Here is a 119,985-nt window from a genome sequence, read left to right on the forward strand (position 1 = left end):
ATGAGTGGGTGAGTAAGTGAATGAGTGGGTGAGTGAGTGAATGAATGAGTAAACCGGTGAGTGTGAGTCGGTGAGTGAGCGATCGGGTTGACTCGGTGAGTGACTTAGCGTGACTGTGTGGGTCAAGCAATGATTTCTTTGGTGGAGATGGGTGGGTGGGCGAGTGAGTGGCTGGGTCATGAAGTGATGAGGTGAGCTGGTGAGTGAGGACGCGAGTGAGGGAGCGGCTTGCGGGGTACGACCGGACACGAGAGCGCACCACCCACCCTCCCACCCACCCCCTGCACATCCATCCCCGTCACATCCCAACCGAGCCGGCACCTGCCTCGCCCGGGCTCCCGGCTCTCTGATCCCCCTCCCCCCACCACTCTCAATTCCATCCCAGTGTCGACCTCCATCGCCCTTCCGAGACAGAGGAGCAGCAGTAGCAGCAGTAGCAGCAGCAGCAGGAGAAGGGGTTGGGTGAGGAAGGTGGGAGGGAGGGAGGGAGAGGCGGGTGGCGGCGAATCGCCCACAACCACAACAACATTTATTCATCTGCTGCAAAGACGCCCATGACCGTGGCCGTGTGATCATCATGAGCAAGGGACGAGGAGGCGGAGATCCGGGGCCGACCACCGGCATCATCAGCAGCAGCATCATCAGCAGCAGCGGCATCATCAGCAGCAGCAGCGGCGGCGGCAGAGATGAAGGGGGTGCTAGGAACGGAGGCCCCGAGGAAGTGGAGCCGGCGTGGAGGGATGCGGAGAAGCGCTTCCATGCGCTCACGCCGACGCGCAGTCCGCGCACGGTAACCTGCCGATCGGGGTCGGGGATTGATTTGGAGGAGGAGAGGAGGAGGGGAGGGGGGGTATTTATTGTTTTATTATGTAACACGTACGGGGGGTAGAAGGGGGGGGCAGATAGGTTTGAGATTGAAGGGCAATTTGCGTGGCGTGGGTCCGTGTGTGGGTATATGCACGTGTGTGTGCACGTGTCACTGTGCGTTCGTGTGTGCGCGTCTCTTTGGTGTGGTTGTGTCACTGCGCATTTGTGTGTATGTGTGTGTATGTGTGTGTGTATGTGTGTGTGTATGCACGTGTGTGTATATGCACGTGTGTGTATGCACGTTCACTGTGCGTTTGTGTGTGCGTCTCTTTGGTGTGGTTGTGTCACTGCGCATTTGTGTGTGTGTGTGATTATATATAATTACGTGTCACTGTGCGTGTGTGTGTCTCTCTCTGGTGTGGTTTGTGTCAATGTCACTGCGCGTTTGTGTGGCTGTGTATGTCACTATATTTACGTGTCACTGTTTTAATGTATGCGTGTGTGTCATTGTGTGTGTGTCTGTGTGACTGTGTATGTACGTGTGTCACTGTGTGTGTGTCTGTGTGACTGTATATGTACGTGTGTCACTGTGTGTGTATCTGTGTAACTGTGTATGTACGTGTGTCACGGTGTGTGTGTATCTGTGTGACTGTGTATGTACGTGTGTCACTGTGTGTGTGTATCTGTGTGACTGTGTATGTACGTGTGTCACTGTATGTGTGTTTGTGTGACTGTATGCGTGTGTGTCACTGTTTGTGTGTCACTGTGTGTGTGTCTCACTGTGTGACTGTGTATGTACGTGTGTCACTGTGTGTGTGTGTCACTGTGTGACTGTGTATGTACGTGTGTCACTGTGTGTGTGTATCTGTGTCTGTGTGACTGTGTATGTGTGTGTCACTGTGTGTGTGTCACTGTGTGTGTGTCACTGTGTATGTGTGTGTCACTGTGTGTGTGTCACTGTGTGTGCCACTGTGTGTGTGTGTCACTGTGTGAGTGTCACTGTGTGAGTGTCACTGTGTGTGTGTGTGTCACTGTGTGTGTGTCACTGTGTGTGTCACTGTGTGTGTGTGTCACTGTGTGTGTGTCTGTGTGACTGTGTATGTACGTGTGTCACTGTGTGTGTGTCACTGTGTGTGTCACTGTGTGTGTGTGTCACTGTGTGTGTGTCTGTGTGACTGTGTATGTACGTGTGTCACTGTGTGTGTGTCACTGGGGAGCGGTAGTGTAGCGGTTAGCGCGCTGCGCTATGAACCTGGCGACCCGGGTTCGATTCCCGCTCACGGCTAACACCAGTGACGATTATCTGAACCGGTCCTGGGCCTCCCCTAGGTCGACTCAGCCTTAAATGAGTACCTGGTGCGGTGTGTAAACATCGCCACTAGGGAGACAAAGGCGGTCGGGCGTGGTGCTGGCCACCCACCCCCTCGTGTACCGTTCCGGCCTTCATAGGTGCTCGCTAACAGCACTTGCCCCTACAGTCTGTTCAGGCTATACGGGGGATCTTTGTCTTTTTGTGTGTCACTGTGTGTGTCACTGTGTGTGTGTGTCACTGTGTGTGTGTCTGTGTGACTGTGTATGTACGTGTGTCACTGTGTGTGTCACTGTGTGTGTGTAGGGAGCGGTAGTTTATCGGTGAGCGCGCTGCACTACGAATCCCGCCGTCCTCAGTTCGATTCCCGTTCACGGCCAACACCGGTGACGATTATCTGAACCGGTCCTGGGCCTCCTCCCCTAGGTCGACTCAGCCTCAAATAAGGCTGAGTCGACCCTGTGCGATGTGTAAACATCGCTACGAGGGAGACAAAGGCGGCCGGGCGTGGTGTTGGCCACCCACGTGATTGGGTGGCGGCCTTCATAGGTTGCTCGCTCACAGCACTTGCCCCCAGTGAGATCTGTTTAGGACGATCGTGGTTGTCTCTTCGCTTGCGCACACGAAGCGCACGCAAAGCACGTGTGCGTGTGTACTGTGGTGAGTGTAACCCCGGGGGCTAGTATGGTGCCGTCATGTCCAGCCTAGCCAGGTGAACACGCCAACGTTAGCGTGCGGTTCAAACCGCTGGACCAACGCTGGCTCCAACGTTCCACCCCCACCCCCTGGGTAAGGACTGAATGCCGCACTTGTCCGAAATTCACAACGCACCTCCCTCTCCGAAGCCTGCCAGGTGACTTTACATCACGCCCCGCCACGCATTCGACGATTCCCTTCACGCGCTGGCCAGAGTGGTGAAGTACGGTCAAACAACTCCGATGACCGACAAAGGCGTGGGGAGGATGGAGGGCCACCATCATCATCCAGCAGTGAATTGACACGCGCACGCGAGGTAGTAACGCCCATCGTGTTCACGACTGCGTGCGATTATCGGTTCCAAACGCATTATCTCCCTTTTCCAGAGAGAAAGCAGTCGGCGTGTCTCTCTCAAAACGAACACGCCTTGTAGGGGATCGTCTCCATCATCGCGAGTGACAGGGTTACCGTATTCCCAGGATTACAAGACGCACTGCCCCCCCCCCCCTTACTCCCACTTCCCCCTTTATTTTAAAGCAAATCTAAGGGGGGTGCGTCTCGTAATACGAGATGGTGTGTGCGTTCCTTTATTTTATCTGTGTACGAGACCGCATTTAGTTAGCTTTTTATTAACACCGTGAACGCGTTCGGAGGGCGTCTTACTTTCCGGAGCGTCTTGCAATCCGGAGAATATGGTAACCGACTTTGTTTAGCCTGGCCAAATATAGCACAGAGATGATATACGGTTAACGCGCGCACGATCCCTCTTTTAAAATGTGTAAACGCATTAACATGGTTTGTTAGGTGCAGGTTTGTTAGAAGTCACCCTTTATACAATGTGTAACAGTGAGTGTAGTGGCCTCTAGTGGTTGCAGGGGTCACGTTGCCCAATGAAAGTTAGTAAATGTCAAGATTACTCCCGGGGTCAAATTAGATTTGAGGCGATGGTGCTTATGTGCCTGTTTACAGCCCTGAGCCAATGGTGGAAATTCCACCTTCCTTTTGCGGGGGCGAGTCTGTCCTATAGGATAACCGCTATTGACTCCCCATACAAAGTGCTACTGTACTAATTCTACTCTCCACGCAGCGACGGACGATTGGCTGAGACAACCCCCTTGGCCACGCATTACTAAGCCACCACGTGGACAAATCTAGAAAAACATCGACTCTCCTCCCGAAGCCTGTTCCGAGACCTGCGTGGTGAGGTTAAGAATCGACGAGTCTATGCGCATCGTTACCACGACCTCGTGACATTGCGAGGTCAGGTGCATGTCCAGCACGTGCAGCAAAGACGGCACCAGCTCGGCCCTTTCACGTTCCTGGGTCTCAATAATAACAGTAGAAAAAGTACAAATGTGACTTCGTCTGATTTGACTCAGCCATCTGGGTTCGATTCCCAGCCACGGCACTTGAAGTGTCAGGGCAATTCTTGGGCCTCCCCTCGTTCAACTCAGCCTTGGATGGGTATTTAGTCGGGTTTATACATACCATCGTTTTGGGATGCTAGCCACACCACCAAGAAGTCAAGTGAACTCATTTTTGGTGAACACATGGCACCTTTCTGCCACAAATATGCCACCCAAAGTGCTTTCAAATAATTAAACATAAATACTTATCGGCCTTGATAAGTGCTCGCAAACAACAGTTTTCCCGGACAGTATGTAAGGCCATACGGGGTATCTTGGTCTTTTCATTTGTGGGGAACGGTGGTGAAGTGGTTAGCGCACTGCGAACCCGACCCAGCTGGCTCGTATTAGATCTCATCCTACCATAGATCCCCTACTTCGACTCAACCTTAAACGAGCACCTGCTGCTGTTGTCCTACACCAGCACTGGGAAAGCAACACAAGCCGCCCTCTCGTGCGTGCGTGTTGTCCTTGATAGGTGCTCGTTAACAACACGTGTCGTCTGGCGTGGGGTAATTGCGCGTAACGCTGCAACGTAGCGTGCGTGCGTGTACGTGAAGTCTTTTCATAATCCTATAATAACTCTGTTGACCAACCTCTGTTTGTGCGAATGCGTCTGTGGCGGCGGCTTTACGTGCTTTCTGGCACGTGCGCACGCTCACATATGCTCACATGAACACACACGCAGAACCAAGGTCAGGAGGCCATTGGTGTCAATTCCGTTGATGCCACCACCTCTCTCCACGGGTTCCACCATTCCCATTGACCCTGCAGTTGCGGAGTCGACACCCGATACCTTTGAGGACCACACTTCGTCTCCATCCTAATCACCACCACCATCGTCACCACCGCCTGGCTTGAGGTCCTTCCTGATCACCACTCCAATGCCTTCAGTCTCGGTCACCTGTCCCCCTCCAACATTCTGTGCAGGTGTCTCACCCATCGCAACCCTCCTACTCCTCGCTGATCACCGCTACAAATATCTCCTCCCACGTTGATTTCCGAACCCCCAAGTTTCTCGTGTCCTATTCTGCCTTGAGATTCCGAGCGCCTGCATAACGCCTGCATTCAAAGGCCAGAAGCTTTCATTATAGTTGCTTTGTTAAAGTGTAAGTCTCTAAGCTATGCAATCCCCCGTTTCTTTTTTTTTAATTTGAGATGTTTGGCAAAACCCCAATTGTTGAGTATTGGGCACGCGGCAGAAAATCGGAGAATTAACCCAGCAGGGCGCAGTATACGAGCTTAGGGGGTTGACACTCGGCACTGTCCTCTCCTGGACACACCTCGCAAGTAGCCCCACATCTGCAACGCCTTGACGCTTCGCCTTGGTTGTCATCCCATCCAAAGTACTGCACGAACCAGGCTCAGCCCTGCTTAACGTCTGAGATCTGACCCTTTTGCGGGTGACTCGGTCGTGTTTTCAAACCACCGTTATGTTCACGATCTCAGCACCGGCAAACAATCGCAGTAAACACGCGGCCTGCAAGTTCGAGATGGCCCACCCCTGCGGTTGAAAGCCATTAGCATTTCACCGCGCGTAGCACGCCCCTCCACCACCGCGGGTTCGTGTGCAGGGCGATAATGGCTATGTATAGCAGCTCACAAACAGCACGATGCATAACCCTCACAGACAGCCGACAGCAACTGGCATCGGGATAATTTTAGGCTTGCCATTACCTGCTGGCACAGCAAACTGGGCAACAACAGGGCGGCATCGCTCACTCGATCGCACCTCTAAATATACACCTGAATGTTTCGCAAGGCCATCGGACACAGAAATGTCATTCAGACGACATATTCGAACGCTCGCTTTGGAGTCCATCATCGAGAACCATGATCAATCCACTGCTGGACGAAGCCCTCCCTTAAGCCGTCACCATCCCATCTGTCTATCTGCTGCGTATGATCTCATTTCATCGCGCCACCTCCTCTGTAGATGCCATCTCGTGCGTGTTGACCCCGCCGGCCCTCGCTCCGTTGTTCGTCTCGACCGCTGGGCGTCATTCCGACTCTGATGACACGCCCTGCCTGGAGTTGGGCTTTACAAAGTCTGTGCCGATGCAGCTGCTATCGTGGCGGGCGATGCCCCGCGCAGGGTTCGTGTCTGGGTGTCTCAATTTTCCGACAATGTAATTGATTCGCTGCATCATATAACGGCTTCTCGTCGTCTCGTTGCACAGACAGGTGGCGAGGGTTCGTGTAAGCAAACAATAATTGCCTGGAGTTTAAGCTGATCGAGTGTCTTAACCCGAGCTGCACCACCACTGAACACCCTAAGATGACTATCGGCTCTTCTAGAAATTAGATTATTTCGTCTTTTTTTTGCTCGTGATGCCCCATTCAAAAGAGATTTTCCTTGATAAAAACAAACAAACCATAGTCTCTTCGTGAATGTTATTCCAACTGGGTTCTCAGCATTGTTATTCCAACTGAGTTCTCAGCATTGTGTTGTCATAAAACAAAGATATGTCAACTTCGAACTATCACAGTGTGCAGTGCATTATCCCGTGTGAGAGCATGGCATCAGAAAGTTGGTATCACGTAGCACATTAAAAAAAACTTTTTTTAAATCTCAGGACTCCCATGTGGTTCTAATGAATTGTTTCCATAGCGCCATGATCGCCTGGCTTGACTACGTTCGTGTGTTTACATGCCGGCCCGTGGCTGTTTTAGGGCCAAACCCGCGTTGCGTGTCCGTCCTCATGATAAAAAAACAGAACCTTGAAATCATACATGGACCAGAATACCGTTGACTAAAAAACGAAACTACCTAATTTTTGTATGGAGCTTTCCATTGCATGTCGGGCATGGGGACAGATAGCCCAGGAGCGCTGGTGGAACCCCGATCATTCCCAGACCAGTGCAGCCTGGTTCCGAACGGTGTCAGATGGTAATGGAAATGAGGCATAGGGCATATGCAAGGATTCATTCATTGAAAACAGAGCTGTCCGGGGCTGAGGTCTGGAAAATAGTTCTGCTCACCTTGATGATAGTGATGATGACGATGATGAGCGGGCCCAGGGGGTGGAGGTCTCTGGAAAATATTCCATGAGAAATTAATCCCTGGATGCACGTGTTTGGGAGCCTTAGTGGAGTGGTTGGTGCACTTTTCTAACCACTATGAACCAGTCACCTGAGATCGATTCCCACTTACGGCCAATAACAGTGGCATATATTTGAACCAGTCCGGTGCCTCTCCTTTGTCGACTCAGCCTTAATAGTGAGAACCTGGTGCAGTGTGTAAACATCAGCACTCAGGAGACAAAGGCGGTGGTTTGGCCACCCACGCCCTCGTGTGCCATGCAGGCCTTGATCGGTGCCATTCGCGAACAGCACTTGTTGCAACCAGCCTGCGAAGGCTACACGGGGCACCTTTGTCTTTTGTGCGCGTGCACTCTGCGCGTGCGTGCAGCCGAAGCCCCAGCACGCCATCACGATCGCCGTGTCGTCCCGATCGCTCTTCGACATGTCCCTGGAGCGCGACATCTTCGACTCGCAGGGCGTGGAGGAGTACGTGCGCTACCAGACGGAGCACGAGGAGGAGCCGCTCCCCAAGGGGCCCGCCTTCCCCTTCGTGCAGGTGCGGGCCCCCCACGGAGGGAAGAGGAGAGAGGGGGACCCAACCATCGTCACCACCACCACCACACCAGCGCCACTCACGCACCCTCGCCATCACTCGGCCACACCCGCGACCGCCACAACGCACCACCAGCCACGCAACTATCCGAAACACTACCCACCCCCAATACCAGCATCACTGAACTCACAGTCAGCCTCACCTCCACCACCCAAACCACGATGTGTCTTCACCACTACAACCACTCGCTCAACACATAGTACACCCTAATCACCACCACGGCCCCCCAACATCACCACCACAAGCATTTGCTCAACACACAATACAACCTAATCACTATCACGGCCACCACCATCACCAAATCCACTCACTCAACACACAATACAACCTAATCACCAACACGACCACCACCATCACCAAATCCACTCACTCAATACACAATACAACCTAATCACCAACACGACCACCACCATCACCAAATCCACTCACTCAACACACAATACAACCTAATCACCAACACGACCACCACCATCACCAAATCCACTCACTCAACACACAATACAACCTAATCACCAACACGACCACCACCATCACCAAATCCACTCACTCAACACACAATACAACCTAATCACCAACACGACCACCACCATCACCAAATCCACTCACTCAACACACAATACAACCTAATCAGCAACACGACCACCGCCTCCAGCTGCCACTTCACTCACTATCATCGTCATCACCAGCAGAAGTGCTCCCCTTGCCGGGGGTCGTATCTGTAACTGGCCAAGCCGAGCTCCCTTGTCACCTAACCCTGCCTTGAGCAGCCCGTCCCCCAACCAGACAGCCGTCTCCAGGTCAGGGAGAGTAACAGGCGGTCGCCCATTCTCATGTAGCCCCCAGGGTCTGGAATGCTGTTGCAAATAAATTGAAACTTGAGTCACTACCTATGAGATCTTCACTCAAAACTGCTTTAGAGGAGTTGTACACCCCTAGCTGCCAGTGCTATTCAGTGACCTAAAATAAAATGTTTCGCTCCGGATGATCGCTACAAAGTATGACCTGTGTTTTGATTTAGTGTGCTGATCTTAAAGGTGCATTGAAAAATTACAATACTCCGATTGATGCTCCTGCTGTTGTGGAGTGACTCATGCAGCCAGCTATGGCTGCAGGGTTTTGGTAGTACATGTTGTTTATGCCATTTATTGTGAAAATTCCGTCAGTTCCTATGATTGCTTTTTCATTGCCTTCATGGCTTTATTTTGGTGATTTCGAAAAGTGTATTGGTTTAGCCATGTTTGTGTTGTTGTAGTACAGAGTTAGACTGATGGCCTTAATCTAAGTTGTCTTGTGGTTGTTGTTGTTTGACTTGCATCCCACTGGGATTTTTGCACACAGCGTTGGTGTACGGTGTTTTTTCTGCAATATTTTTGCTGTCTTTTCTTGGATTTTCTGTTTGCACTTAGTCACATATTCACTTTAAGATGTTTTTTTGTTCATGTTTTTGTTTTTTGTTTGTTGCGGTTGCACCCGATTCAAGAGCTGAATGGCTCACAGGGCTATACCTAATAAATGAACTTGAACTTGAATGTAGCAACAAGAGCAGCAGCTTTTGAGCTCTATCCCTGCTTCACGTACGCAGCAGCAGCAGCAACCGGTCTCCTTCCACCGTCAGTGAGCACCCGGACACAGGCGCACTCGCCGATTCCCAAGATTCTTGAGCTTTAGAAGCTTATTCTTAGGTTTTTTCGGTAAAGTCACGTAGGTAAAAATTTTAAATTAATAAAAGTAAAATAAAATAAAAATCACGACGTTTCGGAGGCAACACAAGCTTCCGTCTTCAGGTGGAACCGTCACAGCACGATAGCTGTATCAAGTTGTATTACTTTTATTAATTTAATTTTTTTACCTACGTGACTTTACCGAAAAAACCTAAGAATATGATTCCTTGCAGTCACGAAAGCTTCAAATCTTTAGAAGCTTCTTGAGGAACTCTGAGCAAGGCTCCACGCCTCCGGATAGCGCTCCAACATATAATGTCCGTTCGCGGAATTTGCACGCAATAAAAGCGGATTATTACCACTGCTACTCTTACTGTTAATACTATTATTATAATAATTGTGCAGCTGTCTGTTGGAACACGGGGACGCAACCACGGCAAGAACGGCCGCCTAAATTTAGATGCAGCCAGAGATTGCGACTGAAATGAATGTCCCTACTACAGCGCTGACTGATTTGACTGTTAGCTCGTGTGAATTGGATTGTGTCGGCGGCAGCAACAACGTTGAAATGGTGGAGCGGTAGCGGTGGTGGTGGTGCGGTGGATTGCACACTGTGCCATGAAGCCAGTGGCCTGAGTTTGATGCCGGCCACGGCTTACATCAGTGGCAAATAAATTGGTCTCTCTTCCCGGTCCATGGTGACGTAGGGTCAAACAACCTCCATGACTGACACAGTTTAGAGAGGCCTTCATCCAGCAGTGCATGGACAAAGTGCTTTAAAATATTATTATTAAATGCTGTTAATGCACTTTCCAGAGAGCAATGCTCTGCCGTGTAAACATTAAATTTGCGCTGCCGTCATAAACTAAAATCATCCATTAACATCGATTCTCTATGCATGGTGGACAGGAGATGGCAGTTGTAGCAAGTGAGGTCGTGAACCGGTCCTTGTGGACTTCTGAATAGTGTTTGCTGCTCATATTAGTGGTGGGTGTTATCCGGGTGCTCGGGGTCTCCTCTCACATGAAGCACAATAAACGTTCCGAACTTTTGACAAAACTTTCCAATTCTGGACTCTCCAGGAAAACCCTCTGGAGTCTCAGCGACACTCTCCGTCCCAAGCGTATGCGGGGCATACGCTTGCGAGGTTGTTCATGAGAGAGATCTGGTCGCGTTCTGCGTGTGCGTGGGAAGGATGACCGGGACTTTCGTTACTAAATACGGAAACATTAAATGTGCATACCGTTTTTCATACAGATGTAGTGACTGACTCAGAGACACTACCGGTCTGGTGCCCCCTCTGCCTCGGTTGCCCCTCACCACCTCCGCCCACCCTCAGGCGCTGGAGAACGTGAACGTTCGCTTGCGGGAGCTCTACCCGCAGAGCGACGAGCTCTTCGACATCCTCCTCATCTCGCACAACCACGCGCAGGTCGGCGTGCGGTTCATCAACTCCATCAACCACTACGGTACGACCCCCGGGGCGCCACACACCGCCGCGAAAACAAAGACAAAGATCCCCCCCCGTGTAGCCTGAACAGACTGTTGGGGCAAGTGCCGTTAACGAGCACCTATGAAGGCAGGCACGGCACACGAGGGGGTGGGTGGCCAGAAACCACGCCCGACCGCCTTTGTCTCCCTAGTGGCGAATCTAATTCGGACCGCCGGGTTTGTAGCGCAGCACACCGCTACACTACCGCTCCCCAACCACACACACAGCAACACCACCACATCACCCACACACACCACCACCACCACCACGTCACCCACACACACCACCACCACCACCACGTCACCCACACACACCACCACCACGTCACCCACACACACCACCACCACCACGTCACCCACACACACCACCACGTCACCCACACACACCACCACCACCACGTCACCCACTCACACACACCACCACCACGTCACCCACACACACACCACCACCACGTCACCCATACACACACCACCACCACGTCACCCACACACGCCACCACGTCACCCACACACACCACCACCACGTCACTCATACACACCACCACCACGTCACCCACACGCACCACCACGTCACCCACACACACCGCAACACCACCACGTCACCCACACACCACTACCACCACCACCACGTCACCCACACACACCACCACCACGTCACCCACACACACCACCACCACGTCACCCACACATACCACCACCACGTCACCCACACACACCACCATGTCACCCACACACACCACCACCACGTCACCCACACACACCACCACCACCACGTCACCCACACAGACAGCAACACCACCACGTCACCCACACACACCGCAACACCACCACGTCACCCACACACCACTACCACCACGTCACCCACACACACCACCACCACCACGTCACCCACACACACCACCACCACGTCCCCCACACACACACCACCACCACGTCACCCACACACACACCACCACCACGTCACCCACACACACCACCACGTCACCCACACACACCCCACCACCACGTCACCCACACACACCACCACGTCACCCACACACACCACCACCACGACGTCACCCACACACACACCACCACCACGTCACCCACACACACCACCACCACGTCCCCCACACACACACCACCACCACCACGTCACCCACACACACCACAACCACGTCACCCACACACACCACCACCACCACGTCACACACACACACCACCACCACGTCACCCACACACACCACCACCACGTCACCCACACACACCACCACCACGTCACCCACACACACCACCACGTCACCCACACACCACTACCACCACGTCACCCACACACACCACCACCACCACGTCACCCACACACACCACCACCACGTCACCCACACACACACACCACCACCATCACGTCACCCACACACACCACCACCACGTCACCCACACACACCACAACACCACCACGTCACCCACACACACACCACCACGTCACCCACACACACCACCACCACCACCACGTCACCCACACACACCACCACCACGTCACCCACACACACCACCACCACGTCCCCCACACACACACCACCACCACCACGTCACCCACACACACCACAACCACGTCACCCACACACACCACCACCACCACGTCACACACACACACCACCACCACGTCACCCACACACACCACTACCACGTCACCCACACACACCACCACCACGTCACCCACACACACCACCACGTCACCCACACACCACTACCACCATGTCACCCACACACACCACCACCACCACGTCACCCACACACACCACCACCACGTCACCCACACACACACACCACCACCATCACGTCACCCACACACACCACCACCACGTCACCCACACACACCACAACACCACCACGTCACCCACACACACACCACCACGTCACCCACACACACCACCACCACCACGTCACCCACACACACCACCACGTCACCCACACACACACCACCACCACCGCACCACCACTGTGCACCGCATTATCATAACACACCGCGTGTACCAAGCAGTCAGAAACGCGACACCACCCACCCCACTCGCTACACCACTGCCGTGCACTACCCACTGCCGGCAGCCGCACGCCTGTGCCACCCACCTTGCCCTACCCACCCAGGCACTGCCAATGCCACACCTCCCACTAAAGCTTTAAGCAAATCACGCTTGCTGCTGCTCTTGCTGCTACCATAGCTGCTGTTGCTGCAGCTGCCGATATTTTCACTGTCGTTACTTCTGCTGTTACTGCCTCTGCTGCTATTATTCTGCCACTGACACTGCTGTTATTCCAGCTGCTATTACTGTTATCACCGCTGCTGGTACTGCTTCTGCTATTGACGCTGCTCTTGCTGCTGCTCTTGCTGCTGCTGTTGCTGCTGCTGCTGTTGTTGCTTCGCGTACATGCGGATAAATGCGACATGTGTTGCTTCCCGCACGACATCCACGGACGTCTGACCCCGGGCTGTAAATAGCAACGAGCAAGCATAGCCACTACCCTGCCGTGCCACTTTACCAGCGCCACTACCCTGCCGTGCCACTTTACCAGCGCCACTATTCACATCTCCACTCACGCACCCGGCGTTTGCTCACATTCAGTCCGTCGTTTGAATACTCGATGGGACAGATGGCTGCAGGTGATTCAGACTTCTTAAAACAAAGTGTCCCGTTGCAAACACGATACACGGCACGATGATGATGATGATGACAACGCTGCCAACGTGTAACGCTGCGTCGCCGCACGGCGTTCTCGCAGAGAGAGGACGAGTCCGAGGCGCAAGGAGGAGCCATAGACGAGCGACAAGGCCGGCAGCAGCCAGGCTGTGAGCTCGGCACCACCAACACGTTCCCAAGCTCTGCGTTCCTCTGTATATGATCGTGTGATCGCCCGATTAATGGGTGTTTACACATGTGGAAGGAAATCGGAGCACCCGGAGAAAAACCACGCGTGCGAGGGGGAAACACTCTATCCCATACGGACGGAACAGGTGGAGTGCACCGTTGTTTTCCATACCGGCGCCATCCCCTGGCAGAGCCACGGTACGGCTCCTCCTCGATGCCCACGGAAAGGGAGTTGCACAACAATCGTACGATCCACCACCCCTCTCTGCCTCCACAGTGCTGAATAATTACATTTAGGATGCTGTGAATAGGTTTTAAGTAAACACAAGCAACATGGAACATATTCCATCCATCCCAGGTTAGCATCAAGAACATTGTATGAACACACTGGCTCTAAGCAGGGTTGAGCCGAATTACCACTTCGGGGAGAGGTTGCCTGGGTATATCGATTGTCGTGGGTTCATGCTGTGAGGTGGCCAGCAGTGCAGAAACACATTCCTGAGCCCATCTGTGCAGTGTCATCCCCCTCGTATGCATGGTGGGTTTTCTCCAGATTTCTCAGGTTTCCTTCTGGCTTCTATACAAAGTCAAACGCTCGTTGATGGAAGTGGCCAACATCCCGGTGCAAACAAGACACGCAGTCTTGAGACTCACGGAGGCTTGCCTGTGTACAAAAGCATGATATAAGAAATATCGTTATTTTTCGATTTAAAGCTTTCGTGACTGCCGGGATTCATCTTCTTGGTTTTTTCGGTAAAGTCACGTAGAAGGGAAATAATAAAATAATTATAAATGAAACATAATGTTTTATTTAATAAAATAATACAAATAAAACATTCTTTTTTATTTAATAAAATAATAAAAAGAAAACATAATGTTTAATTTTTAATTATTTTATTATTTCCCTTCTACGTGACTTTACCGAAAGAACCAAGAAGATTATCGTTATTATGACTATTATCCATAAAAGTGTTTTTAGTTCGGCCACGTAATGATGTGGCCACATTTTTTTGTTGACAGACAAAAATGTAAATTGTCACGCTTAAGAAGTGTTTAACGCGCTGATTGTAATTGTTTCAGCTCGCTCAACGGTGAGTTTAAGAGCAATTCTCACAGCCAAATTTAGCGATTAGAATACGACGTTCGGCTAGAAACTGCGTCCAGCATCCTTCGGTCACGAAACCAGGAGGGCCGAATGACGTTGTGTGAAAATTCTCCTTCATTCATTCTTTCATTGTTACATATTTAACGTGAACAAATTGAACTTAAAAAAGGACATGCAGAGGCACGGGAGAATAAATTAGAGAGAGAGAGAGAAAAGCATTCAGATTCTGACAGAAGGATGGCACAGACACCGATGTGCGGCACAGTGAGAGAGGAGGAGGGAGTGAATTCCAGAAGCCTGGAGCTGCAACAGGGTGTCTATGTGAGTCTGTGGGTCTACGTGTGGGTCTATGGGCCTCTGTATGGGTCTGTGAGTCTCTGTGTGGGTCTATGGGTTTCTGTGGGTCTATGGGTTTCTATGTGGGCCTATGGGTCTCTGTGTGGGTCTAATGGTCTCTATGTGAGTCTATGGGTCTCTGTGTGAGTTTATGAGTCTCCGTGTGGGTCTATGGGTCTCTGTCTGGGTCTATGGATCTCTGTGTGGGTCTGTGGGTCTCTGTGTGGGTCTATGGGAATTAGTCTATGTTGGGAGTGAATTGCAGACGACCGGAGTGGTGAAAGGAAAGCACCGCTCACCTTGTCTGGTTCGAGAGACTCGGGGCTTGACAAGGAGGAAGTGGAGGCCTGTTTGAGGCATATCGGAGGTTGTGAGATGAAATGTTCGATGAGACAGCAGGGGCTGAACAGTCCGGTTGACCCAGAGCGTGTGTGTGCGCACGGCATGTGGCTGGTGCTGGACGCTCAGGTCTCAACATCGAGCGCTTCTGCCTGACGGGAGGGAACAGCCCCATCGGGTACCTGGAGGCCTACAACACCAATCTCTACCTGTCGGCCGACGAGGAGAAGGTGCAGGAGGCCCTGGCGGAAGGTGCGCGCACCACTCGCCGGTTATAGCCCACCACTCAGGCGATGGTGGTGATGATGGTGTCAAATTGGTTCCGTATAACATTGATGTTGGTGGTAATGATGTCGTATGGAAGAAAGGCATCGTTTTTTGGGGTGATGTTTAGTTATCAAATCCGGTCAAGAAGAGCTTTGGGAGATGCGGTGATTATTTGTCATGTGTATTATGATGGTGGTGTTGAGGGTGGTGGTGATTATGATCATGGATTATGGGTATATGGGTTTGTTGGTTGATTGAGGATGGGTAGGTGTGGCCATGATGAAGATGACATTGATAATGATGACCAAGTTAATCATGGTAGTTAACAGCTGTCGCGGTGTCACGGTTAGCACCCTGGACTTGCAATCCAGAGGTGGCCTGTTTGACTTTCCGGCGCGGGCACCCAGCGGTGTAAATATGTCTGGGCCAGCATGGACGGGTAGGCCAGGTACCCTCGAGAGGAGTTCTCCACGCCACCAGCAGCAGTGTGCGGCAGTAATCGCAGGGCTGCTCCTTAACCTCTGTATGATGGTGACAACGGTGACTATGACAGCAACTCCTCAGGCCTGCTTTCTCCCACACAGCCACCTGCATAAACACCTCTACGTGTCCTCACTGCCCATGCCCAGGGCTTCACCACTGTCTGAAAAATATATAAAGTATAAAATAAAAAAATATATACAAATATATAAAAAATATATGGAAAGTGACCAGGGCCACAACTACGGAGAGAGAGGGGCATGGTGGATGTGGTGCGCTGGGCATGGCACAAACGAATCCCCGGCCGTGCCGCGTGGGCAGGCATCGCGGCGGCCACAATGTTCAGCCCCGGCGCGGGGATACAGGTGGCGCCCGGGACAAAGCAGCTGCGTGTGGCGTTTGACGGTGACGCGGTGCTCTTCTCGGATGAGTCGGAGAGGATCGTCAAGGAGCACGGCCTCGACTCCTTCTTCGAGCATGAGAAGAAGAACGTCGACCAGCCCCTCTCGCAGGTGCCCCCCCCCCTCACCCGCGTCACAATCTCAGGTGCCGCCCCCCCCCCCCCCCGCGTCACATGCAGGGGCTGCCCATCTATTTAGACATTGCTACCCCTCCCAAGTCCAAGCAATCTGCCACCGCCCTGGGCAAATGCCTACATTGCCTAAAGCCAGCACTGCCTGGGCATCCAGCCAACCACCAGCACTCGCCCCACCTCCTTCCCAGAGCAGAGACAGACTCGGAACAACCTCAAACCATGCTTATTAACAGCTGTAGGTGGCCTGCACGAGCGCTCCCGCTTGCGCTCCCCTCGCACAGAGCCGGCCCCACCCAGCCGCTCTCTCCGTCCCCTCTGCCCTCCGCACTGCAGGGCCCCTTCAAGGGCTTCGCGGAGGCCCTGGGGCGGATCCAGCGCAAGTTCTACGCCAAGGGTGAGCGCCTCACCTGCCCGATCCGCACGTACCTGGTGACGGCGCGCAGCGCGGCCAGTTCGGGCGGCCGTGCGCTCAAGACCCTGCGCAGCTGGGGCCTGGAGCTGGACGAGGCGCTCTTCCTCGCCGGCGCGCCCAAGGGGCCGCTGCTCGAGAAGATCCGCCCGCACATCTTCTTCGACGACCAGATGTTCCACATCGAGGGCGCCAAGGAGCACGGCACGGTGGCGGCGCACGTCCCATTCGGCGTCTCGCAGAGGAGGAGCCGCCAGGCCACTCCACCCCGAGATCCCGCATAGGGGTCACGGATTAGGGTCAGCGGAGCGGGCCCAGTGCTTGTCCATGCTGTGGTTCAGCCTCCGCATGGCAGGTCACAACAACTCACTCGCCCTCACCCACACACTCACCCAATCACTCACCCAATCACTCATTCACCCACCCACTCGCTCACCGACTAACCCACGGACTCATTCACTCACCCACACACTCACCCACTCAACCACCCACTCACACAAGCAGTCAAAATGCAAACAAAAAGAGACAACTCTGATAATGATATGCACTGTCCTTGAAGTTGATTGGTCCACACCCGAGACGACTTTTCTTAGAGCCTCGTCTCCACTGGTGTTGGACCAGATGACGCCAAAATGCGTACAACTCAAAAACAGCGCACTATCAGAGTATTGAGTGCTCGGGGTGAGCATGTACATTATGAGACCTCCTTTGCCAGTAGCAAGATAGAGTAATAGGGTTTTACCCTTTAATCTGGCACCAGAACTGACACCTTTATACAAGGGATTCAATCAATTTCAAGGACAGTGCATATCATTATCAGAGTTGTCTCTTTTTTGTTTGCATTTTGACTGGTTGTGTTGTGGTTATTGCAAACATGATCCCTTGTATAAAGGTGTCAGTTTTGGTGCCAGATTAAAGGGTAAAACCCTATTACTGTATCTTGATATTGGCAAAGCAGGTCTCATAATGTAAATGTACAGATACTCTTTGACCTCACGTGTGATTGTGTGCGTGTCACCCACGAGCAGCACTTGCTGCAGCAATCTGCGAAAGTCTATAAGGGGGATCTTTGTCTTTGTGTCGGAGTGCACTTGAACAGCAATGACAGATTTGGCATCCCCTGGGTGGAATCTGGGGACTAGGACCTATGTCCTATTGTAATCATTATGCTGCTGGATATAAGTACATGCACGTGCGTGCGCGTCGAGGGCACACACGTGCACACTACGCTAAGAACCCGGTGAGCCGTATTCAATTCTAGATTTGAAGCTTTCGTGACTGCAAGGATTCATACTCGTAGTTCTTTCGGTAAAGTCACGTAGGTAAAAATGAAATAAAAATTAATAAAAAATAAAAAAACAAAAACAATAAAATCACGACGTTTCGGAGGCAACACAAGCTTCTGTCTTCAGGCGGAACTGTCACAGCAAAATATCTGTATCAAGTGATATTCAATTGCCGGTGACAGCCGACATAGGTGACGAATATCTGAACCGATCCTGGGCCTCCCCTAGGTCGACTCATTACCTAATGCGGCATGTAAACATTAGGCCTGGGGAGACAAAAGCGGCCAGGTGTGGTGTTGGCCACTCACCCCCTCTTGTTTCGTGCCGGCATTCATAGGTGCTCGCGAACAGCACTTGCCCCAACAGTCTGTTCAGGCTATAGGGGGAATATTTTTCTTTGTATTGCCTATGTGGGTGTGCTCGTTTTCTTACAAACATTGTGAATGTGCACAATTCACGCAAGTGTAGGAACTCTCATCAGTCACAACTATAGATGTGACGATGCTCCTATTCGCTGATTCTCGAGCCAGTACATGGTGTTCATGTTCGAATGACCCCAGCAGCAGCCACTTGCGGTATGTTTTATTCATAACGTTAATACAAATAAATATAATCGATTCTTATTTGAAACACCGCTTTAATAGCGGCACGTCATTGAATAATATCTGCTGAGGCGAGAGGACATGACTTACAGTGGAAAGGTTGATTCATCATTGATTATTATTTTTGGTTAAAAAGTGGCAGTGATGATCTGTGTCGCCAAGACCCTCCACCACCAGATGCAGCCAAACACATCAGTCAACTAGCGCACAGTTGTACATGAATGCAAGTTTTTTTTTAAGGGCACAAAAAACTGCCAGTTTTGAGTCAAGTTTATTGTTTTTATAATGCAAGGTAATGTATTTACCGTATTTACAAAGTGAAATGTTGGAACAGACGTCACGTGACGTAAAATGGATTTCAAAAATAAGGTCATCACCTTTTTTTCACACAGGGTTTAAGATGGATAGATGTTTTACATTTTCATCGTTTCAGCCGTGGCTAAGACACCTGTCTGAATGTCACCGTGACATTGGTGTTACTCAACAGCGGCACACGTGTGAAATATATTGTTGAAATATAGAATGTTAAAATATGGAATGTATAATCATGAGCAAGCATAGGCTTGCGCCTGAATGTCATTGAAAGGCTCCCCGTGTCTACGCGTTACAGTTACATGAGTAAACTGAGATATGGAACACCGACAATAACACAATCGCATCAATAATCGAGGGTTTTTTGGGGTTAGATCTCGTAAATATAAATGTGTCGTTAAACCCGCCTCCACCCGACACAGCCAATGTATAAGGTGTGTCACGGTAACAAAACATGCCAATTCGTTACTAGATCAGCACACCGGTGTGTTGGAGCGTAAATCCACAACATTTACAATTTGAGTAGTAGGTTGTAAAAGCGTAAAACCACAACACCGGTGTGCTGAACTAGTAACGAATTGGCATGTTTGTTTACGGGACAAACCTTACTAATTGGCTGTGTCGGGTGGTGGCGGGTTTAACGACACATTTATAAATCTTGACTTAAAGCTTTCGTGACTGCAGGAATTCATATTCTTTGGGTATTTTGGTAAAGTCACGTAGATAAGTTCAAATTAATAAAAATAAAATAAACAAAAAACTTCGACGTTTCGATCACAACACAAGCGATCGTCATAGTTTTTTGTTCATTTAATTTTCATTAATTTGAACCTATCTACGTGACTTTACCGAAAGACCCAAAGAATATGGACACAGTTATATTTACGCGATCTAACCCAAAAACCCTCTATAATGAATAATATTGGTCGCGAAAGCCTCCTAGGTGTTAAACTAACAGAATAGCACTTAGAATGAAGTGTGGATAACTCGGTGAAGGGAGGCCTTCATCCAGCAGTGGATTAATAAAGAGCTGTACATTGTTGATATTTTATTTATACAAGTCTAGGTGGGTATTTATCTTGGAGTGTTTGTTAATCGGTATATGTTCAAGGAAAACTGTTCATATGTCAATTAAAATACGTAACTATTGTTATTTTACTTTAAAGGCGCCAGAGTGTAAAGTGTGATCGCCAACTGTGAACCGCTTTTGCTCTAAAGAAGTGCCATTGCCCAAAACGTCAGGTTATTTAATTGTCCATAGTAGTGGATAATTTTTCCTGAAATTGTCATAGCCTGTATACGCTATACAGTAGTTGCAATGCATAATCCGAGTTCTACAAGTATCAAATTCATATGTCTGTATGTGTTCAAGTGTGTGCATCTTTAGGTAAACGTGTACAGTAATTCATTTGAGAGCGATAAAACCGCGTACAGCGTTTGTACTTTCATTAAATAGTCATGATAAATTTATGTTAGAAGGTCGTGTTGATGGTGATGATGACGAGATTTTTAAAGCCTTAATTAGATCACAAAATAATGTGTATTTCGTTGTTGTTTGGTCTTCAGTAATCTTCACAAGATCACGACTGAGATGCTCACCGAGTTAAAGATGGAACGTTGGGTGAACGTTGGTCCAACTGTTGCAACCAAACCACATGCCAACGTCCCCTGTTTACTGGGCTACAACACTGGTGGCTTAGCCGTGAAAGCCCCACGGGGTGTTCAGATGGTGTGGCGTGACCCGTCTCTGCAGGCGACTCATTGGGCCAGAGTGAACATCAATACAGTATGTATCTCGCCTCTCATTTCGGGGGCGGGGAGCGATGGGGAATGGGGTAGAGGTCGCCTTTGAAAATGTTTGGTGGCTTTGTTGATCTACGGTGCGGTGGTGAATTATGGAAGTAATGATCCCACGGTGAGATGTATTTTTGAAATCTCTGGACACCCATGAATCCTGCATCCCGCGGCCCCACATCTGCCTGGCCACATTGGTCCAAGGGAATCTAATAATACATATTATAAATGTCGTTTATTTATCCAGGAAAGCCTCGCAGAGACCCGTCACTCAATATCAGGAAGGACTTGCCACGCGTTGGGATATTTGGCCGTTTCGACGTAAAAAGCTCCGCACAGACAAGATTCATTAATCCACCACCATCTCATGGCTACTTTGTTTCTCAGGCCTACACCACCAAGTCACACATCCATCAAAATACTCAACGGGTTCAACCCCGCTTAGCATCCAAGATGTGATGAGATCGTGGTGCAATCAACTCAGGAGAACTTGGTCGTACAGGCGCTATCATGCACGTCTCTGTGTTGCTACTGTCTCTGTGCCTGCTATTTTCATTAACACTAATTAAAACACCACCTCTCTGCCTTCCCACGCCGAATTTTAATCATCAGAGAACACGGCTCCTCCTGTATGGGAACATCTTCTACACAGCGTTTGTCGTTCATTTCCTTGATGAGGTTTTTTTTAGATGCTCTATATAAGACATGCGACAAGCAGTAACTTGTCTGGTTTATCAGTGCAAATCCCACGATCTTGAACACGGATGAATGGGTACACGATCGTGTCGTGTTTGCGATCACCTACACCAAACGCTGCTTCAAATAATCAGCTCGGTGTGTCACGACAACGGCTTCCCTCTCACACTCCATTCCCACCACAGCGCGTCTTCTATACCAAGTTTACCAAATGTCCCTCCTTTCCGATGCAAAGTCGTAACACGCTTCACGCGCCCGATGATTGTTACACACGCCCCACGTGGCGCAGAGGATGGCTCTTGATTCGTTTGAATGGATGCTGGAGATGCCACGTGGAACGCACACACACACACACACGTGTACGCACATTCTCAGACTACGTGCAGCGTATAACATTTTTTCATTTGTATTAATACTTGAAAGGGGGTAATCCTTGTTTCCGTACGGCGAGCGCAGTTCCAGGGTCTCTGGCCCCAATACCTGGACCCAATTCTCCCGTCGCAGATGTTCAGCATCTATCCTTGAGTTTGAGACAATCTTGCAACAGACTTAGAACGTTGTAGCTCCTAACAGCCGACCCTGGGTGTGATTCGGCGCGGCGCGTTCGTGATGGACTGGACTCATCATACAAAGAGTGCTCGGTAACGAATGTTCAGACTCGCTTACTGGAGCGCTGGGTAAACTCTGAAGGTTCAACCGTGGGGTGGTCGAGAGGACTGAAGCTTAGGGACCAGAGGTCGCAAACGGGTTTTGATTCCCTACCCGTACCCGTACCCGGCCGCACCAGGGTCGCAAACGGGTACCCGTACCCGATCGGGTACGGGTAGCCGGGTATCGGGTAGGGTACGGGTATCGGATACCCGGTTGCGACCTCTGTTAGGGACCCTGCGCCTAGGAACAGCAACGTGCGCACAGCCAATCGACTTTTACTCAACCCACGACGGGCATGGCCGAGCTTGTGTACTTATCACACGTGTCCTGCTTGCGTGAAAGACACGAATTATGACGTATGACATCATAGCTTTAATAATGCATAGGTTGCACCTCTGAACTATGACAAGCGGAAATAGAAAGGTTATTACGTGACATCGCTGTGTGTATAATGACGCGTGCGAATATTGATGTTGCTGTGCATGTAGGTGGATACTACGCTGTTGTGGTTGTTTGGCCACAGCCATCAGAAGAGCCAGCGCAAATCTACCTTTGACGAATCGAGGCGCTGTGGCTTGCTGACTTATTTATTTGCGGTTAATTAAAATTGTTCTTTGTTGTAAAGCCTTGAAATTGTTTTACTGCACATGTTGTTATTTCTTTTGCGAACATATCACGTACGGCAAAGGCATTGTTACATTTTTAGCAGGCTGGCAAATAACATCATTTCAATGATGTCGATGACTGCCTTTCACCCAGAACTGTCCGGGGATAATCTGTGAAAAATATTCCCCGGTGTAAAGAGGTGGGGTTAATGGGCTCCGGAATTATTCACGAGATATGAACCCTCCTACAGCTTGATGATAGTGACGACGATGCTAATGTTGAAGAAGATGCTATATGGCCGTGATGATATAGATTCACGTATGCATGCCATCGAATGACAAACGCCATTATACTATAGTAATAGACGAGTCCATGCACGGGTTGAAATTCACATCGCCAACGATAGACCGTGTGTCTCTTGACTTTCTGCTCAGCTTGCACCGATTATTAGTTTGACACGATTTCCAATATTTCGCTGCACGTGCTGGGAGTTTATGAAGTTACCATGGGAAGGCCCTCTTCCAGCAGTGCATTGACAAATTCGCTGCTCCTAGTTTCGCTCCGCCTCCTGGAGCTTCATTGTTTAGTTTCTGAAAGAGCTCCGAAGCCACTGAGTGGATCGGCAAACCAGACGTCCCGTTGTATGCTTCTCCCAGTTATACGGAAGGACGAATTAGAGAGTCATCAACACAAACGAGAAGACCGACGTAGTATTGTCTACAAACTATGAGTAAAACAACACCGAGTAAAATTTCGATTTAAAGCTTTCGTGACTGCAGGGATTCATTCTCACGACGTTTCGGCCATAACGCAAACAGCCGTCCTCAGGTGAAGAACAGGTCTGTCGGAAAGACAGCGTCTGAATGAGTTAATAAAGCAGAGTGATATTACGAGAGACACAGGAGATTTAGTCTCAATACAATCGTTTGTATCGCTTTGTTTTCGTAGTGGCTCATCAAATCTGTATGATCTCCCGGCATGGCAGTGGATAACATGGACACGTTTCCTAACCCCCCCACATCTATCGTATAGACGGGTGCACCACTGTCGTGTGGTGGGGTAAAGCGTGAGTTTCTCCCACCTCTTCCAAGAGCAGTAGGGTCTGAATCTGCGGTCCACGGACTACTGGTGGATACAAGTTCGTGGCAAGTGGTCCTCGAACTCTGCGCTTTTTTCTTTTACAAAATCATATATTCACTGCTCCAATGAGCACCTATTCAGATTCGCCAATAAGAAGCAAAGTGAATAGGTTTTCATGTCTTATAGAGTACCGTACTGTAAATGCAAAAATGTGTTCTTGATGCATGGTGGACCGCCACGTACCGTCGTGGGCTCACAGTGACAGTCCGCGTGCCAACAAAGGTTTGGGTAAACACTGCTCCAGTTGAGGGCCTCGCTTGAGCTCCCTCGCTTAGTGGAGACCCCTACCTGTCAGCCCCAACACGGCCACACGGGCGGGCGCGTCACACAGCCGGCGTCTCGATAGGTGTTGGGGGGTGCCGACCCGATCCGTGGCATTTTTGTTGGGTAAAACAAAAACACGTGGTCCACAAAGCGTGAAACCTCCAGCAAAACTGCACTCAAGGCTCTACTGAAAAACTACACCCATTGTATAGAGAAACTCCAGCAAAACTACACCCATCGGTATAGAGGCTCTCCACGAAAACTACACCCATGGTATAGAGGTTTTCCAGCAAGACTACAACACAGGCGTGGTGCACTTCACACGCTACAGGTGCAGATGAGAGTCACAAACAACTCCTCGCGATGCTCCTGGCCCACAGCCCGAAGCCGTATCCGCACCAATCGTGGCAACAGGTGTGGATACTTGATGCACAAGTCGAAAATAAAAATAAAACTCTCCGACAGTGTGCGGAGATTGTGGTCACACAGATCTTGTCTCTTGGATTTCTCTTCACTTGATACAGTAAATTTAGCTGTGACGGTCCCACCTGGAGACGGAGACTTGTGTTGCCTCCGAAACGTCGTGATTTGATTGAGTTTCATTTATTATTTTATTCTTGTTATTTTTACCTACGTGACTTTACCGAAAAAACCTAAGAGTATGAATCCCTGCAGTCACGAAAGCTTCAAATCTAGTAGAACGACTCAATGCCCGATTCATAAAGACGAAAGAGGCATCACAGTGATTCACCACTTCGCTACTACTGATGCCATTATCTGGCTCAACCTCGCCAGTGTAATATGATATCTGTTGCTCTACATCAAGATCAGCCGTGCGAAGAACGATTTGGCCAGTAATTAATTATCTACGGCTCACATTTACAATCATCGAATCGCGTGTGTAATGATTAGATGTTTGTCTCGTGCAATGCAACTTGCATCCAAATGCATAGACCGATGAAGGAAGATAAACTTGTAAAAAAAAACAGGAAAAAAAACTTTAAACAAAATAAACGAGACGGTAAAAAAAACAACACGAGACAACATTTTATACATTTTCCTGCCACACATTTGGATTGACAACTCTCGCGTGTCAGCAGTCATCGATTGCGAAGAGCGAGCCACGTGTTTGTGGCCGCCAATAGAAGGTGCGCACGTTGACCCATCATCGCGTCGCCTGCTCGAGCGCATGGATGTGTGCACCAAACGCGACACGCGCCCGTGGGTTTTGGGGCTCAGCGTCCAACGGGAGGTGAAGTCCCTCTCGTTGCCATCTTCGTCAAGGGAACATTTGCTGCCCTCATCCAATGCCAACCACTTCAAACGTGCCCCTGCTCGAGATGTCGGCCGGCCACGTGCCAAGTATATTACAGTTGCCGATAAATGCAGAATAATCAAAAAGGGGTATTGGCTGTAACGTCTCCCATTATATATTGTATTCCTATTTAAGGCAGTGGTATTGACGAATGTGTTGAGATTTTGTTATTTGTGCTTTGTGCATCACTGCCAACGCAGCAGCAGCCTCGCCAATAAAAAAAAAGTGTTTTATTGGGAGGTGCGATCAATACGATGGGCGAGAAGTCCGTATACCCTTGTATTGAAGTCTGGAATGGACTCTGGATGGAAAGGGGTATAGGGAATTCTCGCCCATGCTCAGCAAAAACAAATGTCCAAGTTCAATAGTGTAAGGAGATTACAACATCACTGCCAAAATAATGCGGCTTTGACCTCGGCTGTACAAAAACATTAACACCCCATCCTGCAGAACCCCATCCTGAGTCTAAACATGAATACATTTTGTGTTTTAGTCCATCAGCCTATGGGGCCTTACATCCCGATATAATCACGCAGAATTAGTTTCAAGCAAGCAGACCCAGAACTGTAAAATAAAACAATTAATTGGAGCTGACGAAGTTGACTATTTTCTGATTTTTATTATAACGCATGAATAGCTCTGAAACGGTTCCTTGCTATGAATCATTGTTGAAGCCTTTTAAACCCCGTGGCTTTAACTCGTGCTATACTTTACCCGTCTCTAGTAACCTCACTCTTTTATTTACCCTGCGTCTTTGGACTCTTAGTATTTAAGTACAGTACCGTATGAATAGTCACGATGCCTTGTAGCCCTTGATGTATTTTGACTGAAGTGTTACTGCATTTTACTAAAGAGTTTCGATGCCTCGTATTACCATTACTTAAATCTCGATGCTATGTAGACCTTGTTTCTCTGGACGCTAAAAAGGTATTATTGGTACCTGTGTCTTGGGCTAGTAACGTCACGGTGACTTGTGGCCCCAATGTAGTGGACTCTATTAATGTCACACTGCTTTGAGGGTAAAGTCACAATGCCTTGTAGCCCGTGTATTTTGTTTTCCCGAAGTCATGACATCTTGTGTGCTCTGTGCGTGGACTCTAGTAAAGTCACAATATATTGTGGGCCTTGTGCATTTTGACTTTTGGAAAGTCACGATGCCTTGTGGTCCCTGTGCATTTTGTGAATTTTGACTCTTGTGAAGATGTCGCGATGCCTTGTCGGCCATGTGCGTGTGAGACTCGAGTAGACTGACGATGCCTTGGTGGACCATGTGCGCGTGACACTCTGCCGAGAACGACGATGCCTTGGTGGGCCCTATGCGTGAGACTCGAGCAGACTGACGGTGCCTTCCTAGGTGAGGGTCCTGCGCGTGTGACACTCCGAGCAAACTTACGATTCCTTGGTGGATCATGTGCGTGTGAGACATTGAGTAGACTGACGGTGCCTTGGTGGGGGCCATGTGCATGTGACACACCGCTGAGATGCTGAAGGTGCCTTGCTGGGCCCTCTGTGCGTGTGACACACCGCTGACACAGACGGTGCCTTGCTGGGCCCTCTGTGCATGTGACACACCGCTGAGATGCTGAAGGTGCCTTGCTGGGCCCTCTGTGCGTGTGACACACCGCTGAGACTGAAGGTGCCTTGGTGGGCCCTCTGTACGTGTCCGCTGACACTGACGGTGCCTTGGTGGGCCCTCTGTGCATGACACACACCGCTGACACTGAAGGTGCCTTGCTGGGCCCTCTGTACACGTGACACACACCGCTGACACTGAAGGTGCCTTGCTGGGCCCTCTGTACGCGTGACACACACCGCTGACACTGACGGTGCCTTGGTGGGCCCTCTGTACGTGTGACACACACCGCTGACACTGAAAGTGCCTTGCTGGGCCCTCTGTGCGTGACACACACCACTGACACTGAAGGTGCCTTGCTGGGCCCTCTGTACACGTGACACACACCGCTGACACTGAAGGTGCCTTGCTGGGCCCTCTGTACACGTGACATACACCGCTGACACTGACGGTGCCTTGCTGGGCCCTCTGTACACGTGACACACACCGCTGACACTGAAGGTGCCTTGGTGGGCCCTCTGTACACGTGACACACACCGCTGACATTGAAGGCGCGTTGGTGGGCCCTCTGTGCGCGTGACACACACCGCTGACACTGAAGGTGCCTTGGTGGGCCCTCTGTGCGCGTGACACACACCGCTGACACTGAAGGTGCCTTGGTGGGCCCTCTGTGCGCGTGACACACACCGCTGACACTGAAGGTGCCTTGCTGGGCCCTCTGTGCGCGTGACACACACCGCTGACACTGAAGGTGTCTTGCTGGGCCCTCTGTACACGTGACACACACCGCTGACACTGAAGGCGCGTTGGTGGGCCCTCTGTGCGCGTGACACACACCGCTGACACTGAAGGTGCCTTGCTGGGCCCTCTGTACACGTGACACACACCGCTGACACTGAAGGTGCCTTGGTGGGCCCTCTGTGCGCGTGACACACACTGCTGACACTGAAGGTGCCTTGCTGGGCCCTCTGTACACGTGACACACACCGCTGACACTGAAGGTGCCTTGGTGGGCCCTCTGTGCGCGTGACACACACTGCTGACACTGAAGGTGCCTTGCTGGGCCCTCTGTGCGCGTGACACACACTGCTGACACTGAAGGTGCCTTGCTGGGCCCTCTGTGCGCGTGACACACACTGCTGACACTGAAGGTGCCTTGGTGGGCCCTCTGTGCGCGTGTGACACACCGTTGACACTGAAGGTGCCTTGCTGGGCCCTGTACACGTGTGTACACGTGTGACACACACCGCTGACACTGAAGGCGCGTTGGTGGGGGCCATGTGCGCGCCTCCCCCCGCTGCGAGGCCTCTGACTCGTGACGTAGGCGGAAGCCGCCGCGGCCTCGATTCATTGGCAGCTCGGCGCCTCCGCGAGCCGCAGCCCGCTCAGGTGAGGGAGGGCCGCTCGCTCTCTCTCCTCTCTCTCTCGTCTCGTCTCGTTCGTGCCTTCAAGATCGGCATTGTGACCACGGGTAAGTGTGGCTGTGTGCGTTGTTGTTGTTGTTGTCGTCGTCGTCGTCGTGGTGTGTGTTGTGTCAGTGCGGTTTGGTCGCGACGCGAGTGGTGGCAGTGGCGAGCGCACGCTGATTCTGGGCGTAGACGGCCCCGCGATGGGCGAGTTTGGTGGTGTGCACCTGATGGTGGTGGTGGTGGGTTGGTGGTGGTGGTGGGTTGGTGTTGATGGTGAGGATGAGGGTGAGGATGGGGGTGGTGGTGAGGATGGTGATAATGATAATGGGGGGGAGTGGTGGTGGTGGTGGTGGCGGTGATCGTGGGTGATGATGGATGGTTGATGATGGTCGTTGGTTGTGTTGGTGATGAGGGCGCTTTGTGATGCTGCCGAAGCTGTCGGCGGTGTTAATGATGCCGGTGATCACGGCAGTGACGTCCGTAGTGATCTTGACGGTGATGTTCGTATCGTTATCGATCTTCGAGGATGCTTACCAACGCGCTTGATGATGATGATGATGATAGGGGGTCTAGTTGTCATAGTGATGATGTATTGTATGGTGACAGTCATGAGGATGGTAATGGGACACGATTGCTAGTGGTGATGATGTTGAGACTGATGATGATGATGACCATAATTACGTAACTCACACTTTTAGTATTATCCCGATCTGAGCAATAGCTCGATCTACGGTGCATACAGTAGTTGTGATGCGTTAGTTGATAACGTTGAGGCTACAATGTCATTTCAAACTCATATACCCTTTCTTTGTTACAAATTGTCTTTTAAATAATGCATGGCATTACAGTTCTGATGCGTGTCGATATATCGCGTTAACTGAGCGTGCATGCCTGTCAATTAATTGCTTTCTATTGAATATTATCAGGGAGTTCAGGCAAGGAAGGCTACGACTGGTTTGATGGGGTCAAATTGGTCCCATGATCTTACCGCGTGGACCTTGAATGGGAGTTGATGTGAACCATCAGATCAGTAACATGGACTTACCAATGTCACATAAATCCCCAATTTTTTTTAAAAAATACGCCAAATTTCCGTATCCGTCTCGCCACATTAAAAATCAAGTCGGGTTTTCTTTTTGTACACATCCCATTAGCCCAGTGGGAGTAAATATTTTCAGCAACATTGGTTAAATGCAAGCAAAGTTCAGATCGGATTTGACATTCACAGAGTCATCAACAGCCAGGCTTGCTTATTAATCGCAGTAAAACGAAGCAGTGAAACTTTGTCAATGCAGCAGCTGTTGGCACAGCACTTAACGCGTGGTTAGAATTTTGCAAGGTGGGGCGAGATCAGTAGATACGGTGACAGTGCAACGAAGATTGCTTTTTTCGTTTAATGACTCCGCCGTTGAACAAGGTTTGAGTGATTATCTCGTGCTGGCGTCATTGTCATAGTGTGAAAGTGTGCACGACACATTTGTATTGCCAATTACTGTATTGTACCTGGGAAAGACTAGGTAGGTAAGTAGCATTACAAGTGTCAGTCGAGTCTCAATACACTTTTTCAGGATGTTCCTGCGACATTGAAATCCTTGGCCAGTAAAATTCATGATCGTTTATGGCTTCGTGTGGGATAAAACCAGGGTGTCCAGAGAATACCCACCACACAAACGACGGGAGAGACTCAGCCAGAGGTGGGACAAAGTCATTGTTATGCAAGTCCAAGTCGAGTCTGAAGTCATCAAATTCATGACTCGAGTCTGACTCGAGTCCAAGTCACATGACTCGAGTCCACACCTCAGAGGTGGGACAAAGTCATTGTTATGCAAGTCCAAGTCGAGTCTGAAGTCATCAAATTCATGACTCGAGTCTGACTCGAGTCCAAGTCACATGACTCGAGTCCACACCTCAGAGGTGGGACAAAGTCATTGTTATGCAAGTCCAAGTCGAGTCTGAAGTCATCAAATTCATGACTCGAGTCTGACTCGAGTCCAAGTCACATGACTCGAGTCCACACCTCAGAGGTGGGACAAAGTCATTGTTATGCAAGTCCAAGTCGAGTCTGAAGTCATCAAATTCATGACTCGAGTCTGACTCGAGTCCAAGTCACATGACTCGAGTCCACACCTCTGGACTCAGCACTTGCAATACACATTGTAACCACACACCTACAACACGTGGAGAGCCCTGGCAGGTTATCCAGCCAAGTACTGACCAGGGTCAAATCTGCTGAGCTTCAGAAATTTTATGATATCCGGGTATTTATGATCATTTGGTTGTAGGCCCAACACTTGCATGAATATTAGGTGGTGTTAATCTCCATTCTTGAGTAAATAGCTTACAGTGGTGGTGAGTAAACATTCCTATACCAAGGTCCACCTTGTCCGCTGTTTAGACTTTGGATTACTGTTGACGGGTGGAATGCATCGATCAGTTGATCGACATTGATGATTACATTCATAATCAAGCATCGCATCGCGCGAGAGTGTCCACGTTTTTTCACTTTATACCGCTTGTGGTATCTAATGGGTTTATATTATGCCAGCCATTAGAGGCACTATCATTCAAACGATTCGTGGATTTAATTGTGACCCAGAATCCTAATAATGCCATGAATTACAAGCAGTGGGAAGAGTAACTTATCCCACAATGAGGCTGTTTATGTGATCAAACCTGTAGTTATGATTGTTTTAAATATAATTTGTGTGTGCGTGTCCATCGTTAGTTATATAATTTTGTTTAATTAAACAAAAATGGCATCCTCTTGTCAAACCACGTCGGTCGTTGGGGTTGTTTAACCATACTTCATCGCGCAGGTCAGTACAGGCTGGGGAAGGTGGTTGCGAGAACCGGTTATACTGTACATCACTAGCCACTGACGTAGTAGCTGTGGCAAGGACATTCACTCTGCAACGCCGCTGTACCCCATTGTGTTTAAATGCACTATTCTGATATTCTCATCGCTGTACAATACTTACTGAAATCCAGATCTCCTTTCAAAAAAGAATATCGGTTTCATTTGGCTCCGAACTGGTCGTAAAAGGTCCTTTCTCTGGCCCTCTGTAGGTACAGAGGACAGCATCTGGTGCTAGATTTGCACACGGGAGTAATGTGATCAGCCTTTCGATAGCTGTGTGTGTGGTTGGTCTATAATGCGTCACAGGATCACTCGTGAGATTGTTTTAGCAAGTCAAGGTGCTGGCCGTGAAAGTTTAATGTTTAAATTGCTGTTAAGCGTCCCGTAGGAATAGTCCCGACCCACAATTATACGTGTAATCTTATAAATGTATAATTTTACAGGTAAAGGGTTTGTTAAAATCTTTGAAATAAAATACTGGACAGTAAATAATATTAAATCTATTGACACACGCACCTTCCTGTCACATGTTTAGAATGCAATGCAAACAGGGTTTCAGCAGCAAGATGTACCCTGATAAACCAAAGCCGCTAAGTATACCAATGGTACGGGAAAGAGTCGTTCACAGTGTTCTACCAAAATTTAAGTTGTTCTCCGAATAATGTACAGCCCTTTGTCAATCCACTCCTGGATGGAAGGCCACCTGGCCCGAGACGGGGTGAGGGACGTTGTTTGACCATACTTCACCATGCTGGCCAGTGCGGCTTGGTGAAGGAGGAGATATCACTCGTCACTGATGTTAGCTATGGCTTGGAATTAAACCGAGTTCGCTGGGTTCGTAGTGCAATGCACTAACCACTGCACTTCTGCTCCACTCTTGTTTTATTATACAGCATATATCATAGCGCTTACACTGACGTATGAAGGATGGGCTTGGGGTAGGGTAAGCGAGTAAAATTCAAGTTCAAAAGGCAGCACGTGGCAGTCACAAGTTGTTTTATTACGTGGCTTTGTGCGACATGCACAGTTATGAACATTGTGGATTTCAGAAAATTCGTTATGAATCATTGCACATAATTCGATGCATGTACAGTATAGTGAGCATGACGATTTAATTTAATCAATGAAGCAATGCTTTATTATTTGCCAACTATATGTGCAGATATATCTCGTTTTTTTTCCCTCTATTGCTTGATCAGTATCAACAAAGACTAGATTTGTTAGGAAGTGCTGTGTAAACAGCTGCTATATCACGTTAATGAACAGTCTACAAGTGCACATTCTCCACACCAGCTATATGGGACTGCACACATTTTCCCTCTGCCTATACCAGAACAGCACAGTAACCATCGTAATTCTCAATGGCTATTGATTATACTTGGTACGAGCTGGTATGCAATACTGTGCGTGAAATGGCCAAAATAAGCCCACAGACTTTTAATTGTATAGATGTAACAGGAGGCCTGTACTATATCCTGTAAGGGCTATCTTTATATTTATTAGTTGCAGAGCCCTGTATTGTCTTGAGTGATCTGTGGTAAAGTGTGTCCTGCGTGCTTGTTTTTAATTTTAAACAAGCACGCTGGTTATTGTTTATGTTGCTTGTTTTTAATGTTTTCCCTCGAAGCATTTTTCTTGGGCCAATGCTTACAGCACCTGATAATCACACATTCTGTTTGTTGTTTGTGTTCACGTTTCAGAACTGAGGCCGGATGCTGACCTGGGTTGATGTAGAGCTGGGTGCTCCCCTGAGCTGTGCGGTGATGCAGGTGTCCCCCCGGCTCCTGTATACCCAGCTCGAGGGCTAACGGCACTATTTGCGTTACCCCGGAGCCTCGCGTGGCCCGGTGGCAGCAGGGCTCGGTAGCGGAAGGGCCCAGCCAAGGGTGGTCAAATCCTGTTGGAAATGAGGTTCCGAATACACAAGAGGAAGGTGGCCATTTTGTTTGTGCTGCTAACCGTGGCCGGCATTGCTACGTGGAACGTCACGAAAGCGCGGAAGCAGGCCCCTCGCGAAAGTCCGAAAAATGCAGTAGCAACTGAGCAGAACCGGATTTTATCCGAAGATCGAGATGAATATGACTATTTCCGAGGTCGTGACAACGTGTCATCTAATTTTTTCGACGTGAAAATTGGTGTGAAAAATACGTCAAAGGAGCTGAAAAAGTACATATACTACCAAAACTTTTACCAGTTCATCAGAAACTCTGAAAAAATCAAGGCTCCAGCTAAGGATGGGCTGGTCATCCTGGTGCAAGTTCACAACCGCCCACAGCACCTCAAGCTGCTAGTGGAGTCGCTGAGAAAAGCCCAGAGGATTGAGGAGGTGCTGCTTGTTCTCAGCCACGACTACATATCAGAGGAGGTCAACGAGGTCGTGCGCACCATTGACTTCTGCCGCGTGCTGCAGATCTTCTTCCCGTTTAGTCTGCAGGTCTACCCTAACGAGTTCCCGGGACAGGACCCCAATGACTGTCCCCGGGACATCTCCCTGGAAGAAGCCCGTCGGCTGAAGTGCAACAATGCCGAGTTCCCAGATAAATACGCCCACTATCGCGAGGCCGTCTTCACGCAGACCAAGCACCACTGGTGGTGGAAGTTGCACTTCGTGTGGGACCGCTTGAACGCCATCAACGCCCACGACGGCCTCGTGCTGCTCATCGAGGAGGACCACTATCTACTGCCCGACTTCTACGTCGTCCTGCAGAAGATGTGGGACATGCAGAAGCGCGAGTGCCCCGACTGCGATATACTGAGCCTGGGCTCCTACGACATGGTGGACAACTTTGAGGGCAAGAGCGACAAGCTTGAGGGGCTGCCCTGGCAGTCATCGCGGCACAACATGGGCATGGCCATCGGACGGCTGACGTACAAGCACCTGCTGGCCTGCACGCAGGAATTCTGCACGTACGACGACTACAACTGGGACTGGACGCTGCAGCACCTGACGGTGGCCTGCCTGCCGCACCCGCTCAAGGCGCTGGTGCTGCAGGCTCCGCGCGTGTGCCACACGGGCGGCTGCGGCATGCACCACCAGGGCCCGTGCGACGCCGAGGGGGAGGCCCGCCGCCTCGCGGAGCACGTGGCCGCCAATGCGCCGCACCTCTACCCGACCGCCCTGCAAATCCTGCAGATGCACTATGTGTCGCCCATCAACCCCCACACTGTCAACGGTGGCTGGGGTGACAAGCGAGACCACGCGCTCTGCCAGAGCTACAGACAGCTGCGCTGAATTGAACAGAGGAGCAGCAGCAATTGTCTTGAATTCTCCCGTTCTGGAAAGCCATGTCTGGGTGTCAATTGAGAACAAAAAGAAACATTTTTCATGTGTGTGAGGGACCAATGTTGTTCCACTACTCCATTCTCATCTCCCCCCACCCTTAATATTCTTATTTTGTTTTCAATTGTTTTGTTACAGTTTAAATCCATCCTTTGCCTGAATCTGTGTTGTTATAACTGAAAAATGTAAAACATACATTAATTGGTGTTAGCACAAGTAATGATTTTCTCTTTATATGAAAAAAACTTTCAGATGGACAGCTGTCATTTTCCTACATTACATGGTGTGTTGTAAATGGGTATAAAGGTAAAGTGGCATAAGGTAATGGCCAAATGATTGGTGTTAAATATTTTTTTGGTATGTTCTTATATAATGTAGGTGATTCCAGCAAAATAAATTTGAACTGGAAAGTGGTACACAAGGTTTGTGTCATTGACTCCTCTGGCAAGGATTTGCCTCCTCTTCGCAAGAGCCGGATGGACATCATTCAGACTTCTTTTGGATGTGGCAGGGGTCCAAGACATTTTCCAATGCGCGAGCGGTTGCACGTCCACAACAAAGCTATCTCAACAGTTGGTGGCTGTATTTGCTGGCATCCTTTCTGCACGTATGTGCTTCATGGGTGGCTGTACAGTTTTGAGGCTGTCGGTTTGTACTCCATAGCCAGAAGCCTAAAATGCACTTTGCTCGTAAATACAAACGGTGAAACAAAGAGATTACATTATAAGCGTATATACTCATGCCTGGAAATACATTACGCAAGTTATTAAAATAAAATATTCCAGCCTATTAATTCACAAATAGACGAAGGCCTACCCATGAATGTCTGTTTTTATGTTATCATACTTAACCACGTGGGTCAGTGCCGGTTTGTAAAGGGATAACACTCGCCACTGATGTTAGCCGTGCCCGGGACTCAAACTGTTTGCAGGGTTTCTAGCGCAGCATGCTAACTCACCGCGTCACTGATCCGCCCCTGTAAAGGACTGCACCATATGTGTTGGGAGATATAAAACCAGTTGGGCAGGAATGAGATTGCTGAGCAGGAAACTCCTTCGTATACATGTCTGCTTTGTGTGGCAGTGGGAAATTGACCAATAGCAAATGTCTTGCTTCTGAGACTGCATTGACTTCCTTTTAGGTGTGAACATTGTCGCTATTAAGAAGACACGTGGCTGTGTGCAATAATACATTGCACAAACCCTGTACTGTGCCTTTTGCAGTTTAGAAACAGGTTATATTGAATAGACTATTTTCCTTATGAAGGGAACTGTGAAGTCTCGACACGAATGTAACAAGTTTGACTTCCGTTCAAAAAAGGTGTCATATATCCAAACGTTTGAAAAAAAAACGACTAAATAATGCCCCTATTGTATAGTGTTCCCTAGGTTCCCTTTCAAAGAGCCTAAAAAGGCTTCCACCTCTTTTACAAAAAAAATATTTGGTTTTGTTTGGCTCTAACGTATAACCACATCAGACGGAGTGTGCCAGATGTTATCAGATCCTAAAAGTTCAGCAGGTTTGAGCCTGGTTAGTACTTCCATGGGATATACTCTATAGTTCATTACAATGTGTTTTTAGGCTTGGGCTGCGAGGTGGTCATGAGATGGCAATACAACATTTGGACTCTTGAATCTGTGCAGAGCTTTGGGTTATGCCCTCGTATGTGGTGGGGTTTCTCCAGGCTTCCTCGTAGAAGCCACGATAATGCAATTGTCTAAACATCTCAAATGCAGGTCCTTCCTGAAAACAAGTCTTGACACTTGGCGAGGCTTTCCTTGAATAAACCAGGCATGTTATAATCGGCGTACCTGCAAATTCATTTCTGGGTTTTATAATTCGTCCTTCAAATGTTACATTAAACACAATCACAATAATTAGGTTTGTTTTTATTTGTACGTCTCCCTTTTCAAAATACATCCAAATGGGGCCCCCACCTGACACTAATGATTATACAATTTTACATCTTCCACAAGTGGCAGATCGCTTTCACTCGTTTCATGCAACACGTGACAATTGTGTAAAAAAAAGTAAGAACGATCAATGTGTATTTCGTGCAAATAACAGTTGCGGTTCCTGGAGAACTTGCACTGTTGGTTGTCTTGTCTTGGGTCACCATCAAAATCGATTTGAGCAAATGTGACCATTTGCAAACAGCAGTGATGCCTAGACAACTGTGGACCGGTGTCGTTTTCATTGGGGCTCATCAGCGAAGTCTTGTGTGTGGAAGCCACGTGTGTGGTGGAGTCATGCCCCACATGCAACATGCTCCCCCCCCCCGCGCTAGCTTGGCTCATACCAACGAAAACCACGACGAAGAAACGGGGGGGGTACAACCTCACAGTGGGACATGGGCCACACGAAAACAACGAGTGCCCACTGTTGTTGCTCTACATCATTGCAGGCGTTGTGTGTTATGGGGGTGGGTGGGGGTGTTGTGGGTGGTTGTGGGTGGTGGTGGGTGGGGGTGTTGGGGGTGGGTGGGGGGTGTTGTGGGTGGGGGTGTTGTGGATGGGGGTGGGTGGGGGTGTTGTGGGTAGGGGTGGGTGGGGGGTGTTGTAGGTGGGAGGTGGGGGTGTGTGGGGGGTGTTGGGGGGGTGGGGGTGGGGGGTGGGTGGGGGTGTTGGGGGTGGGTGGGGGGTGTTGGGGGGTGGGTGTTGTAGGTGGGAGGTGGGGGGTGTTGGGGGTGTGTTGTGGGTGGGGGGTTAACGAGCCGATACCGCGGGCGGCCATGTTACGTGGGGGTAGGGGGGAGCCGAGGCAACTCTTATCGAGTTGCTCGTTTCGATGACGCAGCAACCGAATTTGCCAGCGGCTCTCTAGCGCCCCCATCCCCACCCCGCACACACAACACGCACAACACGAGGGCCTCGTCGATTGTTGAGCACAGGCGGTGGACACGCGGCCAAATGCCCCTACGTATGATGGCGTGCGGGCTCGCCGCCGTGTCGACGGAGGCGCGATCGTCGCCGCGTTGAAAGCGGCGGGCGGGAAGGTGTTTGTGGTGGCGGTGCAGAGAAACGCGCCCTGTCCTGTGGGGCTGCTTAGGCGGGAGACGCCGGGGGGCTTCTCGGTGTTTGTTCTGTGGCTCTCTCTGTGCGTGTCCGTGTCCTCGTTCTACCTCCCTCCCTCGCTCCCCGACTTGCCCGGGGAGGTGACGGCGAGACGGCGCCATGAGGCGACGCCTGAAGGAGGAGGGGCAGGGTGGTTGTGGTGGTGGTGGTGACGATGAAGAGGAGGATGAAGACGAAAGGGAGCCCGCGGCGAAGCGAGTCGCGTTGGGCGCCACGGGGCCGCCCGGGACGGCGGCGGGAGACGGAGGCGGCGGTGGCCCCGCGGCGGCGGCGGCGGCGCCGTCACTTCGAGCCCAGCAGCCGCTGAACAGCGCGGCGGGTGAGAGTCAAACACCGACCCCCTCTCCACTCCACTCCCTCTCTGCCCCCACTCCACTCCCTCTCTGCCTCCCTCGTCCTTCCTCTCCACAGGATCCAGTCTCGCTGGCAATGTTCGTTGTCGACTCGAGAACTCGTGAGAGACGTGACGGAGGAGGAGGGGGGTGGTGTGCCCGACACGGGAATGTGGAGTTGCCAAAGCCACCCACCACCAATGTGGAGTTGTCACCCCCCCCCCACCACCAATGTGGAGTTGCCACCACCCCCCCACCACCAATGTGGAGTTGCCACCACCAATGTGGAGTTGCTACCCCCCACCCACCAATGTGGAGTTGCCACCCCCCCCCCACCACCAATGTGGAGTTGCCACCCCCCACCCACCAATGTGGAGTTGCCACCCCTCACCCCACCACCAATGTGGAGTTGCCACCCCCCCACCACCAATGTGGAGTTGCCACCCCTCACCCCACCACCAATGTGGAGTTGCTACTCCCCCACCACCAATGTGGAGTTGCCACCCCCCCCCCCCCACCACCAATGTGGAGTTGCCACCCCTCACCCCACCACCAATGTGGAGTTGCCACCCCCCCACTAATGTGGAGTTGCCACCCCCCCACCACTAATGTGGAGTTGCCCCCCCCACCCACCACCAATGTGGAGTTGCCACCCCCCCCACCACCACCAATGTGGAGTTGCCACCACCCCCCCACCACCAATGTGGAGTTGCCACCCCTCACCCCACCACCAATGTGGAGTTGCTACCCCTCACCCCACCACCAATGTGGAGTTGCCACCCCCCCCCCCACCACCAATGTGGAGTTGCCACCCCCCCCCACCACCAATGTGGAGTTGCCACCCCCCCCCCCCACCACCAATGTGGAGTTGCCACCACGGCGCGACGGTGGCTTGCCGTGTGGGTTGACGAGGGTTTGTCCTGGAAATTGGCACGATGTCCGACGTTTCGCTGCACGCGCCGGAAACCTTCAGGACCTGCCGCTGTTGGACGTAGCGCCGACCACGCGCGGTGTGCAACCCGCAAACAACATCGGAGATCCGTGCGGCACAGCGGCGAAAGCCCTACGAAGTAGTAGAGGCTGCAGTTGCCATCGTATGCCCCACTGGGATGTCACGAGAATGTACCGAATGGCAGGCGCAGTCATCGTGTTTTGTTTACCTCTCCATCCATGCTCGCTGTCAGTCACGCCGCCGCCTGTCTTCTAGACTCATGCCTCCCACTGGCCTCTGTCACGCATTGCCCCATCTCCCAAGATGAGAGGTCTGTCTGCAGCAGTCCTCTGGCTGAGGCATCTGACAACATCACGCAAGGTCCTGGGTTCTCCATTGCCTCTTCTCAGTGGTGGCTCAAAAGGCATAAGCAGACAAGAACACGCATGTGGCCTCAAGCAGTTTCAAGTCGCACCTGATGCATGGGAAAAACTACTTAAGGATCATATCAGCTCAAACGGCAATAATGATAATTAGTTCATTTCTAATCCATGTGTTATCGAACTCTTCTCTCATCTCGCGATATCTCTATCTGTTGACTATTTCTGTTACAAATCCAAAGGGATCTCCCAAAAAATATTTCTGCGTAAACCCCCAAATGGGCCAGGACCACTATCGAGACCTCGCATCTCACTAATTTAACCAAGGAAGGGATATCACACGTATTGAAACCGTCTTAACGGTGCATTCTTGGTATTGCACTCATTCGACTTTTAGACGAAGTAAATGAGCTTGAACGTTACATTAATGATGGCTGGTGGTCAAGACTAACGCCGCAATATTTTGTTTCAATAAGGAACATTTTTGGAGGGAGAAAATCTGACGAGAGGTGGTGGTGTGTGTTGGCAGAGTCCACGAGCAGCGGTGACGAGGATGAGGAGAACGAGAGGCCCATGTTGGGCGCCGGTGGGGATGGCAGCGGTAGCAGCAGCAGCAGCAGTACCGGGCCCACCGCCTCTGCGTTACCGATCTACAACTCCGTCTCACAGAGGCTCATGGTGAGGCGTAGGATGCTTCTGGGCTCGGTCACCTGTGCTATACCTTGCTGATCATGGGCCCCAGTGTCTCAACGAAATGTGATTCCGAGTGACCTGGAAACCTTGCGTCGTAGAAACATGAGAAGCCTGTGATGTTGGTGGTGCCATGATAAAATAAATGTTAGATCATTTAGGCAAGATACACTGGCCATTTATTCTTTAGGTTCTGTATTAAAATTAGGCTTGAAGATTTTGATCTTAATTCAGGCACCTCTGGAGGTATAGTGGTCAAGGTATGATACATTTAGTTCAGTTTGACACATTTGACTACATCTACTTATGACATTTGAATTTACCCACGTGAAAAGTTGGTTTGTTTACGTTTACCTGATATGCATGCTTGAACACAATATTCACCGGATATCATTACATTGTCCCTGAAGATGGACAGGTGGCTCAGAAGTCAGAAGAGTACCAATTTGGCACTGTTGAGATCCGAATTTCAAATTTGGGTTTCAGCCACCCACGATTAAACTTAGTTATCAAGTGTTGTGAGTGTATTGTCTCTCCAAAAAAAACCCAAACACGCACATAAAAACATCACATCAAGTGTGTGTTTTCAAGTTGGCTTGATAAAATGAGCTTGAAAAGTTTTAGTTTGACATTTTATAAACACATGGGAGGGTATATATAATGTGTACTCTAGTGTGGAAAAAAAGGTATATAGAAGTGACTTGAAGTAGTTCTCTGACATCTTCCCAGGCAATTCGCTGGTGCCAAGCTTGTTGCAGTAGTTCTGCATGGTGGCAACGTCTTCATGTCATTGAGAGCGGGTTGGGGAATATTGCCCCAATGCACTAGCTCAATTGCAACATCGTCTTAGGTGAGGTTTTTTTACTCTCAATGCGTGCTCACCCGTCCGCCCCCATGCCGTGCTGTTGTCGTCATCGTGATTCTGTTGCTTTAGGCCAAGATGGGCTTCCGTGAAGGTGAGGGCCTGGGCAAGCATGGCCAGGGCCGCAAGGAAATCATTGAGGCGTCCACGCAGCGAGGTCGACGTGGATTGGGCCTCACGCTGCCCGGCTTCGAGGGCAGCCTAGAGATCGACTGGAGGAGTGAGCCTGAGGTATGCATTACCGAACGTCCTCTCTCCGGCATGTGTTATTAAAAAAAAAAATTGCGATTCTGGAATTGAATGTACACGTATGTCATTGGAATGGGAAAGGGTTCGTATGTTTCTTCATTACCCGTAGCCAGACGTGATGGCTATTGTCGTCGTCGTTGTTGTTTTACGGTTGCATTGTTTGCTTCAGCCCAGTGCGGACGAGCAGGTGAAGTGGCTTCCAGAGAGCAGCGAGCCTCCGCCCATCGCCGAGCACCTGCAGCGGTGGATGCAAGTTGGGCCGGTAAGGACACAGTTGTGAGGTGGCCGGATGGCTGAGAGGTCAGAGCAGAGGTCGCAAACGGGTTTTGATTCCTTACCCATTCCCGGCCGCACCAGGGTCGCAAACGGGTACCCGTACCCGGCCGGGTACGAGTAGGGTACGGGTATCGGGTGCCTGATTGCGACCTCTGGGATGAAGCCATGTTGCAGGTGCGGGTGGGTTGATTCTAGGAACTTGAATTGTGAGAAGAGACAAGACGTTGGGAAATGAGTGACAAACAGTTACTCACCAGTGACTCACGGTCTACCCGTACCCGTACCAAGCCGCACCAGGGTCGCAAACGGGTACCCGTACCCGGCCGGGAATGGGTAGCCGGGTATCGGGTAGGGTACGGGTATCGGGTACCCAGTTGCGACCTCTGGGTCAGAGTGCTTAGTTGGTACCGCTGATATTCTGAGTAGCTGGCTTCAGCCGCCTGTGATTAAACCTGGTTCTCAAGAGTCGAGAGATGATAGTATAAGTATGGTCACTACTGACTTGAAAAAAAACACATTACATACAAGTTTAACACGTAGGCTTTCGCGACCAATATTAGTCATAATAAACGTTTTTGGGTTAGATCGCGTTATTTATAAAAATGTGTCGTAACCCTCCACCACCCGACACGGCCAATCAGCAAAAAAAGTGTCACGTTGACAAAAGACAAATAGTGTACTACTTTAGCCCACCAGTGTGTTGAAGAGTGAATCCACAACATTTACAGTTTTTGAGTACGACGTTTCGCTGGTTATTACATCCAGCATCATCGGGCAATTCGCCAGAATGGTGAAGCCCTCACTTGCTCCCGTTCTTAAATAGAGCAGCAGAGTGACGTCATCAGCGGGGTGGGGGGGTATTGTAATTATATAATAGATTGGTAATCAGTCAATTGTTATGATTAGTAAGGAGTTGTAATGTGTGTTATTGTAATTATATGCTACGTTAGTAATCAGTTAATTAGTATGTGTTTCCCCTATAAGGATTTGTAAAATGTATTATTTATGCATTTCATTTGCCAAAATTCCATTTCTGAGAATAATATTTGATTGACTGTCAGGTAAAGAACATTACTGTCAGTGGCATGGTGGGAAATGCTGCCCCCTACTATGTGGAAAAGAGATCAATTTAAGAGATATCTTTGTACATTCTACGTCACTCCATTATCTCAAGTTCAACACTTGAATTCAATATGTATAAATAATATATAATTGATGGTTAGGACAAACCCAGGATCCGTCCCTGAAAATCAGAACGTCTCTTGAAAGTAGTTAAATCAAAGCAAAGAGATGAGACGGTAGATCGTGATGTGGTCCAGAACCTTAACCGAGGATACTTACTCTTTAGTTCTTTCGCTAAAGTCACGTAGGTAGAAAAATAAAACAAAATACAAATAATATATCACGACGTTTCAATCGCAACACAAGCGAAGGAACCAAAGAGGATGGATTCCTGCAGTCACGAAAGCTTCAAATCAAGATTAGAGGATATTTAGTAACCCGTTACACAACTATACTGTACAACCATTGGTGTGAAAGTGAGTATAGTTTTGATATATTAAGATATTATGTTGTCTATTACACTATTTCTATTATTAGTTCATCATATACAAATAGTTTACACTTGTATAAACATAGTCTCCATAAATACGGTATGTGGGAAAAAAATATTAACAGAGTACATGTACACATGAACGAGACTGCTGTAGTCAGGAACGCTAACGCTTGGGCACCATCTGGCCCATGAATGTCGCCATGCAATGTAAAAAATGTTTGTTTAAATGGTAAAGTTCGTGATTCTCAAGTACTTTATGGTAAGGCACGCTGTACGTAAAACAGGATTGGGTATCAATAAGTTGAGTGTTACAGTGAAAGTATGTAGAACGGGAGGGTATAAATCAGGGTATTACCGTATATTGTGCATAATATTCGATATTAATTAGTCAGTACATGTGTGGATTGTTAGACGCCTAACTTTTTAAAATCTATTTCTGTTGCAGAAAAAGCACGCTCCCGAAGATGAAGTGGAGTTCTGTGACCTGCAAACCATTCACAACGTGCTGCGGTGTAAGGTGAGGGGGCACTACGGAGATGTTTCCATGTAGACTCGTCAGAGTTTGTTAGGGAGTGACTTAACTAGGAGTGGAACAATGCGTGTTGCTTCATAGAGCACGGGATCATGTAAAGAACAAGATGGAAAAAGCAAAGCATGCAAGACACTAGATGCAAACAAGACCGTACAGAGAAAGCAAAACATGCAAGACACTATACAAACGAGCCAGTATTAACAAGGCAGAATGACTTAAGACACAAGATACTCAGTTCTTGAATCATGATGCAAAATTTTGTCATAATACACGGATTGGCAAGGGACCTGGAATTATTTAGTATACATGTTAACGTCGCTTACGTGACCCTATACAAGACGTTTCCCATCTCGTTACATGATGGGATCAAGCAGTCATGTATTGTGAGCCGATATAGATGACTGCTTGGACAGGGCTACCTGACTCGGCCACTATAGAATAGTGCAGGGTATGCCACCATTGCATCCTTGAGCTTAATGTACACATTTACCAGGAGGATGATGCACATGGACAGCATGAATGTTTCGAAAAAGTCAAAAGAGACGACTTGAAGGAAGGTATCCAATACAGTGAAATGCAGATGAAAGCTTAAGATATGGTAGAGAGTTCGAGGCAAAGACCTGCCGTTTGGAAAAGGATGAAAGCAGAAGATCCACATGGCACAGCGCTATTGGCAGGGCCTTGACAACACTCGATGAGCAATCCTTGGAACGGTCTCTTCCTGTGTCTGTCCGTGCCTGCCCGTGGCTGCAGAGCGTCTTCGACGAGCTGGACGGGGAGGAAATGAGGAAGGCGCGTACGCGCTCCAACCCTTACGAGACGATCCGCGGAGTCATCTTCCTCAACAGGTGCAACGGGCGGCTCGGTGGTGACCACCGCACACCCTGTGAACACCCTGTTTGTTGCAGTACCCGGAGCAATACGTCTTGCATGTGTACATTGTCTGTGTTTTACTTGTAATAAGATTTGGAATAATGAATTACGTTTATATAGGGCCTTTCTACAAGGTACTCAAAGTGCTGTACATGACAAAAAATACTAAACAATACAAACAAGGGAGATGGATGTATTCCACGAAGAAGAGAATTATACTCAATGAGCTCTCGCCTGGTCATAAGTTATAGTAAATTATCAAATCTGTCAATCTAAATTGTACCTATTTGCTTCTCTTCAATGACCAGGGCTTCAGTGAAGATGGCCAACATGGACTGTGTGTTCGACTTCATGTTCACCAACCCAAAGGATAAAAATGGGGTGAGTCTCTGCCAGCCATTGAGTTATATGCAACTCACTCCACCCGTGTTGTCTGCAAGGCATGGGCAAGAGATGCAGTAGTGCACAGATGGGTGGGCGCGTGTGGACGATAAACGTGCGTGGCAGAGAGGCCCAGGGCGGGCACACGGGAGGGCAGATACCACGAGTGTGTCGGACCGTAGTGACCACTGTGTGTGTGTGTGCGCGCGCGCGCTTGCTTGCGTCCTTTGCAGCAACCACTGGTGAACGATAAGGGCGGCGAGCTGCTCTACTTTGCCGACGTGTGCGCGGGCCCCGGTGGATTCTCAGAGTACGTGCTGTGGCGCCGTTCGTGGCATGCCAAGGGCTTCGGCCTCACCCTGCGCGGCCCCAACGACTTCAAGCTCGAGGACTTCTTTGCGGCTCCCAGCGAGATGTTCGAGGCGCACTACGGTAGGCGTTGCGCCACAGTGTGGCGGACCTGGGGTGAATCAACAATTTCAATTGTGTAATTTGTAATGCAGGATTTAGGATTTGCCCTTTAAACTAAACTATTAAACTATGAACTATTTATATTTTACCAGGTAAAGCCCACTGAGCCACATAGCTCTTTTTCAGAAACTACCTGGCCGCAAATGATAGCTCAACAAAGTGGCGTATCGTGTGGAAATTTATAGCAGCCAAATACTCTGAATGCACGTTTATTCTAAATGTGGAGAGAAAAACCGGAAGACCCGGAGAAAAATCCACACGACCATAAGAAGAACATGCAAACTCCAAATATACAGGCATCAGGGTCGAGATCGAACCCACGACCTCCTGTATACCAGGCAAGGAAGTTAACATCTTGCCACCGTAGGCACTTGCCCAAATGCCGCGGATTCTCAAAGTGCTTTACCAAACGAACAGCGAAATAGAACACAGTAGGGCCAAAATGTAATGGGAGGAGGGGAAAATAATGAGTGAAAGACATCACAGACACAGGGATACACAACGATCCATGTGCACAGACACAGGGTGACAGATGTACACCCAAAATCCCGCAATCATCTAATTGCAATCGCAATGTAATTGTATTGTAATTATAATTGACCCCAGGTCTGTTGTGTCGTCAACACAACACGAGCAACATAGCAAGAACTGATTGGAGGAAGTTAAGTAATTGGAATGAGTGCGTGCGCAAATGTTTGCGTGTGTGCGTGCACCCATTGTGTGTTCATAATGTGTTTCCGCAATCTGTAAATTTGAGTATATATATTGCAGTGTTGTAAACATTTTCAGTATTTTTAGGAAGCATTGTGTTGTTAAAAACGACCATTTTAATAACATTTGGCCGAGCACCTTGAAAAGACGCTTTCAAGCGCTCGGATAATTGCATAATAATTGAGTAAATCAGGTCGAAGTAATAACCGTGTACCAATGTGTAATGTTTCACACTTGTAATAGTTGAGCTGCGCAAAGGACTGAGAAATTTAGAATCCTGCAAGTGCTTATCTGTTTACTGGCCAGCGGGGAACTAAATGATTTCCTGGAGGGAGGACTCTCTGAAAGTCACCACTTTGAGGTGTCGTTAATAGATTTAGTACACTCAGTACGGAAAAGTGTCGATATTTAATTACTCGTGCTGGTGGACCCACTTAACGTCAGCACTGTGGAAGCCGAGTGACGATCCCTGCAGTGATGGTTGTGTCTACGCTGCCACCCATTCATTCGTTTGTCCATAAAGAGTGGAGGTGGGATTAATCCCCCATACTCTACCCTCTTAGTTATTCAACGAATTGTCACCATTCAGTGTGACGATTCAATTCAATAATCTATTACTTTATTTACCAATTGCAGTCAATGGTAGCACCTCTGTGGCTGCAGGAGTGACATTAACCCACTGCATTCAACACGTACGAATAAACAAACCATCTTACATGTGCGATTCAATGCACAGATCATATTGTGATTGTGAGAATTGAAAATATTTGGTTAAAGGTTGCGTTGATGCTTCTTTATGTCTATTGCTAGTCATAGGCCTTCGGGCCTGTTTTCAGCAACTGCGATTTATTCGGCAGGTTATTTAAAAGTGCGCCCTTAGCAGTTGTCACTGTTGGGCGATGTTCATCGTTGACGCCGGGTAGTGGTTGGCAGGCACTGTGGTGCATTGTGGTGTCGTGCGTCGGCCCGCAGGCGTTAACGGAGTGGACGGGGACGGTGACATCACGCGCTCCGACAACATCGAGGAGTTCCGCCGCTTTGTGCTGTGCGGCACCGAGGGCCGCGGCGTGCACTTCCTCATGGCCGACGGGGTGAGCGCCGCGGCCGAGTGGCGGGTGCATTGCGGCGGCATCGCGCGAGCCGGGTTGGCCTTCCACATGGTCATCCACCAAGTGGTGTAGCGTGGTCAGCGTGGACCCTGGTGCAAGGAATGAGAAGAGGCCCCCCCAGTCCAATTCACCGCCCTCCCCCCACTCTTTGTATTCCGCCACCTGGGCCTCTCTAGACCATGGAACCCCCCCCAGTGCAGTCGTACGCCTGCACACTCAGTAGCTTTGACGCCACTAGGAAGCGGGCACAAAATTACGCGTGTAACAGTGCATCAGATATTATGCTCACGATACGCGTGTCGAATCGTGTAAGAACGTATTATTTTCAGTTTATGCTAATCAATGCGAATGTTACGTTTTGGCTAAATTGAGAAAGCAAAACTATACAGATGAGAGTACAAATGGGAATCGAACCGTTACCCGTAATCATCAAAATAAATGGAATCGCCAAGGGGGACGAATTGCTAAAATTTCTACGCACCCGCCGCACACTACAGCTACCAACCCTCATTTGTGGCTCTGCGCCCGTGTGCACAGGGCTTCTCGGTGGAGGGCCAGGAGAATTTGCAGGAGATCCTCAGCAAACAGCTGCTACTCTGCCAGGCACTGGTGGCGCTTTCCGTCCTCCGCAAAGGTGCGTGTGTGGCACGCGGCCTGGTTAGGGTGCAGGCGGGCACCTCACATCGCGCCGTGCCGATGGCGCCTTTTTACACGAGCGCGTCTCCCAACAATGTAGGTGGAGGCAATTCACATGACACAACGCCTACCAATCACCCCTCCTTTTGGGGACCCAACAACCTGCAGCCACTCCAGGTAAATGCCTACACCTAAAGCCGACACTGCTAGGGCCCCCTGCCAACCGCCAGTACTCTTCACCCCTCTTCATAGCCTGGGCCCCTCCAGCTCATGGGCCCCAGTTGAGTTGCACCACCTGCATCCCCAATAGCTACATCACCGGTGCACCTCTCTCCCCAATGATAGCAGAGGATCGGACAGCTCAGACAGAATGGGGCTGATGGGCACTGTCAAGTATTGGTGCCATTAACTTGAGCCCGCACACTCGTAATGCCTGGGTGTGGCCTGCCTGGTGGTGGTGCAGGAGGTCACTTCGTGTGCAAGACCTTTGACCTGTTCACGCGCTTCAGCGTCGGAGTGATCTACCTCCTGTACCGCTGCTTCTCCAGGGTGTGCCTCTTCAAGCCCGTCACCAGCCGCCCCGCCAACTCAGAGAGGTGGCGCACCGCACTCGCCACACGCACTATACTTAGGCTCAGTGCACAATCAGGGTCTATGCTCCAGCTGTGCCCACTAGAGGAGGAACAATTCACCCCCACGACGATGTGTTGCATCGTCACAGATCAGACTTGCGATACGTGCAAAAAAAAGAGTTATTTTTGCAATTATGATGCGGATATGAGGAGTTTAAGAGATATTTGTGGGCCTGACACTGCTTTCACTGAAAATACCCAAACTTTGTGTTCTGATAAAAAAAGGCCGCATTCATCAAACATACCTTGACAGCATGCACACTGCGACTTTATCCACCCCAATGACGGGTGACCTTCACACGACCCTGTCCCGTTCACTTCCCTCTGTCCCCCTTAATTGTCCTTCACCCCCACCATCCTCACGACCACGTAACTTTGACCAAGGTACGTGGTGTGCCGGGGCCTGCGAGGGGGCGTGGAGCACGTGCGCGAGTTCATGCTGGCGGTGAACGCCGAGATAAACCGGTTGAAGGGCGGCGACGACGAGGTGCTGGAGATCGTGCCGTTGTCCACCCTCAAGGGCGACCAGGAGTTCTTCTCGTACGTGTGCTCATCCAACGAGAGGTATGGCCGGTGGTGTAGCGTGTTCGCCGCCTGTTGCAGAGGTTACTATTACTACTATTTTTACCACTCGGCTATATAGGGCTTTTTCAGAAGAGACCTGGCCACAAAAGATAGCTCAACAAAGTGGCTTATCATGTGGAAATGTAAAGCAGCCAAATACTCTAAACGCATGTTTCCAAATGTGGAGAGAAAAACCGGAGGACCTGGATAAAAATCCACGTGATCACGGGGAGAACATGCAAACTCCAAATAGACAGGCATCGGGGTAGGGATCAACGCCATGACCTCCTGTATACCAGGCGAGGTAGTTAACCACGGCGGTGCACGGTTTGAATCCGGCGGCCTCTATTACTGCCGATGTAACAACCGTGGTAATACTACATGCCGCTCCTTCACAGTGAACGTTAAAGATCCCCTGATGTAATTTTCAAGAGTAAGCCATTGTGTGCCAACGACATGGTACACATTTGCCAAATTCTAAAATTAGTTAATAATTACAAAATCGATTTTAAACATGTTTAATCTCGAATCATCGCCCCCTACTGGCAGAGCAATGCCCCAGACCACTCTTGCAAATGACACTATCCTGGTGTCTTGAGTTCCCACCTGGTTAAATGAATAAACTTGCACTTGAAACATGTCAAGGTTGGTGAGTAAGCTAGTGGATGGCTGAGAAGCAGCCTGATCTGTATGATAACACCACTCTACAATTCAACATGGGCCACATGGACTTAACAGAAATTAGTGATTCCAATCGTGTCCCCAAATCCTCAAATTCCATCAAATTTTTGAGAGGGTAAATGTCATTATAAGAGTCAACCGAGTTCGTTCTGAAATTTTGGGTGGTCATGGATGGCTTGCGATGGCCAGCAGGGGGCCTGACGCACCATACCTTGACCTCACGTGGGTCCCACTCTCTCTCTCCCTCCTCTCTCTGACTCTCCCTTCCTCTCTGACCCAGCCACGCCAAGGTGCAGGTGCTGGCGCTGGCGAAGATCCACGCTTTCGCACTAGAACCGTGAGTACCTCCGCTATGCAGCGTCCACGACCCGGACGAGGTTGGGGCTCGTTTTGATGGAAGCACCAAGGGGTTTTGGGTGCGATAGCGGAGGGTATAGAACAGGGGTCGGCAACCTGCGGCTCTGGAGCCACATGCAGATTTTTAAGGACTGCTTCGTAACGTTATTTATTAAGAACTACCATCTCATATTCACATGCATTGATATATTTAGTTTTTTACCAAATTGGAAAAAAAGGCTCTTTTTTGTTGTTATTTTGGTTGCCGCCCCCTTGTTTGGGATAACCAGACACAAGCATAAGTATGTGTCGAAACGTCGTAGTTTTTTATTATTTTTTTGTTATACTGGTAGAAACGAAGTGAACCAGCCTACAATAGATTATATCGTCCGTCCGATGTCCGATTAGGTGTAGCAACATCGCCCCCTACTGCAAACACTTGGCATGACCCTACAAAAACCTTTAGACTCAGTCAGGCTTTCCTGGCTAAACAAGTGTAACATTCCCTTATAATTCCCTCAGATAGCTTTTAATTAAAACATTTAAATTAATGAGGCTTTCCTGGCTAAACAAGTGTAACATTCCCTTATAATTCCCTGAGATAGCTTTTAATTAAAACTTTTAAATTAAAATTTAACTCATAGCGGCCTAAAGCCTACAGCTAGGCCTAAAGCCTAGAACTAGGCCTCAAACTCTCCCTTCGTATCGTACCCCCGCGTGTGTGCAAGGGAGTTAATGTTTAACAATGTTACATTCCCTCATGTTTTTAAATAGAAACATTTAAATTTAAAGCTTTTACATAAATAATTAAAACATTCAAAGTAAAAATTAACTTACAGCGGCCTAAAGCCTACAGCTAGGCCTAAAGCCTAGAACTAGGCCTCAAACTCTCCCTTCGTATCGTACCCCCGCGTGTGTGAAAGGGAATTAATGTTTAACAATGTTACATTCCCTGATGTTTTTAAATAGAAACATTTACATTTAAAGCTTTTACATAAATAATTAAAACATTTAAATTAAAAATTAACTCACAGCGGCCTAAAGCCTACAGCTAGGCCTAAAGCCTAGAACTAGGCCTCAAACTCTCCCTTCGTATCGTCCGATTAGTTGTAGCAACATTGCCCCCTACTGAAAACACTTGGCAGGACCCTACAAAAACCGTTCGACTCAGTGGGGCTTTCCTGGCTAAACAAGTGTAATAATACATTATGTTTATATTCTTTGGTTATTCGTTCATACTAGCCCACCCCGCAGGGTCCTGTTTTTCTTTAAATCTATCTACGTGACTTTACCGAAAGACCCAAGAATATGAATTCCTGCAGTCACGAAAGCTTTAAGTCAAGGCATACGTGTGTGTCTGTGTGCATGCGGAGTGTTTCTGTGTGTAAGTACATAGGTGGGGAGTGATGGCACATTAGTTAGCGCACTGCACTACAGATCCAGCGACCTTGTTTTGTTTTAACATCAGTGGGGAGTGCTATCTGAAACGCTTGCCTGGCAATCTAGAACTAGATAGGAGCGGGGATCGTAATCTATGCACACGTGAAGTTGCTCAGAAAACAGCCATGCTTGGCCATGCGCCTGTTTATTTGCTGTGCACTTGTGCGCTTCTGTGTGTCCTCATGAGCATGTTCACTTGCGCGTGTATAAACATGTGTGTGTGTGTGTGCAGCACCCTTTACGAGCCACGGCAGGCGGAGGTGAGGAAGGCTTGCCTGGAGCGCTGGGGGGTGAGTTGCCACCTCCTTGCCAAGCTTTTCCCAACTCACGGCATACACCAAACAAGACTTAATCAACTACATTCTTCTCCACAGCTTCTAAGCCAGTGCTTGGCCCTCTCCACTCTTGCCCCGTGTACCGCATTCTCGTTCCAGATACCGGACAAAGCACGAGTCGCTCGCCCCATGAACGACCCCAAATCCAAGTTTGCGGAACTTATTGAGGTTCGTTGACATTCACTAGCGGACACTTTGAACCTTTCCGACAGACCTGTTCTTCACCTGAGGACGGCCGAAACGTCGTGAGAATTATTGTATTATGTTTTATTCTTATAATTTTATTATTTCCCTTCTACGTGACTTTACCGAAAGAACCAAGAAGATGACCTCTCCTGGCAATTTGGAGTTTTCCTTCATGGTCTTCTCCACTCACTCCTGTCCTGGGCCACCATCTCCACATCCACTCTGTAACCATTCATATCCTGGTTCACCACTTGGAACCACCTACTCCAGACATGTCAGTCTCGACCCCAGTGCTTCCATGTTCATCACCTTTCTTCCAATGTGGTTTTCGTCTCTTACGATATGGCTTAGTCGTCTTGGATACCCCCCTCCCCCTCTCTTGCCTTCTCCACGTCTCTTCATTTTGCATCTTGAGATCCGTCTCGTCATCCTCATTCCTGTGGTGGATAACATTGCTCCATCCTGAGTCCAACATTCAGACCTGTATGTGAATACTGGTCTTACAGAAGCTACTAACCCCTAGAGTAGTAGTGGTACAGGAATTGTGCATTTCACTCTTGACCCCTGTGGCTGATGGCCATATAAAGCAGTACATTTCATGGGAATTAATAAATAAGGTGTTGTTTACAATCAGCCACTGATATTGATGGCACAAATAACTAAAATACGCATTCAGGAGAACTACACATAATCTAAAATTAATTTTCTAAAATATACAGGCGAATAATAAAGTAATAAAATAATCACATTCAATTAATATATTTATCGGCTTTGGTGCAATTACGTGTTTGTAACACTGGTTAGCGGAGGGCTGTTAACGAAATTAAACGCGTGGAATAAAAAACACTGAGTCAAACAGATGAACAACAGCAGCAGGAGAACGGCATGCAATTACGAAAGGCGCAGTATTTAGTCTGCAGCGAGTTTTTTTTAGCAGCATGTCCAACACTTCTCGGAACCCTTCGCCCCTCCTGCTCGGGCTGCGCGTTTGACCACATGACCACCCCCGTCACCTTCAAGCGTTGCCCGTGCTTAGACCTCGCTGGCCCTGTGCACAACAAACATGTGGCCTGAAACAACACTACTGCTGAGAGCCAACGCAAATTCACCCATTATTGTGCCTCCCTGCTGCAGGCCTGCCTCGTACCTCGATACCTTGCTCTGTCTCGACATGCCTTTTCGCCGATGTTATTGCTTGTGCTGTCGGGTCTCGGCAACATGTCAGGAGAACAAGTGCCCATTCACGACTCACGCAGAGAGTAGTGTATCACCCTGTGAGTTAATAGAGCAACCCATTGAAGGATATATCACAGAACTGTATCTGAGAGTGCTTCGAGTAACCAAAGTTGAAGACTGATAAATATATTTTTATTATCAGAGCTGGAATATTGCCAAATTAAGTAAAAAAAAAGTATTTTGATAAATTGTTGACCTGGCTAAGGCTGTTAACTCACTGCACTTGTTAATCACGGGCGGCTGAAACCCAAATTTGAACAAAACGTATCTTAGTAATCTTGACTATGTTCTCGAAACTCTGAGCTACCCAGTCACCTCCATCTCAATATCTTAAGATACATTTGTATAATGAGGATCCCGAGGGCATTAGCTATGCCTGTGTCAGACCACAGAGCGAGCACAGCTGAGATTCTGGGTTCATACAGCGTAGCTACATGTATTACATCTGCATACTGTACTAAACGTGTAACAGAAAAAAGTATGAGGAGCTGACCGACATCCCCACTCCCAACACCCCCATCCCCCAGGTCCCCTCCCTTGTGTGGGACAACCCCCAGGCGCTCCACCCCCTCAAGCAGCACCCCTACAGCCGCCCCTCCCCAACTTTCGCACCCTTTCCTTGGCCTCACCCACTCTCCCCCCTTCTCCCCTAGCACACCCCTCCTCGCAGCGTGAACCCTTGTGTTGGCAACCGTGCAGCCCCTTCTCTTGCCCCTCCACCACCTCCTCCTCACGCCCCCCACCCCCCGGGACGCACGATGGCAGGTGAGAGCCCAATGAAGGAAAAGTCTCTTTTGCCAGGAAGACCTGGGTTCCAATTACAGGTAGTCACCTGGCATGAACCCAGTTTCTCAAATCTTAGGAGCCGATGTCAGCCCAATCAGTCACAAGTGACAGATGTAGCATCTTATGCAGTTTTGTTTTTGAAATTAATTTGGCCAAACTCAGTTCTGAGGTTCTCAATTAGCAACTGACAGTCGCGTGCAAAATACCACTCGCAAACAAAATGAAATGGAGCAGAAGGCGTTCAATGGTGTTGACCACCATCATCTGGGACAGAGTGATTTTCTTTGCTTCCATGCAAAGAAAATCACTCTGTAGACTGGCTTAAATAGCCTTAGTGGACTATAAATAGGTGACGTGGGAGCTTGTTAACTTGTATGCGAATGCCTTGTGTGGAAACAGAAATTTCCTTGCTTCATTCCCACCCGTTTGCTACCATCCTGTCCGGCCTTATCCTTCCCCCTGTGCCCTTCCCTCCCAAAGCAGGAAAAGGACGTGGAGAGTTTTGGGCGTCAACCACTGGCACTGACGTCCAAGTCGATGGAAAAGTTGCGGCCCGTGCTGGACTACCGCTGCATGGTGGCTGGAGGGGAGCACATCTTCCTGATCGGCCTGGGGGTCAGTGGCGGCATTGGCACTGACGTGGGGGTCGTGGGGTTCGCTCAGCATGGGTTCACAATTGATTTGCTGCTGACACTGTAAGTGTTTATGCCAATTCTGGCCAGATAGTAGCAGTTCACCCTGCCTTGAGTATTAAATGTTTTCACGATTTCAGTTCACAATTTCATTTTAGAATTGGCAGGGAATTTTTGTCCCATATTTTTTAACCCATCGGCGTTGTATATCTTTTTTTCTGTCTTATACAGCTTTGTTCACTCCCTTAAGCGAGGCCACAAAATGTTTTTTTTGGGGCTCAGAGCCGAATGGAAAATGATGGCCCCGTTGACCCCTTTTAAGGCCCTCTCGGCTCTGAGGCCTAGAGCAACACCTGCATGTTCTGCCAATCCTGCCCGACATCCATTAGCCTGAATGTAACATTAGCATATAATTTGTATATAATTAGCATCCGTTGTCAGGCGTAAATTCTCACACGATTCAATTTCGCGTGAGAATTGATTTTACTTGAGGAATTTGTTGATCGTTGCGTGCCCCGTAGATCAGCTGTAAGACAGACGGAGTGCATGGGGACAGTTGTTTTTACATTTATGCATTTATTTTTCTGTGAACTGTACATAATTGTGTAGCAGATGTCGTTTTTGGATGGAACCCATTCATCTGAATGGAGCCATTGTGGTTAAACAACAGTTAAAAAGAAATGGGGTCCAAGGGTTATTGAGCTTTTTTTTATTTTGTACTGACCATAAATAATAAATATATGACTTATTTGCTAAATTTACATAACATGTTTGAACATCCTGCATTTTTACAAAATGAAATGTACAAATATGTTGAACTTTTGCATAGCTATGTTCAAATATGTGCCATGTTTGTTTAATATAGACAATGATTCTCATCTATCCCAGTAATTTTATGACTTCACTATCCAGAGGTTGCGATGTATAATTTGAGAATCGATAACTTCTCATCTAATTTTTTTGTTGTTCAATTTATGATATGAAAAAAACTATTGTCTCGTTTGTATAATTTGTTTGACGTTAGTATAACCTCGATCTATTTTATATAAATCGTAAATTTTGCTATCTTGAATTTCCCATTAAGTAATTTGTTGTTCATTTTTCAGCATTGGGATGTTTGGCCAATACCAGTTAACCCTTTCCCCTTCCGAGACGTCTGCAAGTTGCAGGGTGGGTGTCCCGTTCACCGCTGAATTTCGGAACGCGCAAGCATTTAGCATTAATTTTATTTAGATAGGCAAAGCGTTCTGGTGTTTATAGACATTTTACTCACCGCAGAGAACTGTAGCGACACGACTGGACAACCGGCGCCGAACTATGCCACACGCCCTCCGGCATAGCCTTTTACACGTTAAACGTACGTGTACGTTGTCGGAACGGAATCGGAAGAAAAACTGATGACGTACATGTACGTACATGGGAAAGGGTTAAATGATTTGTTTTTGAGCTATGGGATGAAACCAGAGAACCTGGAGGAAACCCATGCAGAACAAGGGGAGAACATACAAACTCCACGCAGAAAGGCTCCCGAGTTGTGAATCGAACCCAGGACCTTCTTGCCGTGATGTACAAGCGTTACCACTGCGTTGCCACCCTGCCGAACCGCACCTCCCATTAGCACAGTTGGCGGAAGACGTTCAACATACCTACACACAAAACTGTGAACTGGGCATTGTCTGTGCGGTCACCCGAGTCAAGTTTTCTCGTGCACTCGTGTCTCCCAGAAAACCCAGATCTACAGCTGGGACGGGAGGCAGCCTGTTCGGTGGCGCAAGCCGGAGGGACTGCGCACGGAGCTCCCGCGCGACACACTGCTGCTCGTCGAGACGGTGCAGGAGCTCCGTGGAGAGGTGCGTGACTCCCGTGCGTGCGCACGCGCATGTGTCTGCGTCGTGTGAGGTAGTGTGGGGAGCAGTGGCGCAGTTGTTAGCGTGTGCTGCGCTACGAACCCGGCGACCTGAGTTCGATTCCCGCTCACGGCCAACACAAGCGACAATTATCTGAACTGTGCCTCGCCATAAAATCGACTCGGCCTTAAAGAGTACCTGGTGGCGATGTGTAAACATAAACATGTGTAAACATTGCAACTAGAGAGACAAAGGTGGCCGGGCATGGTGTTGGCCACCCACACTCTTCGTGTGCCATGTCAGCCTTCATAGGTGCTCACTACACTAACAGCACTTTCCCCAACAATCTGTTTCGGCTGTAAGGGGATCTTTGTTTTTGGGGGTGTGCGCACTCCTGTATGGGCATATCTACATGCGTGTGTGAGCACGTGTATTTGTGTGTGGGGAGCGGTGGTGAAGCCGGTTGGCATACTGTGCTTCGAACACAGTGACCCAAGATCGATTCCCACTCACGACCAACATCAGTGACATATATCTGAACCAGTCCTGTTCCTCCCCTAGGTCAAGTCAGCCTTCAATAAACACCTTATGCTGTGTGTAAACAATGGCAGCCAACCCCACTCTTGGGCACTATGCCAGATTTTGTAGGTGCTCACTTACAGCATGTGCCCCAACAGCCTATAAGGCTGTAGGTCTGTGTGTACTCTTCATGACCCGTTGGCCAAGTTTGGAGTTCCCAATATAGTAACCTTTTTTTATTCGAGCTTCCATTTGGCAAGCGTGCATTTCAATGGGCTAACAACAGCCATGGCAGCGTTACCACAGCTCAGAGCCCTGCGCTGTGGTGGCACGCTACAGAGCTTGTGACGCCATTTGGAGCGGCAAGCCATTATTGTGTGCCATTGTTGCGGTACGCCGCACCTCCACTTCCCGCCTGTGAAAAAACGAGCCCCCAATAAATGATGGAAAAATTCTGTGGACCGACCATGAGTCAGTGCGAGCTAGAAGATCGTAGATTCCTCTTGCAGACGAGAGATCGGTTTGCAGCAGCTCTCGACAGGTTCAACTAAAACCTGCACCCAGGCCTACCCAGACTCTGTCCAACATAAGGTTGAAGCTTGTTAATGAGAAAGGATTTAAATCATTCGGTTGCCTAAATGGGCACTTGAGTAATGCACTGCATCGGCATTGCATTAAAACGTCGGGGAGTGGTGTCATTAGGAAGATCACTAACAGTGTCATAATAATGTTTGACCACTACTTTAAAGTATTTTTTTCTCTCACTAATGAGACTTACAACTCACATCAGACAGCTCAGGACACACTGGCTTAGGCAGGTATCTATAACGAGCTGTTTATTTGGATTGAGTCTATAAATAAACGTCACTCAATGGCGTGACTTGTGTATGTGTGTGTCATTTTATGCGGCGTGCATTTGATTCCCGGTCATTGCCAACATCAGTGGCAAGTGCTATGAGAACCGGTCCTGAATCCTCTTCCGAGGTCAACTCAGCCTTATACGAGTACCTGATGCGGTGCGGTGTCTAACCATCAGCACTGGAGAAATGTAGGCGGCCAACCAAGCCATACCACCCCCTCTCTTACCGTGCCAACCTTAATATTTCTCACTAACGACAGTCGCCCCAACAATAGATGTAGGCTACTTACAGGAACTTTGCCTCTGCAGGGGAGAGCACAGAGAAGAGTAACGGCTATTCACATCCTGGACGCGCTCATCCTGTGCGGCACAGACGTGCGGAGCGAGCACTTCAACATGCGGTGCGTGAGACGGGCTAGCCCATGCTCTGCGATGTCACTTCTCACAATATGATATCGCACTTCACACGATGTATTGCACTTCACACGATACGTTACCACATCACACGATACAATATTACACTTCTAGATTTGAAGCTTTCGTGACTGCAAGGATTCATACTCTTTGGTTTTTTTCGGTAAAGTCACGTAGGTAAAAAATAAAAGAAATTAAATGAAAAGAACTAACTTAAATCACGACGTTTCGGGCACAACACAAGCGTCCTTCAGGTGGGGACAACGTAGCGAAAGCACAACCGCTTCAGTGTGTCTAAGAGATGGCTGTGACGAGGAATTATCTAATCGCGGGGGATGGAGGGAGGGGAGGGGCCATGGTGAGTATGTGGGCGATGTGAGGAACGGGGTGGGCGCAACGTACGGAGTTCAAACTAAAGCTTTGTGATGCCGGGGGCGGAAGTAGATAAGGAAGCTAAGATTACTATCACACTTCACATGATACGATATTACACTGCCCATGACACGATATTATATTGCAATATACACGATATGATTTTACACTTCACATGATACGGTGTCACACTTCACGGTGTGACGATTATCACGATATCAGTTTCCCATAATTTGTCATTGTATTTCACATTTCTTTCATCTTGTTTCTGTGTGTTGTTGTACTTTCTGTACAATTCAGGGTTACTTAAACATTTCTGTAAAAAGCTGCTGGATGACGGCCTCCATACGCCATGCGGGTCGTGAAGGTTATTTGACCAGATTTCACCATGCTGGTTCATTTGGGTCGGTGGCAGTGAGGGATAATTAGACGTGGTAGCATTGAAGTACAGTACAACTGTGGATATCGCCACACTTTCCCCTGCTGCCCACCACATAGCCCAACACATTTGACAACCTGTCAGATACGCCCCACTAAATATGCGCACATTGTTATGAATTGCGTTCCATTAATATACAAAGCAAATGGACAGGTCCACTGCAAAGGTCAGTTGTGTCATTGCAATTGTAAACTTAGAGGTGAAGAGCAATATGGAAAATAATATTTTATGCCATTAATTTACCCAAGATAGCCTCACGACTCGCAAGACTTGTATCCTTGAACAAGTGTTTGGCATGTGGAAAAAAAACACACACATAAAAGTTTTGTACAGGTGAATTCAAGAATTCATTGCTGTACAACCGTCTCCTCGCCACATCGCTTCCAAAGGCTACAGCACCTGGTATTCCCAGGCAGTCTCCCGTCCAGGTTCTCACCATACTTGACTTTCCTGCTTGCCCCCTGCGGATGTTTGCGTGCAGAATGCAGATGGCTGAGAAGTTTGTCAAAGCCATCGCGAAACCCAGCCGCTCGGACATGAATCCAATACGGTGAGTGACATGTGTTCGTCTTTGTGTGTGTGTATGATTTTGCTTGCCCTGGTGTGTCTGTCGTTATGTTTGTATGCTTTTTGTGATGGGGAGTGGTAATGTGGTGGTTTTAGCGGTAGTGCAGCGGTTAGCAAGCTGTTCAACGAACCCAGCGACCTGGGTTCGATCCCAGCTGACGACCAATATCAGTAACAAACATCTGAATGGCTCCTGCACCTTTCCTCAGTCGACTCCTTAAATGAGTACCTGGTGCTATGCGGACACATCAGCACTGGAAAGACAAAGGCGGCCTGGCATGGTGCTGGCCACCCCCCCCCCCCCCCTCGTGTGTCGTCCCAGCCTTCATAGGTGTTCACTAACAGCACTTGCCCCAACATTCTGTTAAAGGCTACATGGGAGATCGTTGTGTGTTCACTTTGTTTGGCTTTTATGTCTGTTTTTGGTTATTTTTTGTTTGTTTATCTGCATCACCAGTGGAGACATATAAAGGTGACTGGGTGTGGTCCTGGCCCACATCACGATGTTGTCAGCCACTCAGGCTAATCATCGTGTTTGTGGCATGCAATTGGGTATGGAAATAAATAAAACCTAACTGTACAATAATAAATAGCAGCAGACATTTCAGTGAACTGTTGGTCCTGCTGACTGTTACAGCTGAAACACATTAAACAAATGAAACACTCCTAAACTTGCATCGGTAATTCTTTTTCTGAAATCCCCTTCATTATCCTGCTGAAAAGTCTGTTTCCTTCGCTGTGTACCTGCCTCGTTATTTGTGAATACATGGGCTGCCTGCCTGGGCATTCAGACACACAGGCTGACTCGAAGCCACTTATATTTGTGTCTCAATAAATTAAGGACAGGCGTATGCTCGAGTATCAACAGCAGTGATGACATCACCCACCACTGCATCGAAAGCACTGGAGCAATACTCAAACCAGGCCCTGGCCACAGTAACATCATTGAATGCCACAAGGGCACCAGGCTCAGGGCCGTCAAAAGGTTTTTGGTGGCCTTGGTATAAAATGACAGATGAGCGACTGTCAGTCCTTTTCTCGGTCCTCCATCTGAGGCCTATTCAGCCCTTTCTGAAGCTCCCTCAGATCTGAGTCGCCGGGGAAGACTGCCTCGCATGGCTCCTTCACCCGCCCATCCCTGCAGCGCTTAGCCACATTGCGAGTCAGGTGTCGGCTTGGAGAACAGGTTGGTGCAGTGCTGGCTGTGTGTGATGCGTGCAGGGTGAAGGAGCGATACCGCCTGGAGGAGATCGACCGCGTGTTCCTCAGGTGTGAGATACTCGCTTGCCTGCATTTCGTGTGCCATGGCTTGGCTCGGTCGTTCCCTCGGGAGGGGACTGACTTGGCGCAGACTGTGAGATACGGCGCAGGATTACGTATCTGCACCAGTGGCCTAGCACACTTTTGCTATCATCTGGAATGCTCTTCCTTTCGCTATTAGGAAGCCACTGGAGCTATGCACTTTAAAATAATCGAGATTGAAAACTCATTTCTTTAGAACTGCTTTTTGTGTTTAGTTTGGTGTTCTTCCCCCGCACTTGCGATTAGCACGGTTGGCTACGTATGGTGCAAAATAAGTTCAACAAATGTACATTAATTAGGCCGCCAGTGCTTGCTGTGTGAAACCAAGCTGACCCTTACTTCCAACCCGGCCAAACGGACTATTAACTTTGGAGAGAAAGCAGAGACTCAGTCAATCTCTTTGACCTCTCCTTGACGCGCATTGCCAGAAACTTTATCTTCGTACTGTATATATGTATTTGTATATATTGCTATTGCAAGGCAAAGTCATAGATGAACGTGGTGACTTTGTTATTGGGCATGACTTTTTACACAATTCCTATTTTATTATTTTATGACCTTAATTCTAGCCCCCCCCCCCCCCCCCCCCGAGCAAGCCTTGCTCTTACTGCTGGCTCCATCTAGAACAGTCGGAACCCATTTGCTGATCCCACGAAGTCTATTCTCATTATACCAAGTATCTTACTTGTCCTGTTCTAGGTGAGGGGTTTAATTCCCCCACAAACTGTTTTGCTAGCACCACCATTAGAAATTCAAATGAGTGTTTTGAAATCTTCATCATCATCATAGCGTTTGGACCTGCATGGTTCGTGCGTGCGTGTGTGGACATATACGCGTCTGTAAATGAGTGGGAGTGTAGTGGTTAGCATGCTGCATTATGACCCGGTGACTCGACTTCGATTGCAGCTCACAGCCAGCACCAGTGACGATTATCTGAACTGGTCCTAGGCCTACCCTAGGTTGACTCAGTCTCAAATGAGTACCTGGTGCGATGTGTATATGTCGCCACTAGGGAGACAAAGGTAGCTGGGCATGGTGTTGGCCACCCACCACCTTCATAGATTCTCGCTAACAGCACTTGCCCCAACAAGCTATACGAGGGATCTTTGGCTTTGTTGTGTGCGTGTGTGCAGCATGCTTGCATTTGTTAGCGTGCGTAGGAGCAGTGGGTACCCACTGGCAGCACTTCCCTCAACAGTCTGTTAAACCTATACAGGGATCTTTGTCTTTTTATCTTTGGGAGCAGTGGAGAAGGCACTGCACTATGAACACACCAGGTACTAATTTTAAGGTTGAGGTCGACTCAACCTTAAATGTGTACCTGATATGTGTTTACATCACACAGTACAAAGAACGGCTGGGCGTGGTGTTGGCCATCCATCCCCTCGTGCTCGCTAACAGCACTTGCCCCTACAGTCTGTTAAGGCTACACGGGGGGACTTTGTCTTTTTGGGCGCGTCCAGACTGGAGATGAAGGTGACCAAGAGTTCCGGCGGGATGCCGAAACTGTCGTACACAGGACAAGACGACCGCCACTTCCTGCCGTCGGGACTCTACTTTGTCCGCACCACGCGGGGTGGGTCGAGCAGACGGGGCCCCCGTGCCCACGGTTAACCAAGACGGGAGGAAAGTCGGATATAAGCCAAACATAAGACGCCTTCTCGGCCAAAGCACAGCACTTTGAACTGAAGACTCCATACTTGAATAATATGGAGCTTTCAAGTCACCACGCCAAAATGTATAATGGCCTCCACTATATTTGTTTCAGTGTTTCCTTTGAAGGTAATTTTGCTAATTTAATTTATTTTATAGGCTTTTTTTAAATGATTACTTGTGTGTGTGTAACTCGGGCTCATGAGCACCTGTGATATGCATAAGAGATTTGGAGTCTCTTATTTTTTGGTTACGATTAATATGTTGATGATGACGAAGAAGAATATACTTTAGATGATCATAATGGTGGTGGTGGTGGTGAAGATAATGACGTTTATGCTGATGGTAATGCTGATGACGACGATGATGATGCCTCTATTGTGCGAGTGACCGCAGACCCCTGGTGTATGGCGTACAGCAAGAACTCTCGCATGAAATACTTCTTCAACCGAGAGAAGAACCAGTCCACGTTCGAGATTCCGCCAGAGTCTGTGGCCACCTTCAGGTGAGGCTGCCGGCACAGGCCAATCAAGTGCGCCTCCAACCCCGAGACGTGCTCGCCCAAGCGGTGACACGGGAACATTCCCCGGGTTAATCATCGCGAGATCTTAAACCCAAGCACAGGCCGGTGACCTTTAGATAACAGCCCATCCCCCCCCCTCTCCATGCACCTTATGATGAGATTGCCACTTAAATCAACCTGATTATAGCAACAATAATAATTATCGTCCCGAGACATTTTTGCAGGGTTCTGAATTTCAAAGTTTTGTCCGTTCCATTTGTGAATGCTTTGTTTCATTTGGGATTTAACCGGAGTGAATGGAGAAAAACACCGCGCGTACCAGGGCATCAACAATCTAAACGAGTCTATAACACCAAAATGTTCCCCAGCAATCTCCCATTGCAATGCCTGTCAATAAATATGGGGCTGATGGGTAAACAAGCGAAATAAAATACATTTTTTAAAATTGTTCACACTTTGAGCCAGTTTAATCCAAAATGTAAGGGAAAGGTTTCATCTAACAGTGGCTAGGGAATGGACCTGCTGATTGTCACTTTCATACAGAGAATGTGTTGTTGAATTGGAATCGACCGTTGGTTGTTGCGTGCGTGGGCCACGTGCTGTCACGCGCTGTCTCGCACAGCGACTGCCACGCGACACGGCTGCTGTGGAGCTGGGCAGGCGCGCGGGTGCACGACTCGCAGGCCGCCACGCCGCACCCCGACCACCTCAACAAGGAGGACGTGCTCCAGTTTGTGCGCGAGCACTACCGCCCCTAACGGGGCCTTACGTCCGCTCGCGCCCCGCGGGCACCCTACGTCTCGACCGTGCCGTCTCCACCGTGCCCGCCGACTCGCCCAGCTCCACCACGCTGTCAACATCCACGGCAATCTAGCCTTCTCTTACGTATCGTCCCGGCGGCGAACGGGAGCCGCCGGGTGGCGCGGCTTAGCACCAGCATCGCCGTAGCGCGGGGGCGCGAGCGTTCGAAGCGTATGCGGGAGCATCGTGCATGAGACGACCTTGCGGTTGCCAGCCCTGCTCGCCGGGTAGCCATGATAATGAAGTCGGTAATCTCCACGGAAGTGTTTGTGTCTCCCAGGGGCAGCCGCGACTTGTGGCGAATGCAGGACGCCATCTTAAAAGTATCTTGTCAATCCCGAGAGTAAAGCGTGGAAATTAAAATCGGCGTCAGGGTGTTGATGTATATTCCATAAACGTGCATGACTGAAATTTTCATTCGTCCGTGGCAAACTCACAAACGCACGAGGGACTTCTTGTGTGTTCGTGGGCTGCACTTTCTGATTGCGTTGCACGCCGAAGCACGGAGCTTTAGTTTGATCCCTGGAGGCACTCAAGAAATGACCGCTCTGCACTCTGCACTCACTGCCGTCGAAGAGATTGGAAGTGACTACTGATGGACCGTGGCTTAGTGATGGCCACAGTCTTCATGGACCCCTGCAACCTGAACACTGAGTCGGCAGCTGCTTGGCTTGCTGATCACAACCGTTTCTCTTGTACATAATTTAATTGCTTTTAGAAAGAACATGACTTTTTTTTTACTGCGTCGACATAGTTTCTATAAATGTATTCACGTGATTTTAAATCCCCTTACATTCGGAAGTCGCTGTGTTGGGAGTGTTATTGGGGCAGCATGCGTGTGGCATTTAATTAAACTGCGATTCATTTTGTTTATTTTACCCTGGTCTAATGGCTCTTTTCTGGCTTATTCACCTACATGCACGTACCGAACGCCCACTTGTGCTCCCTCTGGTATGCGAGATCCATGCGTGCCTGTCCGGAGCTTTCGAAGCAGACTTGTGCAAAACAAGTTTACAGGAATCGACAAGTGTTTTCAATCGAGATACTGAGGAAACTCGTCCTTAAAAGAGTGTGTGTCTTAAAGCATCACACGTATGATTAAATGATGGTTCGTGTCTGCAGTTTAAGAAGACCCAAACTCTGCCTCTGGTTTTCCAGTCTCGGGTGAGAGATCATGCCGGTGTTTTAGTGAACAAACTGGAACCATTTGGCAGTGACATCATCAGCGCTTTCGCCACCAGACGAACGCTCGCAGCGGCACGCAGCTTCCCAGGAGAACCGGTCTGGTGGAGCCCAGCACGGTGGTGCATCATCACCACCACGGCCATCAAGCTGCCTTTGCATTTCAATGACAAATCACACCGCCTGCAAGAGTGGTAATGGTGTGAGGTGGAGTTTAACGCCTCCACTGCCTGGATGGAGTCGCCTGCCACCGTCGTCCTTAGCTGCGATGCCCCAACTGTAGACCCATCAAGCCATCGTGAAGGTGCAAAATGTGCAGCCGCGTCACTGCCTCGGCAGTCCGTCACTAAACCATCGGCCACTTGCCGTAGCAATAATCCTTAAATCTTGTTTTAATCTCAGCACAACCCAGTTGGCGTGTAACTCTTTCCCCACTGTCCTGCCAGTCAATATTGTGGCAGTCCTTTGGGGCACGTAAGCTGCTTGTTGGCAGGGTATGGCCGTGCGAGTGTGTTTCTTCCTTGTTGTGAGCTCAGGTTCATCAGGGTAGAATTCAACCAGTATTATGCATCGAGCAAGGTTGCAGAAGCGTTTGGTCGCATGAGACATGCTTCAGAACGCACCTTATAGTTTATGATCAAACCAATGCAAAACTCGGGCACAGTGATAGCATCTGTTATGTCGATGTCCAAATAATGCTATATGAAGATGACGTACACGATGGTGGAACGGCGAACAGAGTGGACAGAAAGAAAACGATCAGTATTAAAATACATCTTAACGGAGGTGGGGAGAGCAGTAGGGGGAAGCAAATGGAAGTGCAGGAACGATACGCAGGACCTGGTGTAAATGCTCACCCCGAGCTCTCATACTCTGATGGTGCATTGTCTTTGAGTTGTGCGCCTTTTGGCGTCATCTGGTCCAACACCAGAGTGAGACTAGGCTCTAAGGAAAGCTGTCTCGGGTGTGGACCAATCAACTTCAAGGACAGTGCATACATTATCAGAGTTATGTTTGTTGTTTGCATTATGACTGCAGGTATTGTGGTTTCTATGCAAACATGACTCCTTGTAAAAAAAAAAAGGTGTCAGTTTTGTTGCCAGATAAAAGGGTAAAAAAAAGCAATTATCATATTTTTTCTTCTGACAAATGAGGTTCCAATGGTGCGACGAGTATTTGTTTTCGCTCATACTTGGCGTGAATACCGCCGCCGCCGCCGCTGCTGAGTCGATGATTGCGCGTCCTTGCAGGCCACGTGTGGCACCGGTGGCGCACGGAGAGGACCTGAGTCACGCGTCCCGGGGTTCAGTTGCTGGTGGGGGTACAAAGGTGGAGAGGGAAGAGGGGGGGGGGGGCGAATCGGCGTTGTTCTTTAGGGGGGAGGGTGTGCGACTCGTATTGGTTGTTTGGCGGCGCGTGTGTGTGTGCGTGCGTGTGTCTGTGTATGTGCGTGCGTGTGTGTGTGCGTGCGTGTGTGGGTGTGTGTGTGTGCGTGTCTGTGTGTGCGTGTGTGTGCGCGTGTGTGTGTGTGTGTATGTGTGTGCGTGTCTGTGTGTGCGTGTGTGTGTGCGCGTGTGTGTGTGCGCGTGTGTGTGCGTGCGTGTGTGTGTGCGCGCGTGTGTGTGTGCGCGCGTGTGTATGTATGTGTGCGTGACATGACTGAGTGGAGTGGCGTGTCGAGTGTTGGGTCGTGTGTCGCGTGTGCCGCTATTGTTGGACGTGTGCGGCTGTCGATTGGTGTGATAAGGGGTGTGTCGTGGGGAAGGCTCGGGCGGTTGGTTGGCTCCACTCTCGAGGTGCCCGTCCCCTGACGACCGCGCCGGCCTCTTTCCATTCTTGGACTTGGCGCAAACAGCGCGGGGCTCATGCCAGCATCTCCGTGCCGCGTTGCGTGCAGAGGGGCAGGCGGGAGGGCGGGCGCGTGGGTGGTGGAGCGAGGGTGGTGGAGCGTGGGTGGAGGAGTGAGGGTGGAGGAGTGGGCGCGAGGGTGGAGGAGTAGACGCGTGGGTGGAGGAGCGTGGGTGGAGGAGTGACGGTGGAGGAACGTGGGTGGAGGATTGGGCGCGAGGGTGGTGGAGCGTGGGTGGATGAGTGGGCGCGTGGGTGGTGGAGCGAGGGTGGTGGAGCGAGGGTGGAGAAGCGAGGGTGGAGGAGCGTGGGTGAAGGAGTGAGGGTGGAGGAGCGAGGGTGGAGGAGTGAGGGTGGAGGAGTGAGGGTGGATGAGTGAGGGTGGAGGAGTGAGGGTGGAGGAGTGAGGGTGGAGGAGCGAGGGTGGAGGAGTGAGGGTGGAGGAGTGAGGGTGGAGGAGTGAGGGTGGAGGAGCGAGGGTGGAGGAGTGAGGGTGGAGGAGCGAGGGTGGAGGAGCGTGGGTGGAGGAGCGAGGGTGGTGGAGCGAGGGTGGTGGAGCGAGGGTGGAGAAGCGAGGGTGGAGGAGCGTGGGTGAAGGAGTGAGGGTGGAGGAGCGAGGGTGGAGGAGCGAGGGTGGAGGAGCGAGGGTGGAGGAGCGAGGGTGGAGGAGTGAGGGTGGATGAGTGAGGGTGGAGGAGTGAAGGTGGAGGAGTGAGGGTGGAGGAGCGAGGGTGGAGGAGTGAGGGTGGAGGAGTGAGGGTGGAGGAGTGAGGGTGGAGGAGCGAGGGTGGAGGAGTGAGGGTGGAGGAGCGAGGGTGGAGGAGCGTGGGTGGAGGAGCGAGGGTGGAGGAGTGTGGGTGGAGGAGGGAGGGTGGAGGAGTGAGGGTGGAGGAGTGAGGGTGGAGGAGTGAGGGTGGAGGAGTGAGGGTGGAGGAGTGAGGGGGGAGGAGTGAGGGTGGAGGAGCGAGGGTGGAGGAGTGAGGGTGGAGGAGTGAGGGTGGAGGAGCGTGGGTGGAGGAGTGAGGGTGGAGGAGTGAGGGTGGAGGAGCGAGGGTGGAGGAGCGAGGGTGGAGGAGCGAGGGTGGAGGAGTGAGGGTGGAGGAGCGAGGGTGGAGGAGCGTGGGTGGAGGAGCGAGGGTGGAGGAGTGTGGGTGGAGGAGTGAGGGTGGAGGAGTGAGGGTGGAGGAGTGTGGGTGGAGGAGTGAGGGTGGAGGAGTGAGGGTGGAGGAGTGAGGGTGGAGGAGTGAGGGTGGAGGAGTGAGGGTGGAGAAGTGAGGGTGGAGGAGTGTGGGTGGAGGAGTGAGGGTGGAGGAGTGAGGGTGGAGGAGTGAGGGTGGAGGAGTGAGGGTGGAGGAGTGAGGGTGGAGGAGCGAGGGTGGAGGAGTCAGGGTGGAGGAGTGAGGGTGGAGGAGCGAGGGTGGAGGAGTGGGCGCGTGGCGCGTGCGGCAGTCGCCTTCAGTCGCTGCCGCACGCAATTCAAACGTTCCGTGGCGGTACCTCTTCGACGCTTCCACGTTGAAGTTCAGTTTTGATGCATCAAATGTTTTTACAACATTACAGTACACTATGTGCTAGGAAAAAGGGCCATTATCCGAAACGTCGCCTGCTATATATTTTTATTTTAAGGCCACTGTGTTATTGACGAATGCATTGTTGACATGTTTTTTTTAGTTTGTTCAATTTCAAACATTTTTTACCAGAACAGCACTGGAGCTACATGTTTTGAGTACATAACACATCCCGAAGATGCCGCGTCCTCCAGCGGCAGCCCTCGCTGGCACCGGCCGAGGTGAAGAGAGGCGTTGGGTCCATATTCTTAGGTTTTTCCGGTAAAGTCACGTAGATAAAAAATTACTTGATACAGCTGTCGGGCTGTGACGGTTCTACCTGAAGACGGAAGCTTGTGTTGCCTCCGAAACGTCGTGATTTTTATTTTACTTTTATTAATTTTAATTTTTTACCTACGTGACTTTACCGAAAAAACCTAACAATATGAATCCTTGCAGTCACGAAAGCTTCAAATCTAGAATTAAGGCGTTGGGTAATCCTTGATGCTCTACTCAGAACGCCACGATTCATGTTCCTGGCTGCACCCCGGGGTGGCGACTCAGTTCGATAATTCATTTTTGCTTGTCCCGTGTCTCCTTTTGTGTTTATTGCCTCCGGCTTCCAGTCTCCTTTATCACTCAAGCTCGTCTCACTCGATGCAATACTGACCTCTGCTTATATGTACATTGGCAATGCCAGTACGCTATTTTTACCAACACAAATGAACGTGTGCGTAGTCAGCACAATAATCTATATTAAGCGACGTTTTAAAATCAATTATGTAATCTACAGTAGGGTTTTTCCACTTTTTTCTGGCAACAAAACTGACACCTTTTGCAATGAATCATGCTTACATTAACCACAATACTTGCAGTCAAATGCAAATAAAAAAAACAATACTCTGATATTTTTTTTTGTTTGCATTTGACTGCAAGTATTGTGGTTAATGTAAGCATGATTCCTAACAAAAGGTGTCAGTTTTGTTGCCAGAAAAAAGGGGAAAACCCCTATTAGTATATTTTGGTACTGGCAAAGGAGGTCCCACAATTATGTAATCGTTACATGCCTGACGGTTGTACAAACCTTACCACCTCCTCCCGGCCGCTCTCGCAGGTTTAACGATGACGATTTATCGGGGAAAGACAACTCGACACATTCGTCAACAACACTATGGTTCGACATATATAACAGTCGACGTTTTGGGCAATGTCCCTTTTTCACAATGAGTGTTTTTTTGCTTGTGCAACCACTGCCAACACAGCAGCAACATGTTGTTGTTTTATTTCGATATCTGGCAAGAGAGTGTTTTTGTAAAAGTGTATAGCCATGTTTAAACTCATGAGCTATATACTGTACACACGTGTCAGGGAAGCACTGCGAATTCAAAGCCAACAAGCAGATCAGCTAAATTAAAATAATGGCAAATGAATGGAGGCTGTGGTTATTTTTATTCTGGCTGATGCAATAATGCCAACGTATTGGCGTTATTGCATCTGAGCGAACACTGTTGAGTGGAGGGGGTGGGTCTGACCACGCGAGCACATTGACCTATATAGGTCATTGTTCTGGCATCCGTTGTTCAAACTTTCCCTTTGCAAAACGTATCGCTCAATGAGAATCATTCGTCAATAACACTCCTTAAAATGCCACTGCTCCAGAACGTATCTTATTTGACGTTTTTTTCTCCCTTTTAAGGTCACGCGGTTGCAATCACGACTCTGCTGAGTGTGAACGGCTCTTGTGTGCTTGCCTGACGCAGCAACAGGAGCATCAGATGATTATTTGTTACATTTGAACGGAGCAGATTTCGACAACTGGCAATTTGAGAGCGCCCCCTGAGTTCGGGCCATGTCATTTTTATTTTGAAGGCAAATCGATTTTTAAAGGTTTGGGACTTAAAACCCCAGCTTCTCATGAGACCGAGACCTCGACCAGCCATCATCTCGTAAAACTTCGCCCGCCAGTTGCCAAAGGGGGACTTTCTGAAAGGGGTCAAACCAATTGGATGCACCTGCTGGTTAGAGAAGACCCAATGTCCCAGCAGGACTCGGCACTCGGTGTGTGTGTGTGTGCTGACACTAAATCGAGAAGTAGGTTAATGTGCGTGTCACTTTCAACTATTTGGCGACTGTATACAATATGAAGCTTTGCTAAAATTGCAACGCAAACGCGGAGTAACACAAATTGATCGACATCCGATAGGCGCGTAGTGACGATCGTTTCGTCACGCTCACGACACGTGACTGTTTATGATTTACCATTAATTAATATGCCTACTGTCACATTTAGACCAATGGAATTGGGAGAACGACGATACAAACGAGACAGGGGGGGGGAATAAACTGCATCCGAGATGGTTTAAATGTTACAAAATTTATTTTAGATTCACGAATGAAATTCGCGTTGAATCGTTAACTCGCCTCACGTAGAATACATCACATGGTGGCAACTTAAAGAGGTGGGCACCTCAACCTTTGGACCCCTCTAAGTCCCGTCCTGCCACCCGCCCCCACCTCCTCCTGTTATAACTGTTCTCGTCAAATGTACATAATGTGCCCACTGGTTGCCATGCCAGAGTGGGTCGTGACATTTGCGTGAACCCACTGAAATGTGTTCCGTCAATAGAGGAAGCTGCATCACCTCACCAATCTAAGCCTAAACCGTTCCTGTACGTATGCGAACATACTTTCGCATCGACATAACCCTTACAAGGACTCGTCCCGTCCGTTGAATTAGTCGCGTTCAGCAGCAACATTTGGCCGATCGAGTCACGCGGAAGCCTCGCCATGGGTTGCGGAGTCGACAGCCCCCCCCCCCCCTTTTCCGGCGAGGAACCCAAATTCTGAAGGACGTTGGTCGTTGACCCCCCGGGTGCCCTCCACGCGTTCTCCTGTCCCACCAAACGGTGCCCACTCCGTGCGTGCTAGAGACGCCAGCCAACGCGCGTCATCCAGATAACTGGTCGAGGTTCGTTGCGGTGCGCAAGGACGAACCGCATGAACTCGTGTCTGCTCGCCAATTCAGGGACAGGGGGCTTGGCCCGTGCTCTCACGGACGGATGGTGGCGTTGAAGAGTCAACACGGATATGCACTCAAAACCTTTGGCAACCCCGGAATATCTCCGTCGCAAACTCTGTGCCGCGAAATTAAAATGTTATGGCCAGGTCACTCCTGCAAGTGACACTATCCTTGCCGCTGCAGTTGTCACCCGGTAAAATAATATAGACATTGGACGCGTATTCTTAGGTTTTTCGGTAAAGTCACGTAGGTAAAACATTAAAATTAATAAAAGTTAAATAAAAATCACGACGTTTCGGAGGCAACACAAGCTTCCGTCTTCAGGTGGAAGCTTGTGTTGCCTCCGAAACGTCGTGATTTTTATTTTATTTTACTTTTATTAATTTTAATGTTTTACCTACGTGACTTTACCGAAAAAACCTAAGAATATGAATCCTTGCAGTCACGAAAGCTTCAAATCTAGAATAAACATTGGACGCATTGAAACTGCGACTGTGGTCACCCAGAACAGACCACGGAACGAAGAACGACTCAATGCCCGAGATTCACAAACACAGCGAATAATCAACCACCCCGCCACTCCGGACGCAATGATCTGGCTGAACCACCTCCAACGCAAGATGACAGCCGTCGCCCTACACGAATATCAGCCACGGGAAGATGATGGCACGCCTGGTTCTCGTCACCTCTGGAATTACGAACCGAAATTTTCCGCAACGCTTGCACTGCTGTGGTACGCGCGCATTATGCCGCGGGGGAGGGGGTTATCTGGGAGGACACGTACTGTTGGAAGACACAAGTCTTGACTAATCTCTCCAGCCAATTTGGAAACACTGCGCGCTTTGTCTGCGTCGCTACGTGTCCTCAGCTCGCGGGCTTTGGTACGGGACACGGCGCTGGACACATTTCTCTCTTGTCCACCTTGGCAACGGTAAACATGCCAAACATGCCTCGCTTGCAAGCATACGACGTGTGTGTGCGCGCGTGTGTTTGTGTGCGCGTGCGTCCAAATGCAATCGTTGAACCTGAGCTGCGGTAGACTTTTTACTTGAACCCTCAAGTCTTGCTGCTGCACCTTTGCTCACCAGCGGCATGCACGCGAGTTGCTTGACAACACAGTATGCCGAGTGTGCATCTGATGTTGTTGGTGGATGAGATCAAGCGAGTGATTACCAATTATCAGGTGTTCATCTTCTTGGTTCTTTAGGTAAAGTCACGTAGAAGGGAAATAATAAAATAATAAAATAAAACATAATAAAACAATTCTCACGACGTTTCGGCCACAACGCAAGCAGCCGTCCTCAGGTGAAGAACCGTCTTCTACGTGACTTTACCGAAAGAACCAAGAAGATGAATCCCTGCAGTCACGAAAGCTTTAAATCGACAATTATCAGGTGCGTGCGGTGTGCACTGCTTTATTGTCTATCGGGTGAGGTTGGTAACCACGAGGAGGGAGGTGTCGTGGGAACTGGAGTTGAGGAACGCCGCCGGGGGTGGGGAATTAGGACAGCAGCGAAACCACGCGGTTTGTGAAGTTGAGCCCCATATGTCTCGTGGCGTTGGTGAATATTTAAAATATTTATTCTCGTCAGATTTTGAGCGAAATCATGGAAATCGCCAACATTGTTGACGCGGTGCTTTAAGGCGGCTTCGTCGAGACTTGAATCTGACCCAGTAATCGTCACAATATCGCTATATGTTGGCCGCCGTCGTGATTTCCAGCTCAAATGAGCATTGAGGCATTGGTACTCATCCCATGTCCACAGTCCTGAGCCAGCGGTGGAAATTCCACATTGCTATGGTGGGAGCGAATCTATGCACAGGACAACCACCGTTGACTTCCTACGCAAAGCGGTACTCGTTTTTTTAATCCACCTCGAAAGGATGATGGCCTGAGTCAACCTCTCAACCAGGATGTGAAATTCACTTGCTCTGCTGTCCAACGACCACATTTGTGCCACGTTTCTCATCCGACTGCACAGCAGAGTGGCGGCTTTGCTTCAACGGCCGTTCGTCATTCTGTCACGTCAGCTCATTCTTGCCATTCTTATGTAACACTACGTCTCAAACAGCTCCATACATATGCGGTACAGCTGACCGCAGTAAATGTATGAGATGGCTTTTGTATATTACTGCTGCGTGACGAAGACAAAGATCCCCCTATAGCCTTAACATACTTTTGGGGCAAGTGCTGTGAACGAGCACCTCTGAAAGCCGTGGCACGGCACACGAGGGGGCTGCCTGACCTGCACCACGCCCGACCGCCTTTGCCTCCCAGTGACGATGTTTACACACCGCACCAGGTACTCATTTGATGCCGAGTCGACCTAGGGGAGGCTTAAGACCAGTTGCGTGCCCAAACCCACACACATTCCCATATTGTCATTGCCGTCGGGACGGAGCGATCTGGACTGAGCTACAATCCTGGTCAATGGTTGCTCTAAAATAGGCAGGTAAGGCCAATTATTGCCCACCACGATGTTGCACGGCTGTAGTAACGAGTGTCCAGGGTCATACGAGGCCAGTGTCGACCGGGTGGCCGCGCTGTGCCGGTTCGCGGTCAGTCGGGAGGGCAACTCGGCACGCCCCCCCCCCGACGACTCCTATTCGTCACGCGCGTGCCCTCTGCTGCGTTCAGCGTGACCTTGACTCGTGCGTCACCAAGTCTCGGTCGGACGAGGCTACATCATTATTGATGTTCGGTCAATCGGCGTCAAACAGAGCCGCCATGGCTGGAACCCCAGGGGGAGGTTCGTGCTCGCTCCACCATCCGCGTTCGAAGCTCCACGCCTCGGGGGGGGGGGGGGGGGGTCGGGAGTGGGGGGAGGGGGCTGCGCTTTGCTGACGCCTCACTCCCCATCTCGTCCCCCCGAACTCCACAGGGTTAAAGTACCCCCCCCACCCCCTCCCCATCACACGGGGTGCTAAGCCCGGACACGCCGTCAAACACGCTTGTCACTACGGACGCATTCCGCTGACCTCGGTGGGATTGGCGTGGGTTTCTGTTGCAAATAATTAAATTGGGGGGTGGGGGGCGGGGAGTGGGGGGCCCTGTCCGATTTCACGTCCCTCTTTGTGGCCCGGCGCCTGGGACCCCCCCCCCCCTTCCTCCCCTCTGTGGCCCGTGGGGTCCCAGTGCAGTTGCGTGACCTGCGCACTCCGAAAGCTGCATTCCTCCGCAGCACGTTCCTCGTCGTTGAAGAAAGACTCGACCCCAAACAAACAAACAAAACCCCACAATAAGCCCACGTGTGCGGTGCTGTGCCACGCGAGTTGAACGTTCATAACGAGCAAAAGGAATTTCAAAGTCACGGGAGTGCGGCTCTCGGTAGTGCTGCCCTGGTGCCATCGCTTCGGTGTGATCGCAGCGCTTGGGTCGACTTCGACAGAGATGTGTTCTGCCATTGGAGTGGACATTCAACAACGCACCGATTAAATTTCGATTTAAAGCTTTCGTGACTGCAGGGATTCATCTTCTTGGTTCTTTCGGTAAAGTCACGTAGAAGGGAAATAATAATTATTTTATTATGTTTTATTTTTATTATTTTATTATTTCCCTTCTACGTGACTTTACCGAAAGAACCAAGAAGATGAACGCACCGATTGTCGCTTGAGATGCACGCGTCAAGTTGCTGTGTTTTTTTTTAGATCCCATCATTTAAAAGTCATGCCAATGATATTCCAAGTGCTACAAAATGAAACAAAAAATGAGAAATGATAGAGGCGAGACAAAAAAAACCACAATCGCCCATTCTTGAGCCGTAACAATGCGTCAAATCGCTGGCAGCGTGGGGGGTGGCGAACGGTCACGTGACCCAAAGCGGCGCGCGCCACGAATTTCTCGGAAATGCAGTCGCGACCTTCCAGTCCATCAACTACATTGACGCAAGTCGGCGTTGTTTTTGGTAACAATGTTGCGTCGAACCAAAATTTGGTTTCGATGCGTGGCTCGCGCATCCACCGTCAGCATCCATCGCGGCCGCGTCTCCCTCGTGGCGTGCGTCTCTGTGCACAGAGAAAGATCGCATCCGAGGCTTCACCGCCATGAGCTACGACTGTTCGGGACTTGCCACAATAGAGGCCGATCGAAAACCGAATTTCGGTCGGCCTCTATCCCACACTGACTAATCTCAACCAAATGCGGGTGAAGTGGCCCGCGCCTGGTTCACTGGTGAATCTGGACACTGCGGAGGGAAGGGAGAGGAGGAGGAGGAGAGAGCTGAAAATAAATTGTCGCGCAATAATACACGGGTACCAGAATGCTTTTAAATAAATACACCCGTGATTGTCAGCAGTGAACAAAGCAACAATTTGACGCAGCGCGAGACGTCTGCAATAACAGGAGAATCCTTCTGACGCTGTTGTTGTAGTAGGTTTTTACCCTTTTAAACTGGTACAAAACTGACACCTTTATTCAAGGCATCATGTTTGCAATAACCACAACACAAGTAGTCAAAAAAAGCAAACAAAAAGAAGCAACTCTGATAATGATAATAATATGCACTATCATTATCAGAGTTGCTTCTTTTTGTTTGCCTTTTTTTGACTACGTGCGTTGTGGTTATTGCAAACATGATGCCTTGAATAAAGGTGTCAGTTTTGTACCAGTTTAAAATGGTAAAAACCTACTACTATATTTTGACACTGGTAAAAGAGATCTCATAGTGTAAATCCCTTTGCTGTTGTTGTTGTTGCCCCCCCCCATCTCGGCAACGCATTTCTTTAATAACGACATTTTTTCTCACAGCAGTTTTCCTTCTCGAATGTTTTATTGCTTGGAGAGACGTGCACCGGTGCGGTACGATGCACGTCCCTGCAGTGGTGACATTGAATGCCCCCCCCCCCCCCCACTTCCCCCGCCCTCCTTCACCTCCGCAATATTTCAAGCCAGGGCCACCACATCTCCCCTCCCTCCCCCCGACCTCTCTTAAAGGCTCCCAGATAATTCGCCTTCCGGTCACCCAGTACAAAAGTCTGCATCGATCAGTAAATGGCTGCACTCAACGCAGCTTCTGTATTTACTCGGTTCGGCAGCCAGGCTCTTTGTTGGCTGCAGTGACACGATTCGCAGGTCAAACCCACTCGCAACCACCCTCCTGGTCTCACGCCGGCACTAGGCAATCTCAAGTGGCACTCATGGCTACACTCGCCGCCTCCTTCTCTTATATCGCTCCTTCCACCACAGGCAACCTCAGTGCATCGCGATGGGTAACATGGAGCAATGGGGAACCCCAGGCCGTGATCACAGCAGTGGCCTTGGAGCGTGGTCAGCATGGGCCCTCGTACAAGGAATGGTGGGGTGGGGACCTTCGATCCAATTGCCTCCCCCCCTCTGGGACATTGCCACGTAGTCCCCAGGGGTCCGCGCGTATCCGGTTGAGAACCACTGCTCTAAACTATACAGTAATTGTGTTTATATATATGGAGGTATATAATTGAGTTCTGCTGTTATTTTGAAACATGAAGCTGAATTTGGGTAGTGAGTTGTCATGGCGGGCTAGCTGCTGCAAAGGCCTCAATCTGTGCCCTCGCCTCTTCATCATCAGCAGCAGCCACGTGCCATGGTCAATCCACTGCTGGACGAAGCCCCCCCCAAGGTGTCGCCATCAGCCTCAGCGATATAATAACACTCTGTAACACAATTTTTGTTCCTGGGTAGTAAGTGTTACTTCGTAATTGCTTATGCCTAAAAGGTATAGAAGATGGCTATTATTCCTCACACAGGACAGTAATATTTTAAAATTTGGGTATTTTCGTTCACGTAAAAAAAAAACAATATATGAATCAAAATTAGCATGAATTGACACTGAAGTAATAAAAAAAATGACTACAAAAGATTTAGAAGCGAGTCGTTTTTCGAGATTGTTCCTCCTCACAGAGAACTCGGTCGGCTGTGGCCAGTCCCGCCTGTGGTAGTGCGCCTTGGTGTCTACATCTTTTGTAGTAATTTTTGTATTATTACTTCAGTATAAATACATGTTAAGTTTGATTCATGTTGCTTTTTCTGACTTTATGTGATTGAATAGACACAAAATCACTCGTTTTCTCAATGAAAATAGGTAAATTTCAAAATATCACTGTCCTGGTCACAAAAGCATAGTTTGTGGGGAATAATTGCCATTTTCTGTACTTTTGAGGCATAAGCAATGAGGTGCATGAGGGGCGGGATTCGAAGGCGATGTCCTTCATTTAACAAGGCAAGAGTCAAGTCGGCTTCTTGGCCTCGTGTAAAAGGGAGGCCTCAATTCCGAATTTAAAAAATGTAAATCAAATACATTTCAGCCGCAGTTAATGTTTACATTCGGGTGTTTGGCTTTGATGTCGGCACACAATATCGTACCCTCGCATGTGACCTCACAGGGTCTTTAACATCCAGCTGGACAGCAGAGGGGCGTGCTTTGGTAAAATCCACACAAGAAAACTACCAGGCTGCGGTAGTGAGGCCAAAACCACAAAGTGGTGCACGAACCCAGCCTGGTGACCCGAACTCTCTGTCCACCACAGTGGCGACCGCTGATTGAAACACTCGCAAGGAAATGTCAAAAAGGGGCTTCAAAGGCCCAGCTAAGGCACCCTTTATATTTATACAGCAACAAAGCAGCAATGGCAAGAAAACAACAAAACAATGCACGCTGAGTGCGCCTATGAACACAGTCAATACGTCTACCCTTAGTTATATTTTATATATGTACAGGATATATGAATTATTATTTTTTGGAGGACATGTCTGTGCCTGTTAACGTAGGAAATGGAGCTTCCAGATTCTTAAATCGGAGGCCACGGTTGGTGAAGCTCCCTCGGCCGCTCCACGGCCACAGATCTCGCGACGCGCGCGAGTCCCGACCGCCTGCGGGACCTCGCACAGAGTTCGCGAGTGACGCGGCCCCGGAGACATCACAGTGTCCACGACGGTGAAAGGATCAAAGTGCTGAACAAGATTTTCCGAGGACATGGAGATGTTTACGTTGGCACCTTGCGCAGCGCCTACCACGTGTTTCGCTCCGATGAGACGGGGGCGGGTGGGGGGGTGGTTAGAAAACTTGTGACCATGCATCTCACATTCTGGACCACACGTAGCCCACGCGTAAACTTCCGCTGAGTGAAACATCCATCCACATGTGCATCCACAGAGTCACACACACACGCAACAAAACCCACTTACTCCGTTGTGTCCGTTCGCTCAACCGTCCAACAAGTCGCTCACCCAACCCAGACAAACTGCTCATTCACTCATGCGCACACACGCACGCACTGTTATAATAATACTAATACAGTAACAATAACAAGGTCAAGTACTCGAGGTCATACATTCTTGCATCCCTTTCCACCTCCTCTTATGTTTCACGAGGCCACAACCAGAGCTTGTGTCGCCATGAGGCTTCCTGTTCTTAATTCTATTACCGCCACCGTCACCACCTCCATCACCTCCATCGTTATCATCACCACCACCACCACCACGGCCATCCTTATTCACTGGTTTCCACCCTTTACAAGTTGGTCGGCTGGACCACGGCAGCCGGGTCTCCCTGCACCATGTCGACGGCCTTGCCCTCGCCCGCCCGCATGTAGCTCAGGAAGAGAGTCACGGTGGCGAAGGTGGCGGCGTTGACGGGAAAGGCCCGCAGGAGCGTGGACACGAGCCCGCGAGTGAACATGCGCCACCCCTCCTGGCGGTAGCTCTGCCGGAAGCAATCGGTGATGCCGGCGTAGCGGCTCTCCCCGCCCACGCCGTCCGCCTGCAGCCGCGACTTCACCACGTCGAACGGGTACGTGGAGAGCCAGGACGCGATGCCCGACATGCCGCCCGCAAACAGCAGCTTGGGGATGAGCCCGGGGTCGTCGGGCTCGCAGCCCAGGTGCCGCGTGAGCACGTCGTACGTGAGGAAGTAGAAGCCGAAGGCGGGCGTCTCGCGCAGCAGCGTGCACACCATGCCGCGATTGATGCCGCGCACGCCCTCGCGCTGGTAGATCTTGCGCAGGCAGTCGAGCGTGCTCTTGTAGAGGCGCGAGCTCTTCTTGGTGCCCTTCTCGCCCGTGCCCTGCAGCTGCATGCGCGTCTTGGCGAGCTCCATGGGGCACGCGATCACGCACTGGATCACGCCCGCCGCCGAGCCCGCCAGGAACTGGTTGCGCGGGGAGTCCTGGCCCAGGCGGCGCATGGCGTTGCCCTGGACTCCGAACACGATGGCGTTGATGAAGGTGAGACCCATCATGGGCGAGCCAATGCCCTTGTACAGACCCATGGCCTTTGGGGGTGGGGTTAGGGGGGGGAAGGTGTGCGGTGGAAGAACGAGTCGGGGTGGTATTAGTCGAGGGGAGTCTCGGTATTTGTGTTATTCTTCCACACCACTAGGTTCCAATTGCACAATCAAGCATAACATTTCTATTCATAACGCGGAGAGAGCAGTTTAAGATCACCAGAGGTGTCGGATGACAGATTCTAAAAGAGGACATCATGTAACTACTTCTGAAGTCCCTCCTCCCATGCCAAGACACAGAGGTGTTTGTCACGTGGCAGTCCAGATGGGCCCCGAGTAGAGGGACCTCTGGGAGAGGCCCTCTATGTGACCTACTTCTCAACACTGGCCAGCCATCTTGGAAGAGGGTGGGAGTACCTACAGATTATGCCACCGCACGTGACCTGCCAATCAGCCGTGGTGGGTCTATATATAGCACTGCGTGAATAGAGGAAGGAGTATTGAAGAAACTTTGCCCATTGCGTCGAATGCCGTGCCGAGAGATGGAATTGAACCGGTAACCTCTGAATTGCAGGTCTATTTTGTTGACCACTAAACGCTCTTCATTACGATATTAGCAAGCCGCTGGAGCTATGCTTTTTAAAATCTAGATTGAAAACTAATTTCTTTAGAACTGCTCTTTGTGTTAGTTGTTGTCCTTACCCCGCACCTCCGATTAGCGTAAATGGCTACGTGCGGTACGAAATAAATTTAACATACATACGCACTTATACACGACGGCAACATCCAGATACCAGGAATCTACCGAATAAATTACCATGTCTCCCTGGTAACGAAGCGGAGCTCATCGACGCAATTCGCTTCGCAATGCGGTTCGATCACGGGCGGCCAGAGCCCGTGATCTCAGCGGTGCTGGCTCAGTGCCTGCAACGTCTTGAACTCGTATCCCAAAGTCCACAAGCTGATGGAGCAAGATCTATCATTACCCACAATCCACCACGACACTTTGTACAATGTTGTTGTAACAGCCCTAAATGGGGTGTTCTTGTAGGTCTCTTACCTACAGCACCAGAAAAACCCAGCAGCATTTTTTTAAACAGACCCCCACACTGCTGGTGATATTCGGAGAAGTCAAAACCGGTCTAGAGTTTAGCCTGCAAACGTCGGTACAGAAGGCCGAGAGGTTAATGGAGCTGGTAGTGGACACAGACCCTCGTCACTTTTCATTAGTATTATTTTTGTTTAGCTTTTGGTCCAGTGGCATAGTGACGTTGTTGGCATGGGCCCTGGTGCAAGGAATTAAATGAGGCGTCCGGTCCAATTTCCTCCACGTTAGTAGCCTGGGCAGTTGTACCGCCTGCGCCCTCTGCTAGCTACTCCGCCACATTTAGTCTCGTCGAGGGAGTGCACAAGTTGGACAGCCGGTGTCGAACCCAGGCTGGTGGGTGCGTGCCTCACCGACTCCTGCTTGACAATGGATGAGAAGCAGTGATATGTTCCGCGGTACCGAGGCTTCTCCACGGACTGCACCTGCAGCCTCACCTGCACTCACACAAACACACAGAGTTCCCGTGTAGCCCTAACAGACTGTTGGGGCAAGTGCTGTTAGCGAGCACCTACGATGGCTGGCACGGCACACGTGGGGGTGGTAGCCAGTACCAGTGGCGACGTTTACACACCGCACCAGGTACTCGTTTTAGGCTGAGTCTACCTAGGAGAGGCCCAGGACTCGTTCAGATAATCGACATTGGCGTTGGCCATGAGTGGGGAATCAAACTCAGGTTGCTGGGTTTGTAGGGTAGCGTGCTAACCACTGCGCCACCGCTCCCCACGATAATTTAAAAAGAACAGTTTTAAGTCACGGTCAGCGTCTTGGTAAGAGCGTGTGAGCGATGTCACTGCATATTGCTAAATCACCCTAAAGGCACTCCACCTCGTCAAGTCTCAGAGCCTAAGCAGGGTCGAGCACGGTTAGCGCTTGGACAGGAGACATCAAAGTACTAACCACTTACAACTTTCCGCACATAATATATCCGTGTGAAGCTGTACGTGTATCCCCTCGCATGAGGGGTAAGTTTTCTACCGGTGCTCTCCAGTTTCCTCGCATCGCTGGATTCAGCCAAACATGCCACACAGTGTGTAGAAAGGACCCTCCTTGAAAAAAATGGATCCTGAGAATGAGTGAGGATATCCCGGGTAAATTCGTCCCGACTGACACGTGGACATGCCGAATCACTGGCTAGTTCAGTTCGTGTTACCAGGAAAGATCTACTGACGATCGACACGCCGTACTTTTGCATTTTCTGCCTGGGGTGGTGGTAAGTCGATCAATTTCAGGTGTTGAGGCATTCTGTGACCAAGGTGGAAAGAGTACTCAAACCTGAACATGCACATTTCGCTTACTGATGACCCGCTTTCTACATCAATTGATGGAAATATTAATTTAAGCTTCACACAGGGCGTTCATTACTCTGTCATAATTAAGTCGAACATCCCGGCTAGCCTATACAGGCTGTACTGGTAAGTGCTGTTTGCGAGCACCAATGAAGGCTGGAACAGCACACTTGTGGGTAATGTGGCCAGCACCACACCTTTGTCTTCCTAGCTAATGGTGTGTATACGCCATGCACTCCTTTTTGGCTGAGTCAACCAAGGGAAGAGCTAGGACTGGCTCAGATAATCACCGCTAATGTTGGTCGTGGCCAGGAATCGAACTAGCCCCACTAGGTCCATAGGGTAGTGAACTTATCACTGCGCCACCGCTCCCCACGTGAACACACACACACCTTGCACTTTGTTGTGAAGGGCTCCTGTTTAGAAAACATGCTTAACTTATTGCATTTGTGTCCGTGTGTGTATCTGTTAAGAATGTATAGGGAATATGTGTCTTTTTGTATGTGTAGGTGTGTAGGTGTGTATGTGTGTATGTGTGTAGGTGTGTAGGTGTGTAGGTGTGTATGTGTGTATGTGTGTAGGTGTGTAGGTGTGTATGTGTGTAGGTGTGTAGGTGTGTAGGTGTGTAGGTGTGTAGGTGTGTAGGTGTGTGTAAGTGTAGCCACTGGGGTGTCAAAGGCGGCCGGGCTTGGTGCTGGCCACCCACCCCCTCGTGTACCATGGCTGACCTTCATAGCTGCTTGCTAACAACGCAAAAAGTTTGTTTAGGCTATTCAGGGGATCTATCTTTGTAGGTGTGTATGCATGTATCAATGCCAGCAGCTCAAGCGTCTGAATAGTTACATAACATTTACATTATTTAGTTTCCCTTGGATAGTGCCCAAATGCCAATGTTCACACAGAGTCAAAGCAACTCTGCTCACCGTTCACCACCAAGGCGTGCCAGTGGTGGTGTTTAATTCGTCTGGAATTAGCATCCGATTACCCATCATATGTTTTGCGAATGGAATCCACTCTTGTCATCGGGTATACACGGTAGACAGTGTACGAGTGTGCATGGAGTGTATATGTGTGCGAGTGAGTGTGTGCCGATCATCTGAACCGATCCTGAGCCTCTCCTAGGTCAACTGAGCCTTAAATGAGTACCTGGTTGAGCGACATTATTTTCATCAGCTGCGTAACACTGTGTGGAAGCTTGAAGCTCTGGGTCTTCTCAGCCACAGTAATGCCCTCCCTTTCCCTAGGCTTGCAAAACATGGACCACTTTTCACGGTTTTGAAACAATCAGGGTGGCTTGCCTACGTTCCACCCCGAGTTTAACCCGACTGGGTTTTGTGAGGAGCTCATAGATCCTTGAGAGATCCGGACACAGTCCCATCAATGAGCTCCTCCAGCAGGCAAGGCTGATTCATGTAGCTCATATGCCCAGCCACCGCAGGGCCAAGCAACTTCTATTTGGCGGGGGGGGGGGGGGGGGGGGTTAAACGGACATAGAATTGGCAAGAAAAGTGATGTACAGAAGATGAATGTAGAGATGATTGGACTTGCCAATGACTGGTGCCAGCGGTGTCGAGATCGACCTCTGTGGAAGAGGCTCGTGAAAGTGCACCTAGTCTGGTATAAGCCCTGTGGCGATGTCACCTCGACTCAGTGGTCAACGGTGGTTGTTGTTGTAAGTATGTATCTGTCGTGTCTTTGGTATGTGCATATTGCATAGTGTGTATGCATTGCTATGCAGTTTGGTGTATGTGTACGTAGCAGGCTGTGTGTATGTAACTGTGTGTTGTTTATGGTATAACACGGCATCGGGAGGGGTTGGAGGGGGACAGCCCGCGTTGTGGTGGCTCCCCACACGCTCTCCACCTTCTCTCGGCCCTCACCTTCACCGTGTCGAAGGGGTGCCCCACGACCACTCCGGCGGCACCTGCCGGGGAGAGCCACACGCGTCCGGGTCAGGTGCGAGAGGACCAGGGGGGGTATCGCGTGCCCCCCCATCTCCTCTCCCCCCACTCTCAACCTCACTCTACCCAAGCACCAATAACTCCTCCTGCCCCCCCCCCCTCCTTTCTTTGTCTCTCAAATCGTCTCCACTCTCCACCCTCAAATCAGTCCGTAAAGCTGCTCACATCCCAAATTCCTCCCACGTGAAGCCAAACACTCGTCTATGAAATGTGCCGATCGTCCCAATGCAGGACCCTCCTAAAAAAAAAACTTTCAGACTAAATTTTTTCCTGAGTAATGTAAAAGGCATTGCTATTCTATTCTTGCTTATGATGGCAACAGCAATATGTTCAGGAGCTAAAGTCCAGTGGTTTTCTCTACGCACCAAAGTTTAGGCTGCATGGCCACAATCACACATCTGTGGCGCGTGTCTCTCATTTTCGATGTATGAAGAAGATGCGTGCATTGGCCTGTTGATGTTCTGATGCGACTGATAGATAGTTAAAACGGTGTCTCTGAGCAATGCCAAAGCCAGGAGGCGCGATGATGTTTGAGTCTCGAATGAGGTGTTTATTCTGGACGTCCACGTTGTTGCATTGTTGTTAAAATGGCCCTTGCAAGAGCAGAGGAAAGCTCATAACCAGTGGCACTTTGTGCTGTCGGTGAAAGCAACGGGCATCGTGTACGCGTTGTACCTCGCGAATGTTCTTCACGAGAACACCGCACACGCGGTGATGACGCCAGCCTCGCGGAGTTGACGGCGAGTCACTGATTTAGTCAACAACAGCGGCGCGCGTGCCTTTTCTGGGAGCAGTACGTGACGAGGTGCGAGTTGAGGTATGCGAACGAGTGGGAAAGGTGGTGCAGAGGTTAGCGCGTCACGCTATGAACCTGCAGACTAGGCGGTGGGTGGGGGGGGTGATTGGGGGTGCACTGACCCCTGCCATCTACTGACCGCCCCTCAGCCCACACCTACAACACGTGGTATTTACAACGAGTCTCCCATCCAGGTGTTAATCGGGCAGAAAGCTGCTTAACTTCCGAGATTCAACACGATCAGGGAAACTTAAAATTACGTTTTTTGTCCACAGTTTATAAGAGCGCCTGCAAGTTAAGGAAACGGTGGTGCGGTTATGTTAGCGCAGTGCGCTATGGTCCTAGGTTTGTGAGAAAGTGTAGCAACATCAAGCGTATAGGAGAGGTCACTTGAAGGGATCTCACAAGTAGTGATGTTACATCTGCTTAGTAGTAGGTTTTTACCCTTTAAACTGGTACAAAACTGACACCTTTATACAAGGCTTCATGTTTGCAACAACCACAACACAAGCAGTCAAAATGCAAACAAAAAGAAACAACTCTGATAATGATATTAATATGCACTGTCCTTGAAGTTGATTGGTCCAGGTGTGGACCAATCAACTTCAATATAAAGGTGTCAGTTTTGTACCAGTTTAAAGGGTAAAAACCGACTACTATATGTTGCCACTGGTAAAGGAGGTCTCATAGTGTAACATCTGCTTCTAAAGGCCGTTTTCAGACGTGGGGTGACGAAGCATCATCGCTGCTCTGCGGGAATCCTGGACGTAATTGTCTTGCACCCTCGTGAGAAGATGAGGCCGATATCACAAGTGGAATATAATCTCAATGTTTGGACTTGTGGTCAAGTGGGCAGAGCGTACGCCCCATGCACCGCGTGCCAGGCACATGGCCTTGTCAATGAAATGTATCCCGAGCGCCTCGGGCACGTGGGGGGCATGTGGGAGGAGGAGGCAGGGCGGAGACTGGGGGTGGGGGTCGGGGCGGTGCAAATATGAAGGTAACCCGTGGCAGAAAACCCGTTCTCTCCCTCCCCTGCATCCCCTAAGCGGAATGTTTGTGACAGGTCATGCCAAGGATGCCAATACACCTCGCTCTTGCCTCATTCGTACTGCTTGGTCCCGTCGCTGGTAAATCAGACAAATTTTTTTTAAGGACGGCTTCTCTTACGCTCATTATACTGTGTAACACGATTTTTGTTCCTGGGTAGTAAGTGTTGTTTTCTAGCTTATGCCTCAAAAGTATAGGAAATGGCTATTATTCCCCACAAACTTTGCTCTTGTGACCGGGACTTTATGTGAACGGAATAACACAAATGCACGCGTTTTCTCATTGAAAATAGGTAAATTTCAAAATATCAATGTCCTGGTCACAAAAACAAAGTTTGTGGGGAATAATAGCCATTTTTCTGTACTTTTGAAGCATAAGCAATTAGGAAATAACACTTACTACCCAGGAACAAATTTTTGTTTGTTACACAGTGAATCATTATCACTTCCGCTTAATCACCGACCTTCTGTGTGCCATTCCAATGCCCGTGTGAGTCATCTGCCCTGCTGCACCCTGCTGCACCCTGCTGCACTCTGCTGCCCCCTGCTGCACCCTGCTGCACCCTGCACACGAAGCCCACCTATCGTCACATCCACAATTATTTGTTTGCTACGTTACATTCAACACCTCCAAGTCACTTACCCTATGCGTTTCCATTCTGCACATCTCTCCCGTTACAACCTCCTCTCCCCGATTGCGTTAATAACCCTTCATTTCCACGTTCCATTCCATGAACTTAAAAGTTGCTTACCCTATCATTACCATGACATTGCTAGCATTCTGCGTGCATGCACCTGCGTTGAAAGACCAGTTTCTGCAAAAAGCTGAACCTGACAATTTCTCCCCGGGCTCATTCATGGAACGAACTCTTCCTTGAACCTGAAATTAATGAAACGTCCAGGCAAGGAATGTTCTGCAGAGCAGAGACGGAGAAAAATGCGAGAGGCAGGTGGCTGCCTGCCAAGACCCATTTCTCAGGGGCTCCGCATTGAGCATCAGGTTAAAAGGGCAGGTTGGTTCCTTCCATTGCACCCCCCCTACTCCCACCCCTGCCGTGGAGAGGTTAGGGCTGGGAAGTCGGGTGGGGGGGGGGCTGGTGGACTGGGGACTGGGGGAAGCGGGAGAGACGAGGAGGTCACGGCGCGCACGCACGAGATGAAGGGACTTTGCCATCCTTTTTGGCAGCGCGACCCTCGCAAATCTTTGCTTTGTGGAAAAAAAAAACCTTAAAAAACTTTCAATCAATAAACTCGGCAGATAGAAGTTTTGGGCGGTCGGCAAAAACCACGACTGCCCCTGCAATGCACGGACGAGATGCATCAATGTAATAACCCGGCGCTTTTGTGCATTCTGTTCAATTAAAGAAATGCATTTGTATTGGCAACATCGTTAGTGCCATTTGTTGCTGGCCGCTTTGTGTTATGGGCGTTTGGACCTGTGATCAGCAAGTGTAATATCAAAACATGGCTGAAAACTGGGCATGAGATGGCAATACGGTAATTGATTCCAAACAGATGGATTCAAGAATCCATCTGTTTGAAACTTTGAGTGTGTCTCCTCCTCGTATGCATTGTGGGTATTGTAGTTTGTTTAACCCCCACACAAAGCCAAACACTCACACAAAGAACTGGCCAAACATTCCAATGTAGCCGAACGCTAGTGAGTCTCGAGACTCAGTGAGGCTTTGCTGGACGGCTTGGATGATTATCACGGTTGTCATATTGTGTGTGGGCTACATGCGGACTTTACCAGGAGTGAGCGCAGATTTAAAGTTATTGCTGACATGGGAACAGCTGAGGGGCACTTGTATTTTCTCATTGAGCCACAATGAGGCACGAATCCACGGGGTCAGCGACTCAAAAATGCCACGTGGTTATGCAGATCATCTTACCGCCTTCAGCTTCGATTCAGTGGTGGAAATTTCACACAGCTATGGCAGGCACAAATCGTACCAATCCGTAGGAGAACTGCTCCGTGTGTATGCGGAACCTTGTTTTTACACCGTACGTCGCCAACTGTGCTAGTCGGAGGGGCGGCGAAACTGGAGATGCTCCGTGCAGGTTGTGGAGGTTATTTGACCGCACTTTTCCATGCTGGTCAGTGCGGGTTGGTGAAGGCAGGACACAGACGTTTGGAGCACAGTACAAGCAGTGGATTTTGCTGCACAGCCCTCTGTTAATAACGTGGCCCCCGCATCCACCCACAGCACTCGCTTTATGCACCATAGTCTCCCCCATCCACTCACTACCCAGGCTGAGCCCTGCTTAGTTTCCGAACTCTGCCGAGATCAGGCTAACTCCGGGCGATGTGGTCATAGGTGCAAGTTAGGGTTAACGTGAGAATGTAACACTTTTCAGAATGTAGTGTACACCTCATGCGTATCAATCAGTTCGGAACCCTTGCTGTGGACCTGCACTATTTATTGAGGGGTAGAATGATGCAATGTATCGATTCATATTGGTTTTGAAACTAACGATACACGCATTGCTGTGCATGCAGGAATCAATGGGTTTTTATTATTCACTAGTCACTGGTTTGTATCACCATAAAAATTCACTGTTGTATTGTGCTATGCTCCAACATCTATGCGCCCAACATTCCCCAAGCCACTCTGACCAGCGTGATGAAGCATGGTCAAATAACCCTCCACGACCCAAATGGAGTGGCTCACCGATGGATTGGTACGATTTGTACCTGCCATATGAATGTGGAATTTCCACCACTGACACGAGGCTGTAGACACAGTAGGATGATCTGGAAACCACTGTGTTGAGTTGCTGACTTATGGGACCGTGCACCATAGTCTCCCCCATCCACTGGTTCAATGAAGAGTCAATTTCAATCTGTGCTCACTCTGCCATTTATTTACCCAGCAAAATATAACGGAGTATCAAGACGGTTTTTCGGAAGAGTTGCAAATTAGGATGTTTTGCCAATTACATGAATGTTTGGTATCAAGTGGGCCGCAGGGTGGCACAATTGTAGCACTTGTGTCTCACAGAAAGGAGGGCCTGGGTTCGATCCCCTACTCGAGCATCTTTCTGTGTGGCGTGTTGCACATGTGTGCGTTTACTCCGGGTTCTCTGATTACCTCCCATAGCTGCAAAAACACGCACAGTGTAACTGGTATTGGCCAAACATCCCAATGCCGGACAATTATCTGTAACGTAGGTAGAAATAAAACAAGGCAGCAGACATCGTGCTGCTCGCAGCAGACATCGCGGCTATCGCGATTTTCACCTGAAGACGATGGCTTGTGTTGCTATCGAAACGTCGCGATTTATTTTGTTTTATTTATACCTACGTGACTTTACCGACAGAACCAAAGAGTATGGATCCCTGCAGTCACAAACGCTTCAAATCAAGATCGAATTATCTGTAAATTACTCAATTGGGATTACACACAGCAGCAAAGTCGCTCCCGATTGTGACAACTTAACAGGACCCTCCTGGAAGAGTCTTGAGACTAAGTGAGGCTTTCCTGGGTAAAACAAGCAGAGTAATAATACATGGGGGGTGGGGACCCAGTAATACCAGGAGAAACCCCACCACGCAAAAGAGGTGACACTCAAAATTCTGACCAGATTGATCAAGAATTCATGACTGTACTGCCATCTCCTGACCATCTCACAGCTGTATATCCAGGGCTGGATAGGGGAAGAAATTACTGCGGGATCTAATAAATCAGTCCCCCCACCCTCACTAAATCTGAGCAGGAGTTTCGCTCCATGTGTGGGTCTCTGAGCGTGTCTGTAGGTTTCTGTGCGTGTCTGTGGGTTTCTGTGCGTGTCTGTTACCCGAGGGGTCTGTCTGTGAGTCACATACAAATTAAATAAAAAAAATGAATTCTTGATTCCTACCGGGAACACAGTCGGGTTAAAATGTTCACTACCACCGCGGCGTTCCAGCCCATTTCCACCACTGCGCATACTGATGCTGATCACAGGCCCGAAGGCCTATTTCACAAGTGGCCACCGACACATAGCCCGAATGATAATGTAGCTGACATGCTGTGCAATACCTACAAATTATGGAAGAGGATTGGATACATCCCTGGAGATTTTTTCCAATATTGGGATCATACATTCTGTACCAAAGTAAAATGTATTCGTGCTTTGTGGCATCACCCATGAATTGCACTCTTGGCAGGAAAAACATTAAAGTGATGTCTCAATAGTGGCTAAATAAATAGACAATATGCCTCCTTCACATATGTCTCTCCAGGTAAATTATCTTTGCATGTTAAACACATCCCATCAGCCACGTGGCCCTCCAGGAGCGCTTCATTGCAGCAGCAGCATTGGAAGCTCAAAGACATCGCGCCGAATGTTCAGGCAATGGGCTTGGGGCAGGTCATCGATAGAAGCGATGATGGCCGACGGGACTCGACTGTTGATGGAATGGCAGCCAAATGAGAGAATGATCCCAAGAAAGACAACAGGGAACATGGAGCAATGTGATCAGCTCATGCGAAGGAGCAATGATGGCTTGTGTCACAGCAGTGTGAGTGAGGGCCTTCATCCAGCAGTGGATAAATCATGCCTGACAATGCCACGTACTTACACGTAATACATACACAACACACCAATACAATCGTCGCCATCGTTATGCAACATGGAATGCAATTTGTATATACAGTGCTTTAAGTCGCTAGGGAACTGGGCAAATATCCAAATGCAAGACGCCCCTGAAAGACAAGTCTTCAAAACTCGCTGAGGTCGTCTGAGATAAGTGGCTTTGCGTGCCTCTTTGGCAATTTACACGATGCAGGTTACTCTACAAAGGAAGCCTCCAACCCTATTCGCAAAGTGATCACACGCACACAGCTCACAGCCGGCAAGGTAAGAATGAAAGATAATCATGTACAGCCCTTCGTGCATCCACCACTGCGACGAAGGCCCTCTCAATGCCGTGTCGGCAATTGGGGGTTGTTTGACCATACCTCGCCACACTGTGTCAGTGAGGCTTGGCGACGGGACGAGGGTGCCCAGTTTAGCGTTCACTCGGGCCACTGATGGTGATTGGTAACGTTGATAATAGGCCGACGGACTAGAACTACGCCGGTTGTGTACGTGGAGCCACAGAACGGGGTGCTGCTTATACAAATGTATACCCCTCGCTGGCAACGGCAGCCGGGAATCGAACTCAAGGCGGCCGGGTGAGCAGCGCAGTGCGCCAACCACTGCGCCACCGCTCCACCCCCAAATCAATGTCAAAATCGTAACAGTGGGGGGGGGGGGGGGGCGCGGAGGGGGCCCGAGGGGGAGAGGGTTTGGGGGGGGCGTTGGGGGTGGCAGGAGGTGTAGAAGTTGGAGGAGAGGCGGTGGGGTGGGGGGGCTGTCATTCAACGCCGGGCAGGTACACTACTTGCAACCGTGAACGATGCGGGGACTTGGGATACGCGAGAGGCGAGACCGTTCGTGCGCTCCGGTTTGGATTGTTCGAGAACGCGGAGCCCGCGGGCTGCAGACGGTGATGCCGGCTCAGCTGCTGCTCCGCGTTTGCGTGCGCCTTGGGCTCGCCGTTTCACCCCACCCCTCTCCTTCTCTCGCTCTCCATCATCACCCTCTCTCCACATCTCGTCCCACTACGCAGTGCAGCATTCTCACACACCCACCCCCCCTCTTCCCACCGCGCCAGAAACATCATCGTCACAATCACCACGACCGCGACCCTCGTGTGCGGATGAATGGATCGTGCAAACTCGCCGCGCTGCGAGAGGATTGTGGTGGTGGTGGTGGTGCTGAGTTCACGCACCTCCCATGCACCCAGCCGCGAAATCCAGAGCCATGTCCATCCTTCGCGCCGCAAACCCCTCCACGCGCTCCAAACTTCAGCCTTCACTCCGGTGCCCTGACGATGCAGCTGCTCCTGGTGGTGGTGGTGATGATGTGCAATGAGACGTCTCGCTCGCCGGATCTGTCCTTGCTGTTGAATGGGTCGAGTGGACGCGTGTGCACACGTGTGCGCGCGCCTCGCTACGTCTCTCAGCGTCTCTCTGTGTGTGTCTCGTGTGTGTGTGTCTCGTGTGTGTGTGTCTCTCTTCTGTGTGTGTCTCGCGTGTGTGTGTTTCGTGTGTGTCTCTCTTCTGTGTCTCTCTTCTGTGTGTCTCGTGTGTGTGCGTCTCTTCTGTGTGTGTCTCTCCGCGTCTCTCTGTTTGTGTGTCTCTTCTGTGTGTCTCTCTTCTCTGTGTGTGTGTTTCTTCTGTGTGTGTCTCTCTTCTCTGTGTGTGTGTCTCTTCTGTGTGTGTCTCTTCTGCGTGTGGGCGCGTGGACGTGAATCGTTGAGCTGCGCTTCGCGGGCGGCACTGCACGCGAGTGATAGGAGGAGCCACGCGTACAGCAGGAAGGTGGCTGATGGAGGTAGTGGGGGGTGATTGTGGCGAGCGGGAGCACAGAGGTAGGGGGGTGGGTGAGTGGATGGATGGGTGGCTGGGTGGGTGGGTAGCTGGGTAGGGGGAGGGGAGCGGTAATTCTATCTCAGATTCGCCGGGGGACGGGCGGACGGGTGGCGCGCACACACAGAGTGAGCGCCGGCGAGCAGGAGGATGGTGCGGGAGGACGGTGGGGTGCGTGGTGGATGCATGGGGGGGGGGAGGGTCGTGCTCACAGATTCCGAGATCATCCCCTCGAAATAGAAGGCGTCTGAGCCCCCGACCAATGGTGCCCCGTGGGCGTGAGGCGGCGACCCAATGGGGAGCGCGGAGCTTGGAGCCGCCTACCCCGAGCCCCCCCGGGGCACCGCGCAAAGGAAAATTCCGCTCGGGCGTCACTTCCCATAGGGGGCGAGTCGAGAGGCGCGGTGCCGCGTCCGTGCCCGCCACGTACGCTCACAACAACGGGCGCAGGGGCGCGGGGTGGATAAAACGCGGCGAGGCGGTGGGTGGGTCGGGATGTTGTTGTTGCTGTGACCCGAGTTCCGTTCGAGCCTCGCGGGCCATAACATCGCTCACGAAACGCGTGAAGAGCGGCGGCGGGGTACCTGCGGTCGTGCCTTCCACCCCTAGGTCTACTCGGCCTTAAATCGGTGCGCGCGGAGTAAAACGTCGGCAACTGTGCGGAAAACCGGGGCGGCCGACGAGGCGTGGCGCTCGCCGCACGAACCCCCTTCCCCCGTTCGTGCGCCCCCCCTCCTGCCCTTACCCCCCCAAGCGCGGGGCCCGGGGCGGTCGCCTCTAGGGACGGCTCCGGGTGAAGGGTGTCTATTGTATTTGTTCACAAAGAATAACTCTCACAACGACGAGCAAGATAGCCGGGGGGGAGCGGGGAGGAGCGGATAAATCGCTGCAACGTGGCGCAGTGTGGAGGGAGGGAAGAGACATTGCATGGCGCATCAAGATGCCAGTCAACTCGGTCGGCTTACACGTGACCTGCCCGCGAGTCTCCACGTGCTCTGGGCGTGCGACCTAGCCTGGCACAAGCGCGGCGGTGACGTTGCCCGATGCATAAAGAGGCGAAGAGTCGTTGTTGATGAGGCGTGCCACGGTGACTCGGAGATGTTAACTCCCTCGCCTGGTATTCAAGGTGGTCGTGGGTTCGATCCCGACCCTGACCCCTGCTGTATATTTGGGAGTTTGCGCGTCTCATCATCATCACGGTGGCTCGGAGATGTTAACTCCCTCGCATGGTATGCAAGGGGGTCGTGGGCTCGCTCTCTCTCTCCCCGTGGTCGCGTCGATTTTTCTCCGGGTCCTTGCGGGTTAATTTTTTTTCACCCTCCCTCCACATGTAGAAACATGCGTTTACAAAAAAAAAGAGCCACATAGCTCAGAGGGCCTCACCTGGTAAAATAACAGGAATAGTTTAGTTTACATAGACTGCATGCACATAGGAAGGTGGTGACCTCGGCACGTTCTGGGGAATGAACCCCAGGCATGATTTGTCCAGATGACCGCACCGTAGCAAGCCGAGACTCGAGCTGCGTTTTACGTGTGCACGTGCCACCTTTTTCTGGGTGCCGCTCCTCGCTAACGGCGCTTGCCACCAATATTGTCATCTGTCACGGGCTTGAGAGGGTCGGCTGCTTGGGGGTGGGGTGTCATTGTCTTGTGCGAGTGTCCCTGTAGCTTGTGCACTCACATTTGGATCCGTGTGTACGTGTGCACATTTTTCTGCGTGTATCGTCAATGAGACAGAGGTGGCCACACTTTCCCTCTGTGTCGGTGCCTGCCCTATAATTGGCGCTCGCTAACAGCACTCTGTAAGGAGGCTGGCTACGCGCGGGGTCGTTGGCTCTGTATGCATCCACGTGTGTGTGTGTGGAACGGTGGTGCAATGGTTAGCGTATTAAAATGCTAACCGGGCATTCCCATAAAATGTTGAACGTTGAGCCAACGTTGGCCCAACGGTTGCAATCAGATGCCAACGTTGTACCAACTTTGCGTGTTGACTGGGATGGGTTTCATTCCTCCCAACTGGGTAATTTCGAACGCAAGTGGTGTCAGAACCTGACATCGATGTCCCAATGGTTGACTCGGCTTTAAATGAGTGCTCGGCGCGGTTCGCGAACGCCTGCGCTGGGGAGACAAAGGCGGCCGGGTGTGGTATTAGCCACAGTACCAAGCGTTGGAGCAATGGTAACCCGGACGAGTTCGATTCTCGGCAACGATGAACATCAGTGTCGAGGGATTGCCTGAACCGGTCCTGGGCATGATGGGACCTCCTTTGCCAGTACCAAAACATACTAATAGGGGTTTTCCCCTTTTTTTATCTGGCAACAAAACTGACGCCTTTTGCAAGCAATCATGCTTACATTAACCACAATACTTGCAGTCAAATGCAGTGCGTTGTATTTCGATTTAAAGCTTTCGTGACTGCAGGGATTCATCTTCTTGGTTCTTTCGGTAAAGTCACATGTTTTATTTTTATTATTTTATTACTTCCCTTCTACGTGACTTTACCGAAAGAACCAAGAAGAGGCAGTGCGTTGTCTTTGAACTGTGCGCCTTTTGGCGTAATGTGGTCGAACACCATATGAGACTAGGCTCGAAAGAAAGCTGTCTCTGGTGTGGACCAATCAGTTTCAAGGACAATGCATAAATTATCAGAGTATTGTTTTTTGTTTGCATTTGACTGCAAGTATTGTGGTTAATGTAAGCATGATTCCTTGCAAAAGGTGTCAGTTTTGTTGCGAGAAAAAAAAGGGGAAAACCCCTATTAGTACGGTTCTGAGCACCCTCCTGCCCCTCCGCCCCTTCAACGTGTACTGACCGGCGTGGTGAAGTATGGCCAAACAACCCCATAACTGACGAGGGAGACCTTCATCCAGCAGTGGATTGAAAAAGGGCTGCACGAGGCATGTAACGAGTAATCGTCATTACGTAATCGATTAAACTGATCCAACGGATTGCGCTCACTTCCGAGTGTCACTGATCATCGGGAGGGTAAGAAACGATATGTTTCACCCTGTCAGCAAACGATCTGTGAATTGGATGATACATTTCCTGATGAGCACGGTCGGCTACGTACGGTGCGAAAGAAGTTCAACTCACTGTACGGCACATTAAGGTCGACGGGAGGAAAACCACTTTGCGAGAGCAAGACGGGCGCGACTTTGAGGTCGCCGTGGGCGGTCACGGAATGGAGGGGGAGCAAGGATCACGAATAATGGCAGCGGTCATCATCCTCCAGCAGACGAATTGTCACGAAAAGGGGGGGATGGGGTGGGTCACGGCCGATTATTCAATTTACAGGCGACGTTTCGGGCAATGGCACTTCTTCGTCGAAGAATGACTGCGTAGAAAGCGACGTTTTGTATTTAAAAGGAGAAACGTCGCGCCTATTTTATGTTGTTTTTCCATTTAAGGCTTTAAAGCTTGTGTTGTTTTGCGAATGTGCTGAGGTTTTGTTATTTATGCTTGGGCACTACTACCAACGCAGCATCACCGAATAATTTGTTCGATTTGAGAAAGGATTTTATTTTGGCTCGTTTCTATTATTGTACATTACTGCAATCGTCGATGTTATTTGTGCCATCTCGTTTCTGCTGTGTTCCCGCGTATGCGTGTTGGGTTTTCTCCGGTACCCTCCCGTGTAAAGCCGTTGAGAGAATTGTCCAAAAATCCCAATTCATCAGAAGCCTCGTGTAACAATCTCGACACTGAGGCTTTCCTGGGTGGATATTATTTTAATGCGAGGGCCCAGGAGTGCGGTGGATATGGGATTGTGGTGCCTGAGGGTTGAGTGGCTGGGGTGAGGGGGTTGTGGGGTGACTTGGCTGGTGGCTGGGGGTGTGTGGTAGCTAAGGGGTGGAGTGGCTTTTGAAATCACCGCACTAAGCCCTCCAAATTTGCAGCTATTGGGAAACCGCAATTTTGATGGGCATCCTAATCACTGCCATCACGACCACCATATACAACGATCCCCCCGTACACTGTCGTCTCAACAGGCTGTAGGAGCAAGTCCTGTTAACGAGCACCAATTAACACGAGGGGGTAGCACCACGCCCGGTCACCTTTGTCTCCCTAGTTGCGATGTTTGCACATGGGACCAGGCACTCATTTAAGGCTGAGTCGACCTCGGGGGGGCGCAGGACCGCTTCAGATGAGCCTCACTGGTGTTTGTTATGGACCGTGAACGGGAATCGAACTCGGGTGGCCGGGCTCGTAGCGCCGCACGCGAACCGCTGCGTCACCGCTCCCCATCACCACCACCAACATCGATTGAGAATGCAAATGTCACTCTCTCATGCTGCCTCTGATCACCCAATTGCCTGTGGCAAATTTGCACCATTGATACATTTCATAGAGAGATATGTTTGCATCGTTTGCCTGGCGATGCTATCGTTGCGTAACTTGCGTTACTTAAACACTGTACACGAAATAATTTAAGATAATGGTTGCATACTTTTGACTTGACGGTTCCACGTGTTCATTTGGTGAACTCCCCCCGCAAAGCGCCCGCTTTGATAGAATACCCGGCACGGCGCGGGGAGGTTCTCAACAAAACATAAATCGCTGTACGTGCACATTACATTACAGCCGGCATTCGTTTCATCATCGTCACCACCACCACCGTCTCTCTACTGTATCCGGATCACGAGAGCCTCTCAGGACGAATCGTTGCGTTGTCGGTGGTTACGTTGCTTGAGAATTCTTAAGAATACCTGCGCCACGTGTTGAACGGGGCGATTTGAGACGTCGCAATCACTGCAGCAGCTGTCCGATGCAAAGAGTTGACTCGTTGTTGTTGGGGTTGCTGGGTTGGTTGGTGGGCCCTGATTTAAAATGTATTTAGAACATTTGCAGGGCATTGCATGCAGGGCTGCTCCCTTACAAGCTACGCGAAATTTAAACAAAATGTGACCGACGAGGCACGCGCAGGATGTAAGAGACGGACAATACAAACGGTAGACAAAAATAATCGATTCTTGAAAATCATTACGATTTCAAAGCGTGGAAAATTCATCTTGGTGGGGGGGGGGTGATTCGTTCACATCCTCGGGAACACGTGTGCGTGTCACATTGTGTGAACCGGTCATGGGCCTTCCTCTAAGTCGACTCAGCCTCAAATCACTACCTGGTGCGGGAATGAGCATCACCACTGGGGAGACAAAGGCGGCCGGGCGTCGTACTGGCCACCCATCTCCTCGTGTGCATTCATAGGTCCTCGCGAACAGCACTTGCTCCAACAGCATGTTTAGGCTATACGGGGGATCTTTGCCTTTATGTGCATACGTGCAGAGATGCGTGACATCATGTCTAACATGTGTACAGCCTGTTGTCAATCCACTGCTGGATGAGGGCCTCGTCACGTTGTGCGGGTCTGCCTTTGGCATACAAATGTCGTGACTACCCAGGGATGCGAGGCTCCACAATGCCCCAGCAGCCATCCCCTACTCAGTTCCACCGTTCATCGGCCTTTGAAGACCCGACGCTCTCTTTGTCATGGATGGGGGTGGGGTGTGCCGTCCCATGTATATTGCCCACTCTAAATGTGTTTGGCATGTGCACACAGCCACACACGTGCTACGTGTACCTTCGTGTTCCACCCCGAGTGAGAATGTTAGCTCGGGGTGGACTCATTCGCCAAAACCACGGCGATTAGATGAGTTCTCGTGATTAAGCATCGCGATTCGACTGAAAAATCGATCATTTAATTTACATTACGGTGGATGTAACGCCTCGAGTTGCTACAGGGGTCACGTTCGCCCATTGCATAGAGCATATACAGATTGAAAAACATTGGTTCTGATGCGATTATCGATATGAACCGATGATGAATCGTTACACCAGCACCCGCCCTGCATATGACTGCGGTGCCACGGTGGCGAGATGTTAACTACCTCGCCTGCTATACAGGAATTCCTCGGTTCGATGCCGGCCCTGACGCCTTTATATTTGAAGTTTGCATGTTCTTCCTGTGGTCGCGATGATGTTTTTACGTGTCCTCCAGTTTTTCCCTCCATATTTAGAAGCAACATACGTTTATAGCATTTTCTATCAATTTCCACATTATGAGCCACTTTTGTTGGGCTTTCATTTGTGTTAATTCTAGATTTGAAGCTTTCCTGACTGCAAGGATTCATACTCTTAGCATCTCCTCCCCCCTTAACTTGTATTTAAGAGCTTGCATCTTGAATCCCTGCCTCACTTGATGCAGCAAATCTGGCTGTGACGGTCCCACCTGATGACGGAGACTTGTGTTGCCTCCGAAACGTCGTGATTTTATTGTTTTATTTTTATTAATTTTAATTTCATTTTTTTACCTACGTGACTTTCATTTGTGGCCAGGTCGCTTCTGAAAAAGAGCTATACAGTATAGCTCAGTGGGCCTTACCTGGAAAAAATAATATAGTTTAGCTTTCGACTCCGTTGCTAATGATATTTTTTTTAAAAATTAACCCGTAAAAACAAAGTTTTTCACTATAAATCCTTTATATGCGTGGCATCGGTTTTATTTTATTATTCATTTCTGTTTTTCTTGAGTAAGAGTTTCATTTTTATCACATTGGTATTTTAAATTAAATATAAGGAAAGTCGTATATAAGGATTATAAGGTTTTCAGTTTTTGTACGATTGTTTATATGGTACATTTTTGTTGTTTTCTTGAATAATTTTCTGTGTTTAGGAAAAATATATGATTGTGTTAGTGAAAAATTTTTTTCCTAAAAAGTGGAAGATTTTGGAAAATATTTTCACGAAAATAAATTGTCACGCACAACGAGTCTGTGTGCAAAATGTCAGCTCGATTGGATCATGGGAAGTGGGTTAAAAAACGACCGAAAGATTTGCACGGTCGTAAGCGCACAAGCAAGCAAGCAAGTGAACTTCATATAAAGGATTTAAAAATACATTAAAATATCACCATCACTCTGCTGCAATGTCAAAAAAACCGCCCCTTTAATGTATGGGCACGTGGCGTGGTCAGGACATGGACCCTGGTCCCGACAAACATCTCCTAGCTCGAAATAGCAGCCAAACCGATCCTCCCCCCCCCCCTGCCACGAATCTGATGCAACCACAAGCCCGACTCGCAACACACTGGGTCACCACGGAGAAGCAGGAGAGACGAGGCGAGGTGGCCGAGTGGATCGGGGGTTGGTGCCGCGATTCGGCACCACTGACAACCTGGGTTCCAATCCGGGTGTCGGGCAACGGTTGTCAAACTGGAATTTTTCAAGTGGTGTGAGTTGATGGTCTCTCAGGTTTGATCACCAATGACTGCACCAAAACAAATGATCATGCTGAATTGGGGTTCTTAGTGATAAATTGCAGCTGAAATGTACTAATATTGGGTTGACTGCCATGTGACAAACGTGAATATGGCAGTGCATATGTGGGAAAGGGCATCTCACCTGAACTGGATACGAGGTTACTTGAAGGTACTTTAATAATTTATCCAGGGAAGCCACACTCGGTCGTTTGACTTGTTTTCAGGAAAGTCCTGAATTAGGTTTTTATTTTAAATGTTTAGCCAATTAATGAGTATACAATTGGGAGGAATCGCACACATAAGGGGCAACGCTCTATTCCCGTACAGATGGAAACAGATGGCGATTCGTCAACTTTCTGTACTGATTTCGAGCGAGCCAAAGTATGGCACCTCGACCCCCATCTTAGACGTAGTTCTGCGTTATCTCATTCAGCGGGCCGTTTTATATAGCACGAGGTGATGTAAGAGTTCCATGTGGCAATGTATTCATCTCGTGATATGCAGGTAACACCTTTTTTGTTATGCAATTGGCAGAAAAGACGAAAGCATTTTAATAATACAACATAATTAAACTATACAACAAAAATCTAAATTGCCACAATGAGCTCTGTAAACATGGATGCGCACTGCCTGTAACGTCAGGTCACGTGTTTCTTGTTGGAGTGTACCACGCATCGAAAATGTGAATAAAGATCATCTAAAAACATCACATTTTTACACCTTGACAGTGTGACTTCCCTTTGTCCAAAATTAATGTTTTTTCCGACACAGCCAATGGCACCGGTGTATTTCGCAACAGAATCATTTTTTAAAAGTCTCCCTCAGTGGATGGATTGATCGCATATGACAAACTTATTTATATTCACTGCACCCTAAATGCATATACCATTGATTAACCTTGCGAAGATGACACGTTCTTTTTTTCTGAAGGCGCAGACACTGCTGCGTAGGCATGTTTTACGGTTGAACTGTTGTGAAGCTCTCCACTGTTTTCGGGTCGTACCGCGTGTTGATCGGTCCGATGTCCGACGTTTCGCTCCGCACGCTGTACAACCTGAATGCACAGCGGGGAGGATGTATACAAGTGTATTCATCCCATAGGTTATTCAATCGTTGATTGAATTAGCAGCACTTATTGCCGTGAAAAAAGTGAATTGCAAACCTCGTAACGCTACTCGCTATGGAAGTAAGACGATCAAAAGTCTTGGCATGGGCTTGGAAACGTGGAAAATAGAAGACAGCTGGGGCATCTTCCCCAAACAGCTTTCGGATGGGGGTAGGAGAGAGCAAGCCTTACGTTGTAGCCCTCAGTAACTTGACTGGGTGGCACAGTGAACGCCAAAACTCTGAACAAAAAGTGAGGATTGGCTGTCCAAGCGCTAAAGGTGGGGTGTGGGTATATAGGGTTACACTACACGAGTACAATGCAATTGTGGATTCACATCGTGTACAAACGTGAACACATCTCAAGACTGTACAGCCACAGGGGGTGCATTTGAAAGCGGGAATAAAGGCAGTCGCGGTCTTAGCCAGAGGATAAAAAGAGGGCTTGAGGCTGGACTTGAACCGGGGCAGAGAGATTACCGTACGGATGGCTGGGGGGTGGAGTTGCAGACGAAACAGAGAGCAGAGGGGAATGAGCGACCTCCCACCGAGTCAGAATGAGGGCTAGTGCAGGGTTGGTAGGGATGATTGGTTAGTTCGGGGGTGAATAAGTACTTGCGGATAGTTGAAGTTGGTTATCTTTGGGCGAGGTAGCATCCATGGCTGGTGGTCTGGGTGACCAGTGTGCGCCACCCACACGTGTTGTGCTGCTACTTCCCATTGTCAGACATCACCTTTTCTCGCCCGGCGTTTACAGTGAAACCACTTTCACTGGGCCCCCTTGGCTAATCGACACGAGCTCTCATTCCCGCTCGTCCTCAGACAACTTCACTTCCATGCGCTGCTGGGGTAATGTGGGGCTTGCAAGGTCGTTAGGGATCCCTGATGGTGTTGGGGACGAGGTGCACCAACTGTGCAAGGGCCAATTGCTTCTGCTGGGCGTCACAAATCATTTACGAGCTCTGACAGCATCAACTGCACGCGCGTCGCGCTGCCCCTGCATCTCGACAGTTGGGCTGAGTTAAATTTCGATTTAAAGCTTTCGTGACTGCAGGGATTCATCTTCTTGGTTCTTTCGGTAAAGTCACGTAGAAGGGAATACAAAAAAAAACATAATAAAACAATTCTCACGACGTTTCGGCCACAACGCAAGTAGCCGTCCTCAGGTGAAAATCAGGTCTGTCGCCTCGACAGACCTGGTCGTGAGAATTATTTTATGTTTATTTTTATTATTTTATTACTTCCCTTCTACGTGACTTTACCGAAAGAACCAAGAAGATGAGTCGGGCTGAGGCTACCGCCGTGGCAATGGTGCTGAGGGATACCGTTTTGTTGAGAAGGGAACTTGAATGTGAGCAGTCCTTGTCGTGCCGGTTGCTGTTGTGCAGGGGAGTGGTGGAGGCGGTGGTTGTTAAAGGTTTTAGCGAGGTTGCCAGGGTTATTTTTCTTTAAGTGGGAGAGGCATAAAAGAAATTGGGTTTGGCACGAACACAACAAACGCTATTGCCAGTACAAATAGGGGCGTGCACTTGATCTAGTAAACACGCGGCCCTTTTTGTCAAACCACTGATGAATGAGGGCCTCCCCGGGTCGTGAGGGTTATTTGATGCCGCGGACATAACGGGAGGTGTACACTTGCTGTGCCCACACTCACGTGTGCTCAAACTAGCGATGAGCCAGCGCTTCTGTTCATTTAGCTAGCAGTGGCAGTTCCACATTCCCATGGCATGGCCAGTATTTCATAGGATGCCCCACATTTTACTTCCCACCAAATGGTACCAATTTTACTGACCACAGATGCGTGGCATTGGTGGTGACGATTGGCTGAGTTAACCCTCAACTGGGATGAGCAGCGAGACGCGAGACACGAGAACTTGAATTGATTCATGTTTACACACGTGGACAGGTGGCAGTGTCGTGATTGACACCGTGGCCACATCACGGGTGTGGGTATGCGGTGTGACTGGAGGGTGGGGGAGTGGGTGCGGGGCGTGGGATGTGGGGGTGTATGGGCGGGGGTGTATGGGGTGTGGGGAATGGGATGAATGGGATGTGAGTGTGGATTGCTGGGAGTGGGTATGTGATGCGGGAGTGGGGATGGGGAGTGGGTTTGGGGCGTGAGTGTGGGTTGTAGGGTATGGGGAGTGGGCAGTGAGTGTGGGCAGTGGGTATGGTTTGTGAGGTGAGAGTGGAGAGTGGGTATGGTGTGTGAGGTGAGTGTGGGCAGTGAGTGTGGGCAGTGGGTATGGTGTGTGAGGTGAGTGTGGGTTGTAGGGTATGGGGAGTGGGGTGTGAGTGTGGGCAGTGAGTGTGGGCAGTGGGTATGGTGTGTGAGGTGAGTGTGGGCAGTGAGTGTGGGCAGTGGGAGTGGACAGTGAGTGTGGGCAGTGGGTATGGTGTGTGAGGTGAGTGTGGGCAGTGAGTGTGGGCAGTGAGTGTGGGCAGTGGGTATGGTGTGTGAGGTGAGTGTGGGCAGTGAGTGTGGGCAGTGGGTATGGTGTGTGAGGTGAGTGTGGGCAGTGAGTGTGGGCAGTGGGTATGGTGTGTGAGGTGAGTGTGGGCAGTGAGTGTGGGCAGTGGGTATGGTGTGTGAGGTGAGTGTGGGCAGTGAGTGTGGGGAGTGAGTGTGGGCAGTGAGTGTGGGCAGTGGGTATGGTGTGTGAGGTGAGTGTGGGCAGTGAGTGTGGGCAGTGAGTGTGGGCAGTGGGTATGGTGTGTGAGGTGAGTGTGGGCAGTGAGTGTGGGCAGTGGGTATGGTGTGTGAGGTGAGTGTGGGCAGTGAGTGTGGGCAGTGGGTATGGTGTGTGAGGTGAGTGTGGGCAGTGAGTGTGGGCAGTGGGTATGGTGTGTGAGGTGAGTGTGGGCAGTGAGTGTGGGCAGTGAGTGTGGGCAGTGGGTATGGTGTGTGAGGTGAGTGTGGGCAGTGAGTGTGGGCAGTGGGTATGGTGTGTGAGGTGAGTGTGGGCAGTGAGTGTGGGCAGTGGGTATGGTGTGTGAGGTGAGTGTGGGCAGTGAGTGTGGGCAGTGGGTATGGTGTGTGAGGTGAGTGTGGGCAGTGAGTGTGGGCAGTGGGTATGGTGTGTGAGGTGAGTGTGGGCAGTGAGTGTGGGCAGTGGGTATGGTGTGTGAGGTGAGTGTGGGCAGTGAGTGTGGGCAGTGAGTGTGGGCAGTGGGTATGGTGTGTGAGGTGAGTGTGGGCAGTGAGTGTGGGCAGTGGGTATGGTGTGTGAGGTGAGTGTGGGCAGTGAGTGTGGGCAGTGTGAGTGTGGGCAGTGAGTGTGGGCAGTGGGTATGGTGTGTGAGGTGAGTGTGGGCAGTGAGTGTGGGCAGTGAGTGTGGGGCAGTGAGTGTGGGCAGTGAGTGTGGGCAGTGAGTGTGGGGCAGTGAGTGTGGGCAGTGAGTGTGGGCAGTGGGTATGGTGTGTGAGGTGAGTGTGGGCAGTGAGTGTGGGCAGTGAGTGTGGGGCAGTGAGTGTGGGCAGTGAGTGTGGGCAGTGAGTGTGGGGCAGTGAGTGTGGGCAGTGAGTGTGGGCAGTGAGTGTGGGCAGTGAGTGTGGGGCAGTAAGTGTGGGCAGTGAGTGTGGGCAGTGAGTGTGGGGCAGTAAGTGTGGGCAGTGAGTGTGGGCAGTGAGTGTGGGGCAGTGAGTGTGGGCAGTGAGTGTGGGCAGTGGGTATGGTGTGTGAGGTGAGTGTGGGCAGTGAGTGTGGGCAGTGAGTGTGGGCAGTGGGAGTGGGCAGTGAGTGTGGGGCAGTAAGTGTGGGCAGTGAGTGTGGGCAGTGAGTGTGGGGCAGTGAGTGTGGGCAGTGAGTGTGGGCAGTGGGTATGGTGTGTGAGGTGAGTGTGGGCAGTGAGTGTGGGCAGTGAGTGTGGGCAGTGAGTGTGTGAGGTGAGTGTGGGCAGTGAGTGTGGGCAGTGAGTGTGGGCAGTGAGTGTGTGAGGTGAGTGTGGGCAGTGAGTGTGGGCAGTGAGTGTGGGCAGTGAGTGTGGGCAGTGAGTGTGTGAGGTGAGTGTGGGCAGTGAGTGTGGGCAGTGGGAGTGGACTGTGGGATCTTGGTGCCGGCATGGCCGACATGAGGGGCGTCGCGATAGGGGGGTGGGGGGCAACATCGAAGTCTTATCTTGCCTCTTTATAGCTAGTTGCTAAATTCTCAGTGCCGAAAAAACGCAAAAAGGTAAATACGTTAAGTTATAAATTGTTAGGTCTTTTGTTAATCTGCGAGGGACTGTATTTCCTATGCGCAAAATCCTTTCGGGTGTTTTTAGTGATTAAGCCAAATTAACCAAATGCACACCGACACATTACATACATATACACGCAAACAGAGATACAATTACGCACAACCACCATTCACCACTAAGTGGCGGTGATGTCATCACGGCGCTGGTGCCAGGATAGGTGCACTTTGGGGCCAAGTGAAGTGTCAAGGCTCGCTGACAGATCACGTGACAGACTCAGGTACCATGGGTTGCCTGAAATGACTAACGGATGCGCTGTCTCCCTCCTCTGCCATCTTTCTGCGTTTTAATTGCCCGACACTCCGCCCTCTGTTGTTGCTGGAGGAAGACTGCCTCCTCCATAGAGGTCGATCTTGACTCCACTGGTACAAGTCTTCAGCAAGTCCATTCGGCTCCACATTCTCCTGTACTTTAACAGCCCATGTCCTCTCCAGCTCGCGTCACGCCCCTTTAGCACCCTCTAACCGATCAAACAAATCCTGCTTGAACATGCGGTGGCTGGCCATGCGGGCTACATGAACCAGGCAACGCAGCCTTGCTTGCCGGAGGAGCTCACTGATGGGACTGTGGCCAGATCTTACAAGGATCTGAGCCCCTCACACAATCCAGTCAGGTTAAACTCAGGATGGATCGTGGGCAAGTCATCCTGAATGTTTCAAACCGACGTTGATGTTCCTTCAAAAGGGTCCACGTTTCGCAAACACAAAGAAGGAAGGGCATAACTGTGGCTGAGAGGACCTGGAGCTTTGTATGGAGCGATAGCCCAGGTAGCTTCCACACATTACACAGCTGGTGCAAAGATAACGCCACTCGACTGATTCAGCTCCATACAAAAATGAGGCTGGTCATAAGCACACTGCCCAGATATGAAAACTGCTATTTTCTTTCCACAACTGCCCCAGACATATACATGTAGATGTATACACATGTAGAGATGCATGCATGCATGCACACTGATACATACAGAGGGAAAAAAATATTTGATCCCCTGCTGATTTTGTACGTTTGCCCACTGACAAAGAAATGATCAGTCTATAATTTTAATGGTAGGTTTATTTGAACAGTGAGAGACAGAATAACAACAAAATCCAGAAAAACGCATGTCAAAAATGTTATAAATTGATTGGCATTTTAATGAGGGAAATAAGTATTTGACCCCTCTGCAAAACATGACTTAGTACTTGGTGGTAATACCCTTGTTGGCAATCACAGAGGTCAGACGTTTCTTGTAGTTGGCCACCAGGTTTGCCCACATCTCAGGAGGGATTTTGTCCCACTCCTCTTTGTAGATCTTCTCCAAGTCATTAAGGTTTCGAGGCTGACGTTTGGTAACTCGAACCTTCAGCTCCCTCCACAGATTTTCTATGGGATTAAGATCTGGAGACTGGCCAGGCCAATCCAGGACCTAAATGTGCTTCTTCTTGAGCCACTCCTTTGTTGCCTTGGCCGTGTGTTTTGGGTCATTGTCATGCTGGAATACCCATCCACGACCTATTTTCAATGCCCTGGCTGAGGGAAGAAGGTTCTCATCCAAGATTTGACGGTACATGGCCCCGTCCATCGTCCCTATGATGCGGTGAAGTTGTCCTGTCTCCTTAGCAGAAAAACACCCCCAAAGCATGTTTCCACCTCCATGTTTGACGGTGGGGATGTTCTTGGGATCATAGGCAGCATTCCTCCTCCTCCAAACACGGCAAGCCGAGTTGATGCCAAAGAGCTCCATATTGGTCTCATCTGACCACAACACTTTCACCCAGTTGTCCTCCGAATCATTCAGATGTTCATTGGCAAACTTCAGACGGGCATGTATATTTGCTTTATTGAGCAGGGGGATCTTGCGGGCGCTGCAGGATTTCAGTCCTTCACGGCATAGTGTGTTACCAACTGTTTTCTTGGTGACTATGGTCCCAGCTGCCTTGAGATCATTGACAAGATCCTCCCGTGTAGTTCTGGGCTGATTCCTCACCGTTCTCATGGCCATTGCCACTCCACGAGGTGAGCTCTTGCATGGAGCCCCAGGCCGAGGGAGATTGCCAGTTCTTTTGTGTTTCTTCCATTTGCGAATAATCACACCAACTGTTGTCACCTTCTCACCAAGCTGCTAGGCGATGGTCTTGTAGCCCATTCCAGCCTTGTTTAGGTCTACAATCTTGTCCCCGACATCCTTGGAGAGCTCTTTGGTCTTGGCCATGGTGGAGAGTTTGGAATCTGATTGATTGATTGCTTCTGTGAACAGGTGTCTTTTATACAGGTAACAAGCTGAGATTAGGAGCACTCCCTTTAAAAGTGTTCTCCTAATCTCAGCTCGTTACCTGTATAAAAGACACCTGGGAGCCAGAAATCTTTGATTGAAAGGGGGTCGAATACTTATTTCCCTCATTAAAATGCAAATCAATTTATAACATTTTTGACATGCGTTTTTCTGGATTTTTTTGTTGTTATTCTGTCTCGCACTGTTCAAATAAACCTACCATTAAAATTATAGACTGATCATTTCTTTGTCAGTGGGCAAACGTACAAAATCAGCAGGGGATCAAATACTTTTTTCCCTCACTGTACATGTAGATGTATAAACATATAGAGATGCATGCATGCACACTGATACATACACGCACATACATATGCACACACACATGACGAAGATCTCCCATTTAGCCTTAAAGAGACTGTCGGATAAGCGCTGTTATCGCACGGAATTTTTTTAAACACCAATCAGGTAAAATTTGTAACATCCAAAATATAGCGCATCACAAACTGTTCAAATCGAATCCCTCATATCGCACTCTCGTATAAGTGTACAACTAACACAAGTAACTAATGGTTTTGGTTACCTTGACAAAAAAAAACGAAAAAAAAATGGGATGAACCTGACATATTCAACAAGTGCAATTTCTTCGCCCTTTTAGAATTTAGCAACAGGCTGAGGGCGGGGAGAGCATATCCCCAAAGGCCTGTGACCCAGGGTGTGGGCGGGGTGGAGTGTGGGGTGGCAGCAGCACGGGGTGTGTGGGTGGCACACACGTGCGTGCGCAGGGGGATGAGACACGAGACGGTGCCTCGCCCAGGGTGCCATCTCTGGATGACACCCCCGAGTCCCTGGCGTAGAACAGTCACTGCCACACAGAGAAACCTTGCTGAGGCCCAACCGGGCAGAACTGTTAATAAACTCGCTCAGGTACACATATGTTGCTGAAGGTCATGCGGCGAAGACGATCAGACACACAGTTACCCTCGCTCCAAAACAACAATCTCCAATACCCATCGAACAAAGACGGCCACTGCATCGCGTGGCGCTTTCAGATGCGCTTCTGTGGCCGATATTAGGAAGCCACTGGAGCTATGCACTTTTAAATCATCTAGATTTAAAACTCGTGTTTTTATAACTGCTTTTTGTGATTAGTTTGTTGGCCTTGCCCTGCACCTTCAATTAGTACGGTTGGCTACGTATGGTGCGAAAGAAGTTCAACATACATACAAGACCCCTCCAGTTAAAGAGCCCTCAATCTCACCTCCCCGCCAGAACGTTCCACACATTACCCCTACTCAGTACTCACCCCCCCCCCCCCACTCAGTGCCGAGGCGGGGTCAATCATGCCCACGGTGGACGACACAGGTACCATCGCCACCGAGACTTTCATGAAGCGCGGCGATGCAGTCTGGATAGAGGAGGAGGCCCACTCCGGCCGCCTGTCATCAGCGATCGCGGAAACGTTCCGATGGGTGATGGAGGTGAAGTATGGGGGGTTGTAACCATATTTCAATTCTCACATGTTAATTTGTTACTTTTTGGGCTGTCATGAAGCAACGACATTGCACCGTTATTTATTGGCATCACGGCTCAATCGCCGCCAAAGCCGGGTCCATGAGCTTGTCCACGGTAATTCTGGGAGTGCAAAATGTAATATTTGTTTCGTTTTTATAAGGGTCAGGAAGGGGAAATTGAAATAATGCTTGGGGGTGGGGTTAGTTCGGATTTGCTCTCTTGTCTCATAAAAGTCCTCTCCCGTGACAGCATCTTGAGAGACAAAATGTGATTTTTGATCCGTCAACGGCTCAGTATACCGATAATTCAACTAGACCGTGGGTGCCAATGTCTCTGCATGCGTGTTCGAGAGCGCGCTCGTAAGTGGTGCACACGCTGGACTGTGGCACGGAGCGATCGCACGTGCGGCGGTCAGCACGTGTAGTTGAGCGGCCGCGGCGTCATGAAGCGCGTGACCATCTCGGCGGTGACGCTGCGCCGCCGCTCCTGGTGCGCCGCCACCAGCGGCTGCAGCACAGCGATGAGCTGCTGCTTGAGCTCGCCCGTGAGCATGGCGCCGCTCGTGTAGTCCTGCACCCCGAGCGCAGTGGACACCGCCGTCAGCCCCAACGTGTGACGACAACAACAACAACGCTACCTCAAAACGTGGTGCCATGCACACGGAACGGCCGCCACCGATCATGCCGCACCATTCACAAGAGAGCCAGATCTGGCAGTGTAGCGTGGTTGGCATGTGCCTCGGTGAAAGAATAAAATAGGGCGCCCTGATCAATTTCTTTCCCTTTTCACAGCCCAGGTACAGGTCCCCTCTGATACATGGACCCCAGTGCAGTTGCAGCACCTGCACACTCGATAGCTGCACCAATGGCCGCACTGCTTGGCTTGCATGATACGTGTCGTAAATGTGGACCAGAGGCTATGGCTGTGGCTGTTTGCCTACTGCTTGCCGTGTGACACGGTTGTAAGGGATTGATGGTGTCAAGTTTGGAATGGAATGCCAAGCATTATTCAAACGACTGAAAGCCTGAGGTGATACTTGAGCCAGGCTGATACAGTTAGGAATAAAGATGGCTGAATTTACAATGCTCCCTTTCGTGTCTCTAAAAAGGGAACACTGAATTTGGCACCGAATGTATGAACCCCGCTGGCAGCCGATGCTGAAATGAGACTCTACGTTGGTGAAGCCAGGAAATTACAGCTGATCTTTATGGCAACATAATCGATCTCCCACCCACTAGAAAAGAGCTGAGGTCAACAGAATGGCGGTAGCTGCAGAACCATGACAATCTTCAACGGCAGTAAACTATCTAAACACCAAAATTTTTTTTTACAGTTCTTGCATATACAAATTTGGGCTGAGTGTCCAGGGCTCACATGCATTTCCAGCTGTGATATCACTCGTGTGCTACAATTGTGGTCCTGGAAGTCACTTTATATTTTTTTCCTCCAATACACAGTGCATAGATTTCAACTCTGGGTTAACCCCATACATTGAGCAAAGCTGCCACATGGGGTGTTAAAAGCAGTTTTTCAGATTCAGTGTACACGTAATTGGTAAACTGGCAAGAGTGGGCAGTTGTAATTCAGAAGTTGTGGTTTCAGGTGACAAGCAAACACAGGGAGCCCACATCTCAATCGATACCAACATGGCCAAAATCTTTGCCATTTGCTCCACCTGCTGTAATTATACAGAAGAGCACACGAGATCTCGTTGTGGAGGGCTCTCACTATCTCCACTACGGGCAGCGTCTCAGGCGACGGAGAGGATGCACCGGCCGGCGGGGCGGTGGGGGGTGCGGTGGGGGGGGGCGGGGGGGGTGGGGGCGGTGCAGGGTGGGGGGTGCGGTGGGGGGGTGCGGTGGGGGGGTGCGGGGGCGGTGCAGGGTGGGAAGGTTGAACTCGCCTTGCGGATTTGCGCCAGCCGCTCGTCGTCCTCCAGGAAGAAGGTGAGGTACATGTAGCACACGTCCACCTCCACGTTCCCACCCAGCTTGCGGTGCTCTTCGATTGTGTCGCGGCCACCGGAAAACGCAGTGCTTGTTCACCTGCGCACACGGCGGCGTGGGTTACTGCCAGCCCAAGCCATCGCGCGACGCTTATGTCACCCCACCACGGCACATTGTCCAGGTGCGTTGCTGTGACTGCAGGAGTGAGTGACGCTACTTGAGGCAGGGCTCACCTCTGTGATTTTTTTAGTTTTACAAGCACGGACACATTTTTACCTCCTCATTATCATCAACGACGATAACAGCCTTTGTACTCTGCTCACTAGGCATGCGAGCATGCGTCAATTACAATACATTTCTGCATACGCAATGCACGCATCAAATCGCCCAGGTGTGCATTAATTGTTCACGGTTTATGCAGATGACATGCTATTACATTTAGGCCAATGGAGCAAAACTTAACAAAATGAGCTGGAGCATATGAGAAATTATCTAAGCGAGACAGTAAAAACCACACAGGACAATGTGACAAGTCAGCAAATCGTGGAGATAATAGAATTCTTACAATGCCTGGTGCCGACTTTTTTTTTTTCCTCCTGAGCAAATGGACAACTGGTCGTAAACAATGCCCCTTTATACTCTTACTGTATCCTTCGTTCCACAGTGTACAGACCAAGCCTCTTCAATGCCTGCGGGGTGTACGCCCACGAGGAGCAACATGCAACAATGGATGCATAGCCCGGCGATTAGCAAACAGGCAGCTGCCCCCAAATGTGGTGGTGGTGGTTTTTTTTTGGTGCATTCCGCATTCCCGTGTTTCAGGGCCGGTGCCTGGATCTGGCCGGGCAGCTCCGTCAAACTGCAGCCCGCGGACCTTGCTCTTGATCTGCTTGGCTGTGTCGGTGAGGAAGATGGATGAGTTGGGGTCGCTGGCGCTCATCTTGGTCTGCGCGCCCTGTAGCGCGGGGAAGAAGCTGCAGTGCAGCAGCGCGGGTTTGAGGTAGCCGATGCGTGGAGCGACATCACGCGTCATCCGGAAATACGGGTCCTGTGAGAGTCACATATGCATGCAAAGACAAAGATCCTCCGTATAGTCGTTTCTCAACCAACTGTGCATGCAGCTTGTGGCTACTCTGCTTCAATGCTGTTTCGTTATTCTCTTATCACACGTCAGATCATTCTTGCCATTCTTCTGTAACACTAAGTCTCAAACAGCTCTATACATATGCGGTACAGCTGTATAGCCGAAACAGACTGTTGCAAGTTCTGCTAGCGAGCACCTGTCAAGGCCTACACGGTACACGAGGGGGTAGGTGGCCAGCACCATGCCCGGCGCACACACAGCTTGAGTGCAGTTTTGGCGTTGGCGGCGTTAGCAGTAGTACACTGCCTCAGACATTTCATTCATATTCAGCAAGGTGAAAAGCCTAAGAGGTTCATCATCTATTTTACAATAAACTGGGATAAAATCATCGTTGTTATATAAGTTTTCATGTATATCCCTTGTGCCAAGACACTGCTGGTGGAAGTCGTGCTGTGTTCCTATATAAAACCCCTCCCTTCATCCCTTGACCATCTGCCCGACCTGATCAATGCCGCACGGGATGAGGCACTGCACGTCAGTCCGGCCACCAAAGATGTGAGGGAAGGAGCTGCTGAAGGAGGGAGCTGCCTGCACAGCCGGGAAACTGATCTTACCTGTGGAGACATGAGCACCAACATCATCATCATCATCACCGCTACCACCATTACATATCATTACCAGACACCATCAACCGATGATCATCACCACCATCGTCACAGTATCGCTTCACTTACATAATAAATACCAAAACACCACCATCACCAATACCACCATCCAAGTATCAACTTCTTCTCGAGACAATCATTATCAAAAAACCACCAGGCACGCAATCATTACTACTGCACGATTAACACGGCACCATCGCTGTCATCAACAGCAGCATAACAAAGCACTCTATACCACGATCACTGTCAGACAACCACCATCTGTAACAACACCACTACCACCATTACTGCACATCAATATGGGTTTTTGCTGGAGCTGATTTACTTGCGTAGGGTTCTGAAGTGTTAGTTTTTCTACTCGCAAATTACGACAGTTGACCCCACTTTACCGATGCAGTCGCTGTCTCCGAAGCCGAAGATGCCCTTGACTTGGTTGAACGTCACGTGCTTCTGCACCTTAACCACGTTCATGTAGAACTCTTTCGATTGCCTTTAAAGGACACACACATGCACTTTTTACAGCAACAATAAATAAACGCACAATTCACAATCAAGAGATAAGGTCTGCGTTGAGCAGTGGAACCTACAAATGAATAAAATCATATCCTATTCCAGAACATGGCCAATTCTTCACCAGTCACGAGTGTGCTCAACAATATTTGGCCACCTTTTCTGAGGCTCAACAATTTCTCACACAGTCCAAAGAGCCCTAACAACCATAGCTGCCTCTAAAACTAACATGCTTAGCATTATAGTCAAATAAGTATAACCCGTAAAAACAAAGTTTTTCAGCTCTAAATCCTTTATATGCGTGGCGGCTCTCGTCCTCTGGCTTGAGATGGCTGCCACCTATGGGTCAGATGATTGTCTGCAGTATTAAACAATTGGTAATTAAATATTTAATTTGTTTTCCCTAAACAGTGTAAAATATTTGAATTTTTTTTTTACGAACATGAATTGTCTCGCACAACGAGTCTGTGTGCAAAATGTCAGCTCGATTGGATCACGGGAAGTGGGTTAAAAAACGACCGAAAGGTTTGCACGGTCGTAAGCAAGCAAGCAAGCAAGCACGCGAACTTAATATAAAGGATTTAAAAAATACACTGCTCTGAAAAATATTTCCACCCATCAGAATTTTAGAGTTGCCCATGCGGAGTGGTAATGGGCAAGTCAATTCATGGGAATGCCCATAACCACATGTGGGAGAGAGGTAACAGATAAGGTTGAGGTTAATGTTGAGGCTCAGGCTACCAATTAGCCACATCACTCTTTCATGTACTTCTGGTGGAGGGCCTCTTCATATGGTGCAGGTCATGGGGGTTACTTTACCATACATCACCACGCGGCTCAGTGTGGCTTGGTGAAGGTGGGGAGCACAGACATTGAAGCAGGAGAGTATAATCATACACTTTGCTGTACTGCTCTCTGCTGACCAAATCACCCAGAATGATCGAAATTTTAAGAAGCTAAGCAGGGTTGAAACTCGGATACTACTTCGATGGGTGACCACCGTGAACAAAATAGGCATTTTAGGCTGCTGCGGAGAGTGTTATTTTCATTAGGAGCAGCAATTCAACCGATGTACACACTGACAATGGAACAAACTTTCCCTTGGCTAAGACCGTGTTCAGCAAATCGCCTCACCCCATGTACTCCAGGTCGGAGAAGATGAAGGTCTTGTTGATGTCAAAGCCACATGCGATGATGTCTCGGCTGTTCTCGTGAGCGAGCCTGTTTGCTTCCTCCAGCTCCATATCCTTCCACAGGTATTTCTCGTCGTCCGTCAGCTGGATGACCAGTGGAACGTTGAACGTTTCCTGCAGCCACCTGCCAAGGACAGTCGACGTTGCCTTCACTCATGGCATGCAATGCTCTTAGAAAAAAAACATTACTTTTACTCCCGCCCAAGTGTTATGCAAGCCCTGAGAGTAAGAACCAAAAGTGCTCGTCAAGAACTGTGGTTTGTTACGTGTGAAAAATAAACTATTCTTTTAAAAAAAATTGCTGTTTTGGAAACGGCCAAGGAAGCTCAGAGGACAGTCTTCAAATGACACTGCCGAGATCCTAGAATTGGATCTAGGTTAGTTTCTCAAGGGTGGTGATTTCATGATTTCTAACATCATATAATAATTTCAAATTTTAACATTCTCAGTATTCACTCACTCTCGAAAACAAAGAACGACTCAGAGGTGCGTGGAGGAACCACAGACACATAGGAAGGAAGTGACATAAGTGGGCCAGTGCCAACAACTACCCCAGCTCTGCGGTCCTCTATATATTAAGGTGTAATCGGCCATTTAACGAGTGCTTCCATCTTGACTTAAAGCTTTCGTGACTGCAGGAATTCAAACAATATGAGTGTTTCCATGTGGGGGAACCCCACGTGTGTGAGGGGAAAAGAACTATCCCATTTAGACGGAACAGGTATAGTCCACATTTTTGCTGTACTGCATTCTCCTGGAGAGCAAGGGTACAGCACTTCAAGGCTCACAGGAAAGGAGTATTACAACATGTGTGCAATCCACCAACCCTCGCGTCCAAAGTGGTGATTACAGGCATGTGCCACCCCTGCCCAGCGGTTTATTAATATTATCAGATCAAACAATCATTTTTTTATGTGATCGTTGTTGTAGAGCTTGTGGAAAAGTGCTCCCTACTGTGTAACCACCTCAGTTCCTCTTTTTAACAGTAATATCTCGTTTCTGTTTGTGTGCATACACGTCATCTGCCAGCGGTCATACGGATCAAGCGATGTGTTCAAGCAAAGTCCCGGTCACGTACTGGGTGAATATGAAGGAGATGAGGTGGCCGACGTGCATGGCGTCCGACGAGGGCCCACGCCCCGTGTACAAGAAGAACGGCTTCTTGGCCTCGTACGCATCCAGCAGTTGGTGCATGTCCCTGCGAGGGATTAAGACTGAGGTCAGCGGTAATACCTGCGTTACCCATTTCGGATATTTTCTGTGCCAGAAAACTTCGTTGTTTTGCTGCTCTCATTTGTGAGCCGTGTCAGCACCGCTGCACATTCGAATCGATTGAGGTTCACAATACGGCTTGAATTTCAAAGCATCATATTACGAGGTCTAATAAAAATGAGGCTGTAAAGCAGAAATCATGGGTGCGCCTGCACAGGGGCTGGAACCCCCATCATGGCAGCGCCAGTACCTGTGTGAAAAGAAGATGCCTCGCCGCAGAAAGTGATGCGCCTGTTTGCCAGTGACCCGCTCGATCCGGTCGATCAGGTGCTGGTCGATTTTACTGCTCCCGAAGTTGACTGACAGTGGAATACAACCAACGTCCGGTAAGAGAACGAACATTTAACCAATACGGGCAAAGTTGTTGCATGGTGGTGGTGCGCAGATGTGGTGGCGTACACCCGTGCTCGAGCGTTTTGAAAGGGACAGTTTGATCCATCACAAAGATTTGTGAATCTCCAAAACCCACTGGGCTGTGAAGTGACTAAGAGATGGTTTCACAGCAAGTAGCTTTTTGTACCCGTGTATGCACCTCTGAGTGCTATCTCCTTATAGGCTTGTGTTTTTTTTTCAAGCTTTCGTCTGTGATTAAACCACTGGTGTGCCGCCACACCTCTGCCCCACCGCCGGGAGCCATACCGATGAGTTTGTCGTAGTCGATGCCCTTGGCGCTGGAGGTCTGCACATTCCATGGGTCCACGTGGTCTGTCTGCGCTTCCTGTGCAGCGGTGTCGCTGGGGACGCAGTCGGGAGCCTGTGCGGCCCCGTTGGCAGCCTCGTTCACCTTGCCGGGTGGGGCGCCAGCCTGGTACTCGTGCCCCGACACTCGCTTATACTCCAGCTTCAGCTCCAGCAGCTTCTGGACTGCTCCCTTGACCTCATCCTGGTGGAGATCCATAGTGACAACAGATACAGAGCTTGGGGTTTTGTCGTACTGACACTGGGAGAAATTTAATGAAGCCCCCTGTTCAATTTCCCCTCCAATTAATGGGATTGGGTGCAGTTGCACAGCCAGCACACTCTACAGCCAAACCACTGAACTAATGATGTTAAAAATGGAACCACCATAACAAATACACTTTTTTTGTTGATTTAACATCTACTTAAATTCGTTGATCAACAATCACAACTAGCATTATTGCCATCCCTCTTAAAGTCAAGAAAACATTTTAGTGCAATTATTTTGACAAAATTGCAACAAAAAAAACAATTTATATGAGTTGTAGTTTGCAATATCCAACATTTTTCTATATGTATCATACTAATTAAACTTTAAGCGGGGGTTTGAGTAAAAAAAACTCTGAATGTTTGTTTTATGTAAAAGAGGGAAATCGGGTCAAACTGCATTTTACAAATAATCTTGCACTGCCCACGCATTTCCACAGGATACACGGGTGGGGTGAAGGGTGAAAAAGGTGAATAAGTATAACCCGTAAAAACAAAGTTTTTCACTATAAATCCTTTATATGCGTGGCGGCTAGAGTCCTCTCGTCCTCTGGCTTGAGATGGCTGCAACCTATGGGTCAGATGATTGTCTGCCAGTATTAAGCAATTGGTAATTAAATATTTAATTTGTTTTCCCTAAACAGTGTATAATTTAGGAAAAATTTTTTCACGAACATTAATTGTCTCACACAACGAGTCTGTGTGCAAAATGTCAGCTCGATTGGATCACGGGAAGTGGGTTAAAAAACTACCGAAAGGTTTGCACGGTCGTAAGCAAGCAAGCAAGCATGCAAGCGAACTTAATATAAAGGATTTAAAAGCAGTCTGCTCTTCCATGCCTGGGGCAGCCAATTGATAATCCATTCAAACTGTGGCGTTTACACTCCATCTTGCTCTTATCAAATGTCACCATGTCAAATCATGCAAAGCCAAGCTGGGTTTATTTCTGGTAAGTACTTGTGTGGGTAAAAACCAGTACTTTCAAGTATTGTTGTATACGTAGTTTCCCCTACACAAAACCAAACATGCATGAATGGAATTGGCCAAACATCGCATTGCAGCTGAACCCTCCTGGAAAAATACCCTCAAGACTCGGTGAGAATTTTCTGCGTGAATAATTGGCATTATTATTAAGTATTCAGTAAAATTAGTTAGTATTACCTCCCTTAACATGGTTTCACATCCTCGTCAACCAATTCCAAGGCAGTCATCCCATTGGAAGGATGAGGAGCCTTTAGTACCTTCCATCCTTCTTCTCTTCCCATACCTGATGTGCCTTCTGTGCCTTGAGGGCTCTCACGGCCTCTCCCTGCTCCGACACCCGCTCGTAAAGCTCCCCCGGGGACAAGTCATGGGCCGCAGACATCTCGGCCAAAACGAATCGCTGCGTCTTAGGAGGTCCTGTTGGAATATATACACAGTGCATGTGTCAATGTGTGCTGGAATGCGTGTGCATATTAGTATTATGTAGGGCTTGCGATAGTGTAGCGGGTAGCACACTGTGCTACGAACTCATTTACCAGAGTTCGATTCCCGCTCACGACCAACATCAGTGACGAATATCTGAACCGGTCCTGGGCCTCCTGTAGGTAGTACCTTGTGCGGTGTGTGAATGCCACCAATAGAAAGACAAAGACGGCCAGGCGTGGTGCTGGCCACCCACCCCCTCGTGTGCAGTTCCGGCCTTCATAGGTGCTCGCTAACAGCACTCGCCCCAAAAGTCTGGTAAGGCTATACGGGGAATCTTTGTCTTTATAGGGCATGCCCAGATATGTGTGGGTCATTGCTGTCGGTATCAGCTTGTATGACCGACACCCAAGCACAATCCCAAACGTCACTCGCACCTGACACAACCAGTTCATTGCGACACTTCTAAAACGACCGCTGAAGGTTAACGACTGCCATTCCCTCACCTTGCCTAACTATTCTCGAACCGACAGGACACGCGTCTCTTTATTTAATGAGCCAGCACAGGCAGATTTTTTTGTATTACCTGCACCGCGTTACCATATGGTACAGTCACGCGAGATTCTATCCCTGTGGCGTAGCGATGCAAATTCCCTCGATCAATAATTGTACAGTTGGCTGATGTTTCGGCCAATTACTTAACATATTCGGTGTCAAAGTTGTCATATCCCAACAGCCTTCACATTATTTATTGACGGTCATGAATTGGATTACATAGCATTGAGTGGTCATAGTAATAGTTATTCATTTTGCGCACGAACATGTTTTGAATGTACATTAGTAATTATAAATGGAATGCGTTAACAGTGCTGAATAATTGACACGTGAGTACAGTGGATTTGAATTGGCATTGTATACGAATAACATTTAACCGACACGTGGAACAATTTCTCATTGACAACCATTAACGTTACACTTAACTAACGAGTTATTAATTCATTTAAGTCAACACTTAACACAATTAAGTCAACACACCCAGCACACGACAACCCCGACTCCGGCGCGGCCTACGCGCGTCGTTCTGGGAGTGCTGCCGGGGTTGGGGCGCTGAAACCCGGCAGTCGGACTAGCCGAGGTCGGTCCCCGTGCCGGGGTCCCGGGGAGGGAATCTTTGTGCTCTTGGCCCGGGGTGAACCCCCGTGTACTTCGCGTCCCCACGTCCCCGCGTCGCCTCTCACCGCTCTCGATCGCCCGGGAGGAACTCTGAAGGCGGCGCTGCTGCTGCTGCTGCTGCTGCGGCCCAGAACGCCAAAGCCGGCGTATGTCTCTGCTTGCGTCAGCGGAGGTGAATCGATTCGGCGATTCACGAGGGACGGAGACCTCCAACATCGATTCGATTCTCGGGCTCCTCGTTCCTCATTGGTTCTTTCGGTAAAGTCGCGTCGAAAGGAAATAAATGAAGTGATAGAATACGAAGTTTCGATTCCAACACGAGCAGAGGCGTAGCTAGGGGGGGGCAGGGGGGTACACGTGTCCCCGGGCGCCAAGGTAAAGGGGCGCCAAAATGAGGCTTACAACGTGACATTATAACTTATTGCGGCGGGCGCGGCAGCCTGAAACTACTGCACAAATATACACCTCAACCTAAAAGTTCATATATCCCGCCACACACAGCCTACATGTCATGTAATTACATGTTGTTAAAAGCCGATTTTAAGACCAAGGCAGTCGGCCGAATGTGCTGCTGACCACACACACCATGCAGCCTTATCCTGTGCTATGACTGCTGCAGTTGCCCCAACGATGCATCAGACTGAAATAAGGAGACCTCTCCCGAGTGTGGTTAGAGAGGGCGCAGTGTTTGAGTTCGGCGTCAAAATAAAAAAAAAACGGTGCTTGGATGTTGTGTAATCACCATACA

The 119,985-nt window shown here is 49.6% G+C and overlaps 5 protein-coding genes across 9 annotated transcripts; 3 read left to right on the forward strand and 2 right to left on the reverse strand.

The window, feature by feature from the left end:
- Nucleotides 1-278: 278 nt before the first annotated feature.
- Nucleotides 279-23,554, forward strand: LOC133347196 (cytosolic 5'-nucleotidase 1A-like). Of its 3 annotated transcripts, none has more exons than XR_009755690.1 (7): nucleotides 279-790; nucleotides 7,631-7,798; nucleotides 10,856-10,985; nucleotides 15,760-15,882; nucleotides 16,699-16,889; nucleotides 17,246-17,676; nucleotides 21,088-23,554. XR_009755690.1 is itself a non-coding variant. In XM_061559275.1 (6 exons), exons 1-6 carry the CDS (start codon nucleotides 578-580, stop codon nucleotides 17,603-17,605), a joined length of 1,185 nt encoding a protein of 394 aa, XP_061415259.1. In that variant the 5' UTR covers nucleotides 279-577; the 3' UTR covers nucleotides 17,606-18,162. The 3 variants fall into 3 exon arrangements, 1 of the variants encoding a protein (XP_061415259.1); XR_009755691.1 differs by having other exon boundaries at nucleotides 17,246-17,672; XM_061559275.1 differs by lacking the exon at nucleotides 21,088-23,554 and having other exon boundaries at nucleotides 17,246-18,162.
- A 5,344-nt stretch (nucleotides 23,555-28,898) lies between these two features.
- On the forward strand, nucleotides 28,899-35,519 carry MGAT2 (alpha-1,6-mannosyl-glycoprotein 2-beta-N-acetylglucosaminyltransferase). The gene is made up of 2 exons (XM_061559276.1): nucleotides 28,899-29,031; nucleotides 33,527-35,519. Exon 2 carries the CDS (start codon nucleotides 33,733-33,735, stop codon nucleotides 35,056-35,058), a length of 1,326 nt encoding a protein of 441 aa, XP_061415260.1. The 5' UTR covers nucleotides 28,899-29,031; nucleotides 33,527-33,732; the 3' UTR covers nucleotides 35,059-35,519.
- Nucleotides 35,520-37,831: 2,312 nt separating this feature from the next.
- On the forward strand, nucleotides 37,832-65,175 carry CMTR1 (cap methyltransferase 1). 2 transcript variants are annotated; one of them, XM_061559283.1, is made up of 23 exons: nucleotides 37,832-38,499; nucleotides 40,353-40,501; nucleotides 41,448-41,606; nucleotides 41,794-41,886; nucleotides 43,901-43,972; nucleotides 44,741-44,835; nucleotides 45,169-45,241; nucleotides 45,475-45,673; nucleotides 47,396-47,514; nucleotides 48,070-48,166; nucleotides 48,632-48,764; nucleotides 49,185-49,364; nucleotides 50,326-50,382; nucleotides 52,054-52,111; nucleotides 52,256-52,324; nucleotides 54,845-54,979; nucleotides 56,721-56,846; nucleotides 58,531-58,622; nucleotides 59,928-59,996; nucleotides 61,235-61,282; nucleotides 62,779-62,891; nucleotides 63,365-63,473; nucleotides 64,114-65,175. In XM_061559283.1, the coding sequence occupies exons 1-23, from the start codon at nucleotides 38,280-38,282 to the stop codon at nucleotides 64,247-64,249; spliced, it is 2,601 nt and encodes an 866-aa protein (XP_061415267.1). In that variant the 5' UTR covers nucleotides 37,832-38,279; the 3' UTR covers nucleotides 64,250-65,175. The 2 variants fall into 2 exon arrangements, with proteins under 2 accessions (XP_061415267.1, XP_061415268.1); XM_061559284.1 differs by having other exon boundaries at nucleotides 37,833-38,499; nucleotides 54,848-54,979.
- Nucleotides 65,176-78,434: 13,259 nt separating this feature from the next.
- On the reverse strand, nucleotides 78,435-92,708 carry SLC25A29 (solute carrier family 25 member 29). The gene is made up of 4 exons (XM_061559306.1): nucleotides 92,045-92,708; nucleotides 84,361-84,404; nucleotides 81,545-81,628; nucleotides 78,435-80,134 (listed from the first exon to the last, which is right to left on the reverse strand). Exons 1-4 carry the CDS (start codon nucleotides 92,082-92,084, stop codon nucleotides 79,376-79,378), a joined length of 927 nt encoding a protein of 308 aa, XP_061415290.1. The 5' UTR covers nucleotides 92,085-92,708; the 3' UTR covers nucleotides 78,435-79,375.
- A 15,698-nt stretch (nucleotides 92,709-108,406) lies between these two features.
- Nucleotides 108,407-119,410, reverse strand: WARS1 (tryptophanyl-tRNA synthetase 1). Of its 2 annotated transcripts, none has more exons than XM_061559299.1 (11): nucleotides 119,303-119,410; nucleotides 117,925-118,058; nucleotides 116,352-116,595; nucleotides 115,903-116,011; nucleotides 115,519-115,638; nucleotides 114,382-114,564; nucleotides 113,127-113,227; nucleotides 112,574-112,686; nucleotides 111,863-112,036; nucleotides 110,946-111,087; nucleotides 108,407-109,612 (listed from the first exon to the last, which is right to left on the reverse strand). In XM_061559299.1, exons 2-11 carry the CDS (start codon nucleotides 118,021-118,023, stop codon nucleotides 109,353-109,355), a joined length of 1,545 nt encoding a protein of 514 aa, XP_061415283.1. In that variant the 5' UTR covers nucleotides 118,024-118,058; nucleotides 119,303-119,410; the 3' UTR covers nucleotides 108,407-109,352. The 2 variants fall into 2 exon arrangements, with proteins under 2 accessions (XP_061415283.1, XP_061415284.1); XM_061559300.1 differs by having other exon boundaries at nucleotides 110,946-111,078; nucleotides 111,855-112,036.
- Nucleotides 119,411-119,985: the final 575 nt, after the last annotated feature.

The sequence above is a fragment of the Lethenteron reissneri genome, chromosome 25 (assembly GCF_015708825.2).
Source record: "Lethenteron reissneri isolate LAM-NWPU_2019-01 chromosome 25, ASM1570882v1, whole genome shotgun sequence".
Lineage (NCBI taxonomy): Eukaryota > Metazoa > Chordata > Hyperoartia > Petromyzontiformes > Petromyzontidae > Lethenteron > Lethenteron reissneri.

Coding starts and splice junctions, on each gene's coding strand:
- LOC133347196 (XM_061559275.1), top strand. CDS start 578: ATGAGCAAGGGACGAGGAGGCGGAGATCCGGGGCCGACCACCGGCATC. Junction 791..7,630: donor CGACGCGCAGTCCGCGCACG/GTAACCTGCCGA, acceptor GCGTGCGTGCAG/CCGAAGCCCCAGCACGCCAT. Junction 10,986..15,759: donor CAACTCCATCAACCACTACG/GTACGACCCCCG, acceptor CTGGACGCTCAG/GTCTCAACATCGAGCGCTTC.
- MGAT2 (XM_061559276.1), top strand. CDS start 33,733: ATGAGGTTCCGAATACACAAGAGGAAGGTGGCCATTTTGTTTGTGCTG.
- CMTR1 (XM_061559283.1), top strand. CDS start 38,280: ATGAGGCGACGCCTGAAGGAGGAGGGGCAGGGTGGTTGTGGTGGTGGT. Junction 41,607..41,793: donor ACTGGAGGAGTGAGCCTGAG/GTATGCATTACC, acceptor TGTTTGCTTCAG/CCCAGTGCGGACGAGCAGGT. Junction 52,112..52,255: donor CTTGCCTGGAGCGCTGGGGG/GTGAGTTGCCAC, acceptor TTCTCGTTCCAG/ATACCGGACAAAGCACGAGT.
- SLC25A29 (XM_061559306.1), bottom strand. CDS start 92,084: ATGGACATGGCTCTGGATTTCGCGGCTGGGTGCATGGGAG. Junction 84,405..92,044: donor CGCGGCTGGGTGCATGGGAG/GTGCGTGAACTC, acceptor TCTCCCCGGCAG/GTGCCGCCGGAGTGGTCGTG. Junction 80,135..81,544: donor CCATTGTCAAGCAGGAGTCG/GTGAGGCACGCA, acceptor CCACCCCCAAAG/GCCATGGGTCTGTACAAGGG.
- WARS1 (XM_061559299.1), bottom strand. CDS start 118,023: ATGTCTGCGGCCCATGACTTGTCCCCGGGGGAGCTTTACGAGCGGGTG. Junction 115,639..115,902: donor GGCATCTTCTTTTCACACAG/GTACTGGCGCTG, acceptor AATCCCTCGCAG/GGACATGCACCAACTGCTGG. Junction 114,565..115,518: donor ATCTCCTTCATATTCACCCA/GTACGTGACCGG, acceptor TGTCCTTGGCAG/GTGGCTGCAGGAAACGTTCA.